At 41.4% G+C, this 144,179-nt stretch overlaps 2 protein-coding genes across 9 annotated transcripts; one reads left to right on the forward strand and one right to left on the reverse strand.

The window, feature by feature from the left end:
• Positions 1-4,928: 4,928 nt before the first annotated feature.
• On the forward strand, positions 4,929-117,591 carry TRAPPC8 (trafficking protein particle complex subunit 8). Of its 8 annotated transcripts, none has more exons than XM_045005505.1 (31): positions 4,929-5,246; positions 12,258-12,452; positions 15,188-15,271; positions 25,183-25,272; positions 27,935-28,109; positions 29,401-29,554; positions 30,773-30,860; positions 40,781-41,037; positions 44,234-44,349; positions 46,518-46,668; positions 48,323-48,423; positions 49,060-49,165; positions 52,816-52,947; positions 59,501-59,725; positions 65,970-66,078; positions 75,360-75,554; positions 75,776-75,906; positions 78,849-78,920; positions 79,399-79,525; positions 81,527-81,684; positions 82,316-82,758; positions 86,000-86,144; positions 89,059-89,155; positions 90,869-90,937; positions 91,076-91,116; positions 99,500-99,679; positions 101,896-101,997; positions 110,699-110,746; positions 112,257-112,402; positions 114,846-114,935; positions 116,468-117,591. In XM_045005505.1, exons 1-31 carry the CDS (start codon positions 5,090-5,092, stop codon positions 116,700-116,702), a joined length of 4,419 nt encoding a protein of 1,472 aa, XP_044861440.1. In that variant the 5' UTR covers positions 4,929-5,089; the 3' UTR covers positions 116,703-117,591. The 8 variants fall into 8 exon arrangements, with proteins under 8 accessions (XP_044861440.1, XP_044861438.1, XP_044861442.1 ...); XM_045005503.1 differs by having other exon boundaries at positions 4,930-5,246; positions 40,778-41,037; XM_045005507.1 differs by lacking the exon at positions 15,188-15,271 and having other exon boundaries at positions 4,930-5,246; positions 40,778-41,037.
• A 20,860-nt stretch (positions 117,592-138,451) lies between these two features.
• Positions 138,452-141,577, reverse strand: CATSPERD (cation channel sperm associated auxiliary subunit delta). The gene has a single exon (XM_045006537.1). It carries the CDS (start codon positions 141,369-141,371, stop codon positions 138,984-138,986), a length of 2,388 nt encoding a protein of 795 aa, XP_044862472.1. The 5' UTR covers positions 141,372-141,577; the 3' UTR covers positions 138,452-138,983.
• Positions 141,578-144,179: the final 2,602 nt, after the last annotated feature.

Consider the following 144,179-nt stretch of genomic DNA (forward strand, 5'->3'; position numbering starts at 1 on the left):
AGTCCTTCACCCAAAGGAGAAGGTGCAGAATTGAGTTGAGGCAGGAGGTGGAGTTGCAGTGAAACCTGGAGTGCGGGAAAAGGTTCAGAGAACATTGAAGGGGACTTGAATTTGTTGGGGAAGACAATTAGATACTCTGTACTGGTAATTCATAAAGTTGAGTTTTATTTGATTTTTCTATTAAGACACACCTCATAAAAAAATTAACATTCTCTTGGCTTTTTTCAAAATCTTATTTATGAATAATGAAGAATAAATACTGCAAAAATAAGATGTCTAAAAAAGGTAAAAAAATAAGCCTTGTGCAGAATGTGATGCATTGTTCTGTATTACAATAAAATTAAATTAATACTTCAATATAATATTAGATAATTATGTGGTGCTCAATATATACCACCTTGGACTGCTCACACAAAGCCTGTAGTAAGCCTAACCGGAGCTTCTGGCGTTCCATGGATCTGTGGCCATAGAATTTGTTACACAATTCACTCACTGTGGAATCTCCAGTATCTGGGATTTCATTTTGTTTTTAAATTATGTTTCTAGCTCTTATGGTTAAAAAGGCTTGGTCTATACTAAAAACTTGTATCAGCATAGCTTTGTAGGTTAGGGGTGTGACATAAATCACACCCCTCACTGATACAGCTATGACAACAAAACTCCCAGTGTAGATGCAGCTGTGCCAACAGAGGAGTGCTTCTGTTGACATGGCTAACATTGTTTGGGAAGGTGATGTTCTTGCATTGTCTGAAAAACTCCTTCTATAAGGTGTTTTTATCTGCATCTATGCTGGGGCTATGCTGGCAAGGGCTGTATAGTGTAGACACAGCCATAGAAAACATCTAGAATATGAATCAAATGTAAACCAATGCAGTGTCCTCTACCTGTGTGTTTAGAGAGCTTGAAACAATAGTTCTGAGAGGTGTGAGAGGTTATTCATTTCAATCAGGGTCCTGTGGATACCACGCTTCCATGGCTGTAGAATATGGTAGTTTCTCACGTTTTAATGGAATTCAGCATTTCTGCCATGGAATTCACTAATTTGCTACAGTCAGGTGTCAGACATTTTGTTTTCTATCTCCTTGCCCTGCCGGGTCCTGCTCACAGCTGCCTCTTGCTTGCAGCTATCCCCACAGTCACAGTGAGAGTAAATTGGCTAAAGTGTATGTTCCCTGCACTATTCCATGGAAGTAGACACAAGAAGTTTGCCACCCGGAGATCGAGAACTGGAGTCCAGCTTCCAGCCAGGTAGGGGAGAAGAAAGAAGTATAGGCTGTGTAGTGATAATGCACAAACCAGGTAGCCTGGAAAACAGCACAACTGTTGAGCTTTGGGGAACCAGGGAGATAAATGCTGTAGCTGGTTACAAGAACCGAGGCTCAAGAAGTGGAGTAATGCTGCCTGGTGAGCAGAAAAAAAATCCGATCCTCAAAAATAACCATGGTTGGAAAAACCAGCAAAGAGTCCTGTGGCACCTTATAGACTAACAGACGTATTGGAGCATGAGCTTTCGTGGGTGAATACCCACTTCGTCGGATGCATGGTTGGAAACAATCACCAAAAATACTGATGTCAATGAGTGTTTTCACCTATGAGCCACAGCTGTGTGTTTTTGAGGGACTGTGGGTGAGGGAAGATGGAAACAAAGGAACACTGCTGTGGAAAGTAAGGTTGCTGCTGTGAAATTTAGGCATGGTCTCAGGGGTGCCAGAACGGGGGGCAACAGGGGGCTATGGCCCCCCTCACTTTTTACTGGCTGTAAGGGCGAACAATGGGGGAAGGGAGAGTGGAGGAAGAGGAGCAAGCGGGGGATGAGGTCTTGGTGGGAGAGGCAGTGTGGGAACGGGGCCCTGGGGGGAGAGGTGGTTCAAAGACAGAAGCTTGGGGAGAAGGAGCGTCGTGAGGGCAGGCTCTCAGGGGAATGGGCAGTGCGGGGACAGGGCCTTGGAGGGAAGGGGCAGGGCAGTGGGGCCACGGTTCGGCTGCTGTTGGCCCTCTGACTTTTAGGGACCTTCTGCCACTCCTGCCTGGTCTGTACTTAAAACTTGGATTGAAATAGCTACAGAAGCCAAGGAAGTGAAAAATCCACACCCCTGATCATTATAGCTATGCCAACCAGTGTAGCTGTAGCTAGATTGGAATGCTTCCGTCAGCCTAACTACCATCACTCAGTAAAGTGGAGTTCCTACAGTGATGGAAAAACCCCTTCTGTTGCTGTAGTCTGCGTTTACACTACGGGGTTACACTGGCATAGCTTTGCCGCTGTAGTGTCCATAGTGTAGACATGGCCTTTGGAAGCTGAGATTCTCATGTAATCATATGACTCCAGTAGTGGGGTTTATGAAAAACATGAAATATCATATGACTTGCAATAAAATCATGAGAGTTGGCAACACTACCATGGGGTACCCCTCTCCCCACAAAGGAGAAAACCTCCTTCCCCTGTGAGTCTTTGTTTCTGAAGCTCTTAATAAAGACAGGTGAGTAACAGAAGTTTTGGTTCTCTGGCAATTCAGGTCAAACAGAAAACAATTTTTAATTATTTTTCCTCCACCCCCAGCAAATTGAAAAGTTTAAAAAAAAATGTTTCTGGTTGACTGAAAAGTTTTGTTTAGATGTTGACCATTTAAAAACATTTTTGATTTAAAAAAAATAAAATTAAAGGAAATTTTGAAACAAAGTTGTTTTGAACCAAAGTATCAAAATGTTTAGATTTTGAGGTTTTTCTAACTGAAACCAGTTGACGAAAGCAACACAAATTTTCAAAATGTTTTGATGTCACCAAATGTACATTATTTGCCAAAAAAGCATCAGCTGAATATTTTCACTTAGTTCTAGCGGTCAGCATTGTGGGTCACAGTGCTTAATTTTGCATTGTGCCCTCTGGAGACAATCATCTCTGCGTTCTGTTTGGTTCAGTGTGGTGTTCTCTGAAAGCCATATACTCTGGGATTTCCTGGTTTGCTCTCGGTGTGCTGTCCCCTGGGGGCTGGATACTGTGTGACGCTTGGCAAAGCATGAATCATGTTGGGGTTGTATGCGTCTCAGGAATTATGTTCCTTGGCACAGGAACTGTACACAACTGGCTGTTTGCCTGGGACCTGGGGTCAGTGCTAGTTTTACAGTGGCGCCAGTGGTGCCATGGAGCCAGGCTATGCTCAGAAGGGGCCTTGGCCTGCTCTGCTTGCACTGTGCCCTGAGACCCCAGGAGCCTGCTGGCTCTCCTCCCTCTGCCTCCCGCTCACCACTTGCTCCTCTCAGCCTGCCCGCTGGCCAGCTGAGGGCTCCTCTCCACCCTTTGGCCACACCCACCGGCTTCTCTCTGCCTCCTGGCTGGACCCCAGTACATCTCCGGCTCTGGACAGTCTCTGCTTCCTATCACCTGTGGGGCCCCACCTGTCTCCCTGGAGCTGAGCCACCTGGCATAGGTGCAGAAGCCTGGCCAGTCTCAGCCAGTTTGTGGAGGACGGCAGTGTGAGGGGCTTGGCTGGGTCCCTCAGGCAAGTGGGTCCTGAGGGAGGCTGGCCAGAGCAGTCCCTGTCCTGGCTGATCGTGCTACTCCTGAGGGGCAGGAGCAATTCCCCACCCTGGGACCAACCCTGGCCCCTGGCTGCACTGGTGATGCAGCCTGGCAGATAGTCACCTTGCAGAGGGCTGGTGTGTGCTGGGAGGCAGAGCGTTGGGGAATGGGTCTCCGGAGGGCCTGAGTGGGGGTGCTGGGCTGTGAGAGGGCGGGAAAGATCTCTGTGTGTTGGGGCACTAGGAAATGGGGGTTCTGTGTGGGATGCTTGGCAATTGCGGTGGGGCTGTGAGCAGAGGGGCGCTAGGCAGAGGTGGTGGTGTGCAAGATGCTGTGCATTTATGGTGGGTTCTGGGGTGGCTCTAGCCATAGGGAATCAGGGGTGTTCTGGTGTTGGGCAGCGGGATGGTGGTGCGGCATGGCCCACCCCTGAGGGAAAGGGGCATACTGGCAGCACAGGGCCGGGTGGGCCATTGTGTATCTGGCAACTGCTGATCTGGAAATAGTGCCCTCGCACTGGGCTGCACCTCACTACGGAGACCATCCTCCCCATGTCATGCTCCACTGCCCCCATGGGAGCCCACAAATAATTTTGGCACCAGGCCTACAAAAGGTTAAGCCAGCCCTGCATAGAGTCCCCTGGGTGGTTGAAGGCTGCAGGGCCAGCTTTAGTAAGTGCAGGGCCCAATCTGAATACCCGGCAGCAGTCCAGGTCTTCGGTGGCACTTTGGTGAGTCCTTCACTCGCTCTGGGTCTTCTGCGGCACTGAAGGACCCGCTGCTGAAATGCCACCGAAGACCCGGAGTGAGTGAAGGACCTGCCACCAAAGACCCTGACCACCACCGGCTGAGTAAAAAAATTAAAAAGGCGCCTAAGTTAGGTGCTCTTCGTATGGGCACAGGGCCCGATTCGGGGGAATTGGCCTAAAGCTGGCCCTGGAGGGCTGTGCCTTTGGCTGAACGTGATGTTCCCCAGCAGTTTGGTGTCTGCACATTTGGCGGGGCAGGTGCCCCCTGGCACGTTAGAAGCTGTGCATTTGGGTGGGCACGGTGCCCGCCCCGGCCGGTTGGGGGCTGGACACGGTGCATCTGGGGCCGAGCGCTGTGTAAGGCGGTAACGCGCCCTCAGGGGTCGATGGGGGACGGGGCGCTCCCTGCCGGGGTGACAGAGGAGGGCGCGCACGAGCACTCAGCCGCGCTCGCGCTGGCAGCCCGAGAACGAACGCGCGCAGCGTCTAACTGTGACGCGTGGCCCCACAGCGGCGAGAAGTCTGGCTTTGGGCGCGGGGCCGCCACCGTTCCACTTCCGACCCCGGCGTTCGCTCAGCTGACGGCCCCGCCCCTACCTTCCACCCATCACGTGAGCGGCCGCGGAGGCTGCCGGGATCGGGCTGTAGTCTCGGTTCGGGCTCAATATGGCGGCTCCGGGCGAGCGCTGAGGAGCCGGCGGGGTAGATTTGGTGGCGCTGGGGGTGCGTGCGGCCCTGTCCCGGCCGGAGCGCGTTAGCCGGTTCGCGGCTGAGGGAGGCGGCGGCGGCGGGAGAGCGGCTGCGGGGCCTGCGGCGGGGAGATGGCCCAGTGCGTGCAGTCGGTGCAGGAGTTCATCCAGGACTCGTTCGTGCCCTTGGTGGCCGCGCTGTGCAGCGAGGAGGCGGAGAGACTCACCCGCAAGAACAACCTGGGCTTCTCCGAGCTGGTGAAGCCCTTCTGCCGCCTCACCTCGGAAGGTCTGTGCCGGCAGCGGGTGGGACGAGGCTTGTTTACATGGCAGTCGCCGGGGCGGGGCAGAGGAGCTGTCACTTGCACCCGCCATAGGGCTGGGGGTGGGGAGGGAGGGTATTGGGGCGTCCTGCTGCCGCGGGCCGGGCCCGTCAAGCCGCCGGGGCCAGGAGATGCGAGCCCCTCTCAGCCCTGGGCCCGAGCGGTTGTCGGGGAACAGATGCAGGTGGGGGCAGGTGTCCCCGAGCCCCGCTACTGTGTCACGCCGGGGGAAGGGGCGATTCCCAGTCGGTGGTGGGAGGAGGAGAGCTCCTGGATGTGGGCTTGCTCTGGGGCGTAGCAGTACCCACAGATTAGAAGTGATTCTCTTTTCGGGGGGGTATTAACCCGTGAAGTTCTTCGTTTTAAATACCAGTGTAGTGAAATCTCGCTTGGTCAGGTTTTTCCCCAGAACGTTTGACATCCCACTTACTGCAGTACATGCCTGCAAACTTCTGGCAAGGCCCGTTTTAAAAGAACAGTGATTTTAAATTGAATGTCTTTTTAAAGTTCAGCTCATGAGGAGAATTACAGGTAGTTCTGCAGCATTTAATATTGATTTGTTGTCTAATCAGCATCAACTGAACTGAGTTTTATATCAGTTTCTTATGGTGGGAAAAATTACAGAAGTTCAAGCAAGTCCAGTTCCTCAAAATACTTCTTGAATTGTATCTGAGTTACTTTATAAAGTGTTTCAGAGGATTCTACCAACTTGAAATCTAAACAATTTAAAATGTTAAAAGTAGTTCCATGTGTTACATCTGCACTGAATTCACCTGCCAATCTTTGTTTGCAACCATATTTTTCAGCTTTCAAAAATATTTTTTCCCTCTTTTTGTTGCAATATGGAAAAACTCTCAAACTACAGAGGAATCTGGTTGACTGGAAGATGACAGACAAAATGTGCATAGTAAATACAATGCACAAAATAGATTTTTTTTAATTGTCCTTTAGTTGTAGCCATTTTAGGTGTTGTAATAGTAGTAGGTTAAAAAGTGAGCCCTTTTTTAAGGAGAGTAGCAGCAAAAGTAGGCCGCTTCCAACCCACTGCTATCATTTGAATTTCTCACAGTTGCCAATAGGCAAAATTGAAAGTCAAACTCGTATGAGATAAACTTACATTTAATCTTTCTGGACTGGAACAGACCTTACGAGATCATCTAGTCTAGCTCCCCCATGCTGAGGCAGACCCAAGTAAACCTAGACCATTCCTGGCAGGGGTTTATCTAACCTGTTTTTAAAATCTCTAAGATGGGAATTCCAGAACCGCCCTTGGAACCCTATTCCAGTATTTAATTGTCCACATGGTTAGGTTAGATAGAGGGAAGAACTTTCTAACTCTCCCTTGCTGCAGATTAGGCTGATATTCTTGTCCTATCTTCAGTGGACATGGAGAACAATATAATAGCCCTTAACATAGGCTACATCTATACTTGGAGCTGGGGGCTGTGATTCTTAGCTCGGGTAGACGTGCTTGTGCTAGTTCTTGAGCTGTCATACTAAAAATAGTAGTTTAGCCGAAGTGGCAATGGCGAGCAGCAAGGAGGGCTAGCTTCCCCAAAATTGTATGCAAAGGTCCAGATGGATTTGTACTCAAGGTGACTAGCCTGTGTCATTGCCTGCCACTGCCCATTCTACACTACTGTTTTTAGCATGCTAGCTTGATGAGAGCTAGCGTGAGTATATCTAGTCGAGCTGAGAATCCTACCCCCAGCTCCAAATGTAGATGGAGCCATAATTGAAGATTATCAGGTTTTCCCTATCTTTTTTTCTCCAGACTAAACATGCCCAGCTTTTTAACCTTTCCTTATAGGTCAGGTTTCCTAAACCTTTTATCATTTTTCATTGCTGTCTTTTGGACTCTTTCCAGTTTGTCTGCATCTTTCTTAAAGTGTTATGCACAAAACCAGACACAGGACTGCGTGGGACAGTTACCTCTTGTGTTTTAAATATGACAGGAAAGTTGCAGGAAAAGTTGTAGTGGACAACTAGGGAAAAATTTTGCTATAGGGGAATTTTCTTCCCAATGTCTGTCTGGTTACATTTGTCAGAGGCAGAAATATTTGATTTCTTAACTTTTCCATCCTGTTAATAGATCCCAGGATATTAGCCTTTTTGACGATAGCATCACATGGTTGGCTTATAGTCTATTTGTAATGCCCTATAGCCCCTAGCTCTTTTCCAGCAGTACTATTTTTGCCTTGCCAACTATTCTCCATTTTGTATCTATTTGATTTTTTTCTTCTTAAGTGTAGTACTTTGTACATTTTTGAATTTCATCTTGTTGATTTTTAGACCAGTTCTCCAATTTCAGTTATTTTGAATTCTAATCCTGTCCTCCTTAAGTGCTTGCAACTCCTCCCAACTTGGTATCATCTGCAGATTTTATAAACATACTTTCCATTCCGTTATCTGAGTCATTGATGAAATTGTTGAATAATAGTAGACCCAGGACAGACTGCTTCAAGACTAGATACATCCTCCCAGTTTGACAACGAAACATTGATAGCTACTGTTTTGCATACAGTCTTTCAACCAGTTATACATCCACTTTACAATAATTTAATCTAGATCACATTTCCCTAGTTTGCTTATGAGAATGTCACATAGGCCTGTGTCAAAAGGCTTACTAAAATGAAGATGTATCACATCTACTGCTTCCCTCATCCAGTAGGCCAGTCAAAGAAGGAAGCAGTGCTGGTTTGACATGATTTGGTTCTCTCTTGTACCAGTTGAAAATGTTCCATATTTTTCTAAATGACAGCTATTAACTTATTCTGTAGTCAGTGATGTAAAGATGCTGTGTTTGTGACTTCAGTCACTACCTGCTACTTTTGTTGGTGTCCATATAAACAGCTCTGTTTACTCCATGGCAGGGTGGAACTAAATCCCAAAGCAATGTTAATTTATTTTTATCCGAGTGAAATATCTTCAATCCTCCGTCCAAACACATACAACCATGGTTGAAGACTTATTTGATGACTTTTGAGGATAAATTTTTTCCACTGTTTTCTCCAGGCACCTTGGCTCCATTGTCCAGACTGCCTGGTTCCAAACATCCTGTGTGTGTCAGGGAAGTGAACAGCTTGTAGCCACTTCCAGTGGCTTGGCTGTCTGGGCTTTGGCTGCTGTATCTTAATTCAGCAGACTGCACTCTTTGGCTGCAAGTTGACTCCTGCTTTAGTTGCCTGGAAAATACAGGGAATACACACTATAGTTAACTCCCTGTTGTGGGGTAAGCTGGAGAGCAAGAGGCAGCTATAAATCAGGGAGCAGAAAATGTAATATCAGGTACTTAGCTGTGGCCAAATGAAAAGTTCTGTCTATGCTATGGCATCGCTATGCCACCTGTATCTATGCTACCCTCTTGGTCCTAGGTTAGGTGGCTGTCCTGAGCCATTGCCTCAGTGTTCACACTGCTAGTTTGAGCCCCAGCACCAGCCTGTCTGCTCGTGCTGAGAGGCTTGTTCCCAGCTGCAGTGTAGACACACCTTTATTGGCAGTTAAACTGATGCTGCCAATTTGTAGCTCGATTCTTTTTAAGATTAATTTATTTACTGAAAAAGTGTATTCCTACTTTACAAGGGCTTGTCTAGATGGGGAAATAGACCACAATAGCTATTCCTCAGTAGCTACCTGTGTGAACATTCTTATTCTGAATTAGTTTAAAACCGCACAAAGGCACTCTTAGTGAGGAATATGAGTGTCAACTTGGGGAGTTAATGTGGAGTAGCTGTTGTGCTTTGGATTCACACTATAGCTTATTTTGCAATAGCTTTCCCCTGTGGACAAGCCCTTATATAATAAAAAGATATGAATTGCCATACTGAACCAGATTAGTTGTTCTTCTAGTGCCATATTCTGTTTCTGACATCAGCCAGTACTAGATGCTTTAGAGAAAGTTGCAGGAAACCTTGTAGTGGACAACTAGGGAATAATTTTGCTATAGGGGAAGTTTCTTCCTAGTGTCCATCAGATTAGCACTTGTCAGAGGCAGGAAGAATTAATCCCTTAACTTTTTGTATCTGGTGTAATTTATACTCTTGTTTATATAAATGTCTATTCCTCTTTTTGAATCTTGCAAAGCTATTGGTTTCAGTGATGATTTGTGGAACTCATGAGCACAAGTTAAGTATTCATTGTCTTTAAAAAAAAAAAAAAAAAAAAAAAGGTTTTCTTTAATCACGTTTAAATTTGTCACCTTTTGAATTTCATCAAATAACCCATTTTATTATGGAAAAGAGTAAGTAACTGTAGGAGTCCTCAGATTATTTTTGGTATCTGATTCAATATTTTGTATACTTCTTTCATGTTGCCTCATAATTGTTTCCTAACTGAACAGTTGCAGTTTCTTCAGTCTTCATTTGGAAGCCTTTTCATACTTCTGATTGTTGCTGGTACATGTTGCTGAACCCCTGATTTCTGCTGTATCTTTTTTTGAGCAAGAGTAACCAGAGCTGAATATAGTATTTCAGGAATTAATATGAAAGTTATTAGCTATATCATGCCATGTGTCATCTCAGTTTATGGGTTGTTGACCACTGCTAAATTCTGAGCAGAAGTTTTAATTGATCTTTTATTTTTATTTTATTTAATTGACCTCTGATTATTGCCTGATAATCAAAGTCACCTAGAACAGTAACATCTTAGATAGTAAATTCTTCGGAGCAGATAGCTATCATCATGTTATCTGTTTGTACTGTGCCTAGCACAATGGGACTCTGATCCATGGCTGGGGCCTCTAGATATTACCGTACTACAAATAATACCTAAAGCATGGCTCTGCTTATAAGATAAAATTAGTACCATAAAACATATAAGACTTATTCTGCATAAGCTGCCAAATTAGAGAGGGAAATCTAAAAGGGAATCTTAAATCTCTCTGTTTCATTATTTTGAGTTTCTGGTATTTTGGCACGAGCTCTCTTTCTTTGTATATGTATAAAGCTGTTTCACAGTGAGGGCCAATCACTGTTTGAGATTCTTGAGGTACTACTGCAATACAAATAACTTTTATACAAAGAAATTTAGTTTTGGTTAAATAATGGATCTTGGTTTTAAATAAAAAAACTAATGGGAAACTGATGAATATGCCATGGTTTGTCTCAGCATTTACAAGAAATCTATTCCTGTCAAGAATCATTTGAAAAAAATCCAGACTTTATCAAACTACATGATTAAAAAATGATTGGTATTATTTTTGACACTGGCAGTTTGTTATCTTAGTATTTTTGATACATCGTTGAGTGGAACTTCTTGGCAGTTTGCTATGCTTGTCTCTTTTTAAAATCCAGCTAAGACAGCCAAGTTTCTGGGCTTTGGTTAAATGACATCTAATTAGGTCATAGACATTCAAAATTAACATTACTTTTTTCATAGTTAATCTTCATTGAAGGTAAGCTAATTAATTGTCTATCCTATTGTCAAGGTATTGCAGCATGTCTGGTACATAACAGGAGACAGTAATTAGAGGCTGTGAGAGTTTGTAGGCATAACAGAAGTGTGATAGTCTTATCTCTGAATTATTTTGTTCCGGTTTGTGAAAATAATTTTGTGAAACAACTCTCTGGATAGTCACCTTTGATGGCTTGCTATTAAAGCTTCCACTGAAATAATTCTGAGAGCTCCATAACAAGTCTCTGGGAGCCTTTTTGGTTAGCTTTTATTGAGGATTCTTTTGTAACTTGTTGGCTTCCGTGTAGCTATTGTGCTCGCTCATTACAATTGACGTGCACATACCCAATGTTTTCTTTGAGTTGTGGGAGTAAAATGAATTGAGGTAGCTGAATCCAGCTTGTCTGTTGCTCCGCTCATCATTACAATACCTAACCCCTACCCCTAGGTGGCCTGCTCCTCAGTGGAATTTTTAGCCTCAAGCTTGGTGCCTAGCTTTTCCATATAATGCCCGGGGAGAACCAAGTGCCTGATTAAGGGATTTTCAGAAGATGGACAGTTGAATGGGGAGCTTCTTGAGCTAGCCAGGAGTAATGCTGAGGAGCGGCTGGCTTGGTGCACCTGGCTGATGGGCCTGAGATAGGTGACTCCTTCCACTTGGGATCCTCAACTGTGAACCCTCTCCTAGAGTTAGGTACTAAAGCCAGGTCAACTGATCCAGTATTCCATGTCCTTGCAGCTGAAACCATATGTCTGTCTTCTACTTATGCTTGATTCCACTCTTGTGTTTGCCCTACATTTTTCTGTGCCCTCCTGTGTTTTTTGTGCAGGTACTCTGCTGCTTTTCCATCTATCAATGGCCTGCATCTGGGCTTCCTGAAGTGGGGGCTGGGTGGCAACAGTGTTAGGCATATTTAGAGCACATTTTTGAGATTGGGTCCTCTAGTGAGGTGGTGGTTTCTCTGTTTAGTTTGAGAATCCAACTTTGGGGCCACCAGAGCTTTGGCTTGTTAAGTGTGGGGTGGTATAAGTGCTAGTATCAGACTGGTGGGGGCTTAAGCATCTATGGATTTAGATAGTAGCTGAACAGTGGCTTTGAAAATGTCAGTGGTGCCTAAATGGTGGACGGAGCCAACTAAAGAGTCAGACATGGGTCTAAGTCCATTTAAGGACTGGGGTCCTAGCCTATATATTTTCATTTAATACTTTGGTATTAAAGACTATCTTATTCCAGCATGAAACTAGGGTGGCATTGAGAAAATTATCAGAGGGGTAGCCGTGTTAGTCTGGATCTGTAAAAGCAGCAAAGAATCCTGTGGCACCTTATAGACTAACAGACGTTTTGCAGCATGAGCTTTTGTGGGTAATACCCACTTTGTCGGATGCAAGTCACGAAAGCTCATGCTGCAAAACATCTGTTAGTCTATAAGGTGCCACAGGATTCTTTATTGAGAAAATTGTAATTTAACCCAAGAACAATCTTTTTAGTTATGTAAGTTCTCTTTAAATGTTGATACATCCAGAACTAAAATACAGGCGCTGCAATAGAATACTCAGTTTAACACAATTGTTTTCTTTTCTTTTAGTTCACATGAGAGATCCTAACAACCAGCTTCACGTAATTAAAAACTTGAAAATTGCTGTCAACAACATTATTACCCACTCACCTCAGCCAGGAGGCATTCGGAAGCTTCTACATGATGTTGTATCTGTCAGTCAACCAGCAGAAGGATTAGTAACTAATGTGATTACTGCAGGAGATTATGATCTCAACATAAGTGGTATGTAACAAGATTTATTCTGTATATTTTTTTTATATTTTTTCCACTATCTTAAATTGGAGTTTTTTTACATTTTCAAAACATTTGCAGCTTATTTTTACTTAATATAGTTTCCTTGAAGATTGAGTACTACTGCTAAATTTTTAATATTGTGATGCTCATTTAAAGTACTTCAGTAGTACACATTACAATTTTTACTCAATATCTTGTTTCATCATATGTAACTTGATTCCAAATGTTAATGTAATGCTAAAAACACTTGTTGATCAGATTTATTATTAAATCTGGATTGTTAATTGTGACAAGGAAAAGTTTGATCTATGTAAAAAAATCCTCCAATTATTTTGGGCAAATACTCTTCCAACAGATTTTATTGCCACCTTTCAAGTTTATAAAGCTGCCATTCAGATTTACATTCTGAAATCAAATATTTAAGGCATTATGCACTGTTGTATTATAGAAAATTATTTTCTAACCGAGTGTAAATGTAAGCATATCGTGTACTTGATATGGGGCATCTAAATCTGTGAAAACAAGCCCATAACACTGCCACCATAGTACTGTCATATTTTGAAGCTGTACCTAACTTTTTTTTCTTTCTTTCTATACTCATCCTCACTAGATTGGCAATACTGGAAGTTGCCAACACCATGCTCTTAAAATCATGATTTTAAGAGCAAACTTTGGGAAGTGGTGGGAAGATTTGCTTGCCTTCTTGTTTTTGAGCCTTTAAGATCGACACATTTAAATTCTTCCATGCAGCTTTGATGGTCAGAAACAGTTTTAAATGAAAGTTAAACTTTTTATATCATTGCCCGAAACTTCAGGAACTGAAGCATTAAGGAAAATACCAGATATCATGAGATATGATTGACAATTCTGAACTCCTCCAAGTTAAGGCCATAATCCAGGAAAGCATTTGCTTAACTGCAAGCATGTTAGTATGAATATCCTGTTGAACTACTTGTGTGCTTAAAAAGTTCAGCATACACTGAAGTCCTTTGCTGGATTTAAGACCTAGTGAGCCATTAATAGTTTCTGATATCTGCTTGTAACTCTGTGAGGATTAGTAGCTTTTATTGTAGTGTGTTTTGTTAGAATATCTGAAAATCAGCATTAATATTGTAGGGCATCTTTCGGTTTTAAAGAACTAAACCCTGTAACATGACATGAAATTTTGGTGATTAATTTATTAAATTTCAGTGTTCAGGGATAGTTTCTTGCAGAAACAATTAGTTTGTAAAGCCACTTTCACAGTTTCCATGTCTCTAGCTGCCTATGAAAGATGTTGCTTAAGTCTTCCTTACATAGTGAAAATCTTCAGAAATATGGAGATTTAGATGCATATGGAATTCCTATCTTGCATGTACCATAGTCCATTATTCATGAGGAAGTCTCCCATAATCTTCTTCCAAACATTGCATTTTTTCAGGTTGAGTATATTTGAATGCAACATTGGAATATCTGTTTTTCCTGTAATGCTGTAAATGCTGGGTCCAGTTACCTACAATTTTGAATACCTGTTTCATAACTAAGAAAAACGCGCGTGCACACACACTTAGGGAGAAACAAACTGTGTCTGTTCTTTCTGTTAAAACTTAATTTCTTGTTTCTAATCATCCTTGTCAGGAAGCCTCCTGACAATATATAGGGAGAGCCATATATTCTGGATGCATGAATCTGCCTCCCCTAGAATACTATCTTTAAACTGAATTTTCTTAGTTTTCTGTGCTTTTGTACTCTTCTGTTTTAGGGCATTCTGGGGAACTAGCAGTATGCCGCCAGGATATATCTGCTCTTGCTGGCCAATGTAAATTTGCTGCATTATGTTAGGACATGACAGACTCCCTGGTCTCTATGCTGAAAGCTGTTATGAAAAGTATTCAGAGTGGTGTTCCACCACCTTCTCCTTCAACAAGTAATATGAATGTTGTTTTTTTTTAATATTGTTGTGAGTTTAATTGCAAACCTGTGAGAGCCTGTGAAGCTGCTTCTCATGGCTATAGTAACTATTTTTGGTGTGATAACCGTAAAGTGCTTTAGCCTTTTTTCTTAATTAAGTCACTGTTCTTATTTGTAGTAGATGAAACTGTTCTTTATCAGTTTACCACAAGGTATCAGTCTGAAATTTCAGTTACGTGATGTTTTTAAAATCCTTTTTATTAATAGCAAAGAACAAGGAAACGACCATCAGCTGCAAGGTACAGCTTAAAAATTAAGAAACTTTATCCTGGAGAACTGTGATGCATTATACAATTTAGCTGACTTGTAACTAGTTCTGTTCATTACTCTTACTTAATCCCTTTTCTGTTACAGCTGTCGTCTTCGTAATCTGAGAAATTTGGCTAAGGTTATTGTGTCTGTCTGTCTGTCTGTCTGTCTGTCTGTCTCTCTCTCTCTCTCTCTCTCTCTCTCTCTCTCTCTCTGGAAAAACTGACAAATAGAAATGTTTAATCCTTTTAATGAATGGTTCTGATTCTTCATATGCAAACCTCAGTGTCCATTGAAATCAATGGGAGTTTGAGGTTCACAAGAAACAAAGATTTCTGATAGCATATGGTGAAATGTCTAACTTGTAGCATGAAATACTTAGTTTTCAGGAGACAAATTGTTTCAGGTCCTGGTGGCAGATGTGGTACTGTACTTTAGTCTTTCACATTACCAAAACCTAAGAGCAGATAGTATATTTGCACCTGACAATGGTTAGCTTAATAATACCATGTTTTCTCTATCAGATCGCTCAGTTAAAGCTAGTGTTCCTTGGTACAATAATTGGAAAGACACACTGATGGAACTGAACACATCCACGTTTTATTCAGGTATTTTTTTTTGTGATTGGTGCGGGTTTGCCAAATTGCCCTTTATCTATTCCTTTTCCGTGTGCCTCGTCCACCTTTCCTTACCATCCTGCTGTAGCTGTTTGGCACTTTCTTTGGCATAGATGTGTGTAGTCCTCATTTTTTTCCAAAAATAAAAATTGTTGGTGATGGTTGTATGACTTTTCTTCTATTATCATCAACATTTCTACTCTTGCTTCTAATTAACGAATTATTTGTGGTCATTCCTTAGGGTCAAACTAAGTGCAGAGTGGACAGATTTCTGATACACAAAAGTTGTTTCTCCCCCACCCCCCCTTGTTTGACCACATGGAATTGTACATTGTCAGACTGTTCTAGTATTTCAAATGAAAATACTTCCCTCTTTTATTCTTCTCAATTATTCTATGTGAATAGTAGTATTGCTCATTTTATAACCTTAATACTAATATTGATATACAGTAAAAGTTCCTTTATCCTATTGAAGTTTTCTGTGTGGATTTGATTCATTCCCAAGAGGAGAAAACTTTATAAGAGCTCTTCTGTCTTAGTTAATAATTGTTGTTGCAAAGAAATGAGGTGGGTTTTACTTAGTTTGCTAATTTATAACATGACATGCTGTTATAACTAAGGCTAAGGTTTTTGTCATGGATATTTTTAGTAAAAGTCATGGACAGGTCATTAGCAATAAAGAAAAAGTCATGGAAGCCTGTGACTTGTCCATGACTTTTACTAAAAATATCCCTGACAAAATGGGGAGCTCAGCTGCAGGGTCTCCCCACAGCCTGCAGAGTTTGGGCAGCTGCGGGGCACCCTTCCAAGCTCTGGGGTCCCCCACCGCCTTTGGGGGCTTGGAGCTCCGGGGTACCTACTTCCATCCACGCTGGCCGGGAGCTTTGTAAGTGGCTTGGAACTCCGGGGGCCTAGCTGCCCTTGGTGGCTCAGAGCTTTGGTGGCTCCCTGGTCTCCCACGGCAGCCAGGAGCTCTAGGGGGCCCCCACCATCCACAGTGGCCAGGAGCTGCGGGGGAGCCCCACTGCCCAAGGTGGCCAGGAGCTATGGCCACACGGCTTGTGGTGGCCGGAGCTTCAGGGGGCAGGATCACCATCCCGGGACGTTGCAGCTCCTGGCCGACATGGCTAAATTCATGAAGGTCACTGAAAGTCACGGATTCCATGTAAAAATCATAGCCGTCATTATAATTTATAAAAATAACTAGATCTGTGATCTTAAATATTTAGCTTCAAGATTGTACACAATGAAGTTACACCTGCAATTAAAAAAATCAGGTTTGCTATTGAAGTTTCCTTTTCAGAGGGTGCTAAATGCCTTCTCCTGAATGTGCCAGAACATCAGGTATATGTACTTTTTGATATATGCACTTTCCTTTTACTCTATGAGCAAACTGTATGTAAGACTTAGATAAATTAAACTCTTATTTCTTTGGCTTCTAATAGAAAGTAAATGACTTATTTCCATATGGAAAATGTTTGCTGTTGAGCAGTATTTGCTACCTTAATTAAATTTTCAGGTGTGCTTGTTACTGGTACTCTAAACCTCATGCACTCTAGTGAGGATTGGACAGGGCTGGTGCTGCATTTTTAAATGCAACACTGGGTAGTATTGCGTACATCTAGACAGATGCAATGTCTGTTTTTTTCCTAAAACCATGGTGTTATAAACAGATAGTTAAGGGTTAATGCCTCTTTTACCTGCAAAGGGTTAAGAAGTCCACCTAGCCTAGCTGACACCTGACCGGAGGAACCAATGGGGGAACAAGATGTTTCAAAAGGAAGGAGGGAAGTTTTCTTTGTTTAAAGTCAGTTTCAGTTTCAACCGAGTGGAAAAGATCGAAGAACCAGCCTTTTATCAGAGTAGTACGTTTTAGAAAGGAATAAATAGGTGGGTTTTTTTTTTTTTTGGTAACTTGTCTTTGTGCAGTTAGGGGAGTAATCAAATTTGGGTATTCTTGTGTGTACTAAGGTTTTGCCCAGGGGAACATCCTGTGTTTTAAATCTGTGAGATCAGCTTATATTCTGTCTCCCAGAGGTGTTTTTTTTTTTAACCTTTCTTTTCTTTAATTAAAAGCCTTCTTTTTAAGAACCTGATGGATTTTTTTCTCCTATTTTTTAGATCCAAGGGAATTGGATCTGGACTCACCAGAGATTGGTGAGGGGGAAGGAGTAATTCTTCCTTGTTTTAAGATCCAAGGGATTTGGATCAGTGTTCACCAGGGACTTGACTCTCAAGGCTACCCAGGGAGGGGAAGGTTTTGGTGGGGGAAGACAGAGTTTTCCAGATAACTCAGAAATCTGGATGGTGGCAGCAAGACCAGATCTAAGCAGGTAGTTAAGCTTGGAGGTATTCGTGCAGGTTCCCACATCTGTACCCTAACGTTCAGAGTGGGGGTGAGACCTATGACACATGGCTAGAGTTCTACATAAAATCAGTTAAAAAATCAATAACTTCCTTGCAGTATTTGGTTTTAAAGAGAGATTTGTAGTATTTACTACTCCAGTTATCATGGCTTTGTAAATGCTTTTCGATGCTCAGCGCTCTGTGTATTAGTGCATACAGTATATTGTGATTAAACAGCTGGAATATCCTTGCTTTGTCCACTGTTTCCTGGGGCAGTGGGCGAGAACTCAGTAATGGATGGCAATGTCCCAGTCTGAGATGCTGTCAAGTATCTTCCCTTTCCATTATGCTTGTGACACCAGTACCTGCTACACTGTACTTGAGAACTGAAGGCTCTTGAAACTCAAAGTACAATTTGAAATGAAATGTGATACACAGACTCTTGTCCTTTGTCTATTTATACCTGAGTTGGTTTGTATACTACAAAGCTATTTTGGAATTGTGGAATATATCTCTGTATATATATGATGCATATAGAAGTATGGAAAGGAAACGAGTCATGCAAGAACCAGCATTTCCTCATCCTTTCTTTTAATAACAAACTATGTTTAACCTGAGGTGAAGATCTAAAATACACAATATTATCTGGCTTCATATACCAGTTTTTCCCCCAACCATAAACTGTGTCTAGATTTTAATAAGAAATCTGTATATTATAGATGGCTGCTTAAATTACATGTACATGGTTTTCTACATTGTGGTACAATCTGAAGGTTCCCAATTTAAATATGTACAACAAGTTGGTATAAGGCATATTGTTAGACTTCAGGCTAAACATAGTAGCTTGAAATTAGTATGTTAACAATTTTTTTGTAATTAAAAATAAAGCTACCTTAATTGGTTGAGGTGGCATAAAGGCAGGGGCGGCTCTACGAATTTGGCTGCCCCAAGCAGGGCGGCATGCCGCAGGGGGCGCGCTGCCGGTCCCGCAGCTCCGGGGGACCTGTTGCAGACGCGCCTGCAGAGGGTGCGCTGGGAGGGCGGCAGGCGGCTCCGGCAGACCTTCCGCAGTCATGCCTGCGGCAGGTCCACCTGAGCCGCGGGACCAGCGAACCCTCCGCAGTCATGCCCACGGGAGGTCCACTGGTCCGCGGCTCTGGTGGACCTCCCGCAGGCATGACTGCGGAAGGTCCGCCGGAGCCGCCTGCCGCCCTGCCGGCAAAATGCCGCCCCAAGCGCGCGCTTGGCGCGCTGGGGTCTGCAGCCGGCCCTGCATAAAGGTACGTGAATATAATGTTCATTTGAAAGGTTGATAATAAACAACTTGTAAAGCATTTTATATACAGTTTATCACTTTTGTTCCAGGCCCCAAGGAGGAGGGTGGGTGGGTTGAAGAGAGAAGGAGGTAGAGTATGGCTGTATTGTCAATAACATTACACAGGTTACTTTTTGGGAGCTGAAGAATGATGGAAGGACTGTTCTGCACTGCACTGCCATTTGAAAGTAAAGGAGGGGAATTCTAGGTAGACTGAACATATTGTACTTAATTGTATATAACTCAAATTACCATAGAAATATATGTATCTTCCTTTATACCCAGTGATGAAAAAACCACATAGTTCAGCTGTTTTTTGTATTAAATTGTGAGACATTGCTGCAGCCTCATTAAAACTTTCTAATTCTTTTGGTTATTTACCCAGTAAGTAATCATCTATTTATCAGGACTGGTGATTAGTCAACGTGACAACCTTTTGATTCTCCGACTGATTCATATGAGAACCTTGGATGTAGCTACATATGAAATCTGTATTTATCTCTGTGCTCCTGCCACCTCTAGCAAAACTGAGAAACTAGTATCAAGTGCATAAGTCAGAATAGAGTTGTATTCATCTTGGCAATTAAGTTAAGATTCCTTTATTGACTCAACTTAGGCAAATGCCTTGCAAAATTATCACTCTTCCATGAAGTTGATAAAACTTGAACCAGTTACAGCACCATACGTCTTTACAGAGCTTGGTCCCAATCCTGCAGTTGACAGCATATAGCAATCTACCTAAGTTGTGCCCCCTGTAGTCAATAGGGCTCTGCACAACAGTTCATCTATGCACTGTCAATTATAGGATCAGGGCATTAGTCTTACTATGTCAGTGGCCTTGGGTCTTCCAGGAATTTCATTAATTTTTGGTAGATGTGCCAAAAACATATTGCTGGAAGGATATGAATACAATTGTAATTTTTTTTAAAAGGCCACCTAGGCTGGCTAGAAGAATGTAATTCTAGAGTAAGGTTTTATTGTTTGTTAGCATACTGAATACACTAGTGATCTTCCTGGTCTCCCGTTCACCAATGGTGGCAAACACTAATAACAAAATGTAAGCACAGAGGCATGGGCTTATTTGCTAGGGACCTGGGCAACACTCAATCTGCTTTTTAAAAATTCACATTTAGATTATCAATATCTGATATACTACATATGTATTTGTGTTAAGAATATAGGAATTACCATACTGGGTCAGACCAGTGGTAGATATAGCCCAATATCCTGTTTTCCGACTATGGCCAGTACAGATGTTTTGGGGGGGAGTGAACAGAACAGAGCAATTTCGAGTAATCCATCCCATTATCCAGTCCTGACTTCTGGCAGTCAGAGGTTTAGGGACACCCAGAGCATGGGGTTGTGTCTCTGACCATCTTGGGTAACAGTCATTGATGGACCTATCCTCCATGAATTTATCTAATTGTTTTTTGAACTCAGTTATATTCTTGGCCTTCACATCATCCCCTGGCATAAAGTTCCACAGGTGGACTGTATGTTGTGGAAAGAAGTACTTCTTTGTTTTTAACCCTGCTGCCTTTTAGTTTAGTTGGATGACCCCTAGTTCTTGTGTAATGTGAAAGGATCGATAACACTTCCTTATTTACTTTCTCTGTACCATCCATGATTTTATAGACCTTGATCATATGTCCCCTTAATTTTCTCTTTTGTAAAAATGAACAGTCCCAATCTTTAATCTATCATGGAAGATGTTCCATACCCCTAATCATTTTTGTTGCTCTTCTCTACGTCTCTTACAATTCTAATATATCTTTTTTGGGATGGGGTGAGTTGAACTGCATGCAGTATTCAAGGTGTGGGCGAGTCATGGATTTATGTAGCAACATATTATTTTCTGTTTTAGTGATCCCATTCCTAATGGTTTCTAACATTGTTAGCTTTTTTGACTGCTGATGCGCATTGAGTTGGATGTTTTCAAAGAACTGTCCCTGATGACTCCAAGATCTTTCTTGAGTGGTAACAGCTAATTTAGACCCCATCATTTTGTGTGGATAGTTGGGATTATTTTTTCCAAGTGCATTACTTTGCACGCATCAATGTTGAATTTTATCTGCCATTGTGCTATCTTTGCTGTCAGCTTTGGACTTAACTATCTTGAATAATTTGGTATTTTCTGCAAATTTTGTCACCTCACTGTTTGCCCCTTTTTCCAGATTATTTATGAATATGGTGAACAGTACTGGTCCTAGTACAGATTGTTGGGGGATTCTGCTATATACTTTTCTCCACTGTCAAAACTGACAATTTATTCCTACCCTTTTGTTTCCTATCTTTTAAGCAGTTACTGATCCATAAGATGATCTTTCCACTTATTCCGTGGCTGCTTAAGACTTTTTGGTAAGGGACCTTGTCAAAGGCTTTCTGAAAGTCTAAGTACACTATATTCACCGGGTCACCCTTGTGCACTGCTTGTTGATACCCTCAAAGAAATAGATTGGTGAGACATAATTTCTGTTTACAAAAAGCTTGATATCCCTCAAATATCATGTTTAACTATGCATTCCTGTTGTTTCAACCAGTTTGCCTGGTACTGAAATTAGGCTTACTAGCCTGTAATTGCCAGGATTGCCTTGGGAGCCTTTTTGATGTTAAATTAGCTATTCTCCAGTTATCTTATACAGAGGCTGATTTTAAGAGATTGGTTACATACCACAGTTAGTAGTTCTTCAATTTCATATTTGAGTTCCTTCAGAACTCTTAGGTAAATACCATCTGGTCCTGGTGACCTATTACTGTTTAGTTTTATTAATTTGTTCCAGCACCTCCTCTATTGATACCTCAATCTGGGACAGTTCCTTAGATTTATCAGCTAACAAGAATGGCATGGGTGTGGGGATCTCTCCAACATCCTCGACAGTGAAGACCGAAGCTAAATGAATTCTTTGCATCTCTGCAAGGGTCTTGTCTTCCTTGAGAGCTCCTTTTAACATCTTGATTTTTTTCCAGTGGCTCCAGTTGACTGCTTGGCAGTTTTCCTGCTTCTGATGTAGTGGGTTTTTTTTTAAGTTGCTGTTAGTTTTTGTCTTTAGCTAGGTGCTCTTCAAATTCTTTCTTGGCCTGCTTAATTATAGTTTTACATTTGACTTGGCAGATTTTATGCTGCTTTCTGTTTTCATCACTAGGATCTGACTTCCAATTTCTAAAGGAGGCCTCTAACTGCCTCTTTTGCTTTGCTGGTCAACCATGGTGGCACTTTTTTGCTTCTTACTGTTTTTTATTTGGAGTATACGGTTAGTTTAAGCCTCTGTTATGCTGTTTTCAGATAGTCTCCATGCAGTTTGCAGGCATTTCTTCCTTGTGAGTGTTCCTTTTAATTTCCATTAAACTAGCTTCCTCATTTTTGGGTGGTTCCTTTTTTGAAGATAAAATGCACTGTGGTGGATTTCTTTGGTATTTCCCGCCCTGACAAGAAGTATTAAATTTAATTACCTTATGATGACTATACTAAGTGGTTCAGCTGTATTCACTTGTTGGACCAGATCCTGTGCCTCACCTAGAACTTACAAGAATTGCCTCTTCTTTTCTGGGTTCCAGGACTAGTTGCTCCAAGAAGCAGTCACTAATGGTGTCTAGAAAGTTTATCTCTACATTCCTTCCTGAGGTGATAGATACCCAGTCAATATGAGGATAGGGTGAAATCTTCCATTATAATAGCTTTTTCTGTCTTTATAGCCTTTGTAATCTTGCTAAACTTTTCAGTCACCGTCCTGGTCAGGAGGTTGGTAGTATATTCTTACTGCTCTACTTTGGTTGTTTAAGCATGGAATTTCTATTGAGTTTAAGTCTCAAGATTTTTATTTTAATTGACTCTGATTTCCTTGGCGCATTTTGCCTCTCTCCCACCAGCAAGACGTTGTCATTCCTCTATATTTTGTCCCTTGATATTACCGCACCCTATTGATTTTCCTCATTCCACCAAGTTTCCACAATGTTGCTTCTATTTAATGCCAAGCACTCTAGTTTACCCATCTTAGTATTTAGGCTTCTGGCATTAGTATATAACCCTTTGTACCTTTTGTCAATATTGAGTTGCCTGCTGTCATGTGTTGTATTTAAATAAGACTTTTTAACATTTGACTGTTCCTCACTAGCTCCTACCTGCATGCTACCACCTTCTTTTCTATCCTGTTTCCTGCATAACATAGTGAAAAGAACTTCAGCTATATTGATATCACTGGAAAAGCTAATGGATCATGGACATCTCAGCATACACTTATTGGAAGTGGGGAGAAAGAAGCTTGCAGAATAACTTATTCACTGTGAGGAAATAAGATTCTCTGTGCACCTCTATGGCAAATATAATGTTATCTATGAAATACTAGTAATATTTACAAAGAAAACATAACAGCCATACCGGATCAGGCCAATGGTTCATCTAGCCTAGGCTCCTGTCTCTGACAGTGCCCAGTACCAAAGCTTCAGGTGGAGGGTGCAGAATAGGGCAACTGGAATGATTCACCCTCTCTTCCCCTTCTGGCAGTCAGAGGTTTAGGATTGTCCCAAGCATGGGATTGCACCTCTGGCCATCTTGGCCAATAGCCATTGATGGACCTATGCTCTGTGAACTTTTATAGGTCTTTTTTAACCCAGTTATATTTCAAGTGATCACAACATCCCATGGCAATGAGAAAAAATATTTATCCTGTTTTGAATCACTGTTCACTAAAATAAGTATGATTTGTTTCCTATGGGCGTTTTCATATTTTACTTCAAGTCACTTTAGAGAAAGTGTTCTCAATTAAAGTACCGGTAATTTGTTTGAGATTTAATAACTGTTGAAAAATTGATCTGGTATTCTGGTATTGAAAATGACTCTTTAGTTCCTTTTAACTTTTCATTTATGGAATTTAGGAAATTCCTTTTTACTACTTGTAGGTATTTGTTAGATTATTATCCTTGTTTAAATTCTATCTCCATGGAAATAAACATGGTTGTTCTTTTTGTACATAAGGCATGGGTTCTCAATCTGGGATTTGTGAACAAGTCCAGGGAAGTGGCAACCATCCTTTCATCTATGCCTAGATATGAGTGGGGAAAGTCCCTACATTTATGTGTGATTATATGAGGTGGAAAAGTTTGAGAAACACTGAAGTAAAGGATTCACTTTGTCATTGTCTTTGTATAAAGTCCTACCTAATATGTGAAATTGGGAGTATTCCAAAACTTTATAAATTACTGGAACCATACACTTGAAGCTGTAGCTGGAAATGAGATTTTTCTCTGTTCTAGCCAACTTAACTAAAATGTAACAATTTTTCTATTTTCATGATCTTTCACTGTCAATGTATTTCCTTACTCCTGGGTCAGCTTTGTTTTTTTCTGACTTATAAATTGCAATTTTTGTTTCTTTGCTCTGGTTTCCCTTTTAGAATTTATTGTACTGCATAATAATGTCAGAAATAGGTTACCACTATACTGCTCCACATTTTCAGCCGTGTAGAAATATTTACTCCCCACTCCTGGGAGACAAGCAAGTATTATTCTTGCAGTAAAATGGGGAAACTGAACCAAAGAGATTAATTGACATGTTCAACAGCTCACAGTCAATGGTAGAGCTAGATTTAGAATTCAAGAATTCTTGGCGTCTGGGTCCAGGCTCTGTGAACTAGGCTGTCTTTTTGTAGAAGTTTTGAGGGATACCTAAATTGCAGTCACAATATTTGGAAAGACTTTAGACAAGGATTCAGTAATCCTAGTTCCCCTATATATATATATATATATATATATATTCCAAAATCAGTTTGGTTTCCAATTCTATGGAAGATGGCTATATAGCAGGTGTACTACATTCTAATTTAGGCACATCTCTTGTGCTAAGGGAATCAGTCTTGACTATAAGTGATGCTAAAGAGGGGTTATTGTAGTCTTGGCTGAGTCCACATGACCCGAAAATGTGGAAGATGTTAATGTTTAAAAATACTTCAAAAAAGTGGTGAGGATGCAGATTAAACCCACTTTCTCTCAACGCCCAGGACCCCTGTTCTAAGGTTGACAACCTAACTGGAAAAAGTCTCTGCAATCTTAATTTTTGCTTCTTCAATAAATTAAATGAGATCTAGAGTTAAATATGGTTTACAAACAAATCAGAAGAGGACAGTTGCATATTCATATCTAGCCCTCTATTAATTGTTAGAATTTGCCAAATTGTTATTTCATTCTTCCTGTATATTTTCCAGTTTCATTAAGACTTTTATAAACTTTGTTTGTTTGTATCTTTCAGCTACTACTCCGTGGTTTGAGGCTTACAGAGAGAGCTTTCTTCAGTCCATGCCTGCATCAGATCATGAATTCCTAAACCACTATGTAGCATGTATCCTTTGAGTCTTAAATATGGACTCTGGCTCTCTAAAATTAAATGAGTCAGAATTTTATAGCTGACTCTTCATTGCGAAACATAGTATATAAAGAATTTGGGGGTTTTGAGTGTAACTTTAAAGCTATTGATATTGCCACTATGCTTTTACTTCTGTATAAATTCCTCTTCCTCAGTCCCTCTAGCACATACAATTACACACACTTGCTAAAGGAAGAAAATGTCTGCATTACGTAGGAGAGTTATAAATTTATTACTGTAAATAAGTGCTCTTGGTCTATATAACCAGATAATCAAATCTGTTACTAACGGTACAAAAGATGAGTCTTGTTCCACTCTCAAGTCGAAATAGCTAGGTCAGATGCACTCTGCTCTTCTCACCCCACAGCTGAGGAAGGCGAGAGTTCTGAGATTTCTGTTGGGGAGTTATCCCTGAGCCCTGCTTCACAATTCTGTTGTCATATAAAATTCTGGTGATAGGTATCTGAAGCCACAGTCCCTCACGCTGGTAAGGACAAGGGGTGTTTTTTTGGATTATTTTGTTTTTTTCCAGTTCCAGAGCTCCCTGCTGCTACAACAGTGGGTTTTGACTCTGCTACTCTATCTTGATCCAGTTTCTAGTTTTGAGTCTCTCTCCTCAGTGAAAACTAGTACACTGTTGTGTTTTATAAACAGCAGCAGTGATATTGATCTGATTGCGTCCATATCACTGTTGCTTACAGGGTTCTGAACAGCAGCAGTAAAAACTAGCAGTGCTGGCCATTTTCATTATGTAGCTGGAAGACAGTACTGCATAAGGTAACTTAACACTTGGAAGGTTAACTGAACTATAACAACTAACAACTTTCTTGTCTAGCTTATTGTGAAGTTGATGACTTTTGTCCAAGTTTTGTACTCTTCCTGGATGACACCTTTTTTCATGTCCTCCAAATACTAATGTACAAATAAAACTAACCTAATTAGTATAGCACTAAACTTTCCTCTTGACATACTGTTACAAATATCTCCTTTCTTTCCCCTACCTATATGCTTTTAAGTAAGATTGCCAATATATCTTCATAGAACTGAGATGCTACAAAAGTTTAGGGTATTACCCCACTATCCAGTTTGATTTTATGTTGAGCTGTTAAACAGATTTCATACTTCATGGGATAAACTCCAAAATCTTTTCCATCTTTACTTTTGGTTTGAATGGGAGTTAACAGGATGCACACTGAGGATTCTATGATGATTTCTAATATCACTTAAAAAAAGTCTGTAGGTGGTTTTAAAAAGTCTGCACCAGTTCTAGCAAAGAGGTTTTAATTACTGTAGAAATTATTCTTTAGTATGTGTCTATGACAAAAGGCAAGAAGTTCAAAGCTGTAGTAGTGTTGCATGATTCTTTAAAAATGCCACAAACAAAATCTTGTTTTTTCTCAAACAGCCTTACATAGAAGGCAGTGGTATTGATAATATTGCTATCTTTAACTTGGACTTTATGATTATTGTATAGGCTTTGTTTAAACTTGAAAGTTCTGATATTCTGTTTGAATTTGCCAGTGAAATGCTGGATTAATAATATTGGAAACTGAGCAAATATTTTCAAAATTAAGAGTAGAAAGTTAGGCTCCTAAAACACAGTACTTCTGAAAATCAGATATGTTTAGGCAACTAAATTTAGGGAACTTTTTAAAAAATAGTTCAGGATTCCTGGGCATGTTTACTAAGACTAGCATTGGGACACTCTCTTGGGCAATCTTTTTTTTAAAACTAACCAAACTTCTCTCTTCCTTTCTCATTCCTACCTCTAAGACAAAGTATGTATTTCTTTGGAATATCGTTCAGTTATTACTGTGTCATGCATATGGACAAACACATGTTCACCTTAATCACTTACTGTTGGCTTTATTTGTGAACTGGTTCTTTCCCCAAATACCAGTGATTAGGTCATTTTCTTTATGTAGTTATATTAATAAGTGGCACCTGCGTGCCATTACAAAAAAGTCATGAGTTCAACAAGTTTAAATTAAGCTCCTACCAATTCCCCCCTGTCCCTTCCCCCCCATTTATAATGATAGAATCTTAGAACTGGAAGGGACCTTGAGAAGTCATCTAGTCCAGTTCCCTGCATTCATGGCAGGAATAAGTATTATCTAGTACAGGGGTAGGCAACCTATGGCACAGATGCCGAAGGTGGCACGCGAGCTGATTTTCAGTGGCACTCACGCTGCCCGGGTCCTGGCCACTTGTCTGGGGGGCTCTGCATTTTAATTTAATTTTAAATGAAGCTTCTTAAACATTCTGAAACGTTATTGACTTTACATACAACAATAGTTTAGTTGTATATTATAGACTTACAGAAAGAGACCTTCTAAAAAGGTTAAAATATATTACTGGCACACAAAACCTTAGAGTGAATAAATGAAGACACGGCACACCACTTCTGAAAGGTTGCCGACCCCGATCTAGTATTATAATGTACCATTGATTCAGCTGACTTTTTTTAAAAGTTAAAAATATCCACTTGTTTAAATTGCTTGGCCAAAAATTACCACTTTTTTGCAGCAATCAAAAATGGATAATTATATAGCCATTAATATAGATGTAACCTTAAACGTATATGATACCATGAATTGATGGTATTTGTGATAAGATAATATCCTTAATGTGAATTCAGGTATGCTTGTAGTTTCTTCTGGTGAGCCTGAACCTGTGGAGCAATTTCTGAAGCTGTCACAAGAGCAGCATAGAATTCAGCACAGCAGTGAATATGCATATCCAAAATGGTTTATACCAAACACGCTCAAATATTATGTATTGCTACATGATGTAAGTGCAGGAGAGGAACAAAGGTGGGTTTTTGTCTTTTACCTTATGATTTTACTGAACATTCTGAAAAGCTTGTTTTGCTGAAATGCTGACTCTGGAAATTAACGTGTGTCAATGTGTGCGCACACACAAAAAAAAATCAGTTGCCTCTTTTAATATAATTGACCATTATGGAAACTGGTCCAGGCAGATTTACTTATTAAATGTGTTTTCTCAAACTTCTTTTTGTATGTGCATGTGAAATACACAAAGAACTAATTCCAGTTTTATGAAGTAGGCAATATCTAGTGTCTTTAATTTCTTTCTAAAGTGAATTATCTTAATCATCTGCATCTTGTATTGCAACCCGTTTTAATTGATGCTAACATGTATATTGAGGGGGATGTAATTTGTTTTTTCCAAACAATTTTTTTTTATCTCTGTAGATTGTTAGATTAGACTGTAAATATCTTGGGCATATTGGGCATCACAGACTTGAATACCACGTATCCTATTATATATTATTTCTAGCATGTTTAAGAAAGGAAAAATGTCTAGTTAGTTAGAACGGTGTCTCAAATTTAGAGTGATTAAAGGTGTTGACTACAATGGTGCTAGGAAATAAGGAGACTTACCATTGTTAGGGTGGTATGAGCCCATCTCTGTCCTCTTATTTTTCAGCTATGCATCCCTAAATGCTTTAACATAAACAAATTGTTTCATGTGGTAATCCAGTGGGTTACTATAATACATTTGGTAGTTTTCTCCTAATTTTTTCTACAGGTTAATAGAAATGTCATCATTAGGATACTGTTAGGATTAAGATATCAGTTTATCCCTTCCTTCATACTTTTTTCTCCTCTGCTTGTTTTAGTCTTACCGTCATATCTCTTTCGTTTCTGATCTCTTCTCTAGCTTCTAACTTTTCTTGTTGCCTTCCTTTCCCCACCCCCTTCTTAGTAGAGAATAAGCAGATACTGCCAAATAGTAGCAGTTACATCTACTCAGTTTCCCTTTGCACACCTTCCAGGGGTAAAGTGTTTCTGCACTGGAGTTCTGCTATGTTGGCTTCCACTCTGTCTCTGCTGCAAACAGCTATACAAAGTGTGCCTGGAAAAATAGCAGACACAGCTGTTGGGAAGAATTTTGTAGATGCTGATGTGAGATTTGCAAGCAATTTGTGGCAGAAATAGAGTAGAAAACTTGCAAACTACACTTCTGTTCTACAACTTTTGTCTGACAGGAAATCTGTGAAGACTGTTTTTTAGAAAGTGCTTCAAGAAAGCTACTTCCAGTTTGAGACAAACTGACTATATTTGAGTTGTTCCGTTTCAGAGCTGACTCAGTATATGAAGAAATGAAACAGAGATATGGAACTCAGGGTTGCTATTTACTTAAAATAAATTCTCGAGGATCTAACAGGGGAGCAGATGAACAAATACCAGATCCTTGGAGTCAGTATCTCCAGAAAAACAGTATCCAAAACCAGGTATGTGTTCAAAAATGTTTGAAACCCACACTGTAATGACTATTGTAATCATGTTGGCTAACTTTGTTTCTGCAATTTTGTCATGGCTCTGTTTTAACAGTGCTATTCCTGTGGAATTGTGCCATGATGGATCATTCACCAAGGTATTCCCAAACACAGTAGCATAAGATTGATTTCCTCCCTCCCCCACACTATTTTTGTTTCTGAGGGCACTAGGTCAAGCAAAAGTCCTCTAAATGAAGATTATGTACCACTTAAATATATAAAATCAATTATTGGAATGGTGGAATCCTTGAGCACCTAGAGAAATAACTTCTGTGCTTTGTGAATTTCTCCAGTTATTCTTGCCCTCCAGCTCCAGGTAGTTAACAGCGTAAGCGCTTTACACATGCTTGCTTTCTCGAAGCTTCCTCAGGCTAACTTTCTTCCCCTCAGTTGAAGATTTGAAAGTGTTTTAGGAAATGAGTGAACAAAAAGAGGCCAAGAGGAAACAAGTAAGTGCTTCTTTAGTGGTGAGGTATTGCAACCAGTCTGATAGGGTCTATCTGCCTTTGTCAGGACTTTTAATAGCGGTGCATGTCAGTCTCTGAAGTATTTAGCATCCTCTTCATCACAAGTCTGTTGAGAAGCAGATCTCTACAGCCAAAGAACCTCTGATGCAGAGGGATCCCTGCACTGAAAACAGCTCTTCTCCTTTGGGGATGACACACCTCTTTCCTTGCTCTATTTTCACTGATAAAAAGTCTTTGACTAAAGTGTATTGCGGAGTCTCTCCCCCATTCCTGCTAACTATATGGTGGCACCTGAAATTTAATGGAATTGTTGTCAAAGCCACTCTGCCACTGAAGGCTGAAATTGTTTCTCCTCCTCTGCTCTATTTGATATAACATCTCTAAAATATCTGATGATTTTCTAATGAGCTAACTTGGAGTGGTCCAGCTGTCATGAATTTGGACCTTTTCTGAACCTCTCATCTGCCCCTGATTCTCTGACTTTTGTTTCACACTTCCAGGCAATTTCTTAAAGCTTTAAGAGTTAGCTGTTGAAAAGCTAACTTGTAAGAGGAGCATCCATTTAAAATACGGTTTGACACTGCTTCCTAAAATGTAATATCTGAATAATCAAACTTCTGTGGGAAGACTTGACAGGAATTGCTAATGATTTGCAAACAGCTTTTTAAAAACTGGCTGTGCTAATGCTCTTTGTTTTTCCTGGTAGGAATCTTATGATGATGGTCCATATACTGTAATTTCAAATAAGAATGCTGACCACTTAATATCAGATGGCTTAGATAATGACATCCAAGGTATTTTTTGTAACTTTAACATTACATTTTGAACAAAAATTAATGTAGGCATGTACATGTAAAGTAAAATATAAATGTCATTTGTCTTGTCTCAGTATAAAACAAACAAAATGTTAAGTTGCACAAGGAATGGGATGGTAAAGAATATGAAGAATGTATTATGCCTTTATATTCATTGGTGGTGTGGCCTCATCTGGACTACTGCATGCCTTACTGGTCACCCCATCTCAAAAAGAACATTGCAGGTCTAGAGGGATGTCAGAAGTGTGGTGAATGACATTGGAAAAAACTCACATCAGAAGAGTGAAAAGTTTGGGATTGTTTACCTTAGAAAGGAGACAAGTAAGAAGGGACATGAAATCGTATACAATAATGCATAGTCTGGAAAAGATAAGTTGAGAACTTCTGCTCTCCTTGTCACAACAAGGGGGCATTCAGTGAAATTAAAAGATGAGAAATTTAAAGCCGATAAAGTACTTTTTTCATACAATATGAAATTAAACTGGAACACACTGTTTCAGGAAGTTGTGAAGCTCAAGAACAAGATTCAAATAAGGATTAGTGATTTACATGGAAATCAAGAATGTTCAGAATTATCGATAACAATTTGTGGAAGGGATAGTAAACCTCATGCATCAGGATTTTAGACATTTTCTAAGTACTAGAAATCAGGATGGGACCTAATGTGATGTGAGAGGCAGTTTACTTTGCATAGTCATAAAGTTTAAGACCAGAAGCGTCACCAGATCATCTTGTCACATGTCCTGTTTATCACAGGACACCAGTGCCACCCAGCATCGCCCACTGTGAACCCAACAACTAAAATTAGACTGAACCAAAGTCCATCAGTACCCAGGGCCCCCTCAATGGCAGGGAAATGATTGAGATATACCCAGATCAGTGCTTCTCTACCCATGGGCTGCTTGCAGGCCAGTTAGCACACAGCTGTGGCCCAGCTGTTTGCTAAAAAAATTCAAAGATTCCCAGACTGATTGCTTCACTTATGAGTCCCTGCAGGGGCCGGGCCGGGGCGGCTGAGGAAGATGGCGCCAAGGAGTCCTGCTTGAGCACTCCCTGCCAGCAGGAAAGGCGAATCAGCCCCCTGTGGCAGGGGAGGAGCTCAGGTGGCAATCAGCCAGCAGCCTACTGCTTCCTCCCTCCATGCTCTGCAGGAATGTACTAAGAGTGCTGCTGTCAAGGGGAGTGCTGCCTCCTTGCTTCTGGGCATCTGCGCCTGGAGAAATATGGGGGAGGGAGACACGACAGGGACGGGGGACATATGCCTCCCCACTAGCCACAGATATGTCTCACCTCTTGAGGGGATGAGCATGCTCTGGGCTGCAGTGCATCCTGGGCTGCTGCAGCAGATAGCCCCCGCCTGCCTGTCCCCTGCTGGCCATGTCTGGACCCAGAGCTCACAGCCAGAGCAGGAGACTGCCCTGTAAGTCATTACTTTAAAATGTGTACCATTATTTGTAAGCAACAGCTGGTGCCGAGTCAAAATGTCTGGTGGCTTCCCAGCTGGAGTCCCCCATGGCTTGGTGGGTGGAATCATCCCTGCCCCAACTGTCTGGGAGCAGGTGTGGAGAGACCTGTTCCCAACCGGGGAGCCACAGCAGGCAGGGTGGGGAGGAGCCCTCTTCCCCCCTCCTATGCAATCTCTGCTACAGGGCTCTAATGCCTTCTGAAACAGCGACCCTCTCTGACCTGGACAGCGCTCCAGTGTTGAGCCCACCATGGGGCTGAGTGTATGCTCCTTGTGCACTGAGCTGGGCTTAGAGCAACCTCCTCTAACCCAGCTGCACCACCCCCCCCAATAGTTACTACTGCTAGCCAGGGGTCAGTGCCCGCTCACCCACATACAGGGACAGCAGCAAAGCAGCCTCCAGCCAGGGCTCTGCCCCCACCTCAGAGGCGCTCAGGGCACAGAGCTGCTGTGTGCCACATGCCATGCAAGCTGCCCCTGCACTACAGCACAGCAGTCCTGAGGATGACACACTGTTGACACTGCAGCTGTTTTGTGGGTCCAGTTCAGGCTAGGCTTAAAGTGAGCAGAGTCGCAAGGGGTCACAGTCCTGGCAAAAAAATAATTTAAAAATGGAGTGGGGTCAGTGCACTTTAAGCACTGCCCTACCAAGTACATGAACATTTATTTCAGTTTATTATCATAGACAGCCCATCTGCCCACCCTCGTGCTTTTTCCAGGCCACTTTAAGCACTATGCTCAGGGATTCACAATTACCTCGCAGTCATCAACAGCCCAGAACAAGCCCAACTATTGTACAGTAACTGGTTGATTCATCCCCCCACCTCCTCTCCCAAGTATTATATATCATGGGCACTGGTATTGTGTATTAATGTGACTGTGGCCCACATAGCACCATAGGTGTTGGAGCTAAAGGTGGCAGCGCCCCCTGGATTGAAGTGATTTCCATCATATATGGGGTTTACAGTTTGGTTCAATGGCTCTTAGCACCCCCACTATACAAATTGTTCCAGCACCCCTCTAACACATAGAGAGCCGCATATGCAGCCCACAGTGGTAAATGGGTTGAGAACCACTGATCCAGATAATCCTGGCAAATGCCCCGCATCCACAAGCTGCAGAGAGAGCCAAAACTCTCCAAGGTCGCTGCTAATCTGAGCTTGGGTAAAATTCCTTCCTGACCCCACGTACATCAGTCAGCTAAACCCAGACTATGTGAACAAGAACCAGAGAGAGAGAGAATGCTCAATGCCACCTCAGAGCCCAGGCTCTCCCTGTCCAGTGTCCCATCTCCACCATAGCCATCCCTGATCCTTTCTGACCCTCAGGTGGCTGGCTGAAAGCCTGAAGCATGAGCTTGGGGAACACAAAACCTAAACTGGAAGTGAGTCCCAGGACTGCTGAGCCCTGCTCCTTGTCATACAATCACATTCATAATCACAGATCTGCCTATTATGGGTTTCTTGCATCTTCTTTTGAAACATCTGATGTCATTCACTGTTGAAGACAGGATGTTGGAGTAGATTAAACCCTCAGAGTTGATCCAGTAGAGCAATTCCTATCTCAGCTTCTAAATGTTACGTTAATTTTCTGTAGTTCAGAATATTTTTTGAGTATTTTTGCTATTAGTGCATGCCCTTGAGGTATGTGTTGTGCTACAGTCTGGAACCTTCTGGCAGACGCTGATCATTGAGGGGCTATCTAGACTCCTCCAATCATGGAGCATTCCTAGTGAGGTTATATAAAGAGGCATGTCCTCCACGAACCCTCTTTCATCCATTAACCTTGTAACACACTGGAATTTCTCTAGTATGTCATCTTGTTGGCAGTTTCCTTTTTTTAGAGCAGGCTTCTTGTAAATAGCTGGATTAGAGTAGGAGCTAATAACAAAACTAAACAGCCTTGTTCTATTGGAAGGGGCTGGAAGTAGACTTTTTTTGTGTAACTTCGATTGTAGGAGCTGCTCTAATATTGTGATTAACTCTGGGAAAAAATAATCTGGATGCCCACCTAAGAACAGTTTCCCAGTCTTAGACCTCTTGTGTCTGGTGCTTGGGTGAAGGACACTTATCTATATGATGCTCCAACTTCCTTAAATTCTTCAACCAGGTCCAGAAGAGTTGGGGAACTGTGTTCCAATCCATACTTATGGACAAAGCCCTTAAAGCTTCTAATGCAGATTCAGGGTCATAACAAGCTTCAGGGCCTTGCTGAAATACTAATTTCTGGATGTCTCTGAATCTGGTGCCAAGGAGGAGTGGATGGTTTAGTTGTTATCACAGCTTTTTTTTTTTTTTCTTGATGTTGAGAGACTGAGAAGAGAGCAGAATACACAATCATTTCCTGGAGTCCCATGCTTCCAAGAAATCCTAAAATTTCAGTGCCAGAGTTTGATCTTTGCCGGATAAAGGGCAAGGCCTGTCAATCCCTGTTGAAGTTTTATCTACCACAAGGGAAGGATAGAGACACCAGTGATTTCCAAGATGTTAGTCTACTGTGGTGGATTAATTCTCAGTATTTGCAGAAGGGTTACTTGTGGATTGCTACCCCTTCTTCTGTAGTTTAGGTGATGGACTGGAGCACTCATCTAAACCAGCTAACCACTCATAAATGTTAGCTCTTTAGAGGCTTGGTACTGTTCTTAAATCTCCCAAGAGTGGAGCTTTTTTACTGACCATACATAGAGAAATGATGGTTACACAGCTGAAATTGGAGGGATTTTGAGTAGACTTTCAATAACTCCCCCCCCCCCCCCAAAAAAAAAACCCCACAAAAACAAAACACAACTCCCCGTCCTCCAACAAACCACCTCAACCCACATGCTTCACCAGGCTCCACGCTGGAAAAGAAGTGCTACTCTAGATTCTGAGATATGATGATCTTACATAGTTTTATCTGAAATGATCAATTGCTTGAGGCAGCTAGTGAACAGGAGCAGCAAACAGGGAAGTTTTGCAAGGGAGTTCTCAAAGTCAAATAAGTGTAACCACGTGACACTGGGGGTGAGTTTGTTTGTGTGCCTGCAGTGTACTCGCTTGATGTTTCTAGTGTGGTCTGTTCTGGGGACTGTGTGCTGGGCCAAGCGTCCTGCTAGGCTAGGTTGAGAGTTGAATAACGAGGCTTTAGCCTGCTCTTTTCAATGCAAGCAACTCATGGTCCCCAGAGGTAGTCTGGTCTCAAGAACCCAGAATGCTGAACTGGAGGAGCTAAGGTAGATGGAGAGGTACATATGTGAAACTTTCAGGGACGCGGTAAAGTGGTCCCACCTCTTTGTTCTGTTGAGGAAGATGGAAGTCTTGAGGAAGGAGCCCTAAAGGTGGAGGGAAATGATCTCATAGTTGGGACCCTCCTTCCAGATGATGTCATGGTATCTGCTTGCACTGAGGATACCCCTCTAGGGGAGGAGACCTCAGTTATTAGGAAGAGACAGGTAAGAGTATTGAGGGATTCATTATTAGAAATATGGATAGTTGTGTTTGTGATAACTGGGAGAACCGCATGGTGAATTGCCTGCTGGGTGTGGAGGTTGTTTCTTGAGAAATCTAGGTAGACTATGGAGAGTGCTAGGGAGGAGATGGTGGTTGTGGCACATGTAGGTACCAGTGACATAGGAAGAGGTAGGGGAGAGATCCTGGAGGCCAAATTTAGGTTAAGTAAGAAATTGTTGTCCAGGACCTCCATGGTGGTGGTCTCTGAAATGCTTCCAATTCCATTCGTAGAGTCCGTTAGACAGGGAGAACTGTAGAGTCTCAATGTGTGGATGAGACCAATGGTGTTGGTTGGAAGGATTTAGGTTTATTAGAACTGGTGAACCTTTTGGGAAAGGGGGAACATGTACAGGAGGGATGGACTCCATCTAAACCAAAATGGAACTAGATGGCTGGCAGGTAAAATTAAAAAGGTTGTATTGGAGTTTTTAACAAGAGTTTCCCCTAACCTAATGGGGAAAGCTGACATGTGGAAAAGCACAGAGTTTGGACAGAGACATTCCTTAGGGAGAATTTATTAAAGGGGGTACTCTGTATCCTAGTAAAGAAGAGAGGATAGAAGTTGACAAAACAAGAGTCTCATTCAATTAGATCACATGAAGCCAGACAACTAAATATTGACAGATTTTTATAAGTGCTTGTATACCAATGTGAGAAGTCTAAATACTAAGCTGGGTGAACTCAAGTGCCTGGTATTAAATGAAGGTATCAATATAATAAGCGTCACAGAAACTTGGTGGAATGATGATAATCAATGGAACATAATACTAGGATACAAAATCTATAGGCATGACAGAGTAGGTCATGCTGGTGGGGGATTGGCACTAGGTGAAAGAAAGCAGTCAAATATAGTAAAAATCTGAAATGACTTTAAACTGTATTATAGAGTCTCTGTGGATAGATATTCCATACTTGAATAATAAAAAATATAGCAGTAGGAATATACTGCCTACCCCCTTACCAGGATGGTGATGGTAATTGTGAAATGCTCAGGTAGAGAAGAGGCTACAAAAACAGACACACCAATAATAATAGGGGATATCAACTATCTCCGTATTGACCAGGAACATGTCATCTCAGGACAGGATGCAAGATAAAATTTCTAGACACCATAAATGACTGCTTCTTGGATAAATTAATCCTGGAACTCACAAGGGAAGAGGCAATTCTTGAGCTAGTCCTAAGTGGCACACAAGATCTTGTCCTCGAGGTGATTTAGCTGAACCGCTTAGTAATAGCAATCATAATGTAATTAAATTTAACATCCTTATAGGGGGAAAAGTGCCAAAGAAACCCATCACAGTATAATTTAACTTCAAAAAGTGGAACTAGAAAAAATGAGGAAGCTAGTTAAACAAAATTAAAAGTAACAGTCACAAGGTTGAAATGCCTGCAAATTGCCTGGGGACTATTTAAAAACACCATAACACAGGCTCAGACTAAAGGTATACCCCAAATTAACAAAAACAAACAAAAGGACCAAAAAAATGCCACTATGGCCAAACAGAGTACAAGAGGTGCTTGGAGACCAAAAAAAAAAAGGCATCTTTTAAAAATTGGAGTCAAATCCTAGTGAAGAAAATAGAAAGCATAAATTCTGCCAGGTCAAGTGTAAAAGTTTTTAATTAAGCTGACTAAAAAATAATTTGAAGAGCAACTACCAAACACCACACACTCTAACGTCAAAAAAATTAAGTACATCAGAAGCAGGAAGCCTGCCAAACAATCACTGGAGCCACTGAATGTTCAAGGTGCTAAAGGAACACTTAAAGAAAACAAGATTATTGGAGAGAAGCTAAAATAATTCTTTGCATAAGTCTTCACTGCAGAGGACATGAAGGAGATTCACATACCCTCAATTTTGTCATCTAAACAGAATGGCTTGGAATTGTCCCACACTGAGATGTCAGTAAAGGAGGTTTTGGAACAAATTGATACATTAAAACAGTCATAAGTCACCAGGACCACATGGCATTTACCCGAGTTCTGAAGGAACTCAAATATGAAATTGCAGAACTACTAACTGTGGTATGTAACTTATCACTTAAATCAGCTTCTGTACCAGATGACTGGAGGATGGCTAATGTAACGGCGATTTAAAAAATGTCTCTAGAGCCTGTCCTGACAATTATAGGCCGATAAACCTAATTTCTGTACCAGGCAAATTGGTTCAAACTATAGTAAAGAACAGAATTATCAGACTCACAGAGGAATACATGTATGAAAACATGTACAGCACAGTCCAATACAATGGCTCAGTCTCTGAGGCTTTCCAAATTCATAGCGGAGTTAAGGAACTCTGTCCCAACTCTGTTTGAGATCTTCTCCCTGCTACTGAAACAAGCTTTTGGTTCCTCAACTGAGGAGATCTACGTGCACCCAAGATCAGATGGAAAATTGTTCGGTCTTTCAAGTCTCAGATCTAAAACAAAGACTCAAGAGGCCCTTATCCAACACCTTCTCTTTGCCAGTGACGCAGCAGTGACAACCCACACAGGAGCTCATCTTCAAAGCTTAATGGACAGTTTTTCCAAAGCTTGCCAAGACTTTAGGCTTACTATAAGCCTAAAAAAGACTAACATAATGTGCCAAGGAGTTGAGGAAGCACCCTCTATCAAGATCAACAACTATGGACTTGAATGCGTTCACATACCTGGGATCCACTATCAGAGTCAGCCTTTCACTTGAAATGGAACTCAACATCCGCTTTAGAAAAGTCACCACAACAATGTCTAGACTGAACAAGAGGGTATGGCAAAACAACAAATTGACAGAACACACAAAGATCTGTCTATCATGCATGTGTTATCAGCATACTTTTGTATGGGAGCGAGACATGGACCTTATATTCTCATCAGGAAAAGAGGCTCAACAGCTTTCATATGTGTTGCCTTTGTCAAATCTTTGGAATCTCCTGGAGGGACAGAGTCACCAACACCGAGGTGCTCAAACAGGCCAGCATACCCAGCATGCAAACACTCCTCAAACAGAGATGCCTCCACTGGCTTGGGCATGTGTGCTGCATGAGTGATGGGCGCATCCCAAAGGATTTCCTCTCTGGCAAATTGGCATCTGGAAAAAGACCCAAAGGATGTCCAAAATTGTGTTTCAAGGCTGTCTGCAAGTGAGACCTCAAAGAAATGGACATGGATGTGGACAAATGGGAAGATTACACAAGACTGCAGCCTTTGGAAACAAGAGTTTAACAAAGATCGCCGGAGTTATGAGAGGAAACAGTCTAGCTAAGCAGTGGAGAAAAGAGCTCGCAGAAGGCAGAGCTCAAAGGCTTGAAACATTGCCTTTAAATGTGCCAGATGTAGCAGAAATTGTGGGTCTCTTCAGCTGAATAAATTCTTTAGCTCTCAGGGGCACATACCCATGGTCTCTCGAGACTAAAGGATGCCTACTGCTAGATGAATACGATGTGTTTACTCTTCCCCAACCTAACTTTTACCAGGAAAACATGCCTCACCAAACTACTAAAATTCTCTGAGGGAGTCAAAAAGCATGTGGACAAGAATGATCTAGTCAGTATAATGTACCCGGATACTTTGAAAGTCTTTGAGAAGGTCCCTCACCAAAGGCTTTTGGAAGTAAGCAGTCATGGGATAAGGGACTGAAAAGTGAGGTGGAAACATTTGCAGATGATAGAAAATTACTCAAGATAGTTAATTCCAAAGCTGATAGCAAAGCATTACAAAGGGATCGTCATGAGACTGGGTGACACAGTGGCAGGTGAAATTCAATGATAAGTGCAAAGTGATGCAGATTGGAAACATAATCCCAAGTATTCGCACAAAATGAGGTCTAAATTAGCTGTTACCATTCAAGAAAGAGATCTTGGTGTCATTGGGGATAGTTCTCTGAAAACATCTGTTCAGTGTGCAGTGGCGGTCAAAAAAGTTAATGATGTTAGGAACCATTAAGAAAGAGATAAATAAGACAGAAAATATCATAATGCCACTATATAGATCCATGGCTCACCTACACCTTGAATAATATGTGCAGTTCAGTCTCCCCATCTCCAAAAAAGACATTAGAATTGAAAAAGGTACAGAGAAGGGCAACAAAATGATTAGGGGTATGGAGTGGCTTCAGTGTGAGGAGAGATTAAAGATAGGGACTTCTCAGCATAGAAGAGAGATGACTAAAGGACCATGTGATATAGGCAACCAAAGGGGCATATGATAGAGGCCTATAAAATCATGAATAGTATGGAGAAAGTAAATGAGGAAGTTTACTCTTATTTACCACTTCACATTGCACAAGAACTAGGGATTATCCGATGAAATTAATAGGCAGCAGTTTTAAAATAACCCAACATAATGCACAGTCAGCCTGTGGGACTTATTTCTAGGAGATGTTGTGAAGGCCAAGAGTATATAACTGAGTTTAAAAAAATTAAATAAGTTCACGGAGGTTAGGTCCATCAATGACTATTAGCCAAGATGGTCAGGCATGCAACCCAAGGATGTCCCTAAACTTCTGACTTCTGAAAACTGGGACTAGATTACAGGAGATGGATCATTCGATAATTGATCTGTTCTGTTCATTCCTTCTGAAGCATCTGACACTGACCACTGTCAGAAGACAGGATACTGGGCTAGATGGTCTGACCCAGTGTGGACATTATGTTCTTAAATCACTTTGCTCCTCCTCTCCCATCATGGCGATAGCTTTCAAGAGGGTTCTAGGTCTTGGTGCAATGTGCTCTATTGATAATCTGGTCAATCCACAGTTTTATTTACAAGTTCGCACAACTAATTACGTGAATAACTAATCATACACATGCATTTAACAAAGCTTTGGATAGGGGAAGTTAGAGTAAGCATATGTGTAACGGGCTATAACATAAGCTTGTAAAGATTACTTAAAATATAAATTTTTGTTTTCAGGAAATAACTGAATGCACAACTAGTGAAATAGAACCTTTTATTTTTCAGTAGATGGTTTATCAAATAACTTTAAGGCTCACCCTCTTCAACTGGATCATCTAAGTGATACTAGTAGCAGTTTTGATGGCACTGATTACATAAAGACTACTTCATCACTGCATGAATCAAAGAAGACAAGTTCTGGGACTCCTCATGGTGCATGTTTAACGCTCACAGATCACGATCGAATTAGACAATTCATACAGGAGTTCACGTTTAGGGGGCTTTTGCCACATATAGAGAAAACAATTCGACAGCTTAATGATCAGGTAAGTTGCTCAGTAAAACAATTTTTGCCTACTTAATAAATGTGGTGCTCTGAATCTTTGTAGCATGGATCTGAATATCCAAAAGACTCTTTATCTAAAATAGGGTTATGTCCCTCCATATCTATTAATAATTTAAATTTTTTTTCAATTATTCAGTCTTGTGTCCCCCATCAAATTTGATTTATTAGTGGTTGATGTGTATAACTAAAACATGAGTATGAAAACACATTGCTTTTACAGTAATGTCAGCGTTTGGTACCTGCATGTTTGAAAGAATAATAAAAGTAGGCTTTTAACTATTTAACAGACTATTGGAAGTTATAGGTTAAAAGTGTTTTTAACCTAAAGAGTTAATCTGATTTTTGGACTGTGCCGTGCATCACATAGACACTATTTCCCCTTATCCAGCTTGAAGTGAAACGAAGTCCTGTAAATTTTAACCGTGACTCAACTTGTGGCATGATGTAAAATCATGCCAAAACAGCTATTTGTACACCAGCAACTGTGGTGATAGCATAGCTGTAATATAATTTAGTTACTTTAGCAAAGCCAGTAACTTCTCTACTATCAAGGGCATATGCCTCAGCCGTGAGGTACTTTAAGACACTGAGGTATTTTTTTCCTCAGCCTTGAGATACTTTGACGACTTCTCAATGCAAACGAATGCTCAATAGCGATGATGACCAAAAACCATTTACTTTCATCTGTGACTGGCCAGAATATTGTGCTTTGATATGGTCAGAGGTTTCCAGGCTTCCTTTCAACTCTTACCTAATAGTGATTCCACCTCTCTCAGAAATAGAGGACATGTACAACTGACAAAGTGCAGCAGCTTTCTTGCTTATTAAGATAAATTATAACAACCACATTTTTCAAGTGTTTGCTCTCTTTTCCTGATATTCAAATGTCTCCATGGGATTGGATCTAGCTACTTGAGAAGTTGCTTCTCCCTCAGCATCCATTACTTCCTATGATAGCACACGGGAAGTGTTGAACAACAGGAGGAAGCTCACATGCAGGAGGCAGAACTTCCACAGGAGCTGAGCCTAGAAAGTTACTCTCAGAAATCAGTGACTAGATCTCACTGCCTTAAGAACCAAATGCACACCTCCTCTTTAGAATTTTCTCTCAAAGGAGCAAAGATATTATGGTGATGAAGACCATATGAATACCAAATAGATTAAGGTCTGTGCGCACAGTAATCAAGTTACTTATGTTGCTTCCTGGGAAGGAAGAAAGGGTTGCATTTTTGTTTTTCAGATACTTGGGAGTCCCTTACATCCTGTGATAAGGACCACAAGTACTTGAAGATTCCTCCCACATAACCTAGGATATTGTTACATGAGCACAAACTACTTCACACGTAGCTAAAAGCATCTGTGCCATAATGCATTTGCACAAGGAGTTGGAGTGTACAATCTTACCTTTGTAACTCCTGGTGTCTCAATGCTAAACCATGCCATTGTATTGTTCTTTAAGTTTAATTTCTTTAGAAATATTGCTCATCTCCAGACCCTTCTTTTGCACTCCGTAACCCTTTAAGTCCTGTGATTAAGCTCAAGAGTTAGTTCATGATGCACAGAATTACCTCGCTGCACATTATGTGGTGGGGACCTATGGCAGGTTTAGCGGAGAAGGTGTGTTGCCCCCGTTAAGGGCAACTAGAGAGCCAACGTGTTACCTGCAACATGGAGGCAGCCCTATTCCAGGTCAGCGTGGGGGCGCTGACCAATCCCCGGGGGAGCTATTTGTGCCCATGTCTGGGCAATGAAAGCCATCTTTCACTGGGACAGGCTGAGCAGCACCCCCCATTCCCAACCGTTACAGTAGCTGAAATATAGGGTTTTCATCATGATCTTCAGAGGGCGTTAAGGTAGTCGCTCCTTTCTCGGGGAATGGGGAAGGAATCTTTCTCCTCATCACCAGATTGGCCAAGGTAAAGTGGGATTTTTTTTGCGTTCCCCACAGTGGGTTGGGGCTTGAAGGGGGCAAAGAGCAAAAGGAGGTGTAGGTGGTTGTGATGTCTCGCAACTTCTTATGTAAGCATGGGGCAGGTGTCCAGTGCAGGTATTCCATAGAGAATGGATATGATAATCAGATAAAATGGATTGGAAAAAGATTTAAAGAAGGTATTCTTTAAACCTGTGGAAATGGTGGTGGTGGAGAGTTCGGGGTTCCTCTGACTAGTACAGCTGAGAGTTAGCCCCTCCATCATTCGAGGGGATGTGGGGGCAAGATCTCAGCAGTGGGTTTGTTGTGGACCAGGAGGGGTGAGGAGGAGGGCTGCCAGCCCAGTGTATATGTAAATGATTATGGAATTACCTGCATTGTACAATTTTTATCTCTAGACATTTAGGAATAAAGTTGCAGCCTAATTAAACCACATCCAATGTCTCCAGTCCTCCTTCCAGCATTGCCAGACAAAGGCATACATTTAAAAAAGTGTATTTTATTTGTAAGGCAAAATAGACATAAACTTTTTAAGGCTGTTGAAAGGAACTGTGATGCTCTTCACTTTGCATAAAAGAAACAAGCAAACTAAACCTTTCCCCCAATTTAGAAAAGGTTGAAACTTTTGTGGAAAACTTCCTGCTGGTGCAGCTCCACATGTGGGAGTACTAGTCTGGAAAAGGCAGCTGCAACCACCAGCATTTAACCCTGTTCAAAGCAGGGCTGACCAATAAACACGGCGTGTATAGAATCACTGGTTGCTGTGAGAACCTTGTACGCTGTACAATGATGGGAAACTTTTACCTGAGAGCCTAGTATAGTCAAGACCTAACCTGAAATCTAGCGTAACCCAGATATGAACATATCCTCTCAACCTATGTTTGGGACTAAACATGATGATAAAAGAACTATATATTGTAATCAAGCATAGATGACAAATAGTTGAACTGATCAAATTCTTTGAAGTTTTCTAAATCTGAGTACATTTATGAAATAAACTATACTGCTGAAAGCTCTTTTATATTGGTATAATTACATCCATGCAAGGGGTGTACTACTTTAACTATATCAGTTTTTGTACCACCTTGCACGTTTAAACTATGTACACAAGCCTAAACAAATCTTCAGCATTCTGGATGTTTCTGGGTTGTACTGACAATTTTTACTGTTTCTATTAAAGGAATTCAGACTTTATGTTGCAGTTAATTCAGTAACATCATTGTTTTGTTGTAATTTTCTCTTCCAGTTAATATCCAGGAAAGGTTTGAGTCGATCACTATTTTCTGCAACAAAAAAATGGTTTAGTGGCAGTAAAGTTCCAGAGAAAAGCATAAATGAGCTGAAAAATACATCTGGCTTATTGTAAGTAAAGCTATTAATCTTCCATTTGTAAGTTTTACTGAAAATACTAAACATTTTGATTTGGGGAAGCTCCCTAAGTATAAGTTATGTCTTCAGAATGGTCTTAGTTTAAAGCTGACTTGACTAAAATGTTGATAACATGAATGTACTGTAGATAGCTTTCATTAGCAAAATTTAGCAAAATTGCTGATATTTACTAAAAATTTATGAACTTGGGCAAATCAAAGCATAGCAGAATTTAATTTGGTCTTAAACTTTTTTCCTAACCTGAGTTAAAACAGAGGGTGAGAGAAGTTTTGTTTTTTGAACAAATCAGGTTTACTAATGCAGCCTTTACACTTCCCTTATTTCAAATGTTTTTATAGAAAAATTTCCATGGACAAGGAGGGAGGAACACATCTTAAGAGAAATTAGATTAGCCATGGCCTTGTCAAAAAGTTGCACTGGTTTAACTTAAATCAGTTTTTAAATTGTTTTAGTTAAAATGGTGTAAACCCATTTGTGGACATAGTTATTTTAGTGTAAGTGTCCTATGCCATTTTATCTTAAACCTGTTCCTAATCAACATGGAAGCTAAACCAAAATAAGCCTGGCTTGGACTGAAATGAATGTCCACACAGCCTTTTTTTGGACTTAAGAGATATAAGGTAAACCAGAGCAACTTTTTTTGAGCACTATAACATGAAACTAATGCATGAGGGCAGATAATCCTTGCAAGCAGAAATTTAGGGACAAGCATTGCCCTGTAAACACCTGTCCTTAGCCACAGAGTTTGAAGTTGTTACTGGATGCCAACTAGCCAAGGTATAAAAAGAGAGAACCCAGTGCCAGGCTGGGTTCGCTACTTTCTCCCAGATTTTCTCATCTTAATTGTCCCTCCCCAAAAGATATTGGTCTCTCTAACACACTCACGCTGGGGCTTGCAAGTTTTACCAGAGGACCAAACATATTAGCCATAGACAGTGAGTTAAGAGAGGTGTAAAGCCTTGCTGTCCAGTAATGTCTGTGGCCTGAAACTGGGAAAGGAGCTGTGAGTATACCGGAATTCTTACCACCATGCTGTGTGTGGATGCTGCTCAGGGCTGCTCTTTCATATGCCTCTATTCGTAGTAGATTGGCACTGGTTTAAAAACTGGCATGGCCAAATGCATTTTTTTTTCTAACTGGCTATTGGTTTAGCTTGGGCCTGTAAACTTACTGATGCAGGCTAAACTAGTATAAGCCAGGGTTTAAACTGTGAGAGTGAGAATGGTGTTAGGCACAGCGCAGAAGAGAGACTGGACTCTCTGATGATGTCACCTCTTTGAGCTTTGGTCAGCAGCTGGAGTGGTAAATGTATTTAGTTTTCATGGTACCCCCATAGTTAGGGCAGATGTAGGGGATGAAAGGCTATGGAGTCAGTGGTGTGCAACCTTACTACTTTAGCTGGACAGTGGGGAGTTAAAGGGAGCTGCCATTCCCTTTATTGTTGCTGGGCCAGAATAAAGCCATTTTGTATTACAGCACTAATGTATCTTGGTGACTAATTGCAGTTGCAGCTACTTAACATTTTGCATTGTTTGGGCCAACTTCATAATATAAAAGAAACTTCCTTGGCCTGGCTGTTGACCTAAGTTGTGTCTGCTCTACAAGTGCTACAGTAGCACTTCTGCAGCATATACACTTGCTACTGAAATGGAAAAGGTTTTTCTGTTGCTGTAGTAAATCTATCCCCTTGAGAGGTGGTAGTTAGTCTAACAAAATTCTTCCATCAACCTAGGTGCTTCTACAAGTGGGAATTAGGTTGACCTAACTTTTGAACAGAGTGCAACATTTTTCACTGCCCAGAGTGGCATAGCTAGGTCAATCTAAGTTTCAGGTGTAGACCAGGCCCTTTCAGCTGGTGAATGATGGGTTTGAAGGAAGTCTCATACAGTCCACAGCCAGAAGGATGGTGGCTTCACTGTTTGAGTAGGTGTACTAAAATGAGCAAACATGGAACTAATATAAACATTCAGCCAACTCGTTCCTCCTAGGCTGCGGTTGAGTGGCAGGGAATGACTCTTCCTTTAATGTTTCAGTTTTTCTTTTTATGCTGGCATCTATCTTGTTTGTTTGTGTCTTGAAAATTGGCACATAAAATGTAAATGCATTTTTGTTACAAATTGTTTGCTTTTGTGTATTTATAGGTATCCCCCAGAAGCACCAGAGCTTCAAATCAGGAAAATGGCAGACTTGTGTTTCTTGGTCCAACACTATGAACTGGCATATAGCTGCTATCATACAGCAAAGAAAGACTTTTTGAATGATCAAGCAATGCTTTATGCAGCTGGAGCACTGGTAGGTATATTACAGCAATCTAACCATTCTGTGCATTGCTTATAGTAATCTGTTAATGTTAAACACTTCTTCTAGATAACAATATACAGCAAAAAGAAACTGCAATTAAAAAAAAAAAATCTTATTGGCTCCAAATATGAAAACATAGCCAAGTTTTTTGTGGATGCCAATAGCTAACAAAATCACATCACACTCCTTAATATTTGTCATAGTTCTGTGTAGAGAATAGTTACTGTTGCTACTTAAATGTATAGGAAAAAACTTGAAACACTTTTGAGGGAGAACCTCCTTTTGGTATAGGTTAAATTTAAATAGTTCTCTTATCGTAATGTGCAGAGTAGTTCTTTTAATTATTTTGAAACAGATAAAGAAGTTCAAATATTGTATTTTTTACTTTGATTGTAAGATTTCAAATTGACAGAATACTTAGTTATCTGGAGCTTTTAGTAAATATATTATTACTATCAATGTGTTAGTATATCAAATATACTGGCATTTCCTATTAAGACTATTAAGGGTTTACTTTATTAATGCCTATATAAATCCCTTAGGCAATTTCTGTTACTGCCTTTTAGCTTCATGCATAAATTCATGCTCCTACAGTAGGAGAATACAGACCTAAATATTTAGTAACTAATGCGGTTACTAAAAATAAATAAATAGTTTTTCTTTGTGCTCACACTTGTTTTTTTTTAAAGCTGTTGCCTCATTTTCATCACTAATTTCCAGCAAGCATAAGTGTTTAATAGGTTTGGGGGAGGGATAACTCGGTGGTTTGAGCATTGGCCTGCTAAACTCAGGGTTGTGAGTTCAATCCTTGAGGGGGCCACTTAGGGATCTGGGGCAAAAATCAGTACTTGGTCCTGCTAGTGAAGGCAGGAGGCTGGACTCGATGACCTTTCAAGGTCCCTTCCAGTTCTAGGAGATTGGTATATCTCCAATTATTATTATTATACTCGTAGCATGCGTACATACATATAATAAGTTGTACTTGAAAAGTTCATTTAGATAACCTCAAACATTTCAGTAATATAAAATAGCTTAAATTTACATGGCACCTTTCTTTCAACTGCAAGGGTTCCAAACTGTTAAAAGTGTATATTTATAAACATGGAAATGAACACATTTTGGGAGGGGTGCAAGGTGGGAGCTAAAACAACTGGAATTTTAGAGGATGTGGTTGTGTAAGAAGAACCTAAAATCTCCAATTTTGTGTTTACAAAAAACCAAAGACCACAAATGGAGAGCCACTGTATTGTGGGAAAGACTGCATCTCCAGTAGGATAGTGACACTTAGACCTATGCTACAGCAGTGACTCAGTGCTGACTTGGAGGGAAGTATACTGTCTACGGAATCATCAGCCCCATTTCTTGCAGTATCTAAATCTTGGGAGGTTTCCCAGAGTAGTAAGAAGGATTGTGCCTGTTCAGTTTATAACTCTTTAGAGATCACAGCCCGAAGTGGTATGGCGGGTGGCAAATAAACCAGCAAATGAAGTTCACTGCCACCTTACTGTAAAGTAGGGTGTTATTGTTTAAACATCCAGTCTTCTAAAACCTGTGAGTCAGTTCAGGTAAAAATTCTTTATGCCTGATGTTCGAAAATATCATTTTGGCAGCATTAAATTACATTATTATTTTTTTTATCTTGCAGGAAATGGCAGCAGTATCAGCTTTTCTTCAGCCTGGGGCGCCTAGACCGTACCCTGCTCATTATATGGATACAGCAATTCAAACATATAGGGATATCTGCAAGTAGGTGGTGGCTTACCTTCCATTTCATCCAGTGAATGATGCTATTCAGTACTATGGCCTAAGTTTGCTTTCACTACACAGTAGTGCAAATTTAACATCACTTGCCCATCCTGTGTTCTAGTAGGTATATAACAGCTACACCAAGGAAGTAAAACTGTGATTGTTAATCTATTTACCAGTATGATTATGGGGTGGAGGAACACTTTGTTCTTGGCAAAATACAAGTTATTGGCAGAGATGTAATTAAAACTTGTGCCTCTGGTTCTTAGACTAGTATTCAGTCCATTAGACCACTTTGTTGCTTTGCAAAAGTTTATTTTAAGAATTTTACAGGGATGTTTTCCTAAAGAAAAAGTACTGTAACAGCTTTGATTTAAAAGCATGTGGAGTTCTCATTCAGGAATATATATTTTTATCAATATTATCTAGATTAAAACATTTTTTATCACGGAATTATTTTATCAGATTAAAATAGTATAAGAAACAGATACATGCATTCATACATATAACAAAATATATGCTAGTCAGGTACTACACAGCTAGATTTAAAGGTGTGTCAGGCAGATTTAAAGGTTTTCTACAATTTACTCCAAAATTTTTGTGTTAATGCACGTAATTAATTTCTTGTCCTCTTAGGAACATGGTGCTGGCTGAGAGATGTGTGCTGCTTAGTGCTGAAATTTTAAAAAGCCAGAGCAAATATTCAGACGCTGCTGCTCTTCTGATACGATTAACCAGTGAGGTAGAGAAAACTTAATCTTTCTGTTTTCCCTACAGTAAATGGCTTTAAATAATAGTGCTAATTTTTAAAACCAAATAGATGTCTTGTACATGGGTTCCTTTCAAAGGTGGAGATTTCCAGGGGCAGAAGCTAGCTGGAATAAAGTTTGAGTGTTGGGATATAGCTCAACTTGCCCCTGTAAACCAAGGAAAGTCATTTTTATATGCTTTTTTGCAACTTGTTACATAAATGTACCTAGTTTACCCTGTGTTCAATCTTCCTCTTTCACTTGAAGTGATGTACATTATTTTTATTAAAAAAAAAAAAAGCCATACATTTGTTAGTCCCTATCTTCATAATCTATTCCTTATGCTTGACCTCTCTGTTAGTACTTGAGAGGGATTAGACTTTAAAAAGCAGCACTATAAAAAGTTAGCATGTTATTCGCAAGCCATCTGTCTTCATGTTGTATGTGGGTGACACGGTGTTCAGCAGAGGCTATAAAACTAAAGAAATAAAGGTTCTGTTTCAATTGGGGTATCTTCAATAATTACTGGTTAGGGTCATTTTAGCTAATCACTTTCACTTTTCACTGTCACTTTCAGTTCTGATAAGTCTTTCTCTTAGCTGTAGAAGCTTGATAAACTGTAAGATGGGAAGTAGTCTACCTCACTGTGTGCACGTGGCACAGCTCAAGATAAAGAAGTACAAAGGTGGTGTACAGTTCACCCTTGTGCTTGCCTGCTGATTCTTGGTTGTAAGTTAGAGAAACCTGTTGGCTGCCAATGACCCCAAAAGTGTTGTGGCATCCTTGCCATGCTCACTAACATAGCTTTGACAGCAAGGTGGAGGTTTGACATAGAAGACACTATGACTATGCTGCTATATTGTCTCTTCCCCACAACCTCTGAACTAGGGTGACTAGATGTCCCGGTATTATTGGGACTGTCCTGATATTAGGAGCTTTGCGTTATAGGCAAATATCTCCCCTCCTCCCCCTGGAAAAAGGTGTCCTGATTTTTTCATACTTGCTATCTGGATACCTGGGTTGATTTACCTGTGGCTGGCTATGCTGTCCTCATGGCCAGGTTGCACTGGCAGTGTGGCATGAAATGGCCATACCACACACTGGCATTTTGATTGTACGTACTTTTCAGTTCAGACTTTGGCTAAGTTTTTCTAAATTTGTCCATAGTGCTTATTTAACAACAAATTGTGTTGGTAATTCTGTATTTCCTTAATAGCTAATAGAACATCTATTCATTCATACCTCTTGATTTTTTTACTATCCTAACTTAAATAATGGGGAAGATGTAATGACAAATAGACATTGAAATTTGCATAAGGAAATTGAGTGCTGCTGACTGTGCTGAAGGTTTTATTGTCTTTCTTTCATATCATGAATGATAGTCTTGGATGTTTTTAGTTGCACAAGATCTCTGTGGTGCATGTAGTTACTCTAGTTATGACAAAGCCTAGTGACAGCCCAGAAAAATATTTTTAAAAAGTAGACTTGTGTATCTAATGTAATGTCCATGTGTATTTTAAAATAATGAGGTAGAGAACTACTCCATTTAGTAATAGCCTCATTGATTTTAATATATCTGGTGGTCAGAATCGTTTTGTAATTCCAGAATCACTAATCTTTCTGGGATTGGTTGGTTTTGCCACACAAATTACCTGTTTGACTCCATTTCATGCATCCAGTTAGGTGAAATTCAGTTAATGTAATTGTGTGCTCTTGGGTATATGATTTATGACTGTACTCACAATATGCAGTGGGTGCTGTTTATCAGAGATCTGCTTTTCTTGCTAGCTTTAAAAACAATGACAACTCAGGTGTCAAAATGAAGTGGATTAAACAGATGGGTTGGGAAACTTACTGCCAACTTTTTCAGATAAATTCAGTGCCATAATTGCACCTTATATTTCTATACTTGTTGTTATGTTAAAATAAAATGTATTAAAGCTGACGTTCTTGTTTTTAATTTTTCTGGGGGAAAAAATGGCAGCAGCTCACTTGGATGGGAATGGTAAGTGTTAGAAATTTCTGCCTGAGTAGCTGAAGGCTTTGGGAGTGTTGAAATAAACATGTTTTGTCAATCCTTTGTATATCAATCTGTTTCAGTATTTTCTAGGTCACTGATAAAGTAACAGGCTGTATATAAGGTAGAATTACCCATGCTAGTGGATTTGTGTAGTTTTGAAGAGGGTCTCTAAAGCATAGCTGTACTCACCCTGAAATAACTTTTGTAAACATGAGGCTCAGATGAAGAGAACAATTTTAGTATTTCTTAATAAAACAGTTTTTCATGTGTATAATTTAAATCTATTTAACAGTTGTAACATCTATAACAAATATAGGGATAAAAATAACTCCGTTATATCTATATAAGGAATGCTTCTCAACTTCCTTATTTATTATAGGTAGCATTCTTTGGCTGTTGATCCAGTTCCATTTTGATTCCTTCTGTAAGTATTTGTGATGGGGCCACATCCACTGTTGTATACAGTTATTCCTTGGCTCTGGAAGCAAGGACAGTACTAATAAAAAGAGATCTGCTTGCTGTTTTGGATTACAGTAAATTTTTATTTTACTTCGAGTGGGATTCAGGAATTAGGTCTGCCAGTGGTTCTCTTGAAGAATACAGGGAGTCCTCGAACTTACGACACAATTTGTTCCTCAGAATTGCGTTGTAAGTCAATATGTTGTAAGTCGAAACTGCTTTTCCCATAGGAATCGATGGTATGAAGGGGGAATTGGTTCCTGAACCAAGGCTTGATACGCTATTTTCACCATAATAGTCCAGATTTTTGTACTAAATGAATTATAGATGACTAATGTTGCAACATCAGTGTATTTACTGTACACAGTATTTTGTAAACAGCATTCAAATAAACATGTAAACTCTCACACATGCTGAGCCTCAGCCTATTACTGTTCAAGCTTTCTGATTGGCTGAGGCTCAGCCTATGACTGTTCAAGCTTTCTGATTGGCTGAGCCCGGGGCTGGGAACCAATCAAAAACAAGTAGCAACCAAACCCAGCAACAAGCTAACCTGTTGCCTCGAAGCCAATCAGAAGCAACCCCTTTCAGCTCCATATCATTATAATGCAACCAGGAAGTGATTTCAAGTGAACTTTACGCAAATCAAGCGTGTGGTGAAACGGGGAGTCAATTGAAAAGTGTCGTAATTGGCGTCCGACGTAAGTGCCGTCCGACGCAAGTCCGAGGACACTCTGTATTTGATTGTCATAAGATTCAGAAAACCAATAGGTTCAAATATTCATGGCTCCATCTTGTACACTCCTGTTCTGCAAGTAAAATACAGAAAACAATGATCAGGTATACTATTTTTTTTCATAATAGGCTTTCTTCAAAACTGTGTGCGCGCCCGCATAGGTGTGTAGGACAGGGAACCTGATCACATTGTAAATGCTTGCAGGAGGGATCAAAGTGCAGCTGGATCAACAGACTGGAACATGTTGCCTATGATAAGTCTTCCACTGAGCAGTAATGTGATTTTTATTTTTGTACTGTTTAAAAGTCTTCTTCAGCTGAGCCTTATCTCTTAAGAGTTTGTATTAGTGAGTATAGCTACACTTTGTTATTACTGGTTTCATTTGTATATTTCAAATTTGAGATTAATGATTTTTTCCCCTTAAATAGGATTCTGATCTTCGCAGTGCACTTCTGTTGGAGCAGGCTGCACATTGCTTTATAAACATGAAAAGTCCTATGGTTAGAAAGTTTGCCTTTCATATGATATTGGCTGGCCATAGGTATAGCAAAGCAGGACAGGTAAGTGTATTTCATATTCTTAAAAAATATGGACTGTAGGTTGTATTTAATCTGAACTGTGTTTAAAAACAGCAAATTCCATGTCATGCTTTTGGGTAAAAATAACTTGTGACTTTGTAGTCCACTGTGGATATTATTCTGTATCAGAAAAATCATATAATATTGATTACATTGCCCTTCTTGACTACCAAATAAATTCATCCTGCCTTGAACAAAGTGGTCACTTACATCTATGTCTAAAGTGATTGTTGATCATTACCCTGGATGAAATTTAAATAGTAATCCTCATTTCTATAGCACTTCTGATCTTCAGATGCTTCTTAAACAATGAATTAAGACTATTCCTGTTTCACAGATGGAGAAACTGAGTCACAGAGGTTAAAGATTTACTGTATGATAGCAGTTAGTAAAAGAGCTAAGAATGGAAACCGTTACCTTGACTATGGCCTGTGTTTTAACCACTTGATAATACTTCCTCTTTTAAATCTGTTGAACTAATTGGCAATTAGTTAAATTCACAGATGCAGTTTTATACCATTTGCACTTTAACATGTATTTTTTCAATTCCAGCTTCTTGTGATTGTATTTACCTTAAGTTTAGGTTAATATAATAAATTTGACTTCTTAAAGTTGAAACATTATTGTGGAAACCCCAATCCTGCAACTGGCTCTGTGCAGATGGGTACAGTGGAGCCTCATTGAAGTCTAATAGGGGCAGTCTCTGGCTCTGCCTGCATGCAGCCAGTTGTAGGATTAGGGCTTTAAAGGGAAACTGAAATTGTTTTTAAAAAAAATGTAAAAATTTATATATAATTTCTTATCACAAGTCTTAAAACTGTATTTAAAACCAAAGTTTGAAGATGAACTCCTTCATATTATCTGCCAAGATAGAGTTTGGGGTTCTGCTCCTCCATGTAGTAGCTGATTGTTGAACACTTAGAACCTAGAATGTTAGCTCTTGGTTTTGTTATTGTAGTGAACTGTTGAAAGGAAGATGGAGCCCTGAATTCAGCACTTGTTAGAATTTTTTTTAAAAAGCTGCTCCATTCTGATTGTTGAAAATAATGAAAAATGATCAAAATACTTGATAGTGGTAGGGTCATCTTAAATGAGGAGGGAAAAAATTGTCTCAATACAATATTAAGAGCAGCAGCTGTTTCTGCACTTGGTATATGTATGTATAAATAGTCACAAAATGAAACTGTGTTTCTTCTTCTCTGCATATCTTTAACTGGTTTTTGGTCCTGCTTCAGCTGAAGATATGAAGGAAAGTAGTCTTGACTACCCTCCACCTGTTGTAATATGAAACTGTATGTTTGAAATATCTTTCAATGTGGGTTTGAGCAACTTTCAGAATCTTTCTTTCTTTCATAGCAAGGTTCTCTTCCTATTGTAGGTTTTCTCCTCTGTGTTGATTAGCGGTAGGACCAGACTGTTACCACAATAGTGGGGTTTTTTTTATTTTAAAATCTCAGTAGTTTTACCACCTGGAATGCTCTTTATGGGACTGCCTATATCAGGGCTTCTCAAAGCCGGTCTGCCGCTTTTTCAGGGAAAGCCCCTGGCGGTCTGGGCCAGTTTCTTTATCTGCCGCGTCCGCAGGTTTGGCCGATTGCGGCTCCCACTGGCCGCGGTTCGCCACTCCAGGCCAATGGGGGCTGCGGGAAGCGGCGGCCAGCATATCCCTCGGCCCGTGCTGCTTCCCGCAGCCCCCATTGGCCTGGAGCGGCGAACTGCAGCAAGTGGGAGCCGCGATCGGCCAAACCTGTGGGCACGGCAGGTAAACAAACTGTCCCAGACTGCCAGGAGCTTTCCCTGAACAAGTGGCAGCCCGATTTTGAGAAGCATTGGCCTATATGACCATTTTTGGATGACCTTAATGAAACCCACAGCTTTTCTATTTCTCTAATCAGTGTGACTCCAGCTTGCTTGGGTTTTGCATTTTCTAGGATCTGACTCTCCAATTGAGGTTTGCTGCTCCACACCTAATGGCAGATAGGCCCTCCAGCTGCACAGTATACCAACTACTACAGTACTAAACAGACAACAGCATGGCTTGTTAGGATTCCTCCATACACCAGTACAATTTCCCCTCCCTAAATATATTAAAAGATCAGTCCCATTATTTCAGTCCAAACTATCGTAGTTAAAATGTCAGGTAAATGGGGTTATTAGTGTCATTTTTGCATGACTTTATGCAATCATACTTGTTATGTGCAATATATCTATAGTTCTTAGTTTTTAGTGCACCAGCTCGAAGTTTACTTTAAATCAACATTTTAAAGATGCCAACTTGAAAAATCACATTTGTTTGAGGATAGCTATAACTGAAAGCCAATGGAAAAATACTCCCCCCCCAATACTTTATTCACTTTATGTACTTAACACTGTGTATAACCAGTATGCATTTTGGTTGCTGTTCAGTTGCTCTTTCAGCAATTTAGGTAGGAGGTAGTCTTGAGCCCCCTCTTGTACTCTCTCTAGCAGGGGAAAAAAACCTTTATAAACTTCAATAGGTGAGTAGAAAAACCCCTTCTTAAAAATAATCAGTTCCAGGGCAAACTATTTAAAGATGTGCTATCAAACTTGATTTATTTTAAACTGATTAGTATTACAAGGTTAAGTTGACCTTGTCTCTTGAACAGATTTTGGAATAAGCTTAAAATATTGGTTGATTCGCTCTGTACAATAGCATCATCCTCTTTTGGGACTTCTGTTATGGAAAGGTAGGGTTCAGTTTGTGACTAGGACTTCATAGGAGCCCCTCCAGCAGAGGTTGTTATCTAAAGAGCTGCTAATTCTCTAAATTGGTAGAGCTGCTGGAAGGCCATTGGTGGTCTTTCTGTGGGGATTGTGTTCACCTTTTTATTGCTAGGGATCAGTTCCCACAGTTCTACTGGAAGAAGGTGGTAAAATTTGGGAGTCAATCTAGCTCAGCACATAGTTTAGTTTTTTCCAAAGGGTGTATAGTGGCTGTATTTTTCTGTTGGTCTGTAGATGGAGCTGCAGGTCTAAATTTGTGCTCTGACATGTATTGGTATTTCAAGATTTTTACATTTTATATATTCAAGTATGTATGCTTAACCTAACTTTATTTGCAGTGTAATGGAAACCAGCCCAGCCTGAAACCATTTATTTTTGGCTGATTGCTGTATGTGCTATCAGAGCAAATGAGACTGCATCATTTGGACTTCCATGTCATTTACAATAGCCAGCAAAATGTACTTATTTGTAATCAACTTTACAAGAAGTTGTGTCAGATGCTTGGACTGCAAATAAAAGCCCAAATTAATCAGAACTCCATATCTGTTTTGCAAATTGAATAAAACTGTCATTTCTCTAAGATCAGAATTTATACAAAATAGTGAAGGAAACTAAACCAATAAAATTTGGAGTGACTGTTTCATTAGTGTTGTAGTGGCTCCAGTGACATTGACATTGAATTTTGCGGTAGCCTTATTTCTGCTCTCACTGGTATAAATCTGAAGTCACTCCACTGAACTGAAAGCAAGTGTGGGATAAGAGTCGGCCCCTAGTGTTAATGGCAGTGTCATGTTTTGTAGTGACCTCCCCAGGAACTCTGAGCCTAATGGAAGTATCACAGCTTTCATGTCTGTAAAGTAAAACATTAAAAAAGTTTTTAATTTTTAAATCCCATTTGTGGTACTGGCCTGTTAGGTGTAAAGCAGGGTGTTACAATCTGTTGATGCAGCCAAGAAATGGCCACAAATTGATAATCACTACTTTAAAGACGTGTTCATGATTTAAGATCATTAGAGACATTGATCAGTTGTTTTTAGTTATCTACTCTGAATCTTAATTGGCAGTTGAATCAGTCCTAAAGAATAGGTCCATAGTATGTGGGATTTCCTGACTTTGATGTGGGATTATGCCAAAGCTGGAAGTCTGCTGTATGGTGACAGAAATTAATGGCTTACAATACTAATAATTTTTCCAGTTTTTTCATTGTCCCTTTTTAGTTAACATAAGATATCCGAGAATTATGCCCTGGGGAGAATTTCAGAAAGGTTGGTTAGCTTATTGGAGTGCTGAATTCCACCAATAGCCTTGTTATTTAAGGGTGTTACAATTTAGTTTACCGCAGTTTATATTTTAGCTTTGTAGTTCATCTTTAAGGCTCATATTCTCTCTTTCACATCCCCGTGTATCTAGGCATGTATTTTAGGGCACTTGGAAAATTTTCTTGCATACAGAAGCTTGAGAGACCTGGGTTGAATTCCTGCTTTGGCATAGACTTCCTTTGTGACTGTGGGCAAGTTACTGGGAACTGGTCTACACCGGGGGAGGATCGATCTAAATTAAGCAACTTCAGCTACGTGAATAACATAACAGAAGTCGATATACTTATATTGACTTACCGTGGTGTCTTCACTGCAGTGAGTCGACTGCTGCTGCTCCCCCATCGACTCTGCCTGCGCCTCTCACTGAGCTGGAATACGGGAGTCAACAGGAGAGGGCTCAGGGTCGATTTATCGCGTCTAGACTAGACACAATAAATTGATCCCCGCTGGATTGATCCCTGCCCGCCAAGCCGGTGGGTAGTGTAGACGTACCCTAGAAAATAGTATTACTGGTGTAGCTAAGTCTGTTAGAGATATGAAAAAAATTACACAGCTGGCAAAAGCTGTAGTATAGATGCCATTATACCAGCAAAAAAGTCCCTTGGTCATTCTATCTTATTTGGTTTGGTATATAAGCTGCGTCTCCACTAGGGGGGTTGCCAATATAGCTTTACCAGGTGTATATCTATACTGTTTAAGTGCAGACAAGGCCTTAGGCCCTCCGAGCCTCATTTCCCACCTGTAAAATGGAGATAAAACGTCACAGGGTATTGAGAGGATAAATACATTAGTTGTGAGGCACTTAGGGTCATAAAAGAGAAGAGAGACATTTGACCTTTAGGCATATGTATAACTCCTGGAGTATATGTTTCAGTATTTTAGCACTTCCGAGTGCATGCATGCTTCAAGATAGTAGCCATTACTGAATATTTTAAAATTTATTGCATTAGAGTTTAGATTTAATAGTGAGTACTGCTGTGCTAATTTAGATGGAAAAGGCCAGAGGCGTTACTATAAACCAGTCATTGTTAAGTGAGTTACTATAAACCAGAACATTGTTAAGTGAATTCCAGGGTTTGGTACACAGAGACTTCAGTCTGCTTTAATACCGTGGCAAAAACATAATTAAAAATCTTTTAAACATTTTATTAAAGATCTAGTAAGGAAGGAGAATCAGTTCAAGCATTTGAAATGTAAAGTATTAAATAAGGCTTTCATTTTAACAGCACCCCTTGTTCTCTTTCCTTTTCGCTGGACAGGGTTTTTAAAGGAAAACACCCCCTTGTTTGACAGTCTCTTAGACGCTACTAAAGGTGGCAATAACTGTCCTTTGGAGGAGCGGGGGGAGAAGTTAATTGAGATGAGCTGCTGTGTTGAAGTCCTTTAATCCCAGGAGGTTTTGGGGATTTAGCTGAGGCTGGTGAAGTCATCTGGCTCTCTGGTCTGGTCTGGTCTAGTCAGGACACTTCTCAGGATCAGGGGCGGCTCTAGGATTTCCGCTGCCCCAAGCACGGCGGCACGCCGCAGGGGGCGCTCTGGCGGTCGCCGGTCCCGCGGCTCCCGCAGACGTGCCTGCGGAGGGTCCGGTGGTCCCGCGGCTCCGGTGGACCTCCCGCAGGCATGCCTGCGGATGCTCCACCGGAGCCGCGGGACCAGCGAATCGTCTGCAGGCATGCCTGCGGGAGGTCCACCAGAGCTGCCTGCCGCCCTCCCGTGGGACGCCGCCCCAAGCGCGCGCTTGGCGCGCTGGGGTCTGGAGCCGGCCCTGCTCAGGATCAGAATGATGGAAGTCTGGGGTCCCAGGAATTAGTGGGGATGGCAGCCATCATAGCGATGTTGCTGCAGTAGCCTCCATCTGTTCTCCTCTGATCTTTTTGTTCTTTCGAGAATTCTTCTCTCCCTCCCCGCCCCCCCCATCATCTTTTTTGGGGGGAGCGATGGGTGGAATACCCCATCCCCTCATTTTTTTCTGACAATTAGGCTTGATATCCAACACACCAATTTTAGTTTTTTTACTTTTGGCTCTACGTCATCTGTCTAACAAACATAATTTCAGCAGTCCTTGGATTATACCAATATGGCCTTTTTGGTTTAGACTAATCCAGTTTCTCTGTCTGGTTTTCTTGCATCTTTTCCCATTCACATTTGTTGTTATACATTATTGTGACATGTTATGAATTTACACTCACTCTTTACAGTTTGTAGGCTCAGTTGTCACAACAGTACTGTTGTTATAGCAACAATCTTTCCATTCACCTCTGGGTTAATGCTGACTGGATAGTGTGTTGTACCCCCTTGCTTGCATTGCTCTCCCACCTTCAATAACAATTTAAAAAAAATGTTGAACTAAAATCTTCATTGATGTAAATGATTTCTCTATTTGACTCTGCTAACGTTAAAATTGAATTGGTTCAATCACACAGTAATAATATTTGAGGAACAGTTTCAGTTTCAATTTCATTTTCTTGCAGAAGAAACATGCCCTGCGTTGCTATTGTCAAGCCATGCAAGTTTACAAAGGGAAAGGTTGGTCTCTTGCAGAGGATCATATTAACTTCACAATTGGTCGTCAGTCTTTTACACTTCGTCAGCTTGATAATGCTGTGTCTGCCTTCCGGCATATTTTGATCAATGACAGCAAACAACCTGCTGCTCAACAAGGGACCTTCCTCAGAGAATACCTTTATGTTTACAAGGTAAGATGTAAATTTTTTTTATTCTTAAAGATTAGCTTAAAATTCTGTTAACTAATAATCATTTTACATAAAAACAGAATTAATTGACTTAGCACTTAGAATAGCTTTTCAATTCTAATGTAGTTCTTTTCACTGCACCGATCTTATGCCTATTATAGCAGGGGTTCTAAACTTTTTTTTGTTCTGAGGTTCTCCCCACCCCCACATGCAACAAAAACTCCACGGCCCACCTGTGCCACAACTACTGCTTTTCTGCATACTTAAAAGCCAGGGCCGGCGTTGGGGGATAGCAAGCAGGCAGTTGCCTGGGGCCCCATGCCACAGAGGCCCCCACAAAGCTACATTGCTCAGGCTTCGACTGTGTCAGCCAGGTCAACATGAGAAATGGAAATATTGGCTTCTGCAGCTAACTCAGTCGTCCTCCCCTTCATTTTCCTTTTTGTTTGTAATCTGGAAAAGAAAAACAAGCTTTCCTGCTTTTCCAGCACCCAAACGATTTCTCAATTTGAAATGAATTAGTCCAAAGAAAGAAAATATTCTTTCTACACCAGCAGAAGAAGCTACTGCTGTTAAAAGTGAGATTATCACTTCAACAGTCTCTGATCCAAGTACTTAAATTACTTCCACCAGTTCACTGGTGTGACTTTCTTTAAAACATCATTAGCAAACACATATTTTTTGAATGCTTCACCCTTAGCTCTGAAGTTCATTATAGTTGGCATTATGGAGGTATGGTTGCTGAATGTCCATATCATCGCCAACTCCTCTTATTCAGCAGTTAAGGTTTGACCCTGGTATCGAGTATTGAGAATATTTGCAAGAAAATGAGCTGGAGATAGTGTTTGCCCTGTTTGTTTTTTAATGCTTGTAATTTAACTCTGCCATTGCATATTTCTCTTTTTAAGATCTCACTCAGTTCCTTCCAAATTTCAACAGCATCAGCAATAAAACAGCTATTTCCCTTTATTTTGTTCAAAGCTACAGAAATAGGCTTCCAGGTACTCCGCATGTGTTCAACATTTCTCTTAAGCCCAATGTTGAGAACATTGCCATCTATTTTTTTCACTATTTTGTTCACACACCGTCATCAGATTAGTTCTTGATATAGTGCTCAAAACAGTCAGCTACTGAGTTCCATCGCACATCTTGTGGGAGAGTTAGCTTGGTTCCTCCCACTTTTTTCAGAGCAGCTGCTGCAAAGTGGTTGTTATGGAAGTATTTTGCAATTTCAACAACATTAGCCTTTATTTCTGGAACACTGAAGTCTTTGGCTAGGAGGTGCATCAAATGCGCACTGCAACCGTATTTTATTCGCTTGGGACTCTTCTAAATTTCTTCTTATCTTGGATACATCTGCAGCATTGTCTGTGACCAAGCTGCGTACTAGACATTTGAATTTTTTTTCCACAGTTTGTTATAGGTTTTACTGCTACTTCTTGTAAGTATTCTGTGGTGTGTGCATTTCCTGATGTATCAGTTGTTTCTTTAAGGAAAATATTCCCTTCTTCTGTTGTTACACAAGCACATACAACCAGATCATTGTGGAGAAGACTCAAGGTAACAATTTTACCCTCTAGACCTTTTGCACACTGCTCAATTTCTTTCATACACTTTATCCAGCAATTTGCCTGCGACATCTGCTCTGTTGGATGGACTGTATCCTGGTCTTAATGACTGAACCATGTTAATAAAGTGTGGGTTCTCAGAAAAGAAAGTTTGTTGCATAAACAAACTGGGCAATTTTTCCATCAATTACCTCTTTTTGTAATCTGCTAGTTCTTATCACAAACTTATCTATGGTTGTTTCTGGATGATAGAAATTTTTTTTCTTTTTGCTGCAGGTGATATACTGTGGCTATGTGACATGCATGATGTGACTGAAACACTATCATTGACTGATAACTCTGAAACTATAGAAAATGATGGTGATCTTGAAGTCTTCAGAATCCTGTATGTTGAGGATGGATTCTCCTAAACAAAAGTCAATGCAGTTATTTAATTATTATTACCATACTGCTCATTTAGTATTACTCATTGCATTCACTGACAGTCAGTGCTACTTTAAAGGTGAAAGCTAGATCTTCCTTTTACAATATTTCAATTATTTATTTATTTATTTTATAACAACTGCATTTAAAATGATAGTACCATAGAGGAACAACTATATTTTTGCCTCAAACATGAGAATTCAAGAATAGTCCAGAAGGAAGACAAGCAGTCCTTAAGAAAGAAGTATGAAATAAGAGTTTACCAACCTGAAGATCCAGCATGTTCAGACACGTTCCTTTCATCATCTTCAACGCAGCTTCCTCCCGAGAAGGAACATTTCTCATGAAGTTGTTTTATTCGGGCAACCAGGCCTTGCGTTTCTTTGTTACACTGTTTGCCTTTTGCACACATCCATGTCTTACCCACAGATAAAGGAACTTCATTAAAATATTCCCAAACTGGGTCTCTTTATGGCCTGCTGCCATTATAGGTTTTCCCTTCTAGTGAGAGAATGGTATGGAAGATCTCAAATCAATGAAGGCTACACTCAGAAAGACCTCAAGACTTCTGGAATATGCTGCTCAAACAGTTTCACTTTTGTTTCTGTTGCCTGTCCCTCCCGTCTCACATTTGTCTCCCGACTTCTTCTCCTTGTCCAGATCTATTCCGCCCCCAACGATCTTCTGTTCATTGAACTTTTTGAAACTTTGCACTTTTAGAGAGATGTAAGGGACCAATTCTGTGTACACAAATTTACAGAGGGACAATAGGGTTGAGGTCTGTTATTTCTCATCTCGATATTTATTTTGATTTATTTAAAAACATTTTTGCTGTTAAGAAGCCTGTTATCTCTGGAGACACAAATCCTCAGTTTGAGAACTGCAAAAGTAAGCATCTCTGATGGTTGCTTCTAGACTGAGCACTGAATCCCATTAACCTAAGTAATCTTTACAGAAGCCCCTGGAACCCCATAAGATTGGGTCCCTAATCCATGAACTATTGGAAGTCATTTACAAAACTTTTCTTAAACATTACATGAATTTATTGTCTCATAGTGTAGATTTAGAATTTATAATCCCCATTCCATGATGAGATATCTTTGAGCTATAAAGTATCTTAATTAAAACTATCTTTAGGTTTTTTCCTCAAAAAGCATTTTATCAAAAAAATCTGAAATTTTTATTTTGTTTTTTAAAATCATTTATTTTTATCCACCCTGGTAACCATTAAAGTTAATTCGCAATCTTACTTAACTCTTATTCCATCAAATTTTAAAAAAGTACCTGACAAGTTATAAAAGTATTACTAATGTGTACCCTTGGGTATTTCAAACATCTGTCAGAGAGGGTAGTGAATAGAATTCATGGTAGTGAATGGGTTTTTATCTGCAAATCTACTTAGCATTGTTCATTTCTAATTCAGTGGCAATATGCTTAAACGAATGCCCCAACCGTAGAAAATCACCATGGATTAAATTAATGTATGTGGAAACAAACCCTCCTTCCCCAGTGCTGCCCCACCGAAACAGTGGTATTGAACCTTGGTAATATGTTATAGCGGGCCCCTAAGGTAGTATAATTAAGGTAAAAGAAAAATGTCTTTTTACTAGAAGTAGAATAAGATCTCCCCCTCACTTTGTAATCAATTGCCCTGTTGAATGAATGAGGTTTGAATGGGAAGGCGTGGAAGGCAGGCACCTCCAGACAACTGCAACCCTTGGAGAGGGGATGGGAGCCAGACCAGATCAGTAGAAAAGGTCATCCACTGATTTGCCACTCGCCTCCTCAGCCCCCCCCCTCACCTGCCACTTGCCTACCTCACCCCCCAGCAGGCTGCACAGTGAGTCCACGCGGGCTGCATGGGGCCCCCGGGCCGCATGTTGTGCAGGCCTGCTTTAGGGGAATTTCCAGCCAGCAATGGGTTAAAGTAATTCTAAGATGATGTATTGAATCTACTTGATGATAGGGTGTACCTGACTTTGAAACATAGTACACCATATACTCCTGGGGGAATTCTGTGCTATTGCGCATGTGCAGAATTCATGTCTGGCCACAGAATTTTTTTCCCACTCAAAATACATTCTGCCCCAAGAAGTGCTGCAGTTCTGCCTTTTTCCCACCAGAGGACACTGTGGCGCCAGAAGAGCCTGCAGCCAGCTGCATTCATGCTGCTGGCTGTTCTGGCACAACAGCAGCCTTTGGTGGGCAAAAGGCAGAACTGCAGCACTTCTTGGGCAGAATGTATTTTCTTTGGGGAAAAATAATATTGCGCACAGTTGCCCAGAATTCCCCCAGGAGCAGAAGTTCATCACAGCACCCTGCTTGCGAAGACAGGGTAGAATGGACAGAGTGGGACACACCGGCCTGCTAGTGGCGGGGGGTGGGGTGGGTACAAACTCCAGTTCAGAACGGCTAGTGAGGGGGATATGTTGGGGTGTGGACTCAGGAGCTAGAGTGGGTGACAGCATTAAGCCAGGAGCTGAATGGGAGTAGTGCTGCAGGGCCACATGGGGGCAGGGATACATGGGGGGTTGGGGCAGATATGCCTGACTGAATGGGAGAGGCTTGGGGTCAGCCAGGGTCTGCATGGGGGAGGCTCCCCAAATCCCTAACAATCCCTCGTACCCTCCCCCCCAAACCCTCCACCCTGTTCTATACTTCTCCTACACACACCCAACAACCACAAAATTCACTCAAGGCTCCTTCGTTACCCCTGACTCCCCCAAGCCTTTGCATTGCTTCTGACAAGTGCAGGAAATACGTTTCTGTATTATAATTTAAATGAATTACTCAAAGTTCTGTATTAATATGCCTCGTAAGAAATAAACAAATTCTCCAAAAAAATTACCAGAATCTTTTTTTGTGTGTCTATATTGTTACAGACATACTTGCTGAAAGGTATTTTGAAATCAATTACCAAAATATTTGAAACTGGCATGATTATATTGGGTTATTTTAACAAATAAAATATGCAGAATTTTCAAATGTTGTGCACAGAATTTTAAATTTTTTGGTGCAGAATTCCCCCAGGAGTAACCATAGAACGAATGCACAGTGCACACAGTACCACTTTCTACACACAAATTAAATGTCAACTTGAAATGCTTATTTAAAAAAAAACATATCAAATAGTTAGCAAATTGTATATGTAGACATTAGTATTAGAAATGAACACTTTATACCATAAATATTTTTAAAATAGTATCTTCTTTACCCAGAATCCTGAATTAATGAATTCTTTGTAACTATTGACCTAAAATCCTCCAAAAAAGCACAGAGGAGAGAAGCTGATGTCCACATGTTTTGCTTATAATTGCTTTTGAATTTCCAGCTATATTATTGCAGTAAGCTTACAAATATTAAGATAATATCTGAAAGCTTTGCAGATTCAAAATCATTAATATACCTGGAGACTTAATTAGGAATGGTTCCACCTTAACCTGGATTTTAGAAATATATCATACATACATACATACATGGTTCTGTTTTTCCAAAACATCTCTGCACTATAGCAACCTATTTTGAAGGAGCCTTCTTAGAGGGCTGTTAGATATTTACTCTTGTCCCTACTACCTGTGTAGAGAAGATTAAATTCAGTGACCTGGATCTTGGTGTCTTTGCGTATGATTAGGATTTAGTAGTTTGTATGCGACAACAAACTTTTCTTTGTTTAGTAGGAAAGATTAATTTGAGAGAGTCTCTTAATTTAAAATATAAAAAAGGAGGGAAAGTACAATAGATTCTTTATTTTAATTAGCAATAATTGGGTATGTGAGCTTACATCTCACAAATAGAGTATAGTATAAAGATGGGTATCATTAAAGTTACTCAGTAATATAGAACCAATGTACTTTGTTACTAAATATTGAAACAAAGGACAGAACTTTACAACTTAATGTGTTTGTTAGAAGCCTGTTGACAAAGTTAAGATTAAAGTGGTGAATTAAAATGCTGATTCTTTTATTTACAAATCTTTTCATACATTCCCCACTCTTAAAATAGGGAGCTATGTCCACTCCTTTCATTTCACTGTTTAATTTCTGAGTTTTGAAAACTATTTTGGCAGTTTAAAGTTTGTGCAAAGAAATGGATAAAGCATAGCATAGATGCAGTAGATCTAATTTTTTTTGTTTTTTGTCAATGTGTAGCAACTGAACTTGTAAGTTGGTCTCCAGTTTTTGAACACGGATTGTAAAAAGCATATTTATGTAGGGACAATGCATTTAAGAGAAAAAAATCCCCTCTTCTCATTCCAGAATGTAACTCAGCTGTCACCCGATGGCCCTTTACCACAGCTTCCTTTACCATATATTAACAATTCTGCAACACGAGTATTCTTTGGACATGATCGACGACCAGCAGAAGGTTAGTGAATTTTCAGTGATAGTTTGATACAGCTGTTTTATGATGGACCAAGAGAGAGATGAATAAGGTAACCTACAAGAAACTTCAGTGTTTCTTCAGCCTAATCAGCCCTTTTCTTTTCCATTCTTTGTCATCTCAGCTTTATACATCTCATAAGTTAGTTTCGTAGGTCAAACGTATTTCTCTTGTTGCTGATTACTAAATTATATTAAATTTTCCTCAAAATCAAGGGAGAATCTTGGGTTTGAAATGCTTTCACCCCCTAAGTTAAGACCTTATCCTTGAGGTACAATCAGTACCCATTTCTAGGGCCTTACCAAATTTATAGTCCATTTTGATCAATTTCATGGTTAGGCGGTTTTAAAATTGGTTAATTTCACATTTTCAGGTGTTCATATCTGAAATTTCATGGGGTGCCCAACCCAAAAGGTACCCAGAAGTGGGTCTGATCTTCCCCCAGCTGCCATGCAAGGGAAGGACAAGTCCTGTCTCACCTCAGCCCAACAGGGACTCTCAGCTAGGAGCTCCCTGGCTGGGCCGCTTCCAGTAGCTGGGGGATATCAGACCCACCTCCCCAAGTCTCCTCCAGCTGCAGGAATCTCCAGTGCTGGGCAGGGAGCTACCTGCAGCAGGGAGAGGCACTCGGAGGTGGGTGTGATCTCTCTCACAACCCCAGCGCTGTGCAAGGGAAGGACAAGTCCTATCCCTTCCCAGCCCAGCAGGGACTTGCGGCTAGGAGCCCCCCCTTAGCTGGGGCATTGCCAGCAGCCAATGGGAGATCAGATTTCATGGGGAAAGGCTTATTTTATGGTTTGAGACACATTTTTCACAGCTGTGGAATTGGAAGGGCCCTACCAATTACTCTCTATTTTGATTGTTTCTAGTAGCTTGGGAGTAGCTACTGGGTATTCCAATGTGAGTCCATACAAACATCATGAAATGGGTCCTTAAATAATTACACCTTATGGAAACTTGAAAATGAACATGATATATGTTTTTTAAAAGGATATTTACAAATAAAATAAGTTTTGTTACTAATACTTAATCATCTGCTCCTTATTCTCCAGTATGCCACAACTATTTCCAAACCAAATAGTTATGTCAGAAGCAGAAGGTTCTGATGTCATCAGAAGCAGAATTGGCAGCTGGGGAATTTGTATTTGTATTTGAGATTTGTATTTCTTTGAGGGCCTTTGTACATTCTGACTCCTGTCTTCAGCTATTCAGTATTATGTATTAATGTAAGGGAGTAACTAGAGTTATTTCTAAAATGTGTCAAGGAATTCATAAAGGGTAGGTGCACATTTTTTTTAATGGAATGCAAATAAATCAGTATACATTAATAGGATGCCTGAAGCATATTTCTCCAGTTCTGTATCCATAATCCTTAAGATATTGGTCCTCTTAGCTCTGATCGCTCAGTCTGTGGGTTCCCTCCTGGGTCCCTTTAAAGTTCTATCTTAGGATCCCCCTTTGCCATCTTATATTCATAGAACACTTAGATCCTTAACCTTATTGATAAATGTGGGCACAGCAGACAGTTACAGGTGATTGTAAGAAATTCCAGAAGGGGTAACCTGCTAAATTAGTTTGTTGGTGTACTCTCGGTCTCCCTAGCTGATGACTTCAAGCTTCTGATTGGCTGGAGTGATGGACCTAGAGTTCATGGGAACTAAAACTTCCCACTGTTTCTTAGACCTCCAGTCAAATCAACCCAGTTAAGTGGCTCTTTTCAGTGACACCAACAAAAGAGATCTCTGGCTGACCCCTTGTATCGTCCTTTTTAATTTCCAAAAGGGCAGGCTGATCTTGCAATGTCCCTCTGAGGCAGTCTGAACACTTCTACATCTGTCTAGTGCTAGGCTTTGTTAGTCTCAGCCAGTAAAATGCTGATCCTCCATGATCTGTAATCTTCTGTTCACTGACAGTATGGAACAGTTGACCAATGTGGGGAGGCTCTTGAGTGTGCGAGAGAACTTTCAAAGGAGCTGGACTTGGACTGTACAGGGCTGTCATTCAGTAGGCAAGAACAGCTATGGATCTTGAAGTTTCAGAAATAATTTGACTTTGCTTTTCTTCAATAAGTTCTGCGCACACAATCATACATACAAAAGAAGTCCTGGGCTGGATTTTTTTTTATACATATTGCATATAAAACTTGGCTCTTATGGGAAGGATTTTCAAAAGTGTCTAAATGACAGTGCAAGTCCCACTGAAATAGTAGCCTTTAACTAGTTGAGCACGTCTACATGCCTTGTCTATACTAGACTTTTAAAACACATTAGTCACGTGTTAACTAAGGCCTTGTCTACACTACAAGACTATTTCGAATCAACTTAGTTCGAATTTGTGGATTCGACCTTATGAAGTCGAATTTGTGTATCCATACTAAATACACTAATTCGAATTTCTGAGTCCACATTCACGGGGCCAGCGTCGACTTTGGAAGCGGTGCACTGTGGGAAGCTATCCCACAGTTCCCGCAGTCCCCGCTGCCCATTGGAATGCTGGGTAGAGCCCCCAATGCCTGCTGGGGGGAGAAATGTGTCGAGGGTGGTTTTGGGTAAGTGTCGTCATTGAACCGTCAATCACAACCTCCCTCCCTCCCTCCTTGAAAGCGCCAGCGGGCAATCTGTTCGTGCACTTTTCTGGTCAGTGACAGCGCGGACGCCACAGCACTGCAAGCATGGAGCCCGCTGCGATCATCGCCGTTTTCTCCTCCACGCACTTTATCGTCCACCTCTTCCACAGTCAGCTGATGAGAAATTGGGCTACTTTTCAATGGTGCTGCAAGCACTGGGGGACCATAGGGGACGTTTTGAAAACATCAACGTCGGGTGGCCGGGCAAGGTTCATGATGCGTGTGTTTTCAGGAACTGTGGGCTGCTCAGACGTCTGCAGGAAGGTAGTTTCTTCCCGGACCACGAAATAACTGTTGTGGATGTGCAGATGCCTAAAGTCATCCTCGGGGACCCAGCCTGCCCGCTAATGCACTTGCTCATGAAGCCCTATACAGGCGCCTGGGACAGCGACAAGGAACTCTTCAAATACCAGCGAGCAGCGTGACCTGTGACTGTTCAGTTTCTTTACAGAGAAGCTGAACCTGCCCCTGTTTCTTTACCCACTGACTGTTGACTCTCCTCTTCGGTTACATACCCCGTTCACCCTGTTTCCCCCACTTCCAACACACGTGTAAACATAAAATACATGTCCCATTGTTACTGAAGAAAGGTTTCTTTATTCATGACTTTGCGTTAAAGGGTTGAAACTGGGACGCAGACTGTGCTGGGTAGGGTGTGCGGTGATGTAAAGACCGCCTCTAAACTCAACGAATGACAGGCTCCTGCTCCTAGAGCGGTCCGCAGTGCCGGAATGCTTCTTTCAACGGAGCCTGCCATCCCTCTTTTTCGAATTCTGTGTGCAGGGGGATATGTGACCTTGTGGCGGAGGAGTACGGATACAGATTCCTTTGCTGCGTGACTCAGCGGTCCAGGACGAGGACCGCTGTATAAGATCTGTAACCGCCCTCCCCCGCTACAAAGTCACATCCCCCCCGCCCACACAGAACCTGGAAACCACCTCCCATACCGACCATGGTGCCTACTGACTGCACTGTGTGTGTGACCCGCTGCTGATCCTGCCCCCGTGTCTGTACCCTGGGAAAGGTGACTGTCCTATGCAATTAACAACCCCCTTCCCCACGCCCCCCATTCAAACACAGTCTTCTTTGAAAAAACATGACGGAAACAGTAATTAACAGCAAAGTATTTTTATTACTTAAGTAGACACTTACGGGATGGAACTGGGATTGGGACTTGTGTGAGTCCGGAAGGGAACGACTTCTGCAAATGTAGGGTATGAGAGCTTTTTGGTACTTGAGCACTCTGCTGGGGTGCAATGACAGTTTACACGGCCTCTGGCGCCCCTCCTTCTGGTTATTTTGGGTGAGGGGGGTATGGGACTTTGTGGCGGGGGAGGGCGGTTGCAGATACACTGCAGGGGGGCTCTGTCCTCCTGCGGTCCTGCAGAACATCCACAAGGCGCCTGAGCGTGTCCGTTTGCTCCCTCACTAGTGCAAACATTGTTTGAGTCGCCTGCTTGTCTTCCTCACGCCACCTCTCCTCCCGTTCGCTGTGTGAGCGCTGGTACAGAGAGACGGTCTCCCTCCACTGGCTCTGCTGGTCCGCCTCGGCTAGGTAGCAGCCCATACTTTCATCGAACATCTTGTCCCTTGTCTTTTTCTTTCTCCGCCTAATCTTTGCCAGCCTCTGCGAGGGGGATGCTGTGGCAGGTCTGGAGACAGTGGAACTGTGAGATGGGAAACAGGGAGTGAATTCCTTTCAAAGATACATTTTTGCGAACAATTAACTGAGTCTAGGCTGTCTCTGTGAATTCTGGGTTGAGACCCCTGTGCCTGCTGGGGCACGAATAATTTTCGCGGTGGATTTTGGGTAAATGTCGCCAGTCATTCCTTCCTCCGGGAAAGCAACGGCAGACAATCATTTCAAGCCCGTTTTCCCAGAATTGCCCTGGCATACGCCATAGCGTGGCAACCATGGACACTGTTTTGCCTTTTGTGTATGTCATCGTATGTGTACTAGATGCCGCTGACAGAGGCGGTCCAGCAGCGCTACACAGCAGCATGCTTTTGCTTTTGCATGACAGCAGAGATGGTTACCAGCCATATTGTACCATCTACCATACCATAAATTGGTAATAAGATGGTAATAAGATGGGCATGGTTACCTGTCCTTTTGCACTGCACCATTTGGTGCTGTCATAAGTGCCCCTGGCCGAGCAGCCAGGGGCGCAAAAGCCAAAATTGGGAATGACTCCCTGAGTCAATCCCTCCTTTTTGGTATCTAAAAATAGAATCAGTCCTGCCTAGAATATGGGCAAGTGTACTAGAGAACAACTGTATCAGAGAGCACAGCTGCTCTGTGTCAGATCCTGCATAGATTATGAGCTGTATGCTATTCACAGGGGGTGCTCCTGCAACAACCCCACCTGTTCATTCCATTCTTCCCCAGCCTTCCTGGGCTACCATAGCATTGTCCCCCAACCTGTGTGATGAAGTAATAAAGAATGCAGGAATAAGACACAGTGACTTGTTAGTGAGAAATGAGTGGAAGGCAGCCTCCAGTTGCTATGATAGTCCACATAGGACATTAAGGAGTGTGGAGGAGAGGAGCCCAGCATCCTGCTGCTAGTCCAGGGGCAATTGAATCTTTTCTTTACACATGAAGGGTGGGGGCTGATGAAGCTCAGCCCCCTGTTGCTATGATGACGATGGTTACCAGCCATATTGTACCATCTACCAGGAAAAATTAGGTTCACCTGACACTGGGGAACCTGACAGATAGTAGTCGGCATGGTTACCAGTCCTTTTGCACTGCCCCATGTGCCAATAGGCTGATGTTGAGGACGGATACCCATCTTTTTGTACCATCAGCCATCCATAGCGTGGGGGGAGCAAGGATGTTGGTGTTGAGTGCTGCACCATCGCGTCTATCTGCAGCATTCAGTAAAGATACGGTGACATGTAAAAGAGTCAAGAGAGGATTGTTTTCCCTTTCACTTCTGGGGGTTGGTGGGGGGGTGCGTAAATTGCCGAGCTATGCCCTGACCCACCGCGGACACTGTTTTTGTCCCTAGAAGCATTTGGAGCTCAGCCAAGAATGCAAATGATTTTCGGAGACAGCAGGAACTGTGGGATACCTTGCGTCCTCAGTCACCCCTCCCTCCATGAGCGTCCATTTGATTCTTTGGCTTTCCATTATGCTCGTCTCGCAGCAGCGTGCTGAGTCTCTGCTATGCCGTCTGTCCGGAGATTTTTTAAAAATACTTTGGACCAGGCGTAAGATTACAGTAATTCCCCTAATTAGATGCATGAGTCTCCTAGCGAGATCACCGTGAGGACGGGCACTGAAGGAGATAGAGAGCGCATGCTGCGTGAAATCTATCACGAACCACGGACCGATGCAGCCGTGGTCGGGGAGGCAGTGCTCCCTGAATACCGCATGAAAGCCTCGCGCGGAAAAGGGTGCTATCACGGAGCACCCAATAAGGCAGCTCTCCCCAGGAACCTCCTGCTGATGCTTATCGATTAACGGCAGTAGAGCTTCGTGGAGATCTCCCAGGAGGATTTCTGATCTATCACCATATATAGAGAGACCTCCTTCTCACACACTTCAGATTCCTGTTATATTAAGAATAAAAGTTAACATGGTTAAAGCACTTACCAACTGCTCCTTCCCCTGATTCAGGATCCGGGTTCATGGCTGGGGAGGGTTGGTAGGGGATCTCCGTGACGGTGATGAATAGATCCTGGCTGTCGGGGAAACCAGCGTTGTAAGCGCTCTCGCCTGCCTCGTCCTCCACAAACACTTCCTCATCTTCCCCGTCCGTGAACATCGTCGAGGAACTGTCCGTCGACACTGTCCCATCATCAGAGTCCACGGTCACTGGTGGGGCAGTGGTGGCAGGCTCCGTAGCGTCCGTTTGCCGCTTTGATTTTTTGGTAGCCTTGTCTGGGGTCCTTGGTTTTCACGCGGCGATGCGTTGCATGACGGCTGTATCCTCTGTCTGGATCATGGCTTTGGAGACCTTCTCGTAGGTCTTTGCATTCCGTTTGTTGGAGCGCAGCTCCGAAAGCACAGACTCCTCGCCCCACACACCGATCAGATCCAAGAGTTCCCGGTCAGTCTAAGCCGGGTCCCTCTTTCTATTCAGAGATTACATGAACTCCTCTGCTGGAGAGCTCTGCATCGCTGCTGGTGCTGCTGAGCTCGCCCCGATGTCCAACCATGAAATGAAATTCAAACTGTCCAGAAAGGAAAAGGAATTCAAATTTTCCCGGATCGTTTCCTGTGTGGCTGCTCAGAGCATCGAAGCTCGGACTGCTGTCCAGAGCGTCAACAGAGTGGTGCAGTGTGGGATAGCTCCCGGAGCTACTAAGTTCGATTTGCATCCACACCTAGCCTAATTCGAGCTAGCCATGTCGAATTTAGCGTTACTCCACCTGTCGGGGTGGAGTACCAAATTCGAACTAAAGAGCCCTCTAGTTCGAATTAAATGGCTTCCTGGTGTGGACGGTTGAGCGGTTAGTTCGAATTAACGCTGCTAAATTCGAATTAAAGTCCTAGTGTAGACCAGGCCTAACAGTGCTAACATCACACTTTAAATCATAATCTAGACACGGTCAACAGGCCTGTGCAGTTTATATATTTGGCACTTAAAGGTGCCATTACTGAAACCTTTTTGCCAACCACCACACTGTTACACCAAAAACTGAAGAAAGTTTGAAAGATAAACAAATGCATAATGTCCAAATACTCTTCACTCTTTAGTATACATAACTTTCAAAAGTTAGTAAGTTATGTACATATACTAAAGGAGAACATTATTTCCCGTCACTTGAGGGAATTTTAAAGTTTAAATGTTAGGAAACCTCCATTTAATTAGTTCTAGAGGATTTTCTTTCAGAATTGACTTATTGGCATAAAATTTACAGAAGAAAAGAGAGATTTGCCTAGTCTTCTACACAGTGGTATAAATTATTTTACTTGATTCTTTTTTGTAAATAAGTGAAACATGCTTTATGTAGTGATTTTATCTGAACAAAATGTGATGTATTTATAGTAGAGTAGTAATGACTAAATTTTACTGTGTATTTATGATCCTTGGAGGAACTATGTTAAGTAGGCTAGGAAAAGAGCACACAGGGACATATTGAAAAAGATGAGTGTGATCTTTCTTAAATGGCTTGGATCCATATAAAAGTCTTAATGAAAACAACTTTAACTGAGGAAATGTGTAAAAGAAACTGTCTTGATGCTCTTATATATGCTATGTGGTAGTGTGCAGGTGAAATAGTAGTAATGTTAAAGAATAAATTAGCCTGAAAAATAAGAGAATGTAAGGAGATCCAAAAAAAGGTCTATTTTGCAGTAATGTAGAGGAGTGTTAACTTGAGCATGATTTTTATGAATAATTGAATGATCTGTACTAAGTTCTGAGCAAAGATAGAAATATTTATATTTGACAGTTAATAGCAATGATAAAATTATTTTAGTTAACAATGTAATCACGTTTTGGATTAGGTGTTATGTAGCATTCTGAACTTTTAAAAATATTAAAATGGTTATAAAATTTTGTATAACTGAAGAGTATCTTCTTTGTAACAGGATTTATTACAAGCCCATTTTTAGATGCATATAATGAGTAAGAGTATGTGCTGGTCTAGATTGGCATCGGGTGTTTTATTCTGAGAGCCAGTTGGCTTTAGTAAATTTCCAAGAGGTATGGGTTGGAAGGTACAACACTTGCCAAGGATGACCCTCAGATCTGCTATTGGAGTATGTCCCAAATGTTCTGAAAGTGTTTTCTCCACCCTCTGCTGTTCGTGGTTGAAGGCCTACACATTAATGTATAAATTTTCCGTGTCCTCCCACCCCCTTTAGGTCGTCACCAAACCAACGCAATACTTCCTTGTGTTTCTTACATGTTTTATTGCCCAATGGAATTCTTATATCGGTATTAACTGTCATTGGCATTTGAGTTAGCTCCAGTTAAAATGATTTGGGTAGTCAGAATCTCAGAGCTATTGATTCAGGCCCAAGCAACCGTTGCTGCATTGGTTATATGCTTCAACTTGTGAAGATTTTCTTCACAACCATAACAGATTTCACTTTTTAAAAGTAAAAGCAAAGACTTTGAACAGTTGAGAGGTCTGCCTGCACAGTACACTTTGGAAAACACTGATCATAATCTTCAACTGATTCTGTTTATCTGTGTGCCAAATAGCCATAATACTTACCTGCCTCCTCAGGTAAAATGTCTGACGTGTTTTGAGATTCTCAGATAAAATGCTGAGTGCAAATTAATATATCTTTTTCTGTATTTTAGTGTAGACTTTTAGTCTGTTTTTAGTTTATAAACTGAAATTTTGGTGTTGTAAATTAGTTTAATTTTTATTCCACTTGCACACTTAAGTGTGTATATTTAAAGATTGTGTGAAACTCTTGAAGATTATCTGCACCTACATTTTAAAATCAAATGGCTTGAGAAAATGTGAATATATTTTGTGAGTGTATTGTACTTCTCAAGTGCACGTGAGTAAAGTATCTCACATGACCCACTTGGGAAGTGTTATCAAATGAATCATATAAAAATTGATTAGGAACCTTGGGCCCCTGGCAAGCTGCCAATACAGCCCTTTATGTTGTAACTGTTGTGCACCACTCTCTTATGCCACTTAATTTTGATTTATTCTCTATTAGGTGAAAAGCAGGCAGCCACACATATAAGTCTTGATCAGGAATATGATTGTGAATCCTCTCACCAATGGAAGGAGCTTGAAGAACAGGTTGTGGCTGTAGTTAATAAAGGAATAATACCAGCAAACTTTCAACCGACGCAGTATTGTTTGAACAGCTTTTCAGATAACTCCAAGTTTCCACTTGCTGTAGTAGAAGGTAAATTTATAGCGTATGGATTCTTTAAAAATCAGAAGTCTTTAAATGTAATCTGCAGGAAGTTTTCCATTTCTGTCGTGGAACTAACCAAGCTACTTTTTGTGATATGGCTTGTTTGAGGTGAATATTGAGTTTCAGATCATATTAGGAATATATACCCTGTAATCACTTGTTGAAATACGTAGTCCTATGTGAAGTACATAATAGCTTTTTCTTAATAGAACCAGTAACAGTGGAAGTAGCCTTTAGAAACCCATTGAAGGTTCCACTTTTGTTGACTGATTTATCATTGCTTTGGAAATTCCAACCTAAAGATTTCAGTGCAAAGCATAATGGAGCAACAAAAGAGTTGGTGAGTAATTAAGAACATTTAACTGTTGCCGAACTATTTTTTACAATTTAAACAATTTTATTCTTAAATGTACTCTTCTATGGCAGAATATTGAGATGTTGCTTTTATTAAAAAGGCAACATTTGTCAGCAAATACCATGAGTTCCTACAGTTATTTTCTGCTGCAATTTTTTTTGGGGTGGGATCTATTAAAAGCTGGCAAATGCTTTTTAACGTTTTATACTATTTAATGGTAAATAGTGTAAAAGTTTGAAGCACAGATATTATGTAAAGTATTTCTAATATCTGATTTTAACAAGATTATTTTAATTACATACCCTTTAAAGTCGCTTGAGTCGTCTGATAGTTGAAGCTTGGCATAACAGCAGCAGGGTGAAACTTTTTATGCATTCTTAACCTTTGCATCAATACCTATTTTTGCTTACTACACCTCTACCCCGATATAACGCGACCTGATATAACGTGGTAAAGCAGCACTCCGGTGTCCGAAATAGATTGCGGTCCGTTAAAGCTTGGTATTGAGTGAGGAAAAACAGACAGGACCAGAATAACAGTGAAAAGCCAAGTGGCTGCGTTTATTTGGGGGATAATTACAACTTGGGCCGGGGAAGTAGGCAACTTTGGCTGGGATGGTATCAAAATTACAAACACACCCCAAAACACAATAATAATACACTTTATACTGCTCACCACACCACACCAAATAGGCAGACACGCCAATCTTACAAGATAGGAATCGGGTTCGTCAGGGCGGTACCCGGTGCAACACAGAACAGAGACCCATGGGCCACTGCCTCAGCCACCCTTGCTTTCACACTAAGGGTAACCCAGAGTGTGGTGCGGCTGCAGCTGGGCAGATTCCACTCACTTAGACCGCGGGGACGGGAACCCCTTGGTCTGCTAATCTCCAGGTGGAGACAGCTCCCAGATTCATTCACTCCGGACAAAGACAGAGCAGTGATTCACACACACATAAAACAGTTTGCAATTAACAATTCACTAACAACTAGAACAATTATACAAGCTAGCTAAGCAATTCTGAGCTCATTAATACAATCCTGATATCCTGAGTAGATACTTGGTACTGAGTTAGGGAGGGGAAAAACAAGAGGCTAGATAAGCTAACTGTCAGACATCAAAAAACATACCGCACTCCAGGCGCAGCTGACCAGCAGAACAGACACCAGAAGCATGATGAGCTGACAGGGATCGGGTCCAAACGACAACGAATCCAAACGATACGACACGAGCGCGCTTTACCGGGAGGAGACCCTGGCCGAAAGGTTGATCAGGTCCTTCAGCTAACACGCGGATACTCCACACAAATTTTGGGGGGAAACCTAGTTTTATTGAGGTCTCACTCCCTCGTGTCAGTATCTGATTGGCTCCCTGGTCCCTCCTCCCTCCAGGCTCCGAGCAGTTGCCACCCCTACGTCAGCAGGATTTGCACACGGCACACTGGAGTTGACAAGTAAACAAGCTTGACCCTTAGATGACTGGGTCCAAAAAGAGCGGGAAAGTGAGTTGCTGGGCAGGATTAACCTGACCTCCAGACGACCGGCCCAAAAACAGGTTGCCGGGCAGAATCAGGCCTTCACACACAGAACTAGCCTGACCTTTAGATGGCCCAGCAGGAGAGAGAAAAAACAAAAACAGGAGAACATACACAGCCAGTGTTGCTGGGCAGGATTGAGTCTCTGCCCTCTCCTATATACAAGAACCTAGTCCAAGATGGAGGCAGTCCTGTCCTTTTAACAGGACAAGATGGCCGTGGACCGACAATTGGCCATTCAAAGCCATAACTTCGTATCGGATTGCGACATCCGGGAGGGTGGGGGGTGGCTGTGCGCTCTGGCAGATCAAAGTAAGTTCGATATAACGCAGTTTCACCTATAATGCGGTAAGATTTTTTGGCTCCTGAGGACAGCGTTATATCGGGGTAGAGGTGTAATTAGGTAGGATCACTTAATCTGCATATTGATTATAAACATAGCAGATATTGATTATAAAGTAATACAACTCTGTGGCCAGTTGATTCCATGTTACATTTGAGTTCGCTTAGATTTTCAGTTCTCATTGGCTTTCTTTTAACATAAATTGTTTCATGTAGTCTTTTATGTAACATGGGTATTTTCTGATACCTTTCATTATTATTTTAGTAGCTTCATAATCAACCCCTTGATATTTAAAATAACCTGTACTTATAATGGCACTTTGGATAATGTCTCTTGTTGGCAGAATTTCCTCTTATAATGACCCTTGTTATTGAAAGAGGTCTGTAATAAAGTTTGTTGTTCTGAAATGTTTAATACATTTCTGTCATATCAAGTTGATTTCCTGTGAAAAGGTGTTGTTTAGACCACTTTCTTAATCTTTCAACTAATTACTGTTTTTTACATAATACTGTAGTCCCTCAGTATTAATGACTGATTATTTCTAGCCAACCATAGAAAGAGGCAACTTCATACTTGTGGTTTGGCTAACTTTCTCCTTCAGAAAACTCCCTTTTATTTGCTGTGCCTGGGGTGCAAGCCTATATAACCTTCTGTAATTCTCAATGAAATCCATATTCAGAGCTGATCATCTCACAACATGTGATGAATCTCACATGCACTGTCATGATGTAAACAACAGAATTGGTCTCTGGAATGCTGTTCATTAATGAAGTGGCTCACTAGGCCTGGAAGGTTGATCAGTGCTTAAAAATTACCTATCTACCTTAAAAGTGGTAATAAAAGGAGTCTGCTGGCGCTGGTCGCATTTCTACAGGTCCCTGTTTACGGTTTCAAATTGTGCATTCTTTTGCTTCTTTGAAGTGCCCTAAAACAACACACTGTTGCCAGAACTAGTATTTGTAGCAATTTAGCTCAGAGGAACATTGTGAGTAAGGAAATAAAAACAGTTCTTCAACCAATTGCCTTTTTCCCTCCCTTCCTTCCTAGGCATGTGGAAATGACATGATAGGAGCTGAAGTAATAGCTGAGTTCTTAATTAATAGCGAAGAGACAAAAATGGTAAGTAGGTAAATGTTTATATTTACACTTTGAATGTACATTATCCAATATTGTATGTTTAGGTACAATTTATTTCTTAGAAATGAAAGACAAGTTTAGATATTCTATCAGACAGAAGGTAGTTCCATTTGGAATAATTTCCTTTTACTGCAGTACTTGGTACATCAGTATTATCCTTTGTTTTTAAGATCTCTAACAGGCTAATTCCAGATTATAAATTTTTCTTTCTGAAGAGATTTTTTTTTCCTATGTGCTTGATGATTTCTCTACTGATGTGCAAATGAACTATTCTGCAAAAATGTAAAATCAAAAATCTTGTAGATATTGAGTTAGTTACAATTAACACTTTTCTGATTTAAAAGTGCATTATTATATAATGTTGCTATGAATTTTTGTAAAAATGGGACATTGAATGTAAAAAATAAGTGGATTTTTTTTCTTAGTAGCAACAACAACAAAATTTAACATATCTCCACAGGCAAGACTAAAGCTCTTTCCCCATCAAACAGGGGAGCTACATATTCTGGGAGTCGTTTACAATCTTGGCACTATTCAGGGTACTATGATGATAGATGGGATTGATCCTTCTATTGGATTGCAAGCAGGTAAGGATATGGCATTCCCCTGAGAAATGGCAGAAAATCTTAGCTTGTACCACAGAATAGAACTGAAGTCTGCCAGGTAAACAGTGGCAGCTGGTGGTGGTGGTGGAGGGGGCATGTCTAAAGAAAGAGGGAGAGACTGATAAAGTAAGTGGACACAAGTGGCAAACTGAAGCAGCACATAGAAAGAGGATGGACGGGAAGTAGAGGTTTACTGTTGCGTAAACTACTTTCCCTTCAGCATTTGTAGACTAGGTTTAAGAAAAAAACCAGGAAAATTTAAAAATCTAATCTAATTCAAAACAAATTCAGATTTACTATGTTTTGCCTTCTTTAGCCTGTGCAACTTTCTTCTTCTCTAGAGTCCTCTCCATTTACTTCTCTTCTAGCTGTCTTCTCCTATCTCAATGCCACTTGAGCTTTCATCTTTTCCGCCTGTTTATAATCACCAGCTTTTTTCCCCAGTATTCCTTTGAAAATGTGAACTTCTCAGGCATAGTTTGTTGTCAAGCTATAATTTAATCAGATTTGATATGACATTAAAAATTACTTCAGCCAAGGACTTCTTAAAGGTTTCAGTTGTCACCCCTTTTTCCTTTCTTAAAACATGCTATTCCTTTAGATACATACTTTGTATAGAGTAAGCTGGTTAGTGTCTCTTACTTTTTAGTCTTTCAAAACGGCCACATTTAGTGAGCTCTATCTATCATGTTTTACACTCCTTTTTTTACTTTGGCCAATGTGGGTGGAAGGTGGGGCATTCTGAACTTGCTTTCATAAAATTTTTAACTTCATTTCAAAATAGGTCTATAACTTTCCTTCTTCCTTCTAAACCATCTTCCAGGAAAGATTTTGTTCTCTAACTTTATACAGAAGATCAGTTAAGATTAGGAGTGAAATTTTTTTTTGCTATTTATGCCTGTGTGATTGGTCTCAACCCAGTTCCTAGTTAAGAACTGTCAGAAGACCCATCTAATTGGGTTTTCTGACATTTCTGCAAGGATAAGAATTGATTAGGTTAAAAATTGAACTGTCTTGTTTTGGTCCTTCCAAAACAGTTGAGGTATGGCTTCTATACAGGTGCAGATGGCACTGCTAGTGCAATTCCTGTTTCATGCATACTAGTCTCCAAGGGTGCCATTTAATTTGTAATAATTAGGGCCTTACTAAATTCACAGTCCATTTTGGTGAATTTTACAGTCACAGGATTTTAAAGTCATAAATCTCATGATTTCAGATATTTAAATCTGAAATTCCACTGTGTTGTAACTGTAGGAGTTCTAACCCAAAAGGGGGATGTGGAGGCATCACAAGATTTATTATAGGGGGGTTGTGGTATTGCCACCCTTACTTCTACCCTGCAGCTGCCGGCAGTGCTGCCTTCAGAGGTGGGAGCCCAGCTATGAAGGCAGCACCACCGCCAGCAGCAGCGCAGGAGTACGGGTGACATGGTATGATATTGCTTCCCTTATTTCTGTACTGCTGCCTTCAGAGCCGGGCCCTTAGCCAGCAGCCACCACTCTCCCGATGCCCATTGCCAACCTTACTTCTGCACAGCTCCTGGCGGTGCTGCCTTTCAGAACTGGGTGCCTGGCCAGCAGCCGCTGCTTTCCAGCCACCAAGCTCTGAAGGCAGCACCGAAGTAAGGGTGGCAATACTGTGACCCCCTCCTACAATAACCTTGCAACCTCTCATGACCCCCTTTTGGATCAGGACTCCCAGTTTGAGAAATGCTGATTTCCCCTGTGAAATCTGTGTAGTATAGGGTAAAAATACACAGAAGACCAGATTTCATGGTCCATGACGTGTTTTTCATGGCTGTGAATTTGGTAGGGCACTATTAATAATCATTATGTTCACACTTAAAATGAAAAATAGTAAATGGTTTTCAAGTATATCTTCTTTTTTAGAAAGCCATGAAATTGAAAGGATTCGAGGCTAAAAAAAAACAGACTATTTTGCTTATGTAACTTCATGGTTTCAAACTGCTGGTTGTTATTTCAGGAAAGTTTGTCTATAATGGGATGTCTGTACGAGGACGACAGGACTTAGAAATTCAGGGCCCTCGACTTAATAATACAAAAGAAGAAAAAACATCCATTAAATATGGACCAGATCGACGTTTGGATCCTATTATAACTGAGGAAATGCCCTTGTTGGAGGTATTTTATATTCTCCCCTGCTAATAACTTGAGCCACATAGCTGAACATTTGACTGTACCTTTATAAAACAGTAATATTTTTTACTTTTGGTTTAACTTTATTTATAGCATTGCGATCTTTTGACCTAACATCCAAAATGGCAATCTTATAAAGGGGCAGAATGTAGTGGTTTATGTAAGTCATTCTTTTACAGCTGTACCAGTTTTTCCAACTACCAAGTTTGTATCTAATTCAGGTGAAACCTCAGAGAGTTACAGGTATCATCACAAATTTCTGCCCCAGTTGAAGTTTATACACTTCTGCCAGAATTTGAGTTAAGACAACTTTATTAGTAAAAGCTGCAAGAAAAAAAATATATCTGGCAAATTAGCATTTTGGTTTTCCTATCTCCATTAGCAAAACCTAATTTCCCAAAGTAGGGCCTTATTTCCTGAGTATAAAGGGGGTCAGGGAAAGCAAAAATGAAACAAAAATCCCTTAATTTACTAGGGTTCAGTGTGATTCCCTTTACTGTTAAATTTAACATTGACAAATTTAGTTTATAAATACTGTGGTGGCTTTTTCAAGTTATTTTCAGAAATCTGTCACTATTAAATTGTTAACCTTATAAATTTTTCCCCCCCAATGCAGGTATTCTTTATAAATTTTCCTACAGGGCTGCTCTGTGGAGAAATCAGAAAAGCATATGTAGAATTTGTGAATGTGAGCAAGTGTCCTCTTACTGCATTGAAGGTTGTATCAAAACATCCAGAATTTTTTACTTTTGGTGGAAATACTGCTGTTCTAACACCACTGAGTCCATCAGCTTCGGAAAACTGTAGTGCTTATAAGACTGTTGTGACAGATTCTACCTCTGTATGCACAGCACTGATGTCATCAGCTTCTTCTGTAAACTTTGGGCTTGGCACAGGAAGTCAGCCAGAGGTGATACATGTCCCACTTCCTGACTCTGTCCTCCTTCCTGGGGCTTCAATCCAGCTGCCAATGTGGTTACATGGACCAGATGAAGAAGGGGTTCATGAAATAAACTTTTTGTTTTACTATGAAAGTATTAAAAAACACTCAAAAATGTGGTAAGATTTTTTTAACTAGCTTTTTCAAACTAAATTAGGTTTTACCTAGTAAACTACTTGACACTAAATGTATTTAGGTATGTTAAATATTTCTGGATTCAAGTGCCCTAAAAATGAAAGTGGTGTCTATTTGGTGTCTAATGTTGCTTTAGTAGTAAAGCAAAGCATAAACATCAGTGGCTCTATATATTACACTGAACTCACTGCTTTCTAGATTAACTTTCTGGTTAAATTGTCAAACTGATTGAAAAATTGCTCTGTCCAAAACACATGCAAAGTACTACACTCATGAATGAAAGAAATGTCCCTGAATTCTTAGCAAAGGACAATGTACGTGAAGTCAGGCCTTCACCATGGAAGCATATTTAGTTCTTGTTCGTGGGTTGTCTTACTTTCCTAGGGGAAGAGAGAATGGAGTGGTTGCTATTGGATACTGTAAAAGGGAAGCTCTGTCCACATCAGAGCCTCAAGGAAGTTTGCTTTCAGCTCAGAACTTGGCCAGCAGTTCCAACTTATTAATTTCTTCAAACAATAATCAAAAACAAATAGCCTTTTCACAAAAACAAAATCACAGTAGTCTCTTTTCACTTTCTTACTCAATATATTTGTTTTGCCACTCATCTGAAGAGAAGGTGGTCTTACCATTTGTGATGTTTTTCTTTACCTCTTTTTTTTTCTTGTTACCATTTACAAAATACCAGCTAATCAGGTTGACATAGGCAAGAAGAGATTTTCACACTAGAAGAACGACAGGAGACCATGGATGTGGGTTAATTAGGCTGCACCTTTATTTCCTTTTAATAGCTGGGAGTATCTGGAAACAAATTGTACAGTGCAGGGAGGAGGGGGTCATCTCCCTGCTGTTCAAGATGTAGGGGCGCCAAACCCGCTTCCACAGCTCCTATAAGGAGTACTTTCCTTTAAATCCTTTTCCAATCCGTATTACCTGATAACCATATCCCTTCCATATAGAGTTCCTGCATTGGATATCTGTCAGAAGGAGCCACCAACAAAATTATTGGCTGCCTCCCCCACTCCATTACCCCTCCAGATTCCCAAATAGCCACAGATTCCTCCTTCCTTTTTTCCCTTTGTAATAGAGATGAACCACATTTCAATCCAGTGTCCACTCCCAAGCTTCCAAAGAGTGTACAAGCTGCATCAGCTGGTCCCATTACATGCCCTTCCTTATTGTGCCTTGTTCCTATGGTTCTACAGAGAGACTTGTACTGATTCTCAGGTTCAGTCCCTATCCTGGCTAATACAGTTTAGGAGTAGCAGCAGATAGGGGCTGAGTCTTTTGTAAACAGTGTGGTTCTTTAGAATCTATCAGTTCATCAAGCGTCAGTTGTCCAGACCATGGAGGAGTGAGCCTTCAGGAGACACTAGTGAACCAATACATTCACCTAACATTTTAATTTCTATCTGCTCATAGATCAGAGTGGAGAATTCAGTGTTTTCAATCCCTCTCTTCCTTCTCTGCCTTTCATTTTTTCCCCTTCATAACATATGTCCTGGCTGGTTCTTACAGTTTCAAATCAGTGCAGGGATGTTGTTTGTATTCTTGGCTTGCTGCACCTTCTCAACCTCTAGCTTTACCTAGATTAAGTCACTGCGACTTGGGAGATCTGAGTTCTGTTCCCAGTTGTACCAATACTTCCTATGTGACCTTGGACAACTTACGTAGTCTTTTTCACAGTTCCCCATCTGTAAAGTGAGAATACTTCACTACCTCAAATGATGTTGAGGATGAGTTAATGAGGCTGAGCTACTTGTATATTATAGTGATGTTGTCCATAAAAAGCACCTAGCTACAGTTCAGTTTACCTGTCAAATCTAACAGGAGAAGAGCTCTGTGGAGCTCAAAAGCTTATCTCCCTCACCAACAGAAGTTGGTCTAATAAAAGATATTACCTCTCCCACCTCATCTCTCTCAAGTCTAATAGAAGTGAGTTCTGTAAACTGGACTGAAGAACTTTGTTGTTTAGCTCCCTATAAATTACCCATCCTACAGGCTTAAGTGGGTTGTGTCCACAGAGCATATAATGTAACTGGATACATACCATCAAATATTGCTTGACTTTGCTATGAGCATATTATACTTGTGCTCTGTGAATTTGACAGGCCTCCTGTCATCTTCCAAGTGCAGAGTGTCTCAGTAAAAGGTCTACAGAACTCACTTTCTGGTGTATTGCAGAATACAGGCAGACCTGCTGACCTTCAGAAAATTGGTCAAGTTGTATCTTTTTGTCAAGTACTTGCTAGCTAGAAAAATATAAAGCTTACAATAGTTGACTTGCTCTTGCACTGCTAACAGGATTAGAAATAAGCCTTTTTTTGCTGAAGTAAGCAGTTTAAGATTCTAGATGCGCACAGGTATCAGATGTTTTTGAATGTGTGGTGCCATTTGTAGTCTTTTTGGACTAAAACCACACTTTAAAGTGCTCACATACTCAGCATATGTGTGTGACTGTAGTTAATTAAAAGTTGTACTTTTCAAAATACAGACTGATATATGGGAACTTTGGGCACTAAAGCAATTAACATATTTTGTTTATCAGCACTGAAGTACTCACTAGATCAGGGGTCGGCAACCTTTCAGAAGTGGTGTCCTGAGTCTTCATTTATTTACTCTAATTTAAGGTTTTGCGTGCCAGCAATACATTTTAACATTTTTAGAAGGTCTCTTTCTATAAGTCTATAATACATAACTAAACTATTGTTGTATGTAAAGTAAATAAGGTTTTTAAAATGTTTAAGAAGCTTCATTTAAAATTAAAATGCAGAGCCTCCCAGACTGGTGACCAGGACCTGGGCAGTGTGAATGCCACTGAAAATCAGCTTGTGTGCCGCCTTTGGCATGCATGCCATAGGTTGCCTACCCCTGCACTAGATTACCACTTAAAATTTTGGATCAGCAGCTATAAACTCCTCCCCCACCCCCCCAATCTGGCTAGATCTGAACCTGTGTCAGTGTTGTAGTTCTTGTATTTACATTGTCCAGAATCTTGAGCCTAATCATTAGTACAGGTTTTCAAACACCTACAAAGATGTGTCAACTTCCTACATCTTTTATCTTGGTGTGGGAGATGCTATATAGCAAAAGATGTCTTCTCAGCAGGAGCTGGAAACAAATTTATGGCCTGATTACATCTGTCTTTAAATGTAAAAGCATAATTGTTAATGAGAATTTATCTGATAAACCAGTATTGCAATTTAGAACCTGATGCTTTCTTTCTAGTCATAGAGTATTAAGACACACTGCAGTTATTTGTACCAGCCGATCTTTGAATGTTCGAGCTACTGTCTGTAGAAGTAATGCCCTTGAGGATGAAGGCAAAGGGGACAATATGCTGGTGTTTGTGGATGTGGAAAATATCAATACTGTAAGTTTATTTAGAAAAGGGGATTTTATTTTGTCTTTATACTCTTTTACCAAGGTTTACTCTCATGGCTGCATGTCTGGATATGTTTCTGTAAGCATATGCTTGGTCTGCTGATAGACAAGTTTCTCTTTAACATGCTAATTAAGACAAACTATTTTGCAAAACAGATTTATTATAAACATGAAGTTCTAAGTGAAACTTGCTCAATAAAATGCATTGAAACAATTTAGGACTCTTCAACTACAAGTGGAATTTCACTAAATCAAAGTTCAGTGTAGACAAGTTCCACTGTAATTCCTCCCTCCCCCCAAATATGCTTTAGGAACTGTGATAGGTGTCCGTTTTTATTTGACTTGAAAGGGTGTACATTGTAAGTTGCATTTGAAGCATTCTTGATGCCCATCAGTTGCAAGCATGGATAACTAGCTCTGAATCGCATATCTAAACCTTTCATTCTATCACACAAGTTTTGTTGCTAGCTGCAAATGAAAAAATGATTCAGTTCAACATTATGAACTTGGAATCTGAGTCTTTGACTCTTGCTTACACCTACTAGCCAAACTCTCAACCTGGTAGGTCCCCCTAATTGAAGTAATGGGTGCTGCTGGTACAGTAGCTTGGCATGATCTGTAGCGCTGGTTCGCAATCTTTCCACACTACACCCAAAACCCCAAATGTACTTTCTTGTTACAAGCCAAGGTTTAGAGATTGGGTCATAAGAAATGGCAGATGGGTTTTTTTGTGTGAGGCTCTGTCATAGTAGGTCTGTTATATGGGCACTTGTAAGTGTGCTTCTCACTGACCACATAGCATTTAACTCTTGTTCACTGGAACACTGTTTCTGATGCTGTGCTGGTATTAGTTATAAAGAGGGAGGGGGGCAGCAGGTGGAAGGAGTCTGGGATAACTGCTAGTTTGCTCTGTACCCTTACTGGGTCCTAGGGCTTGCAGTATTTTGCTGCTTTATTCCCCCTCAACCAGCTGAGTACAACCCAGGGTATGAACCAATTGCGGGTTGCATTCTATTCATTGTGAAATCCTGATCTTAGGAGTCAATAAGTGCCTTTTTTGCTTTGTTTTAAAAGATGTACTACCACCAAGATATAAACTATTGTAAACTAATATACAGTATAGTGTTTAAATTCTAACAGTGGGGCGGGGAAGAGGCTTATTACTTTGAGGCCAACTGTGTAATCTGGCAGAGTTCTTCTGGTAATGTGATGTCACCAGTGTAGCCTATGATAGGCTGCCACAGCAGAGCGGGCTGGAAGACAAGCGAAGAAAAATGTTCAGTAGTTCTCCAACCTGGCTGTGGGAGGGAATTCCACATATAATGCTAAATTTAGTGAGCTTTTCACTATTATCTTTGGCTCATTAAACCTATTAATATTGTAACTTGAATATTTCTTAATTTGTAGTTATATTTGGGTAGCACTAGAAATTGATACTGTTAGGTAACTTTAAAAAACAGATTAAACATTTATTACAACATTCCTTTGAAGGAGAGAGAGATTTTTATACTGATAAAGTGAGGCAGAAAGGTTAAATGACTTGTCTAAAGGTTTTTAAGGAGTTTGTCGGGTACAACTAGAAACCAGACTCCTCGCTGCCATTTCTGAGTTCAGACCACTAGACTATTCCATTTCACTAGAAATTATTGGCATAGCCTATAGTGGAATTATGCATATTTAAGAGTTTCCATGCTCCAGCAAGGTGAAGCTACAGTGTCTGCACTAAACAGCAGAATAATATAACTGAATCCCTACCAATGAATTTTTAAACAGTTGGGTGCTAGTTGAATCACTGAACTGAGCCAATATTTCAGTGGTTCTCAAACTTTTGTACTGGTGACCCCTTTCACATAGCAAGCCTCTGAGTGCGAACCTCCCCCCCTTATAAATTAAAAACACTTTTTAATATATTTAACACCATTATAAATGCTGGAGGCAAAGTGGGGCTTGGGGTGGAGGCTGATAGGTTGCAACGCCCCATGTAATAACCTCGTGACTCCCTGAGGGGTCCCGACCCCCAGTTTGAGTACCCCTGCAATATTTGATATGCACAGGCACATTGTGTTGCTGAGGGCATGTGTAAGGCAGGAATTCTGACGTCAGTAGGCTTCCAGAACTTCAAATAAAACATTTTTAATTAGTGTTTTATATGTAACTGAATTGTGCAGAATGTTTTTATCATTCTTGGAAATGTTTAGAAAAACAGGCGTTATTAGGCAACATTAAATCTTAAAGTTAATTTAAAACATAGGTTTTGTCCTTCTGGCCCACCTGATTTGGAATATTTACCTAAGTAATTTTAGACAGTGGTATGGATAGAGTCAAAGTGTCCTAGTGGATAGAAAACTGGACTGAGAATCAGAAGGCCTTGGTTCTATTCAAACTCTGCTGCTGTCCTGCTGTGTGAAACTTCACCTCTCCATGCCTCTGTTTCTCTTCCATCCTTTCTCTTGACTGGTTATTTAATTTAAAGGCTCTTCAGGACAGGGACTTTCTTGTTGTCTTTGTACAATGCCTAGCACAAAGGGACTCCAATCTGTTGTGGCCTCTGGATATACACCTCTACCCCGATATAACGCGACCCAGTATAATATGAATTCTGATATAACGTGGTAAAGCACTGTTCCGGGGTGGGGGTGGGGAGCTGTGCGCTCCGGCGGATCAAAGCAAGTTTGATATAATATGATTTCACCTATAATGCAGTAAGATTTTTTTGGCTCCCGAGTACAGTGTTATATCTGGGTAGAGGTGTACCTGTATTACAAATAATATGGATTGGGGCTTTTCCAAAGATGCCAAATCTCCTAGATTTTGAAATAGGGCTCTTCATTTATAGAATAAAAATTTGCTCCTTTTGTCAGTTGGTTTAGATTGGCACAATTAACTTTCTCATTTTTATTTAGAGTGAAGCTGGTGTTAAAGAATTTCATATAGTACAAGTATCAAGTAACAGCAAACACTGGAAGTTACAGAAAGCTGTAAATCGCTCTGAAGACAAAGGTTTGTATTTGTATCAGGTATAAGTTAGTCACTGTTCTGTTTGGCAAAGAACAGTTAATCTTATGCAAGAAAGCATCAAATTATACTGTTTAAATCTACTTATATTTTCTTTTGTCTTTTTTTAAAATAAATTTCTTGTAATTCTGTTTTTTTACCATTTCAGAAACTAATTTGTCATTATCATTAAGAGACATTTCTGCTCTACCAATAAACTAAAAATCCATCTGTATAATGAGAGTTCAACCTAACTGTTTGGATTGGTTGACTAGTTGAGTTCACTTCTCAGTTTCTGCCGATTTCCATCTGCCTTGCTTCCTCTGTTATGTTACATCTGTTTATTTTTATAGCGGTAGAATGATACTTAATTTATTTGCAAAAAGAACAGGAGTACTTGTGGCACCTTAGAGACTAACAAATTTATTTGAGCATAAGCTTTCATGGGCTAAAATTCACTTCATCGGATGCATGAAGCGGAAAATACAGTAGGAAGATGTGTACGTGTGTACACACACACACACACGCGCGCGCGCGAAACAATGGGTGTTACCATGCACACTATAACGAGAGGGATCAGTTTAAGGTGACCTATTACCAGCAGGAGAGAGAGTGGTAATCAAAATGGCCCATTTCCAGCAGTTGACAAGAAGATGTGAGGAACCGTAGGAGGGGAAAATAAACATGGAGAAATAGTTTTACTTTGTCTAATGAGCCACCCACTCCCAGTCTTTATTCAAGCCTAATTTATTGGTGTCCAATTTGCAAATTAATTCCAATACAGCAGTCTCTCGTTGGAGTCTGTTTTTAACGTGTTTTTGTTGTGATATTGTGACTTTTAGATCTGTAATCGAATGACCAGGGAGATTGAAGTGTTCTCCAACTGGTTTTTTAATGTTATAATTCTTGACGTCTGACTTGTGTCCATTTATTCTTTTATGTAGAGACTGTCCGGTTTGGCCAATGTACATGGCAGAGGGGCATTGCTGGCACATAATGACATATATCACATTGGTAGATGTGCAGGTGAACGAGCCTCTGAAAGTGTGGCTGATGTGATTAGATCCTATGGTGGTTTTCCCCTGAATAGATATGTGGACAGTATTTTCCACTGCATGCATCTGTTGAAGTGGGTTTTAGCCCAGGAAAGCTTATGCTCAAATAAATTTTAGTCTCTACAAGTACTTCTGTTCTTTTTGCAGATACAGACTAACACGGCTGCTACTCTGAAACTTATTTGGTTATCCGGTTATCTATTTCCAAACACCTGGGCTTCCTGTTGCACTAGAATTGATGGCCAGACCAGTCAGACACTACTATGCTGTAATTGTTTCCTTTCCCATACCTGCTCCTTCTTTCTCTATTTCAACACGTTCTACTCCAAGTTAGAAATAATTGGAGGTGCAAATGGGAGTCTTTCATTCACTGACTCATATTATCTGTATACCAGATAATTATAGCAAGATGGATTCCTTGTATATGTTAGCAAATAAGATTTAGAATCCAAGTTAAGTAAATTCTATTATAGTCAGTTTTTGAGACAAGTAACTTGTACAATATTGGTTCATGAGCAGTTTCTAAATACTTAGTCTCCTATATGCGTCAGGCTTACAGATTGAAAAGACTGGTTTTGGGAGGTCCTCAGGTGCTACGGTAGAGGAGACCATATAAGTATCTAGGCCAATGGGAAATAGTTTTTTTTCAACATCTTTCTTTCAGATTATAAACTTGCCAGTAGAGAGAGAGGAAAGCTATGCTTTAAAGCAGTAAGATGCAAAAACTCTGGAGGTAGGTTCACTTAACTTTATTGGACATTGGGTTTGGGTGGGATTTTCAAAAGTGTTTGTAACTTCCGTGAAACTTAAGTGCTCATGTTGTGACTTTGCATGCAGATGAAGTGACACTTCCTCTCTTTCTGTCCTTTAGAAAATTACACATTTGCAGACGTTGTCTTTGGAAATGAGCAGGTATGTAAATTGATACAAACTTAATACTTTGTCAGTATTATTTCAATGTTAAATACCTGTCTTGTGCATATGACCCAATCAAAGCCTTTATTGCCCAAGAAATACCTCCGTATGTGGCATACAATTATCTTTTGCACTTCATGTTTGTGCTAGTATTTTAAAAACACAAATTCTTGTACCCTGAAGGTCTTTCTCCTTGCTTCCTCAGTGTACATAGATGTAATAAACAATATGGACATAGACAATATGGGAGCATGATCCAGTGGATAGGGTCATGGATAATCTGGAGACCTAGATTCTATTTCTGGCCCTGGCACTGAGCAATTCACTCCACCTCTTTCCCTTCCTACCCTTTGTTTCTTTCTGTTTAGATCATAAGCAATTCAGTACCTAGGATAGGGAGACCCTAATCTGTTGTGGCCTCTAGATGTTACTGTAATAGAAATAATAAAAAAACTATTAAATTTGTTGATGGTTTTTAACATTTGTTCTGCTCTCACATGTTATTGTAAAAAGTATGTGGGGGTGAAGGGAGGAGGGGTTCCACGAGTGTCTCAGTGAATTCCAGAGATGCTTGTTGTGTTGCAAGTAGATCTCTTCCCTAATTGCCAGTCCTACAAACCCCACCTATCACCAAAAAGTCAATCTGTGTTTTTTGTCTTGTGCATAATCACTAATAATAAAGACTTCACAGTCAGACATACCTGTGCAACTTTTTGTTTTCAATGGGGTTGTGTAGGTATATTTGGAAGAATCCATATTCTTTCATAGCCATTGAATGCTTATAGCAGAGTGGGGGGGGGGGGGAGAGGAACTGTGACTAAAGTAGCCCTCTGACTCTGAATGCAAATGGAGAGTTGGTCTGTTGAGTTAAAGGTGCTAGTTTTATGCATTTACAAGATGGTATTGTCTGGATGATTGGGGCTTGCTATGTTAGGTAAAATACAGAGAAGGTAATGTCTGTCTTCAAAATCACCTTTCAGCATAGATTTATGCTTCAAATGTGACCACTATACCTAAATCTTTAAACAGTTGTGCCTTCTTACATTTTTTTTACTAGCTTGTATACCTGACACTTCCCCAAGTTGAGATTTCACGGATATTGCTTGTAGATGCAAAAATACCCTGTGTGATTGTGTGTGTGTGTAACATTGGTTTAATCATGCTTTAAATGCACAGTATATCTGACCCATTCTGTGTCTGATTTTACTGAGCTAAGAGTGTATCTGATGCCTTCAGTCAAATTAACCATAGACAAGCCTAATTTGCTCCTATTGAAGTTGGTGGAGGTCTTGATGATGACTCAGTAGAAACAAGATTGAACACTGATACAAAGCTTTAGAGTACCTTTGTGTCAAAACCAGTAACAGTTCATACTGAGACTTCATAGAGCAGTTAATATTTGCATGTGTATATAAAAAAAGATTTGTTTGACTTTGTAGTTGAAAGACAACACATTCTATAGAACAACTGTAAATGTGACTTTAAACTTCAAGATGAGAGCACTGGTAGACATAGAGTTGTTCTTTTGTACTTTCATATGATCACCAGTGGGGATACTCATAAAGCACCTTTGCTTTTTTTCTTTACTTACACATTATAATGCCAGTTAGTAATTTTCTCTGCCTAGCAGATAACACCCAGCTTGATCTGTATCACCTGATCCTGAAGTAGCACTTTCTCTTGGTGTTTGCTAATTTAGTTGATCATCTTTGATTACATCTGAACACAGACAAAACAAGATGCTCATTCTTATCTTGAAATAAGGGTTAGACAGTTTCTCTGCATTTTAATATTTTCAACTGAACTGTTAAAGAGAAAATTGAGATTTCTCTGTGAAAACATGCTGATATATTTTAAAGTTTTTTATTCTCTTAGGAATGTGGGTAGGCTTGGCTTTCGTCTACAGCAAACTGTTCCAGTTCAGTGGCATTTTTGTAGGTTTAAATTACTTAATCATAAGACTTAGACTGAGAGAGTCTTAATAGTTTTTCACAATCAAAGAATGTAGGGCTTGCAGTGCATATTCTGGAACAGAATTTTGTGCCATTTACTTGTCATTCACAGCAGGTAAAACACAAGCATCTACTTGTATTTACAATCTTATATCAGTTATTCTGCTATAATAAGTAAAAATTAAGTTAACATTTAGTCAGTGCTCAATGTATAGATGAGCATTCGTGGAAGACAATCGCATGCACTTAAATTGTTGCTTTTTAGAAATTTTGGCAAACTAATGCTACTATCCCAGGTATGCTAGAAAGCAAAATGAGTTCAAAACTGCACAAGATACAGATTCTGCATTGCCACTAAGTTTTGTGCAGATCCACGTGACGTTATGTGAACTAACTTACATATTCACCATAGGATCATAAACTTCGTCTTATTGTCAATACCCTCTGCCACAAACCATGCTAAGGATGGGATCTGGAGGTGCGTAAAGCTGGGTGATTTGGTGAAGGCTGTAGGTGGGTGCTGGGTAGGAGCTTTTCTGGGGGAGAACTTATAACTGTACCACCTAGGAATTCTAGCCATGGAGCAGGACCCCATTGTGCTAGGTGGTTCACCGGCAGTCCCTGCCCCTGAAAGTTTACAATCCAAGTACACCTCTACCCTGATATAACGTGACCCGAAATAACACGAATTCGGATATAACGCGGTAAAGCAGCGCTCTGGGGGGGATGGGGCTGCGCACTCCAGTGGATCAAAGCAAGTTCGATATAATGCGGTTTCACCTATAATGCGGTAAGATTTTTTGGCTCCCGAGAACAGCGTTATGTCGGGGTAGAGGTGTATATAATAAGAGACAACAGAAGGTTATAGACAAATAGATGGAGTACAAGGAAACAATGAGACAGTATTGTCAGTGATAGTGGTCCGAGTACACTAGCAGTCTAACCATTGTCAAGGTTTTGTTAGTGTATCATGGCAAGGGGAAGGTTTTTTCAAAGAGGGATTTGAAGGAGGATAATGAGGTGGTTTTGCACATGTTTATGGGAAGTACCTTGCAAGCATGAGGGGGAGCATGGGAGAAACATGAAGGTTCTTATTTGAAAATTTAGCAAATGGATGATTGGCATCATGGTCCGACTAGTTGACCTTGATAGTGAATGAGATATGATGCATGGAGTGGGGATAAGTTGTGTAGAGCTTTAAAAGTGAAGACAAGCAGCTGTTGGATGCGATAGAGAAAAGGGGAGCCAGTGGAGGGGTGACATGAACAAAGCAACATGCAAGGAGAATTATCTTTGCAGAAGCATTGAATAGATATCTTTGGGACAAGATTGCACTTGTCCAGGCCAGAGAACAGAGTGTTGCTGTGATTGAGATGTGAAATGAGACCCTGGATAGGGATTTTTAGCTGGATGGATGGAGAGGAAAGGCATATCTTAAGTCTTATTTCTCAAGTCTTATCTAGAAGCATAGAATATCAGGGTTGGAAGGGACCTCAGGAGGTCATCTAGTCCAACCCCCTGCTCAAAGCAGGACCAATCCTCAATCCCCTCCCGCCATCCCTAAATGGCCCCCTCAAGGATTGAGCTCATAACTCTGCGTTTAGGAGGCCAATGCTCAAACCACTGAGCTATCCCTCCCCTGCAGAAAGAATTAGCAAGAGTTAGACATAATGTGGAAGTCATGTCCTAGAGAGAGATCAGAGCCTAAGGTGAGGCAAGATTATGTACCTGAGTGACAAGCAGAAGTATTGGGCTAAGGGAGAGGGCAACAGCTGATGGTTGTTAAGGCTGGGGAGTTACTGGGGGAGTTTTGTGACTCTGCCCCGAGAGACACCTTGGGGGAGAAGACAGGGACAGCTGGGAGTGGGGGGAAGTTTAAGGGGGAAATTGTGAAAGAGGGATTTGATGGGGAGTAGTTGGGGAAAGGGGTATCTGGGAGGTAGCTGTGGAGGGGCTCTTTTGGAGGATTTCAGAGGCTGGTGGATGTAAGTGTCTGATAAGCTATCTCAGTGCTGGCTGGGGAGAGGGGAGCCTGGGACCAGTTTGGGATCCCAATAATTTTCTGTCACTGCTTTGTTATACCCTTCCAGGCTACTCTCCCCTGGACTCTCTGTGAAGGAGGGGAGGGGAAGGAGGCCACAAGGCAGAGGCTGCTTACTCAACTGGCACTATAGTGGCTTCTTTTGGCCATGAGCCACAATTGCAACTCACTTGCAATATAGCTCACTGCACAGATGTGACAGGGTTGTGTTTAAATATGTGTGTCACAGATCCATGGCACTTTGTAGCCCTGATGTTGGTGGTATGAGTGGTACTGTTCGAACTTATTTGTAAGGAATTTATGAAAATACAGTAATGTTGGGATATTTTCGCAATCAGAAAAACAGCTAAAAGAAATTTTGTAAGTGTTTGTGGAAGGCAGTAGATCTTAATCAGAATGAATTGATCCAAGTCATTACTTTTAAAAAGGGCATCACTTCCAACATTTTTGTATTCTACATTGTTTTTCTGAGCCTCAAATTCCTAATGGTTGGGCTTGCTCCACGCTGCTCAGCTTAGCAGATCCAATCAGTGGCTGAAGATTTTAACTGTTTGTTCTTGCTGATCATGCCAATTTTCTGTGGATTAGAGCTCTCTTCTGTGTTTGAGACACAGCATGCCACGTGTTCAGGTTCCTTTGTATTTACCTGAATGGCTGAAGTCTCATGAGACAGGGCCAAAAATGCCCCAAATGCAAAGCCTTGCTAATTTCCCCCCATTTTAGCACTGATCTGCTCAGTATGCAGGTATTTAGAGTTCTCTGAAAGGTGGCTTTTCTGTCAAATTCTCCTGTGCCTGCCTTGCTATCATGCACCAAATGACACGCTATAAAATTCAGGAGACTGACCATTCTCACCAGGCCGGAACTATGCCTTATCCCAGCATGAGCTTGGGTGGCTGAGTGGCAATAGAATTGCAGGTACATCTGATCACCACAATGGAGTAGGGGGATGAGGAGGTATGAGCAGCAGTAAGATAGTCTCTGATATTTACTCAATTGTTAGTGTATCTTGTCCATTGTTGGTGCGGGTTTAAATGGTAGCCTTTAATCCAGGCTTTCAGGTATATGAATACAGGTATTAGTTAAGTGTAAAAATCCTGGGCAGTTTCATAAAGTAAGGCCTGCAAAAATGGCAGGGCAGTATTTCTTCTGTCTGTGTTGTTTCAAATTTAGTATAGTCCCTGAGTCTCATCGGTCTCCTTTACAGGAAAACATTCTAGAAAGACCATTCTCCCATAGACCATTACTTCCCCAAGCCCAGGGTTGATCATTCCTCTCCCATGGTGTGAGTAATCTGCCAATACACAACAGTTAACAGCTTTGCACAAGGTAATATAGTTTGGTCATTTTGACAGACCTCTGAAGGGTGGGGATGAAGGAGTAGGAAGACGTACCAAATATTGCCACCACCTCCTTGTCCAGTCTTCTCCCAAGGACAGACTCCTTAGCTGCTACTTCATTCTGTGAGATTTGGTTGAAAAAGTTCTGGAGTAAGTGATGGATCCTAGTTATATATATATACACCGCTACCTCGATATAACACGAATTTGGATATAACGCGGTAAAGCAGTGCTCGGGGGGGGGGGCTGCACACTCCGGTGGATCAAAGCAAGTTCAATATAATACGGTTTCACCTATAACGCGGTAAGATTTTTTTGGCTCCCAAGGACAGCGTTGTATCGAGGTAGAGGTCTAGATATCTATCTATCTATACATAACTAGGATCGATCTGTCTGTCTAACAACTTAAGATTTGCTTCATAAAGACCTAGACCAGGGTATTGTCCATCATCTCCATCAAAGTTCAAGCCTCAATTTGGGTATCGTTAAGGGCAATGAAAGTGGCTTTCTTGGTTAAATTGATCGGGCCTGCAGAATGAAATTCGAGGTGTTATTACCCCATATATAGACTTTGCAGCCTTAATAAATGAGTCTGGCCTAAAAAAAAAAAAAAAAATCAGGAGGCCCAATTTTTGGGGTTTTTTTGCTTCTGGTTTCTAAGTTTTCAATGTGCACTCGGGACACAATTTTAAACTCTTCTCTAACCATGAGGGCTAAATGTTTTTTTTAATGAAAGTTGAGATTTCATATAGTCAGAACTGCAGGATTGGGAAACCTTAAGGAAAACATCAAATGCAACATTTTAACCATATTGATGCCTTCAAGAGTCATCAGCAGGGCTGGAACCTTTAGCCCTACAGCACAGGCCTGTCTCTCTTGAGCAATGAAGTAACAAATAGCAGTAGTTAGTAGTTTGTCTTCCTCTGTATCAGTGTTTCTCAACTTTTTTTTTGACCAGCTTGCTGCCTTCCTTAACTATGTCACGGAGGTGCATGGACTGGTCATTGAGAAACACAGTTCTATATGGACCAGCCACTAGAGAGGGATGAGACCTAGATTTTACCAGTGGGTTTCACAGCGATTTGCATAAGTGTCTCTGGTCTCAGTTCTGGTGTCTGGCCCCCAGGAAACAATTGCAGTGTCCTGCTCAGCTCCTGCTGCCCAGACACTGAGCCTGCTCATTCATTCTGTGGGGATTATGTATGCACAGTCTAGTCACCACATAAAAGATCTGTGGGGATGGAGCATGTTCATTGCTGATCGAATCTTTGGAGAAATTAGCTGCCAAACTCTAACAAACCTCTAATGAGCATGAGTGAACTGTGATATTCAGGCTTGTAATTTGGCCAGATTTTCCTGGGGATAGCAAACAGCACATCCTTGTCAAAAATCATGTTTTGCTCCAAATCATAGGAGTGCTAGAGCTTCCCATAAGAATGGCTGAAATAATGTAATAAGGGTAAAATATGGGTATGCACGAAAACAAAAGGGGTGTTCTTAATTCTGGTTAGCTAACTAGAGTTGGTTAACTTGAGGTAAAAGCCTAGTGAAGACAGGGCAGTTGTAATGTTTACATGAGTTAGCAGGTAGTTAAAGCCTGTTGGGGTATCCCAAACCATAATCAGTTCAATAGGGCAGGCTATCATTTGGAATAGTGGCCACAGCCCCTCATTTCCCCCTTGGTCATGGGATAGAACTGGACCATCTGCACTGATACAGTCTCGCATGATATTCTTATCAATAAACTAGACAAATATAACTTAGATGGGGCTACTATAAGGTGGATGCATAACTGGCTGGATAACTGTACTCAGAGAGTAGTTATTAATGGTTCCCAGTCCTGCTGGAAAGGTACAACAAGTGGGGTTCCGCAGGGGTCTATTTTGGGACCAGCTCTGTTCAATATCTTCATCAACGACTTAGATATTGGCATAGAAAGTACGCTTATTAAGTTTGCAGATGATACCAAAGTGGGAGGGATTGCAACTGCTTTGGAGGATAGGGTCATAATTCAAAATGATCTGGACAAATTGGAGAAATGGTCTGAGGTAAACAGGATGAAGTTTAACAAAGACAAATGCAAAGTGCTCCACTTAGGAAGGAACACTCAGTTTCACACATACAGAATAGGAAGAGACTGTCTAGGAAGGAGTACAGCAGAAAGGGATCTAGGGGTTATAGTGGACCACAAGCTAAATATGAGTCAACAATGTGATGCTGTTGCAAAAAAAGCAAATATGACTCTGGGATGCATTAACAGGTGTGTTGTGAGCAAGACACGAGAAATCATTCTTCCGCTCTACTCTGCGCTGGTTAGGCCTCAGCTGGAGTATTGTGTCCAGTTCTGGGCACCGCATTTCAAGAAAGATGTGGAGAAATTGGAGAGGGTCCAGAGAAGAGTAACAAGAATAATTAAAGGTCTTGAGAACATGACCTATGAAGCAAGGCTGAAAGAATTGGGTTTGTTTAGTTTGGAAAAGAGAAGACGGAGAGGGGACATGATAGCAGTTTTCAGGTATCTAAAAGGGTGTCATCAGGAGGAGGGAGAAAACCTGTTCACCTTAGCCTCTAAGGATAGAACAAGAAGCAATGGGCTTAAACTGCAGCAAGGGAGGTTTAGGTTGGACATTAGGAAAAAGTTCCTAACTGTCAGAGTGGTTAAACATTGGAATAAACTGCCTAGGGAGGTTATGGAATCTCCATCTCTGGAGATATTTAAGAGTAGGTTAGATAAATGTCTATCCGGGATGGTCTAGACAGTATTTGGTCCTGCCATGAGGGCAGGGGACTGGACTCGATGACCTCTCGAGGTCCCTTCCAGTCCTGGAATCTATGGATTCCTCTCTTCTACGCTGGCTTATTTAGAGCTGGTATGGAGTTAACTTCTGTGGCACAGAAGGTGTGCAAAAGCCCACATGCATGACTATTTTGCTTACCAAGGAGTTAGTACCGAGAAGCTCCACAATGGAGGAAATTCCACCTTCATAGAATAAACTTGAATCCGTTTATTACATGTACTGAAAGCAAAATATGTTGTTTTCTTACAGATAATCAGTTCAGCTAGTCCATGTGCAGACTTTTTTTTCCGAAGCTTATCCTCTGAATTAAAAAGAACACACACACAATCAAATATGTTTCAAGGAGCTGCAAAACAGTTATTTGATGAGGCCGTCAGATTGATACAAAAATGTAGTGAGGTGGATTTGAATATTGTTGTTCTCTGGAAGGTATGTATGGTCTGTTTTCAGTTATCCATATAATAGCTTGATTATGAAACATGATTAGTAGAAAATAAGAGCCAATGAAATTGTTTATATCTAACATAGTGTTCTTGAGATGTACACATAATTTTCCAGAGAAATGTTAGGTTTTGTTTTCATTAAAGTTTTAATTTGTCAGAAAACAGGAAATTAAGTTAATTGAAACCACAGTTGGGACAGTATTGAAAGTTATTACTGTAACAGTGAGTAATCAGGAACCATTTTTTGAAATATGTCTAGGATTAAATGTGATTTGGCTTAATACTTGAGAGATCCTGTGCCCTCCATATGTGCCTATGTTTCCTCATGGTGAATGAGGCTTTCTTTTTGCAAAGATAGTAAATCAAGTTCTGACCCCTTTGAACTTTACAGAGCCAGAGTCTTTAACTCTCTGGACACACAGGTAGACTCTCCCATACTTTGCTCACATTCTTAAAGGGTTTATTTGAAGTAATGCTCCCGCTCACTTTTTAAAGGGGTGGCTCCAATTACCAAATATAAACATTAAAAATGTATCAACATAACAAATTACACTAAATCTAAATACTGTGTTTGGCAATATAAAATTCCAGCATTTGTTCAGGAGTTTGCATGCTAACTTTTATATGTTGTTTTCACCTCCACGAAGAACCAGACTTTTTCCACTTCAGTTATTGGAGGAATTGTGGAGGGTGAAAGCCTGCTGTTTTCCTAGCCCATACATGCAAGACATGTTAGACAGCAGTAGAACACTGCTCAATTCCTGCTTTAGGGTTTCTCTTCCTAGCTCTGGGGGCAGATTGTGGTTACAAACAGTATAGCTAAATGTAACAATGCCCCCATTAGGGATTGTCTTCAGGGACTGAACCTGACGCCTCTGGATGTAAAAACAACCACCTCTACCATTTAAGCTACAAAAACATGACCTGTTACTACAGAAGCAATAGCAGAGCCATAAAATCCTTTATATGGTCTAGCCATTTACAGATGACATAGAGCCTACTTACTGTTCGTGTGTAACACAGCACCTTTTCTAGGAGTGTTGTTTTTGAAAGACAAAATAGATGAGACTTGACTTCATTATATTAGACCCCTGAGGTTTAGACCCAGCTCTGTCTCAAGTGAGCACCTGCAAACTGTTACCCCTCTGTACAGTGGGGGAATAGTGTGTCCCTCCCAAGGTAGTAATAAGAGACCTTGATTCATAATGAGTTGTGAAGAGTTCCTATAGAGGGAGTTGTCTACACTAAAAAAGTGTTGCCTCTTGTAACTACTGACATGCAGCGGCATTCCAAAGAATAATTGCAAAAACAGTAAGATTTAAAATTCCTTTATTTGAAATGAAATAAGTGACTGACTTCCCCTGAAGTTCACGATGTGTTCATCTAAGATCTGACTTCAGTGGGAGTCTTGCACTCCGAGGCTGCAGAATAGGACCTTGGTAAACACAGTGGAAAATACAGGTTCCTCCCACCCATGATAGCAGTTTAGAAGCTGCCAGGAGACTTGCATAAAATCTCCCTTAAAATATGTAATATAACAAATTTGTATGGCTTTGCTGAGTGTGAACAAAGCATCAAGCATTAGACAGCTTTGTGAACTTAAACTGTGCTGAACAGTCCTCTGACTCATGCAACAGGGTTGTACTGAATTCTACAATTAAACCAGGAATTTATGCTGCAATGTTAACTAAGCACTAACTCTCTTGGTAATCTTTAGTAGTGTTGAAATAATTCTAAAAATATACCACAATGCCAGAATGGAGCAAAACTGATTTAAATAAGAGTATCTACAATGTATCCTAAGATTTTACATAATTCATCTGAGATTTTGTTTAAAGTGAATTTTATTTTTAATTATGTTGTGAAATTCACTGCATACCTAACTCTTCAGTTCCTTGAATTAGAAAAATTAAAGCAACACAGAGGACTGTTCTAGATGGAATTTATGAATTAGCTCCTTAGCTTTCTACTGCAAAATAATTGCACTTTATTGGAAGATGACGTGATTCCTTTATTCATAATTTTGTAAATCTGTTGGTAATGATTATGATGTACTTTGAAATATTTCTAAATAAAAGGTGGTATAAATGTAAGATCATTATCACTTCTAAAGTTTGTATTATAAAAGAAGTGTTATTTGATAACCTTTTGAGGTTTGCAGCAAATTAAGAAATATTAAATGTCTATTATCTTTGCATTTAGGCATATGTTGTGGAAGACAACAAGCAGCTTATTTTAGAAGGCCAGCATCATGTTATTCTTCATACAGTAGGGAAGGAGGCTTTTTCCTTTCCTCAAAAGCAGGTAATCCTAATACTTTTTTGTATTAAAAACCTCTTGCTTTACAAAAGCCTTTCCAAAGTGTTCAGTATGTTTCCAAAATGTGTGTATCTAAATAAATTAATGAGATTACCTTGTAAAGGCTTCTGTAGTATTTATTTTGTAAAGTTCTTGTAAGTATACATCTTGTAAGTTAAATCTGCTAATTTTAGACTAATTTCGGCAACATACTTTCAAGTCTGTTAAATGGAAGTACATGGAAGAGTGTCGTTGAATGTGCAAGCTTTTTAGTATGTAGAAGCCTAATTAAACATAATATAGGATATTCAGACAAATCTATTAAGAGCTAAAGTTCAGTGTTTTAACACTTACAGGCTTTACTTAATTTTTTAGTGGCATTAATTGCTGGACCTCAAAATGATTAACAAGTTCATGTTAAAGGAAAAAAGGCAGTAAGCTCATGACCCATGTAGATGAGATGTAACTGCATAATTGTCTTAAACAAATTACTTCCTGAGTTTTGTTGCAGGATTAAAATTCAACTGGATGAATTACATTCAGAGCTCTTATTACAATATTAAGTTAGTACAATTCTTATGCTAACATGCTGACTTCTCTATTGCCTCTTAATAAAGTATTAAGTATTATACAGTATTGTATTAAGAGGCAATAGAGAAGTCAGCATGTTAGTATAAGAAAGGTACCTGGTAATATAGTAGTATTGAAACTTGGGTGAGTTCCCTCTGGCACAAAAAACCCCCAATCAACTCGGGATAAAATAAAATAAGTTGATTCCAAAATAAGGATCTTGAGTTTTGCTGCACTAAGGGATTAAATGAAAATGCTTGAATCTTTTGTATTCTGATGTATTTTGTGCACTAGTGTAGCTTTCCCTGTGAAACTTAGCAGAGTTATGAGAATTAATAGAATTATCAGAGGAAATAGCTTGAGAACCTGGCAAATTGAATTGAGAGATAAATCAATAAAATCTTTCACCGTTGTAATTAAATTTTAAAATATCTGTTCTCACTGATATCACAAAAACAGCTATAGATGAAAATGAATAATTTGGGTCTGCAACAAACGTGTGTGTGTGTGTGTGTGCGCGCGCGCAGCATTGGTAGTCATAAGAATTAGTAGTGTACAAAACTGTATTAACTCAAAGTGTAATACTGAACACATGAATAGTCCAGTGTATTTGTGAATGTGAAGAATTTAAAACAATGTGCAAGGTAAAGGTAGGTGAGTCTCAGTAACTAAAAGTTAAGTAACACTATCCTGCCAATCACAAAACTAAGTGATTGGGCAACAAAATGGCAAATGAAATTTAATGTGGATAAATGTAAAGTAATGCACATTGGAAAAAATAACCCCAACTATACATACAACATGATGGGGGCTAACTTAGCTACAACGAGTCAGGAAAAAGATCTTGGCGTCATCGTGAATAGTTCTCTGAAGATGTCCACGCAGTGTGCAGAGGCGGTCAAAAAAGCAAATAGGATGTTAGGAATCATTAAAAAGGGGATAGAGAATAAGACTGAGAATATATTATTGCCCTTATATAAATCCATGGTACGCCCACATCTCGAATACTGTGTACAGATGTGGTCTCCTCACCTCAAAAAAGATATTCTAGCACTAGAAAAGGTTCAGAAAAGGGCAACTAAAATGATTAGGGGTTTAGAGAGGGTCCCATACGAGGAAAGATTAAAGAGGCTAGGACTCTTCAGCTTGGAAAAGAGAAGACTAAGGGGGGACATGATAGAGGTATATAAAATCATGAGTGATGTTGAGAAAGTGGATAAGGAAAAGTTATTTACTTATTCCCATAATACAAGAACTAGGGGTCACCAAATGAAATTAATAGGCAGCAGGTTTAAAACAAATAAAAGGAAGTTCTTCACACAGCGCACAGTCAACTTGTGGAACTCCTTGCCTGAGGAGGTTGTGAAGGCTAGGACTATAACAATGTTTAAAAGGGGACTGGATAAATTCATGGTGGCTAAGTCCATAAATGGCTATTAGCTAGGATGGGTAAGAATGGTGTCCCTAGCCTCTGTTCGTCAGAGGATGGAGATGGATGGCAGGAGAGAGATCACTTGATCATTGCCTGTTAGATTCACTCCCTCTGGGGCACCTGGCATTGGCCACTGTCGGTAGACAGATACTGGGCTAGATGGACCTTTGGTCTGACCCGGTACGGCCTCTCTTATGTTCTTATGTTCTTTGTTTACGTGTTAGCTATCTGTTTTCTAATTGCATCTGAAGGCAGATATGGTTATCTATCTAGATATGTACATAGCCCCTGTCAGTGTAGCAGCTGAAGATGTAATGAATTTGTCCTCACAACCCTTCTATGGGATGTATTAACTCCATTTTATAGATTGGAAAATGAGACCTAGAGTAAGTGGCTTGCCTTGTGTCTCATAGCAAGTTTGAGACAGATTTGGAAGTTGAACCCTGGTCTCCCTGGGTTCCAGTCCAGTACCTCACCTGTAAGAGCATCTTTCCTCTATGGTATCCAAATTCCATTTATGCTTAAGAGAAGCAGGCTTCCAAGTTCTTAACCATTTCATATCAAAAAGCTTGTATTTTTGTCATTAGTGTCTTGTAACCGGTCAGCACTTTAAAAAATGCTATTATGTAGATATTTCACTATTTTATCTAAAATTGTACACATTATAACATCTTTCGTTCTTGTGTAATCCTTATGCATAGATTTTGTGACTACTGAAACAAACCCCTGCCATGCTGAAAAGTAGCTTTGTTTTGAGAAATGCCTGAACCATTTTTTACTGAATCTTACCCCCCCCAAAAAAATTCAGCCCTGAGCAGACATCTGGCATGGAAAACTCTCAAATTTAAGCTACTTTGACTTAAATTCACACCTGAAACCAATGGCTTACAAGTGTTGGGCAACCTTGACTATAGGCCTCACTGTCTGTAACTGAATAGAAGAGATTACAAGGTAGAACCATGCTGCTCAGGGAGAAATTATTCAGCCATAGTTCTAGGGGGTCTCAGAGGAATTGAGCTACAGTAAAGCAGTCATGGTGCCATTTTATTCATGGTTTGTGTTGAGGGTTTCTCAATTACCAATGATGCTAAACTGAGAACATATAATTGCCTTTTCAGCAGTTGCCAGCAGGAGATTATCATCCACAACTGACTGAACCATAGTAATTTTCAAGAAGACTGTAAAACCAAGATGTGACAACATGGAGTCCATAATAATTCCAGCAGAACTCTAAAAAAAACTTAGTGTTATCCTGGACCTGATCAAATTCCAGTATGAATAATTGCATATTACCTGACTGATTAAATTGCACTTGCAACATCAAATGGATACATTTCCTTCCCTAAACTTTTGGCCATAAAATTAGGACTTCTAAATCACTCTTCGCTATCCTAGCTAGCACAAGAGTAATAAAATTATATGCTTCAGGGCATAGCCTTTTCCCTGTGGAAATCAAAGATTTTTCCCCTCATATGTACAGTATTTTACCACTGTCTATGTATGCATTACGAGGAGACAGGATTTTTGCTTTCATATTATACATTAGGTTTTGGTTACTGTTGGATGCAGAATATTGTACTAGATCAGATATCTTATTTGGCACATCTTAGTCTTAATATTTTGTTCTAATAAGTTATAAATAGAAATTACAACTGACAGTGCTGCTACATCCATGTGCTGTGCTCTGACGCATCTAATGTTGCTAAGCAACATTGCTTTTTAAAAACTTGATTCACGTGCAGTAGTGTAGCAGTCTCTTTAATGAACAGACAGTTTTGAATCTGTTTATCCCCTTGGCTTTCCCCACTCCTCCAAGTCTACACGTGAGAAACTGCTCTTGAGATAAAATTAGAATCAAAGAATGCCAAATGTAGCTTATTCCTTTGAGCAGCCCAAAAAAGAGAGGCGGGGGTGGGAAGAAAAAAAACTAGGCCAGATGTGATTGAGTTCTTAAAGAACTAAGTGATACAATACAGTTTCTAGCAATAATACAAAGCAGAAATTAGAAATAGGAACTTATGAATATAAACTGAGGATTGGGTTTTTATTTATAAAACAGAATCCATTCAAGCAAACTACTAATACAGCCAAACATGTGAATAGAGATGTTATAGTAAAAGCTGTCTGGCCTACAAAATTACAAGCTTCGGCAATAAACCTAGAATGTGTACACACACTTTTTATATATATATATATATATATATATGTGTATATATATGTGTGTGTGTGTGTGTTCATGCTCTACTGTTGCCTTAGACATCCTAATACTGAACCAGCTATGCCCACTAATACGTAAAATTTTTAGACACAGGCCCATCTATGAAGATACTTATTATAGGATAGGAATTACTGCAATTCAGTGAAAAATAGGTATTTGTAGGAACCTTCCTTTCCACTGCCTCTAACACTGCCATAGTGGAGCTCTTTTTAGCACTTGGAGTCTTACCTGTTGTCTTCATCTGCAGTGACCAATTAGCTTTAGCTAGCCAAAGCTCAAAATGTGGCTACTCCCAATTTATAATTGCCGGGGCTCACTTTAGTTTTCAACAGCTTCATCCTCCTCCCCCTTTGTTTCCCAACCTACAGTAACCTGAAATCCTTTAATTTTTAATTTTCCACATTCAAGTTCAGCCACTTCTCCATATTATAATATTCCTTACTGTTTGTCTAAGCATTTTTCTCTTGATCACATGGGTAGAAATTCAAGCTAAAGGAATCTCAAGACAAGAAAATAATAGATTGGAAGGGGATTGGGCTGCATAATGTTGCAATTTTAATTAAAAGTAGGGTTCTCAATTGTAGTCAATTCAAGCAATTAATTACAAAATTAACTTGATAAAAAATTAATCAGTTTTAATCACACAGTTAATATAATACCAATTTAAAATATTTATAATAAATTTAATGTTTTTCTACATTTTCAAATATATTGATTTCAGTTACAACACAGAATACAAAATGTACAGTGCTCACTTTATATTTTTATTACAAATATTGCACTATAAAAAAGATAAAAGAAATATTTTTCAGTTCACCTCATGTAAATACTGTAATGCAGTCTTTTTTTGTGAAAGTGCAACTTACAAATGTATTTTTCTCCTTGGAACTGCATGAGACTTGTGTAAAATTATATTGAGAATTCTTTTTGCTAAATACATCAGTTAATTTTAAAAACAAGTATTTTTAACATTATCCGGAAAAGGTGTAAATAGCACATAGACATCGCCAAGTGACTGGGAGGCATTGTCATTGAAATCTATAGACTTGAAGGTGCCCAACACCTCTTGAGATCATGTTCATTGTACAAAAACTTCAAACTGGTTTAAATAGTTGAAGGTTAATGTGTTTTTAAGAAAGCTTCTACCTACTTTTTGGCACCCATCTTGTTGAAAAGCAGCACCTTTTGACACTTATTTGGGAGACCTTTACAAGTGTACCAAGTCTGCTTTAATACTGACTTAACAGTTTAAACTTGGTTTGAACACACTAATTCTTAGACTTGGTATAAGCCAATATTAATGCAGGATGGAGATTCTAGTATGGTTGCAAAAAAACATTCTAAAACCATGCTGAAGAAAGCAGCATAAGGTACATGGTCATTAGTAGTACAGGTGAGGGTAAACTCATTTGAAATACAAGCAACAGAGATTAGGTATTAGCAAAGAGCTTTACATTTTTCTCAGTAAAATTAAAAATGTGTTTTTCAGTTAATCTGAAGTTGAATGGTAACCATGTTTCCAATGTTAACTATATGAATCCTTTTTCAGGCTAACATTCATGGATGGGATTTCCCAATTTTTGTGATTCATTTGCCTAACAAAGGGGTTTCTTAGCTTCATCGTTCTGATACAGCAGTTATTCTCACAATTAATAGGAGGAATAGTAGTTTTATATTTGAATGTTCCCATTCCCATTGGTTTTTAGGAGGGTAATTGTGGGAGGTAATATAATTGGTTCCTTTAGTGCTGGCTTGTAATATTGAACAACTCATTTTCAAAAACTAATTTAGAACAAGTCAGATGATCCTGATTGTCCACATCTTTTTTGACTCCCACCATTCATATCATTTATGGTAAAAACCCATTCTGCCTGCCTCTTCAGAAGATGCTTACGCACTAGTCTGGAGTGGACAGTTACGATTTAAAGTTCAAAACATTTGTGAGTTTAAGTCAGTAGCCAGAATTTATTTCATCTGGGTATGAATCTGTTTTTATCGAATTTACATGAATGGGATTACATGAGAAAGTTAGTGCTATTAGCAGTAGAGTGTATATTTTAGCCATAGTATTTTGTTTTGAAGATTGTTTTTGAGTTTATAGAAAGCTTCTTGTTGTTTTAACAGAATTATTGATATTAGTTCCAAGTATCAGAGGGGTAGCTGTGTTAGTCTGTATCCACAAAAACAATGAGGAGTCCAGTGGCATCTTAAAGACTAACCGATTTATTTGGCCATAAGCTTTCATGAGTAAAAAAACCCACTTCAGATGTATGGAGTGAAAATTACAGATACAGGGATAAATATACTGGCACATGAAGAGAAGGGAGTTAACTTACAAGTGGAGAACCAGTGTTGACAAGGCCAATTCAGTCAGGGTGGATGTGGTCCACCCCCAATAATGTTGGCATACTGTGGGGTTATGCGGGTACCCATAGCATTTTTATGGCTGACTTAGAATAGTGCTCTACATTGATGACATCTTCATCATATGGACCCATGGGAAGGAGGCCCTTGAAGAATTCCACCTGGATTTCAACAATTTCCACCCCACCATCAGTCTCAGCCTGAACAAGTCCGCACTTCCTGGACACTACAGTGCAACATTTGGAGGTGTGGCAGGACCCAGGCCAGTCCACTTCCTGGACACTACAGTGTAAATAAGTGATGGTCACATAATCACCACCCTATACCGGAAACCTACTGACTGCTATACTTACCTACGTGCCTCCAGTTTCCATCCAGGACACGTCACATGATCCACTGTCTACAGCCAAGCCCTAAGATACAACCACATTTGGTCCAATCCCTCAGACAAACACCTACAAGATCTTTATCAAGCATTCTTAAAACTACAGTACCCACCTGGGGAAGTGAGGGAACAGATTGACAGAGCAAGACGGGTACCCAGAAGTCACCTACCATAGGACAGGCCCAACAAGGAAAATAACACAACACCACTGGCCATCACGTACAGCCCCCAGTTAAAACAGCTCCAGCACATCATCAGCTATCTACAACCTATCCTGGAAAATGATCCCTAACTCTCACAGACCTTGGAAGACAGGCCAGTCTTCGCTTACAGACAGCCCCCCAACCAGAAACACATACTCACCAGCAGCTACACACCAGACAACAGAAACACTAATCCAGGAACCAATCCCTGTAACAAACCGTGTTGCCTACTCTAGCAACACCATCAGAGGACCCAACCACACCATCAGGAGCTCATTCACCTGCACATCTTCTAATGTGATATATACCATTATGTGCCAGCAATGCCTCTCTGCCTTGTACAGTGGCTAAACGGGACAGTCTCTACATAAATGGATACAAATCAGACATCAGGAATGGTAACATACAAAAGCCAGTAGGAGAACACTTCAATCTCCCTGGACATTCTATAACAGATTTAAAAGTAGCCTCCCTTCAACAAAAAGACTTCAAAGAGAAACCATAGAGCTACAATTCATTTGCAAACTTAACACCATTAATTTGAGTTTGAATAGGGACTGGGAGTGGCTGGCTCACTACAAAAGCAATTTTCCCTCTTGGTATTAACACCTCCTCATCAATTCTTGGGAGTGGACCACATCCACCCTGACTGAATTGACCTTGTCAACACTGGTTCTCCACTTATAAGGTAACTTCCTTCTCTTTATGTGCCAGTATGTTTATGCCTGTATCTGTAATTTTCACTCCATGCATCTGAAGAAGTGTGGGGAGGGGGTTAACCCCACGAAAGTTTATTCCCAAATAAACCTGTTAGTCTTTAATGTGCCACCAGACTCCTCGTTATTGATATTATTGGAATTCTATTTAAATTTGTTTCTGAGAACAGAGATCACTTTTTCTTACAAGTTGACAATTGTATGGTTTATGCAGTGTTGTTGTAGCCTTGTTTGTCCCAAGATATTAGAAAGCCAAGGTGGGTGAAGTAATATCTTTTAATTGGGCTAACAGAAGTTGGTCTCGTAAAAGATATTACCTCACCCACCTTGTCTCTTTAATTGTATGGTTTCTTATCTAGATTTTCCTAAACTCTCCAGGTTGCTTAAAAAGGAAACTCAGTGAGATGTTAGTGGAGAGCAGCTCTCTGAGTGCTTGTGCTTTGAAAGCCTTTCCTCCCAAATATAAAAATTGTGGGTGGAATCCAGGCCCTATTGAAGTCAATGGGAGTTTTGCCATGACTTCAGCATAGCCAGTATTTCATCCTCTGGTTACAAAGAGAGTTGTCAACATGATGTCTTATTTAGGAACCAAAAGACTAATCTTAAATCTGGGGTGTTAAATTGTCCAATTTCAATCTGTTGCCAGTCCTTCAGTACCAAGGTAATGTTGCTTTGAACTAAGGGTTTCAAACATGTTATATTAATCAAATAATGAAATGTAATGATGCCAGACTTAATTTTTCTACATGTTTTTCTGTAACTTATCCTATTGATTTTTGTCTATCTGTTCAGATAAATTTTGATATTTGTTTTTTGTAGGGTTTTAAAAAAATACTCGGGAATTCTGATTGGGAGGACTTGGAACAGGTAACTGACTTTAGGGGGAAAAGCAATTTTTAGGATGTTGATATATGCTATCCAAGATAATATTGAATATTCTCCAATTAGATAAATTTTCTAACCTTCCCTCCCCACTCTCCATGGAGTCGTATAGTCTCTAAATGTAGCCAGTGTTACACATGGTGTCACCTTTCAGCAAGATGGATTCCATTACAGCAGGACCCGAAATGCCAACTGAATTAAAAAGATAGTTTACAACTATATTCCATTGTTAATAAGAATATTTTTCTTGCTTCTTGAGCATTTAGGTTGCTGGTCTGAATGCAGCAAATTACCTTTGGGTTAAAGGGCATAATTTTTTTTTTCAAGCATATGCTGTTATCTGATGACCTATGTCTAGTACAACCAGACCTGGGGATACTACTATAATGCAAATAATTATTTAAATTTCGTGGGTGAAATTCTAACACCATTGAAGTCAGTGGCAAAGCTCCCATTGACTTTAGTGGTGGCTGGGATTTTCCCTGCTATCTTTTATTGACTCAAGTCACAATCTCAATGTGTTTCTCATAGTGTTTTGTCTTCAGTATTTTAAGAAATTGTTGTAATATAAGTTGTTGACACAAGCGTAGCAATAAGCTAAGAATACTGTAACTATTTCTAAGTGTAGTGCAGAAATGGGATTAATCAATCAACTCCTTGTACTTAGCAGCTGCTGACATGTTCATTACTGTGAGTGCATTTTATGGCACTAATTATTGACTCTGCATCAACGGTTCATAAGTGAATGAGGAAAGCTAACCCCTCATCAGTAACTTTTTGATTGGAGTAGATAACAGACTGGATGGTGTTGGACAAGTACCATATCATCTAGCTTCTGGACCAGATGCAGCCAGCGTGATGCACTGAAGTTACACCTTTCCACATCATCTAATCTCCTCTGTCCTGGAGGTTGTACTCCACCACCTGCCTTCCCTTGGGCTTTCCACTATTTGGGAGGAGGAAGGTAGCTTTAATTTCTGGAGGAGCTTCCTAGGTTCCAGCTTTAGAGATGTACTGTATTAGTACATGTTCCCTTTCCACCCAGTGCCACCCACTTTGGGGCTTTCCTGGCTACCTGTAGTTCCTTGGTGGCAACCTCCCCATGATAGACTTTTCATTGTAGCTGCTTAGGTTTTTGGGAAAACCCAAGATGAAATTGGTGCAGTCTAAACATTGTTCCATTTTTATTTTACCAGTAATACGTTGGTTTTAAAAAGCAGTTTTGGGAGAAGGAAATTTAATAGTCTGCCTGTGATATAGCACCCTCATCATAAGAATTGCACCACTTCCTCACCTAAAACAGTAAGACACAGTAATTGCCTCCTGTAAACATTGTGACACAATAGTGTAATCTGTTGGAAGCTACAGTTCTTAGGAGAAAATGGTACCTTCAAGTTAACGTCTGTCTGGTTAATCCCTTGTTGTACAGTGTGTGGTGTTAGTGTATTTATAAAAGTATTTTAAATGAAGTTGTCTGAATATTTTTGTGTTCCAGGAATCACCAGAAATGGTTCTCTTAAAGTTTTTTCGACCAGAAAACACTTCACTACCCACAAGACCAACACCAGAACAGCTTTCTAACCTTATCAAGACTAGTCTTCATTATCCAGAGTCCTTTAATCACTCATTTCATCAAAAAAGGTTTGATGAATGTTAGCTTTTAAAATGTATCAAGATTCCTTTAGGAAACTATTTATTTTTTTCCATTTCTTTAATAAAAATCCTCTTTAGATTGTGCTCTGTGGAAGGATGAAATAAAGGGATAAAATAAAATTGCCATGAACAAGGGAAAATTCAACACAAACACAGGCTATAAACAAAAAAAAATGATTTTTTTGGTAAATGTATTGATAAAATTGCAACACAATAGCATTTTCTAGCAGTTGAAGATTGGACACATGAAATGAAAATGAAGTACAATAGATCAGAGTAGTCAATTACTTTTTATCAAGATCCAAATTTCTTGGTCAAGGTCCAGACTCCAGAGAAAATAATAATAAAAATACAATAATGATAATAAAATTAAAAGGTTTTGGGGTCCATTCAAACGCATCCGAATTTGGCCCACGGTCTGCCTGTCGACTACTCCTGCTATAGATAATTTTGCTTTAAAAATGAATAGGAATGTTAAGTTAGATAACTCATTAAGTAACTAATGAAAGTAATGATGAAGAAATCTATAGTATCTTTCACAGCCTGAGAAAATCACTGCATAAACAGTCTTTAAGAAGTGGGTTGAAAGTGAACACTATGCTGCAAAATGACAATATTTGAATGAACAGATAAAAGAGCTTCTTGCTCTAGTTATTAACATTTAGTTACAATGTCCGTAGCATATCTTAAATTTTCTAAATGTTAACATGGGTTGGGTATAAAGTATGGCAGGAAAAGGATGTTTAACATGGCTGAAATTGGAGACTTAATGTAGTACCAATGAACTAAAGCACTCGTTCAAAAGATTTTTCATTTTGATAGTTGTGATCCTGTAGCTTCTACTTTGTGGTTATGCATGTCTCATTGAATTGACAGTCTTGTCAATTTTTTGGTAAGCATTACACTACAAAAACAAACGGAACTAAGTCTAGGTTTCAAATTTAGATTGCTTTGAAATTTTTTACAAAACTTGATATTAATGATTTAATTGTTAGCAAAAAAAATTGTTTTGTTTTTAGAATTTATACATTTCTTGTTGTGCTTTGACAACTTAACTACTACATTCTTATACTAGTACAATAGATATTGAAGTGAAACTAAGTAGCATAAGTGGAATGACGTGCAAAAATGGCTGTTTTAATTATGAGAGCCTCAGCTTATTCAAATAGGGGTCTAATTCTGGTCATATTCCAATTTAGGTTATGTGCTTACTACCTAAATTCCCCCTGCAGAGATCAGCTCTTGAAGGCACTCTTTATTTCCTGTCTTAAAGTGTTTACTGCTAAGCAATCCCAGTGATGCATTTCAGTGGTGAAGTGATACCGCTAGTTCATGGTCCCCAAACTATGGGGCGCAACCCTCTAGGGGATTGCGGAGGAACGTTTGGAGATGTGGCAGAGGACCCAGGCCAGTTCTCATAGGGGAGATGGGGAGGGAGCCACCACCCAGTCCCACTCCTTCCCCAGCTCTACTCCAGCCTGCCCCCAGTGGTGATCTCAGCCCTGCCCCAGTCCCCTACTGTGGCGTGGCTGCGGCTCTACACGCAGCCCAGCTGCAGCTCTGCTCCTGACCCCGTCCCCAGCCACAGCTCCATTCCTGACCCAGCCTCGACCCCCTTAGCCTTCCTGGGGGCCGGGAGGAGCGGACAGGAGTAAGGGGGGCACGACCCTGAAAAGTTTTGTGTATAAAGGTGCTGTGGGATCCTTCTGGAAGTAGTGTTCTGTATAAAAGCATTAGTGTTAATTAGTGTATTCAGGTAGAATTCTTCAGGATATTAAATACAAAACAATGCCTACATTTTAAAAAACGACATGCAATAAGTTGGACTCGAATGTCCATACTTCTCCAGCTTGAGTTGAGCACTGTACACCTGCCCTGGCTAAAATACCTGTATTTCTTCAGACCACTAAAGCAAATAGTTTAAATAGCCCCTTTAGTCAACGGTATGCAGAAGGAGATAGAAGTATATGGAGAGAAAGTGTAAAGATATTGCAGCAACTCAAAATTTAGACCAGCATGTTGGGTCAAATGTTCTTTCACATTCTAAATTTATTAATGCACCTTGCTGTACATGATTTTTATAGAAAGCTTGCAAAAATCAAGCTACGCTATGAACTATTGCTTTACCAGGTCTCATTTAGACAAACTGAGGAGATAGTTTCAACACTGACTTATAATTTTTTCTCTGAGGTCACAATCATAAATATACTTCAATGAATTTCCTTTTTCAGAAGTAAAAAATGATTATCTAACAGCATGTAAGAGCTGATATTAGACTGTAATGTCATACAAAATATCGCTACATATTTTGATGTTTATATGATAAAGAACGTATGAATTTTTTTAAATAGATTTGTTCCATTTTGTAATTCTCAAGACTGACTAGTAATATGTATAAATCTTGCATCGTAAAACAATTTTTCTCTTGCAGCCTTTGTTTAGTACCTGTCACTCTTCTACTTTCCAATTGTTCTGAGGCTGATGTTGATGTAATAATTGACTTGCGGCATAAAACAACAAGGTAATAAACTTTTAAATGTTAAATTACAACCAATTTGATATTTAAGAGCTCTCAGGAGCAGTAAATATCACAATCTGATTTTATTTTCATCACTTTATCAAGTGTGTATTAAATGTATCAAATATTTAGGATAGGACTTTCATCCTCACTGTGTTCCCATTGATGTCAGTGGGAGTTTTTCATCATCTCAATGGGAGCATAATTAAGTCAATGTGAGTATTTTTCAAAAACCCATATTCATTTGGAAGTAAAACAGAAATTGATTGTATTGCTAAGAGGGCTGGGGGTAATGACTGGATTATAAAGAAAGGTGAGACAATATTTTATTTTTTGCTGTTTAAATCTCCTTGTTTTGGGGAAATGTTTCCTACAATGAAGGTATCCGCAAAATGAGAGGAATATCAACAACAGATGCTGTTTTCATTAAAAAAAATTAATTTTGTTTGACACAATTTCTCAACGGTAAAAAGAGTTCTTTTAAAATACTAAAATATAGTTACTTTCATCTAAAATTCTTTTAAAATGTTGTACAGTAAGAGTGCATTGTTTTTAAACTGTGTAGATAATTGCTACGTTTGTTAGAATTACTGTGTAGAAATCCATATACTAGGATAAGCAATACAAAAGTCGACAAATTACTTCTCATCCTAACAAAAAGTATAACTTCTTTAACAGCACTTATCACAAGTTCTTAGCTTTTATCCACTGCTGCACGTGACTATAGTTTTTACTTGGAAATATAGCAGTTCATTGGTGTTCGAAATTATCAGTAACACTGGGGAAAAACATTTAAAAACAAATAATGAGATTTTTAAAATAAAAGTTGCATAAAAAGAGGCAAACATTAGACACCTTTGATGCACTACCTATAGTAGAGCTGGTTGAATTCTATGTAATAATTTATTCTCTTGGAATATCTTATTCCACAATATGTGTAAGTGGTTGAATACTAACAAATATTCAAAGTGCCTGATTGTCATCAAACTTGACTTAGTGTAATTAAATAGCTGAATAGTATTCTCAGTAACAGTCCCAAGTAGGCATTCTTAGACGTTTCTCAGAGATGGATTTTGAAAGGCAATAATTGGGACAGATTTAGCAAAACTCAATATAATCAGAATGCATTTGCCCAGTGCCAAGGGGTTGCCCGGTGTATTTAACCAGATGGATATGAAACTCAGCATGCCTGGCTTTTAATACAAATGGACAGATAGAAGATAGTAAGGACAGTAGTCCACCAGGAAATCCCAATTAAACAATTTTGTAAAGGACTAATATATAAATGAGTTAATAGAATTAATGTAGAGCTGAGCACTAGTCAGCTCATCTGGTCACTTTTTTCAAAAACATCAGACAGCCAAAACACTAGAGGTACAGTGCATTTGCATGCCAGTTAATACAGGAAACACATTACACAGTGAAGTAAAATTTTTCGTAGGACTGTCATTTTGAATGTGTGCATGTTTGGTAGGCACTTAAGCATAAGAGGATCAGAAGTAGATATCTGATTTTTTTTTTCTCCTCTCTTTCAGTCCAGAAGCACTAGAAATCCATGGTTCTTTCACATGGCTTGGGCAAACACAGTACAAACTTCAGCTTAAAAGCCAAGAGGTCTACAATTTGCAGTTGAAAGCTTGCTTTGTTCGTACAGGAGTCTATAATCTTGGAACTCACAGAGTATTTGCCAAGTTAGCTGACCAAGTTACTTTGTTTGAAACAAGTCAGCAGAACTCCATGCCAGCACTGATCATCATCAATAACATTTGACCACTTACTAAAAGATCATACTAAAAACCAAAAGAATCTGATTTTTCTTATTCTGCGGATTGACATTTATTCCAGTTTTGGAATGTTACCCCAACATATAACTTGTTACAAACTATTGTGTAGGAGACAATAGCAAAATATTCAGACTACTTGCCATTTTGTTTCTTAATGCAAAGCACGTTGGACAGAAAATGCATATATCCTTTTTAATGTCTCTTGCATCTCTGGTAATTTATACTCATAACACTGAACTAAAATACTCCTTATAAAACTGTTCGAATTAACTTGTGTATCCCAGGCCCTGTCCAAATAATAATAATAATAATAATAAAGCAGCTTGACTGCTGTTACAACTTCCAGCATGATGTTTTAAATATATTTTGTGGCTATATTAAAAGACAGTTCAGAAGACAGCCCTTGTTGTCTTTTTTCCTGACTTAAGCCATTATTCGTCAGAAATGCCAGCCTTACTGTGAAGTTTGATAGGTTGTTAAATACAATTTATGCTGGGGGGGAGGGAGGTCTGTTTGGGGTTTTTTTCCCACTTTTCAGTTTTTAAAATTAGTTTGGGGCTTTGTTATTGTGTCCTCATGTTCTGATAGCCAGTGATCCTTATGGCTTACACACAACTTCACCGAAGATGTTCTGAAAATAATTTTGAAACCAGTTTGAGTGTTTTCTCATTCATCTCAGTACAGAATGCACTATTCCACAACCATGAGATTGTCATTTAAATTGTCATTCACTTTATTATGTAACTACTATAACAATTGAGTTGATCTGTTTTAAAAAAAAAATCTACTCAAGTTAATTAAGCTTTTCAAGAAATGTATTATATTTATAACAAATGTACTGTAAATAGAATAAAACATACACCATATTCACTGTATAGACTTCCGTTGCATACTTTTTTTCTCGCATCTTATCTACAGCAGTAGCCTGTCAACAAAGATTGCCCTAATTAGAAGCTGTATGCTAGTGTAAATAACAGTGGTGCAATGCATCCACACTAGACAGAGTTCTAGTCAAAAGTTGCAGTTTGTCAGAAGGCAACCCTGCTTGGAGTGTCCTCTTGCAGCAGACCACGGTACAAACATGCACCTACCTTTGTTTCCTCTTCTGTTTTACCATGAAAAGATCAGTCTCTATTTTCAATACAAAGTTTAATCTCTGGCCATAATTTATTTCCCTAAAATCCTTGTAGTAAAACCATTATCAGCAAACTTACAGTAAATGTGAAGGTGTATAGAAATCTTCTGCCCCTCTGTCCAGGGACGACATTCAGAGACACCCACCTTGGAGTTCACCAGCACTCGGTTCCCAGTTGTTTCTGCTTTTGTTCCAGGGTCCCACTCTCCAGGCCTTTCCCCTTGAGAGTGACCAGTTTCATCACTCACCTATTCAGACACAGTCCAACAGCTCACATCCCTTTTCAGCCTCGTGGTATTGACTCTCTGGCTCAGGTAGATCTGCAGGGTAGGTCATGTGCTGGCTTGTAGCCTTTAGCCTTTCTTATCTTCCCTCCACAGGTTCTCTGGCTAAGGACCATCAGCAAACTAGCCCATTCACCGGCCTCTAGCCCAATCCCTCACTTTTCCCAGGGAGGGCTTGCAGAGCTTTCTGCACTTTGCAGATTGTCTCTCAGAAGTGGCTCTCACCAGCCTGTTTTCTTTGCTCCTCCAGTCTGTGGTTTCAGTCAGCCCTGACTAAGGGTACGTCTACACTACGGGATTATTCCGAATTTACATAAACCGGTTTTGTAAAACAGATTGTATAAAGTCGATTGCACGCGGCCACACAACGCACAGTAATTCGGCGGTGTGCGTCCATGGTCCGAGGCTAGCGTCGATTTCCGGAGCATTGCACTGTGGGTAGGTATCCCGAAGCTATCCCATAGTTCCTGCAGTCTCCCCCGCCCCTTGGAATTCTAGGTTGAGATCCCAGTGCCTGATGGGGCAAAAATCATTGTTGCGGGTGGTTCTGGGTACAGCCTCACCCCTCACTCCGTGAAAGCAGCAGACAACCGTTTCGCGCCTTTTTTTCCTGGGTGAACTGTGCAGATGCCATAGCACGGCAAGCATGGACCCTGCTCAGCTCAATACCACAATCATGGACGTTTTAAACACCTCACACATTCTTGTGCAGTCTATGGTGAACCAGGACCTGCAAAGCCAGGCGAGGAGGAGGCGGCTACGGCAGTGCGGCGATGAGAGTGATGAGGACATGGACACAGAATTCTCTCAAACCGCGGGCCCCTGCGCTTTGGAGATCCTGATGGTAATGGGGCAGGTTCTAGCCATTGAACGCCGATTTTGGGCCCGGGAAACAAGCACAGACTGGTGGGACCGCATTATGTTGTAGGTGTGAGACGATTCGCAGTGGCTGCGAAACTTTCGCATGCGTAAGAGCACTTTCATGGAACTTTGTGACTTGCTTTCCCCTGCCCTGAAATGCCATAATACCAAGATGAGAGCAGCCCTCACAGTGGAGAAGCGAGTGGCAATAGCCCTCTGGAAGCTTGCAACGCCAGACAGCTACCGGTCAGTCGGGAATCAATTTGGAGTTGGAAAATCTACTGTGGGGGCTGCTGTGATGCAAGTAGCCAAAGCAATCATTAAGCTGCTGCTACGAAAGGTTGTGACTCTGGGGAAACGTGCAGGCCATAGTGGATGGCTTTACTGCAATGGGATTCCCTAACTGTGGTGGGACGATAGATGGAACCCATATCCCTATCTTGGCACCGGAGCACCAGGGCACCCAGTACGTAAACCGCAAGGGGTACTTTTCCATGGTGCTGCAAGCACTGGTGGATCACAAGGGACGTTTCACCAACATCCACGTGGGATGGCCAGGGAGGGTTCATGACGCTTGCGTCTTCAGAAGCACTACTCTGTTTAAACGGTTGCAGCAAGGGAATTACTTCCCAGAACAGAAAATAACAGTTGGGGATGTTTTAATGCCTGTAGTTATCCTGGGGGACCCAGCCTACCCCTTGATGCCATGGCTCATGAAGCCATACACAGGCAGCCTGGACAGTGGTCAGGAGCTGTTCAACTACAGGCTGAGCAAGTGCAGAATGGTGGTAGAATGTGCCTTTGGCCATTTAAAGGCGCGCTGGCGCACATTACTGACTCGCTCAGACCTCAGCCAAACCAATGTCCCCTTTGTTATTGCTGCTTGCTGTGTTCTCCACAATCTCTGTGAGAGTAAGGGGGAGACCTTTATGGCGGGGTGGGAGGCTGAGGCAAATCACCTGGCCGCTGATTACGCACAGCCAGACACCAGGGAGATTAGAAGAGCACACCAGGAAGCGGTGCGCATCAGAGAAGCTTTGAAAACGAGCTTCATCAATGGCCAGGGTACAGTGTGGCTGCTGTGTTTGTTGATGAACCCCCACCCCCCTTGATTGACTCATTCCCTGTAAGCAACCCACCCTCCCCCTTCGATTACAGCTTGCTTATGGAAATAGTCACTATAGTTTAAAAATCATGTATTCTTTATTAATTCATTATAAAAAGAGGGAGAGAACTGAGAAGGTAGCCCGGGTGTGGTTTGGGAGGAGGATAGGAGGGATGGAAAAGCCCACTAAAAAAATTTCACAGTAATGACAGCCTTCTGGTTGGGCTGTCCACGGGGTTGGAGTGGGCGGGTGCACGGAGCCTCCCCCCACGCGTTCTTACATGTCTGGGTGAGGAGGATGTGGAACATGGTGAGGGGTGAGGGTGGTTATACAAGGGCTGCAGTGGCACTCTGTGATCCTGCTGCCGTTACTGAAGCTCCACCAGATGCCGGAGCATGTCAGTTTGATCACGCAGCAGCCCCAGAGTTGCATCCCGCCACCGCTGATCTTCCTGCCGCCACCTCTGATCTTCCTGCCGATCTTCCTGCCGCCACCTCTCATCTCGGGTGTCCCTCCTGTCCTCACGTTCACTGGCATCTTTCCTGTAATTTGATACCACCTCCTTCCACTCATTCAGATGAGCTCTTTCCTTGCAGGTTACTTCCATTATATCCGAGAACATTTAATCTCGCGTCTTCTTTTTTCCTCCGCCTTACCTGAGCTAGCCTTTGGCATGGAGTAGGGAGGCTTGAAAAATTTGCAGCTGCATGAGGGAGGGGAAAAAAGGGAGAGAAGTATTTTAAAAGATACATTTTAGAGAACAATGGTTATACTCTTTCACAGTGAACAGCACTATTCACCGTACATAGCACATGTGATTTCACTACAAGGTCGCATTTTTCATCTTAATATTGAGTGCCTGCGGCTCTGGTGTTACAGATCTCACAGACACAGGTCCGGACATCAGAATTCAGCTTGCATGCGGCCATGGTAAGCCACTGTCTTTCGGCTTCAGCAGTGCTTTACCCCTCCCACCACCGCATGGCTGGTACCATGAAAGCTCACTGCTAATCACCCCTCTTTCCCCCCCCCACCGCCGTGTGGCTGTTAGCTGGGAAGATCCCTGCTAACCAAACGCGAAAAAGCTCATCGGTATTTCACTCCTCCCCTCCCCCCACTTGGCTACGTGCAGGAAAGGAATTTTTTTTAAGCTGCAATCCACGAACCCAGTAGGAAAATGGCCATCTCTGTCCCCTTAATTAAATTCCTGATTTTCAACCAGGTTCCCCTGAACGATATCACTCTGCTGAGGATAACACAGCGAGAGAAAGAACGGATGTTTCTTGAATGCCAGCAATCACCGGGACCATGCTTTGCCATGCAATGATACCCGATTACTTGCTACATGCATGGCGTGGTAAAGTGTCCTACCATGGTGGGCGGAACAAGGCTGCCTTGCCCAGAAACCTTCTGCAAAGGCTTTTGGAGTATCTCCAGGAGCGCTTCATGGAGATGTCCCTGGAGGATTTCCGCTCAATCCCCAGACATGTTAACAAACTTTTCTAAGTAACTTTACTGGCTGTGAATGCATCCCAAGTCCTCAGGGCAAATCAATCATTAAAAAACGCTTGCTTAAAAAACAATGTTTGATATTTACAAAGGTACACTCACCAGAGGTCCCTTCCATGGCTTCATTGTCTGGGATAGTTGCTTGGGAGGGCTGGGAGGGTAATTCCGTCTGGGTCAGAAAAAGCTCCTGGCTGTTGGGGCTAACGGAGTGCTGTGTGCTCTCTGCAAGCTGCTCGTCCTCTTCTTCATCGTCATCTTCCCCGTCCGCAGAATCCTCAGCCATGGCTGAGATTACAACCCCCACCTCGGAATACACGGACAGGGGTGGGGTAGTTGTGGCGCAGCCCCCTAAAATTGCATGCAGTTCAGCGTAGAAGCGGCATGTTTTTGGCCCTGCACCGGACCTTCCGTTTGCTTCTTTGGTTTTCTGGTAGGCTTGTCTGAGCTCCTTAACTTTCACTCTGCACTGCACTGAGTCCCTGCTATGGCCTTTTTCCATCATAGCCTTGGAAATTCTTTCAAATACTTTTTCATTTCATCTTTTGGAACGCAGTTCTGTTAGCACTGAATCCTTTCCCCATATAGCGATCAGATCCAGTACCTCCCGTGTAGTCCACGCTGGAGCCCTTTTTCGATTCTCAGGAGACTGCATTGTTACCTGTGCAGATGAGCTGTGCGTGGTCACCTGTGCTGATGAGCTTTCCACGCTGGGAAAGCAGGAAATGAATTTCAAAAGTTCGCGGGGCTTTTCCTGTGTACCTGGCCAGTGCATCCGAGTTCATAATGCTGTCCAGAGTGGTCACAGTGGTGCACTGTGGGATACCGCCCGGAGGCCAATACCGTCGATTTGCGGCCACACTAACCCTATTCCGATATGGTAATACCGATATTAGCGCTACTCCTCTCGTTGGGGAGGAGTACAGAAACCGGTTTAAAGAGCCCTTTATATCGATATAAAGGGCCTCGTAGTGTGGACGGGTGCGGTGTTAAATCGGTTTAACACTGCTAAAATCGGTTTAAAAGCCTAGTGTAGACCAGGCCTAAGCAGGTCTCCTCAGATTTTCCCTGATCTTTTAAAGCCCCAGGTGCTCCCTTGCCTCCCCAGTTGGCTAAACTGGAAGCACATGTTCTTAGATTCTAAGGCCAGAAGGGACCATTGTGATCATCTGGTCTCATCTGTATGACACAAGCCATAGACCTTCCGCAAAATAATTCCTTGGGTATATCTTTTAGAAAAACAGCGCATCTTGATTAAAAAACTTCCAGTGGTGGAGAATCCACCATGGCCCTGGGTACATTGTTTCAATGTTTAATTACTCTCACCATTAAAACTTTAGGCCTTATTTTCAATCTGAATTTGGCTAGTTTCAACTTTTGGTAGAGGAGAACTGGACATGCTGGACACCAAAGGTCCATCAAGCTTGGTATCGTGTCCTCTGACAGTGGCCAATGGCAGGTGCCCCAAAGGGAATGTACAGAGAGGTTATCATCAAGTGATCCATGCCCTGTCACCCAATCCCAGCTTCTGGCAAACAGAGGCTAGGGACAACATTATGCCCATCCTGGCCAATAGGGACCAGCCACTCTGTGACATCAGTGCACTGCTCTGAGTCCCCTGGTTCTTGGCACAACTCTATGAATCCAATGGGATGGCAAAGCTCAAGTAGCTGCCATGTGCTAGGGATTTCTGCCCTTACTTGGAATGAATCGAAAAGTTATTACAGGATTCAAACTGGGGGCTGGGGAGAATCACCATTGTTCTGGTACCTTAATGAATTGCCAGAGGATGCAATGCGAGTGCAAGTAGCTGCTGACTAAGGCGGTTCTTAAATGTTGGCAGTGCTCATTAGGCACAGATTAGGAAACTATATCTCAGTATAAGCAGTGGGTATTGTTGCAGAGATGGTAACTTTTAGGTTCCGCAGCCATGCCAGTTGCAGAATAACATCTTTGCCTCTTTTTTGGGCTACCACATTTCTCTTTCTTTGGACTATATGTAAATATCACTACTTTGAAGAATCTTCCATGGTATTTCCCACCCCACTATGGAAAGATAAATCTAATATGTTCCACATGCATCCAAGAAGAAACCAGAAGAGGAAGATGATAGCAATGTCCAGGAAGAAATGAAAGGGATGCAAATACTGAAGTTGGGGAGTACAATGAGTAAATAGCTGGCAACTGCAGAAACTGGCAGCTTATACTAGGGAGGGCTACTGACCATTACTGGTGGGGCTAGCACAGGTATAATATCCCATCTTAAATCATGTTGACTGGAAATTGCTGAAAATTAGAAGTACCTTACAAGTTTCAAGCCAGCTGATCAGTTTCTGTCCATGGTCTCTGCCTGAGTTTACCTAGTGTCCATGACGTGTTTCTAATCCAGCAGGTTAAGGCCCCCAGAGGGTCAGAAAAGGCAACTGGGATGAGATGGGAAGACCACAAGGTGTTAAAAAATTGCTTACAATGTAAAGCAAAGACTCACTCCTTGCATGCCCATACCCTTCAAGGTCAAGTATTCTCTAAGTCTTGAAACACACAGGTTACATAGGCTTAGCATTGATATTTTATTTTTGTTCTCTTTTATAGTCAAGTGTAAGGGGCTTGTGAAACTTGACTTTGAATATGGAGTCATCAACCTGGAAATGTTGAGGAAACACTGATCTACAACATTTCATAATGCAAGTGGCTACAGGTTCTTATACAGGAGATACTTTATATATATAATTTATTATTATGTATAATCCAGAGAGCATCTGTATGGTCTCAAGTTGCAGTGGGGCAGGTCTAGGTTAGATATTAGAAAAAACTATTTCACTAGGAGGGTGGTGAAGCACTGGAATGGGTTACCTAGGGAGGTGGTGGAATCTCCTTCCTTAGAGGTTTTTAAGGCCCTGCTTGACCCTAGGGATTAAGGCCCTAGGGATGATTTAGTTGGGGATTGGTCCTGTTTTGAGCAGGGGGTTGGACTAGATGACCTCCTGAGGTCCCTTCCAACCCTGAGATTCTATGTATATAAAACACACTGGCATTTTAAAACAATTTAAGTGCTTATTCATTTTTAGTGCGGTAGTATCCACACGCTCGAAGCAGGGTTAGAACCTTGGTGTCCTCGATGCTGTTGAAACATGAACAAAGCTTGTCTGCCTCTGAGGTGCTTAGAGTACAAAAAGTACAATTTACACAAAAACCATTCCAATAGATTCTGAAACGTATTCTGAAGCTGGGGGGAGAAGCCAGGAAAGAGCATCCTGCTTTCTTAATCATCTATTAAACAAATGAGTAGAGCGGACAATTTTTTTTTTAAATTGTATATTTGTTTTGAAGATTTTGAAATAGTGGAAAAGAATATTGACAAACAATTGAACGGACAAATGAAATCATGAGTCATGCCACCTACACTGTAAGGTATGTGTCTACCCTGCAGTTAGACACCCCTGTCTGGCCTGTGCCAACTGATTCCGGCTTGCAGGGCTCACGCTGTGGGGCTGTTTAATTGCAGTGTAGACCCCTGGGCTTGGGCTGAAGCCTGTGCTCTAGGACCCTGCAGGTTGGGAGGGTCGCAGAGCATGGTCGCCAGCCTGAGCCCTAATGTCTACAACACAATTAAACATCCCCGTTGCCTGAGCCCCTTAACCCAAATCAGCTGGCATGGGCCAGCCATGGGTTTTTAATTGCAGTGTAGAAATACCCACAGAGTTTGAGAAGCGAGGTGCCTGAAGATCTGTGTGCAGGGATGTGACAGAATATATACCCTATGTTCACACCCTACATACCATTGTAATAATTTTGTACAAGGCATGTCTTGTAAGGCATCATTTGAAAAGTCATAATTAGCTGGTCAGTGTTGTCCTGATAAAATATGTGGCAGCATTGTATGTAAAATTATAACATTCCCCTGCACGGAGTTATTAACACATGTTCCGAACCCCACAGCCCTGCCCAAACAGAAGTTGGCAAACAGTTCTGTCCTAAATAAAGGAATGTGCGTGCTGCTTAATTTGCATTTAATCAGTAAACAGTCATCAAGCAGGAAGGGAAACAAAGATAGCTCTAACAGGTGGAAAAAAAGCCAGCAGGGAACATCCTTCCACGTAGACCTTGTCGCCTAGTGCCCGGCTGGACATGTCATTCAAGAGGGGGACTGACACTATAAAAAGGAAGAACAAACAACCCAAGGGTCAGCGCTCTCTTCCCCTGCCCATCACATTCATGGCACTTGAAGGACAAAGGAAGCATTCGTTGAGCTCTGGGGAAGGAGTGCTGACCTATAAGGTTTGGTCAGTAAGACTGCTGAAAGCATGTGGTGAGAAACCTTGCTTGAATCTGATAGTTTAAGTATTAGTGAACGTCTTATCTTTTTTTTTCTTGTAACCATTTTTTACTCTTCTGCCTCATTACTTGTACTTACTTCAAATTGCTCTGTAGTTAATAAACTGTTTTATCTAATCCAGCATGTTTAAATTGAAGTGTCTGAATAACTATTTGAGATAATAAAATGGCATATTATTCCCTTCAAGGATTAAATATTTGTACTATTTAGGTGAGGGCTGGATAGTACAGGACATGCATTTCTGGGGGAAATCTGAGACTGGGGTGTGTGTTGGGGTCACCCAGCAGTATAACCAAGACTAGTGAGAGCCAGAGTGTAACCCAAGTGTGGCTGGCAGGCTGCAATTACACACAGACACTCAGGGTCTGGCTTGCATGCTCAAAAGCTGTTTGTGAGCGGCCCAGGAGGAGCTGCTTCAGCAAGGCATTGTAAGGCACCCAAGGTTGCAGGGCAGGAGTGACACAGCCCCTCACTGGTATGGATTGCAGCCCAGTATGTCACAATGGATTAATTCTGCATATTCAACAAAACTAAGGTTTTTTGGGGGTGGGTGGGAAGGTGGAGTTGTGGAAAGGTTAAATTACAGTAAGAGTATCTTAAATTAGAAAAAGTCATCTGGTCTCTCAAAAAATACATTGGGCTTTTTTCCTTGGAGATTATATTAAAAGCAATTTTTAACTTGAGACCATGTTTTGGATGTCAGCCTGCAGTCAATTTTTACAGCCAAGTTGTAAATGTTCTTGGAATAGGTATGATGAAAATAAATAACAAAAATTCCAAGAGGACTTGAAAGTTATATATTAAAGTATTGCTTAATACCTATTTAGTTGTCCTAGTTTTTACTTAATTAGGAAGTCAATATTTGTCACAATCCTGAGTTAAAACTTCATCTGCATCAGATGCACCTATGTGACTGTGCAGGTGAAATCCTTATCAATTATTAAGTGAGTAAGTCTAGAAATTCTTGCACGCATGCTGTCTAATAATTATATATATGAGTAGCTCTCACCAGATGGAGGAAGGTAACAATTAAGCAGACACTTAAGGCTAGGTTTTGTTTCAGTTTTTGCGGGTGGTTGGGACCACAGAAATTCCTAAGTAAATATTTCTGAATAATAGGAATCTAGCCAAAGGCCCATATTGATAGACTGCATGGCTTTCGAAGTAGGATTGACATTCACTGGTCTGTAATGCTGAAATGAGAGTAAACAAAATTCCTTGGCCAGTTTCCTCAGAATAGACTAAAACTTGATCAAAGTGAAAATGTACTGAATTTTGAAGTCGGTGGTTTAGTCTAAAATGCACTGTGAAATGGCAAATTCAGAGCTTTCGTGAATTTTGCTGTAAGGTAGCTTTTAAATGGCTCAATTTGCTTATGAAGTGTAAAGGAAATAGCTTTTTCTTTCTAAGCCTTAGACATTCTAGTATGAGGGACAAAAGGATTATCTAATTGTAAAGACAAAAAAATCATATTCTGAGATGCGGAAAAATAATTTTGGAGTGTTAAACCACTGCTGATAGTAATCCACTATCCCTGTGATTCTGTATGCTAGGAATCATTCACTTGGAGGGGATTTTCCCCAAATGTGATCTCTTTTCGAAAAACCTACTGTTGCATCTAAAATAGGATTGTGGGAACAACTCCCTTAAGTAATTTACAGAGGCAACATAAGGGTTTGGTAACAGAATAAGCAAATTCTGTTTACTCTTTAGAGAGAACCTGTTAGTTCCCTTGTTACAACTGTTTTACGACTAAAAGTTTTTCTTGCCCTATTTATTTTCCCTTGCTTTTAAAATTCTCCAATGATTTTAATTAAAGTTGCCTTAGACTTTCAAATTTGGTACACTTGCTTCACTTAGGTCTTCACTTAGTTAAGTTACGTTTTCTAAGTCCTGAGAACTCCTAATATGGATGCTCTCTCTTTCTTGTGTATATATTTTCCAAGAGACAGAGAAACAAAAAACTCCCAAAAGTATTATGATAACCTGCAGTTAAGGTTGAAGGGTAAAAAACCATAAGAATGTTGTAATTATTCCAATAGAAGCATTAGAAACCCAGACATATTTTAAATTTAAAAAATTAATTTTAATAAGGCATGGAAAAACACAAGGCATCTAAACAACCTTAACCAGGGGCGGCTCTAGCCATTTTGCCGCCCCAAGCAAGGCGGCATGCCGCGGGGGGCGCTCTGCCGGTCACCGGTCCCGCAGCTCTGGTGGACCTCCCGCAGATGTGCCTGCGGAGGGTCCGCTGGTCCCGCGGCTCCTGCGGTCCACCAGAGCCACCTGCCGCGCGACCGGCAGAGCGCCCCACGCGGCATGCCGCCCCAAGCACGCGCTTGGCATGCTTGGGTCTGGAGCCGCCCCTGACCTTAACTATGGCCTGTAGTTATACAGCAAGTGGGGAAAAGCACCTTTTTTAAAAAAAAAATTAATTTAATTTTTTTGTGTATTTTCAGCTATATCCAGTTTGGGTCTTTAAACACTAAAATACCAACATTATTGTATGGTGTCACTATCAGGCAGAGTAAAGATTATTTGGGTGCCTTAAATGTGTATTACCCTACCTTAACACATCTGAATTTCATTTAAGATTAACTCTAATGCTGAATTTGTAATTTTTTTGATTTTCTATTCTTGAGAAACAAACTCCCCCCCACCAAAGAAACAGCAACAACCAACCCAAAAAGAAAAAAAAATACCCCACACCAAGCAAACAAAAATAACCCAGCAACCTGGGAAATTGCATGCAAGACACTAGTGAGAATGTTAAGTTTGCACAGTTAAGCTCTCAAAAGTCCAGAAATGCCCAAGTTGAAGTTGAATGCCTAAGCTTAACTTTGCTCTCTGTATGTGCATTACAATACAGTCCTCAATGAATTTCTCAAATACAACATAGCATATGTTTTGTTCTTTTGTGACAGTGCTTATATTATTTTTTAACTTAATGTCATCTTACGTAAGGTACAAAGTTGTTGCTATTATAAACCTAACACTAGAACACAATGGATGTTCATGCTTTTGCTACAATTACTACAGCCTCATATCATAATAATGGTAATTGAATTGTGTACTGATGAAAAATTTCCTTGATCCACTCCCTTGGGGAGTGGATTTATAATAAAATTCTGTTTCACAGTAGGGAGTGGTGAAAATAGTTTGTCAAAAATAATTGTTTAGACTTCACTTTGGTTCAGTTTAGATTATTGGCTTCAGAGACATTTGAAACTAATTTTAGATCCTGGAGAAGATACTTATGGATACTTTATTTTTTATTTGTAGTTTGGCATTGCCTGTTACGTTTGTGTAGTATGGCCGCAATTTCACTTAGCCTTAACCTGCTCCTGTTAAAGTAGATGAGATTTAACAGATATTGGGGCATGCTCTACTTCGCTACCGCTGACCTCAAGGGTAAGAAAATGGGAGTGCTATGGAAGGTCAGCCAGTCTTGTGCTAAGAAGCATAGGACTCATGAGTGAGAATCCTCCATGGGTAGCATGATATGTTTAGCGAAAAGGTATAACCAAGCGTAACATTTGGTGCAATTGAACGAAAGATTATGGAATCTTCACTGAATATTTTAAGTCTTAAATACACAATAATATGAAACACATTCAACTGAATGTGGGTCAGAATGGCTGCGACGTTAAGGAAAGTTAGTATAACTGAAAATGGATGGAACTAAATGGCCTTCATTATACGGTTACCAATTCCTTTCTGTTTACGTGTAACTTTTACACTGGTCCCAGTAGTTCAGCCAGCTTGTCCAATAATTGCATACTCTCATACGTCCCTCAGAGGAGGTTTTTCTTCTTCCTGGCTTTGGAGTATCACATGCAGAGTGAATTGGGATAATATTTCACATATTATTTTGCCATTAGAATTTGTCTAGAAACTGTTGTGTGGTAACCAGGGGGGTTTATACAGCAAATAAGGATTTGGGGGCAAATCCATTGTGGAACTACGACAGTTTACTCCAGCTATTGGTCAGCTCCTTGATCCTTCTCTAAAGAGCTTATGACCTAAACTGATCACAAAACAGGACTCTCAGAGAAGATAATCACCCATTGGGAATAGAGGAGAGGTTATGGGTTAGGTGGTGCTCAATATGCAGCATGTTAATTCTCAGGGTACGTCTACACTACAAGACTATTTCGATTCATCTTAATTCGAATTTCTGGAATCGACCTAATGTAGTCGAAGTTGTGTATCCACAATAAATACAGTAATTCGACTGTGTGAGTCCACAGTAACGGGCGAAGCGTCGACTTTTGAAGCGGTGCACTGTGGGAAGCTATCCCACAGTTCCCGCACTACCCGCCGCCCATCGGAATGCTGGGATTTCCCACCAATGCATGATGGGGGGGGGGGGAAACTGTGTCGAGGGTGGTTTTGGGTAACTGTCATCATTCAACCGTCACTCCCGCCGGCGGGAAATCAGTTCGCGCACTTTTCCTGTTATAAGTGACAGCGCGGACGCCACAGCACTCCACTGCGACCATGGAGCCCGCTGCGATCATCACTGCACTTATGGCCGTTGTCAACTCCTCACACCTTATCGAACACCTCTTCCACAGTGAGATGTTGAGAACTCGGTCGAGAAGGCAACGGCAGCGTGGTGAGGACATGAAGTCTCAGAGTGGCACAGACCTCTCAGAAAGCACGGTTCGCCGCGCCGTGGAGATCATGGTGGCAATGGGTCATGTTCATGCTATGGGACGTCAATTCTGGAGCCGGGAAACAAGCACGGACTGGTGGGACCGCATAGTGCTGCAGGTCTGGGATGAACCACAGTGGCTGCGAAACTTCAGGATGCGTAAGGGCACTTTCCTTGAACTGTGTGACTTGCTGGCCCCTGCTCTGACGCGCAAGCACACCCGGATGCGAGCAGCCCTGACTGTGCAGAAGCGAGTGGCCATAGCCCTCTGGAAACTTGCAACGCCAGACAGCTACCGCTCAGTAGCGAACCACTTTGGTGTGGGCAAATCTACCGTGGGGCTTGCTGTGATGCAAGTAGCCAACGCAATCGTTGATCTCCTGCTCTCGAAGGTGGTGACCCTGGGAAACGTACAGGTTGTCATAGATGGCTTCGCTGCAATGGGATTCCCAAACTGCGGTGGGGCTATAGATGGGACTCACATTCCTATCCTGGGACCGGCCCACCAGGCCAGCCAGTATATAAACCGCAAGGGCTACTTTTCCATGGTGCTGCAAGCACTCGTGGACCATAGGGGACGGTTTACCAACATCAACGTCGGGTGGCCGGGCAAGGTTCATGACGCGCGTGTGTTCAAGAACTCTGGTCTGTTTAGACGCCTGCAGGAAGGTAGTTTCTTCCCAGACTACAAAATAAATGTTGGGGATGTGCAGATGCCTACAGTGATCCTCGGGGACCCAGCCTACCCGCTAATGCCCTGGCTCATGAAGCCCTATACAGGCGCCTTGGACACTGACAAGGAACTCTTCAACTACCGGCTGAGCAAGTGCAGAATGGTGGTGGAGTGTGCTTTCGGACATCTGAAGGGGAGATGGAGGAGCTTACTGACTCGCTCGGATCTCAGCGAAAACAATATCCCCATTGTCATTGCAGCTTGCTGTGTGCTCCACAATCTGTGTGAGAGCAAGGGGGAGACGTTTATGGCGGGATGGGAGCTTGAGGCACATCGTCTGGCTGCTGATTACGCTCAGCCAGACACCCGTGCGATTAGAAGAGCACAGCGGGAAGCCGTGTGCATCAGGGAGGCTTTGAAAGCCAGGTTCCTCAGCGAGCAGGGTAACCTGTGACTATTAACTTTGTGTATAGAGAAGCGGAACCTGCCCCTGTTTCTTTACCCAGTTTCTGTTGACTCTCCTCTACAGTTTCATATCCCGTTCACCCCGTTTGCCCCCTTCCAACACACGTGTACAAATAAAGTTAATAGAGCATTGTTCAGCAACAACCTTCTCTGGACTACTGACTTCGCGTGAAAGGGTTGACAGAGGGACGGTGACTGTGGTGGGTTGGGTGTGCAGTGATGTAGAGACCGCTTCTAGACTATAGGACTGATAGGCTCCTGCTCGTACAGCGGTCTCTGTGGTGAGTACTGGTACAGGTGCGTGTGCAGGAATGGGTGAGTGGTGCAGGCTTTGCGACGGAGTTTGGGTGCAGGCTCTGGGCTGGGGGTTGGGGGCGTAGGAAGGTGTGAGTGGTGTGTGATAATGGGGAGGAGGTGTAGGGGGTTGCAGGCTGGGGACTGATGGTTTGATGCATTGTAGAGGCTCAGGGCTACGATAGAAGGGCAGGGTGAGGGCAACCTGCCTTGCCACTTGTGGATGGCATGCTCAATGACCCTGGGGCAGCAGACAGCATTTCTGCGGGTAGCCTCTCTACTGTGAGACAGGGACGCGGCGCGGCGGGGGGTGTGTGAGACGACATGCCGGGGGAGGGGTGGCAGGTGGGGGCTGGTACCTGCTCCAGGCAGGGAATTGACGGGGCTGGGGGAGACCCGCGTGGGACAGGGCACGATCCAGGCATGGCCGATGGAGAGACCCACCTGCAAATATACCTGGCGCAGGGCACTTTCCGCCTATGAGCAGAACATGAAAATCACCCCACAGACTGACCAGGGTGACTAGAGGCTGCACTCTGTGAGTGACCAGCTGTTGATCTTGCCCCCATATCTGTACCACTATTAACGGTGAAAGTCCTATGCAATTCCCAAACCATTCTCCCCCCTTCACGGAAAGTATTCTGCAAAGAAACCTGACGGGAAAAGAAATTACCAAAAAATAAAAACTTTTTATAATGAACAGCACATTCAGGGAAGGACTTCTCAAAAGTAAGGTACTGAGAGCGTTTTATAAGTTTAGCACTCTGCTGTGGTGCATTAACATTTTTCACGGCCCCTGGTGCCCCTTCCTCTTGTCATTTTGGGTGATGGTGGGATTGGACTTTGCGGCGGGGGGCGGCGGTCGCAGATGCAGTGAAGGGGAGCTCCGTCCTCCTTCCTGCGGTGCTGCAGAACATCGACAAGGCGCCTGGATCAGGTAGGGATACAGTTGCACCTGTGTGACGGGAAAAAGTGAGTGAATTCCATAGAGAGATATTTTTGGTCAAAAAAGAAACAAAGTCTACTCAGTGTGTGTGAACAAGAGCAAGCACAGCACCTCTCTCATGAGCACTCACTCGGGGAAAGTTCGATTTCTCTGGGTTCGCTTTCATTGCCTGTGGTATTGCACTGCGGGGCAGGAAAGAAGAATCCATGGAGCGGCCAGGCATGGTAAGCCAATTTTTTTTTGCAGCTTTAAGTTGCATCTACAGCACTGTCCTCCTGCTGCAGGCAAACATGAAAGCAGAATCGGTGCCACTGTTGCAGCCCCTCGCAGCCGTTCCCTGTTAGAGATCCCTGTATTCTCCCACTCTGCAGCCTCCTACACGTGGCTGTACAGTGACGCTTCTTGTTATGCAAAGGAACAGTTAAGCACAACCATTACTAATGGTACACAAATTACTCTAATTACATGCAGGAGTCTGCGTGCGACATCACACTGAGGAGAGTGTCACGGAGAGAGAGAGCGCGCATGCTGGAGGAAAGCCAACACAACCCTGGGGCCTATGCTGCCATGCTCGTGAAGGCGCTGGTCCCCGAGTTCCAGCTGAGAGCGTTGCGTGGAAAAGTGTGCTTCCTCGGGGCACCCAATAAGCAAGCCCTGCCCAGGAACCTCATGCAGAGGCTTGGCAATTACCTCCTGGAGAGCTTCCTGGAGATGTCAGAGGAAGATGACAGTTCCATCCACCTGTACGTAGACCTTGTGTTCGCCTAGTTGTTTTCCCAGTTTATTTAAAAAATAAATGTTAACATGTTTGAAGCAGTTACTGATTGATCCTTCTCCTGATTCAGGGTCCGTGGTAACGGGTGGGGAGTGTTGGTAGGGGATCTCATTGACGGTGACGAAGAGATCCTGGGTGTCGGGGAAATCTGTGTTGTAAGCGCTGTCGACTGCCTCGTCCTCTTAAACTTTCCCGTACGCGAACATCTCCGAGGAACAGTCCGTCGACAGTATCCCATCCTCTCAGTCCACGGTCACTGGTGGGGCAGTGGTGGCAGACCCACCGAGAATGGCATGCAGTGCCTCGTAGAAGCGGCATGTCTGGGGCTGGGCTCCGGAGCGTCCGTTTGCCGCTCTGAGTTTCTGGTAGCCTTCTCTCAGCTCCTTGACTTTCACATGGCACTGCGTTGTATCCCGGCTGTATCCTCTGTCTCTCATGGCTTTGGAGACCTTCTCGAAGGTCTTTGCATTCCGTTTGCTGGAGCGCAGCTCCGAAAGCACAGACTCATCGCCCCACACAGCAATCAGATCCGAGACTTCCCGGTCAGTCCATGCTGGGGACCTCTTTGTAGTGTGAGATTGCCTGGACTCCTCTGGTGGAGAACTCTGCATCGTTTCCAGTGCTGCTGAGCTCGCCCCGATGAGCAACCAGGACATGGGATTCAAACTGTCCAGACAGGAAAAGGAATTCAAATTTTCCAGGGGCATTGACTGTGTGGCTGGTCAGAGCATCCAAGCTCGGACTGGCGTCCAGAGCGTCAGCAGAGTGTTGCACTCTGGGATAGCTCCCGGAGCTACTAAGATCGATTCGCATCCACACCTAGCCTAATTCGACATAGCCATGTCGAATTTAGCGCTACTCCCCTTGTCGAGGTGGAGTACCGAAGTCGAACTAAAGAGCCCTCTATGTCGAATTAAATGGCTTCCTGGTGTGGACGGGTGCACGCTTAATTCGATTTAACGCTGCTAAATTCGATTTAAAGTGCTAGTGTGGACCAGCCCTCAGTTTGCTTTCAAAGTATGTGGTAGGGGAAAGATTTTTGAGGAAGGAGTTGAAAGAGCAGGAGGTTGCCAGGTATACAGGATCAAAGTGAAGATTCTAGGTATGGGGCAGGTGAGGTACTTGTGGAGGGGAAAAGTAAGAAAAATGGCATGGAGGGAGGCAAAAGTGCAGAGTACATGGCCTGAAGAGAGGAGTGATAGGAAAAATGAGTTGTAGACAAGGGCAGAGTTGGGAGGAGCCTTGTAAGCAAGAATGAAGGGGTTAAAATTATTAAAAGGATATAAAACTAGTAAAGAGATGTGTCAAGATGGTGGTTGTAGTCAGAGTGGGTGAGGAAAATGAATAGACTGGAGGGGAGCAAGGTGATTATTGAGAAGGTGGTTTCTCTAGCCTAGGTGGAGATTATCAAGGGACAATTGTGGGATTTGATAGTAGAGTTGAAAAGTAATGGATGGGTTCTGAAAAATGTACACCAAAAAGATGTAGAATTAAACAACAGTCTGAATGTGAGAGGTAAAGGAAAGAGAGAGCCCAGTAGGGCAAGTCTGAAGAGCAGAATTATATTCATAATAAATTGTTTAAAAATCTGTTTGCCAAAGTATCAAACATCCATTTAGCTGTTATCCAGTAGCTGATGCATAATTGCCTCTAGAGTTCCAAGATAACTATTGATTGGTTATTGTTGACTTAGAAGAGATGAAATCTTGGACTTGTAAATAGGTTTGTGCTGGTTATTAAAATAAGCTTGGTTGTACATCATTTAAGGATAATCAGATAATATGTTTGATGAATCTTATGCAATCATTTGATTGTGCCAGTTTATTTAAAGGGATACCTCACAAAATATGTCAACATTTTTTCATCAATCCAGAGAGGTTGTATTTTGTGCTTTCATTACCATACAGTCGAACCCATTTATGTCGACCTCGGTTAACTTGCCAATCCTATTAAGTCGACGGTTTACAAGTGGAACCGCCAAACTCCCTCTTTGTCTTATGGGTTTCTCATCCGTTATGTCGATTAGCCGAACCCTAATATCTCGAGCCCGTCCCCGACCCACCGTGTCCCCAGCCGCCTGCTCCCCGGCTCTCCAGCGGCGCGGTTCCCCAGCCGCCCGCTTCCCGCGTCCCCAGCCGCCCGTCTCCCCGCGTCCCCGACCCACCGTGTCCCCAGCCGCCCGCTCCCCAGCTCCCCAGCCCCGCGGTTCCCTGCGTACCCGCCCGCCGGCTCCGCTTCGCTGCCCGCCCGGCTCCGCTTCCCCGCCCGCCCCCGCATACCCGGTCCCTGCCTGTCCCCGCCCGCCCGCCCGGCCCCGCATACCTGGTCCCTGCCCGTCCCCGCACCACATACCTGGTCCCGGCTTCGCCTGCCGCCCGCCCGCCGGCTCCGCTTCGCCGCCCGCCCGCCCCGCATACCCGGTCCCTGCCTGTCCCCGCCTGCCCGCCCGGCCCCGCATACCTGGTCCCTGCCCGTCCCCGCCCCACATCCCTGGTCCCGGCTTCGCCCGCCGGCTCCGCTTCGCCGCCCGCCCGCCCCCGCATACCCGGTCCCTGCCTGTCCCCGCCCGCCCGGTCCCGCATACCTGGTCCCTGCCCGTCCCCGCCCCACATACCTGGTCCCGGCTTCGCCTGCCGCCCGCCTGCCGGCTCCGCTTCCCCGCCCGTCCCCGCATACCCGGTCCCTGCCTGTCCCCGCCCGCCCGGCCCCGCATACCTGGTCCCTGCCCGTCCCCGCCCCACATACCTGGTCCCGGCTTCACCTGCCGCCCGCCCGGCTCCGCTTTGCCGGATCCAGCCACGTGCAGGCAGCGCGGTAAGGGGGCAGGGAGGGGGTGGGGGGTAGATAGGGGTTTATCTCGATCATTGGTTATCTCAACGGCTTTTGGCAAACCCCTAGGCCGTCGAGATAACAGGGTTCAACTGTATTTGCCTTCTGGGAGGGGAGGTCTTCTCCTTAATTCCTGCCCTTAGTGCATCCTATTGATTTAGTTTTGTGACACAATTTTGCTACTTTTTCCAGTTTCTGGAGTCCTTTTTTCTTGTTTTTTTCCTTGATTACCTTTCCAACAACAGGTGAAAAATCAGGCCAACAAAACACCTTCCTTCCTTCCTTCACTTGCCCACACATGAGTCTCTTCCAGGTTGAAGAGGGGTAGATTTTACAGAAGTGGTAATCATGAGGGAACTCACTTTTAACTATTCATCTTACATTCCAGAGTCACAGAACAAACTATTGCCGTTTTTTTTAAATGGACAAATTTTTATTTTTAAATCTAAAGAACATCCATATAATATGCAGGTTAAAAAAAGCAAAAGTTCTGTCCTTATAAGCATAATGAAATAAAGCACCTTATTTGAAGAAACTATATTGTTGCTTCACTTGCTCTAGGCCTAATAAATACAAGAAATCCACAAATGAGCCCTCAGTTAACAACAAATAAAAATGAACAATTTTACTACAAAGATGTAAAGACAATTGTTTAAAATACTTTTGCTATATTAAAATGTTAATTAACATTAAAATACTTTTTCTATAGTCAAGACGATATGAAATGTGCAGACAAAATCACAGTTTATTTCTTAAATGATGAATGTCATGGTTTTTGGTTTGTTTCTGTTGCATGCCACTGTCGTGTTAGCCCATACGTTGTACCCACCAGTAAAGTTTTTTTTAAAATCTATTAATACAGATTTGAAAGGTCCTTGCAAGTGTGTGTGTGGGGTGGGGGAGGGGATTGAGAGTCTCAATGGTGAAGAGTATGAATTGATTATGGCAGTGGACCACATAAAAGTTTCATGGTACATTCATTAAATAGGTAATACTTGGTTGTCCACATGACACAACAGGAAACCACTGGTCTGTCAACTAAAAAAACCTAATTTAATGAACTAACCCAGAGGCCACATTCTGCAACCTTTATTCATGTTAATTCGTATATACTCAGGCTAGTAATCCCATTGAAGCCAAGTGCTATTCAAACTCAATAATGTTTTCAGAATCCATGCAATTCTCTCATATTGGAGAATAATTGTATTTTACTGTTTTGATGGAGAGTTCTTTAGAACCCAATAGAAATGTCAGTATTCTGCCATCCAGCAAATGAAATGGAATGGGATATTAAACTAAAATTAATATTGCAAATGGTGGAAGAGGAGGAAAATCACAACAGGAATGCAAAATAGAGGAAACAGAGGAATCTCTTGGATTTCCATTGACATACTGTCCATGGAACAAGCACTAGCCATGTTCCAAGACAGGGCCGCCCAGAGGGGGGGGCAAGAGGGGCAATTTGCCCCAGGCACCGGGCCCCACAGGGGCCCCCACGAGAGTTTTTCGGGGGCCCTGGTGCGGGGTCCTTCACTCGCTCCGGGGGCCCAGAAAACTCTTGTGGGGCCGGGCCCAGGAGCTTCTTCCGCTCCTGGTCTTTGCCGGCGGGGGGTCCTTCCGCTCTGGGGCAGAAGGACCCCCCACTGGTGAATTACCGCCGAAGCGGGACCCGCCGCCGACGTGCAGCCCGGTCTCCGGCGGTAATTCGGCGGTGGGGAGCCCTTCCGTTCCGGGACCCGCCACCGAAGTGCTCCGAAGACCCGCGGCGCGGGCCCCCCCACCGAATTACCGCCGAAGACCGGGCTGCACTTCAGCAGCGGGTCCTGCTTCGGCGGTAATTCGGCGGCGGGGGGGCCCCCGCCGCGGGTCTTCGGGGCACTTCGGCAGTGGGTCCCGGAACGGAAGGGCCCCCCGCTGCCGAAGACCCCATGCCCCCGGAATCCTCTGGGCGGCCCTGTTCCAAGAACATCCTTACCCTTTTTTGAGAAAAGGGTCAGCTGGATTAGAAGATCCAGCTCTTGAATAGGTTAATATAATTGACTCCATTAACAAAAGGTGACACACTTAAAAGCAATATATTAGCAATAAAATAGATTACTGCATGAAAATGAGAAAAAGAATTGGGAAAGATAAATTAGTATGTTAAAACAGATCTAAAGGAACGTCCACCCTTTAAAGATCTAATCGCTTGGAGTAAAAACATCACTGCTCCAACATCTCTAAAGTTAGAAAACATATAACAGTTCCTTTTACCATTTCCTCTTTCATACATAGGAATTCTTTATTTTAATCAGCCTGCCTCAATGGGGATTATTTCATAAAAAACTAGCCTATTAGAATTCTTAACACTACCCACATCAATTTCCCTGGCCACCGTACTAGGTTTCTAAATGATTATGCTCAAAATACTTTAACTTTGGGGGATTTTTTCATAAGTGATAGTTTATGTAAGAGGTATCCCATCAAAATTGCAATCAGAATGAGAGTCAGAAAAGCTGTCAGTGTTGTCCAAGCATGTATGTAAGACTTTGGGAGGGCACCAGTGACATATACACTGACAGTTGCAGACAGTTCACAGTAACTATATAATTTGTCCACCACAATGGCTTCAAAGATATAAAAGCCATTATAGTGTGAAAAAATTATCTTGTTCTTTTTATTTTGAGCAAGAATTTGATACTTGGCTGAGGGTGATACTAATTTAGGTCCATCATGATTCTCACAGCTTTCATAGTTCATTCTGCTCCATGCAGTATGTGGATTTGGAGAATCTTGCTTTTGTATCAAAGCAGTCCAATTCTGAGGTTGAGAGATACAATTGGCTTCAGCAGCTGTCAAGAGATAATCATAATTATACATTCCATTGACTTCAAACACAACAAAGTCAGCAGAAACATACTCCACAAATGCATCATTTTCCCACAGTTCAAGGATTGGCAGCCAAGGAGTATCATAATACAGCAGAAGAGGACACCCCAGTTTATCATACTCGTATAGAACTTCAAGATCACTTTGACCTAACGCTGGTGTGGCAAGAAAATGTGGGTCATATAAATTGTGGCTGATCGTATAAGTGAAGTTATCTTGCAGCATGCCTTCGTTAAACAGGCCTTTGCTGCATGCTGTTGTGTTTTTAAAAACTTTAATGTGTTTAGTAGGTGGGCAACCTACGTTGATAAGTGCAGACAAAGGCTGCATATCAATGCAGCTGGGTCCTTTGTTGGGGATGTCCACAGTAAGGATAGACATCCCGCCAGAGGGGAAGGTGTCACTGAAATGAGGTTCTGCCATGCCAGAGAAGCACTGCTGTAGTAGCTGCATGTGCAAGCTGTACTTGGTGTTCCCATCATATAAGTACCCATCCTCTGTTATCCGTGCCTGGAACCCTAGCACGTGGGGGTTGCTCACAGTCACCACTGGAAAAGCCCCAGTGCCTGGCTTTGGCACAAACGTGGCACTAAAGTTCAGCTTCTGGTGCATGTCGATATAATGGATCTTATTGTGGAAATGGCCCTTGAGGATCTCAACTGGGCAGGCTTGCAGAGGTGGCCAAAACTCCATGATCAGCAACTGCATGTTCAAGGTGCATTTCTGGAAGTTATAGGCCCAGGAACTATTGGTAGGTACAGGGCTCAACACGGTTAGCATCCCTACTTTGTCAAACATCAGCGCGGCATTGCACAGGCCTTTCTGGCTGCTGTTGCGCTCTCCAAGCTGCACCATAGTTGTGGAGACCATGTCTAGGCTGCCATGGAAGAGCCGATGGTCCTGGGTCAGGGCTGCAATCTCAGTGTTGCTGATGGTCACGTGACAGAGGCCGCCGCCAGGGAAAGGAAGGGAGGTTCTGGAAAACACCTTTGTCTGCATAAGCACTGGCTCCACAACCAAGCCATTACTGGAGGAGATCAGCAGCGTGTCTTTGGTCCAGAAGATGGTGAAGCCCCACAGGTAAGGGTGTTGGATACCGTGGACATCAGGGCCCCCTGTGGACTTCAGGTTGAAACCCATGGAGTTGTGGCTGTACATGTGGCTCATGTTGCTCCCGGTGTATGAGAAATAGGCTCCTCCTCCTTTCCCCTCCCCACCACTGTGGGTGTGATTGATGAGCAATCCAGTCTGGGAAAGGGAAACAAAATTGTAGACACCAAGCAGCACCCCTTGCAGTTCTGGGCTCAGCTTCAGAGCAGTGAACGTGTGGCCTCCATCCTCTGACCGGAAGATGTGGCTTTTGGAGGCTGAATGCCCAGTCTCATAGGCAAAAATAGTCATACTGATGTCCTGGCAGTCTGGGTCCTGCCCTGGGTAGCAGCAGTGGGTGTTTGAGAGCTTGGCGACCAAGAAATTGATCCCCTGTACTGGGAGCCATTCCTCCTCCCCAGCTATGAAGAAGTAGAGATAGACCCGTCCATTTATCACCATTACTAACTGATCTTCCTTCACAAAGGCTGCAGCACTGACTGAGGCATTTGGGGTCTCTAGCTCAGAAGGGATGGTCAGTGGCAGGAGGCTGGTTTCAAATCCATCTGTGCTGAGGAAAACCTTCTGTCCCAGGTACAGGGCTGGACTGGGGCGTCCCCAAGGGTCACCGTCATTACATGGGTACTGTAGAAGGGAATGTTCAGTGCCGGTGAAACTCAGGACAGTGCCTGACACCTTGTCCCGGGCACTGAAGGACCGAACTGAGTACACTAGCCTCTCACTAATGCATGACCAGGAGGTAATTCTTCCCACTGCAAAACACAGCCACAACCAGAGTTCAGCTAGTGAGACTGGCCAGGAGTGAGGCATTTGTTGTGCTGTTATCAGAATATCCTCGCCTACCAACTTAAGCTGGAGGTTGATACCTCATGCTCCTTGTGGACAACAGCTCAAAATGGCTCCTGGCTCTGCTCCCTCCCTGCTGTAAAATAGAAGGAAGTTCCGAGAGGCAGTTGGTGGCTGGGCTGGGCTATGGGTTGTGTGTGGCTGTTGTTCTGAGTGTTTCCTATACAGTCTCTGTCATGTGTAAATGATGTCTGAGGCTCGCAGTTTTGTGCCTGATTCTACACAACCAACAATGGCCCCTTCTGCTAGATTTACCTCACATTTGCTCCACCCCATTGGGCAACAGCCCTAGTAGTCAGTTGTGCCTAATGCTAATTTTCTTAGGGTTTTGTACATGTCACTGATGCTCATGATCATAGAATCACAGCAACTATGGACAATACCCCCCACCAGTAGTTTCTCGAGTCTCATGCCTTCCCAAGGGGCAGCAGCCCATAATGACCCTAGTGAGCAATGACCCCCAGAGGCTAGTAGCACTGCATTCACCTCAACTGTGCTTCCCTAATCCCTTTGTCACCGTGTCTGGTCTGGGTCACAGCTGAAAATGCCAAATTCAGGACAGACTGTAGGAAACAGGGCAGACACCCCCAAACTGGTGGTGACCTCTAATGATAGAATAAACCAAGACAGTAACAAAAGTGACCTACTGCGTCACTAGTTAACAGGGAGCCAAAACAGTCACCTATAGGCATTCCAGCCCCTATCACCACCCAGATAACTGGACCTTTGTGACGTAAGGTTATTAAAACCAAAAGCATCACATGTAAGGTTTTTCCAGTTCCAGAGAACAAGCCACACACCCCAGGTCCATCTATAGTTCAGATCTTACCAAATACCATGCTGCAGCCTAAACTAAACATTGTTTAATAAAAAAGAAAAGAAGAGAGTTATTAATTGGTTCAAGGAATCCTACACATTACAATTGATTTCAGAGTCTGTAGGTCAGGATATTAGCAGTGATGGTAATTCTGCTAGCTTGCAATAAATCTCTCTGGATCGCACAAGAGAGAGAGAGTGGGGTTGGGGGTGTCATAAATCCTTTTATTCAAAGCTTCCCTTTGCTAGAAATCATAGTCCAGAGATGTGGAGCAGGAATGAAGTCTGAGAATGATGGCACAGTCTGCAATTGATACCCTTAGTCCAGGTGTCTGGAAAGTTACTGGTGCAAACATGGAGTCCTGGGTCACATGTGCCTTGCTGAGTCATGAGACATTCATTGCCTAGGTGCTGCCTGAAGAGACCTCAGGAGGGGTCCCCGGAAGAGCTGATTGTGCTTAATGGGCCATCAAGCAGATTGGCTAGCCAATCTGTTTTGTGCAGGGTTTAAATTCTGAGAGTTTATGTCCAGGAGCTCTCCCCTGCCACTTCCACATCTCTTCAGCACTCCTGGCTTCAGCTGTGGGGTGGGGGTGGGGGGCTTTAGCCCTTGGGGGAGGCACTGGGGCTCAGGGATTTAGCTTGGGGACAGGCGCCATGGCTTGCAGCTTTAGCCCTGCAGACGGGCGGGTGGGGGGGGGCAGGGAGGCTCAGGGCTTCAGCCCCATGGGGTGCACTGGGGCTCGGGCTTTCAGCCCTGCAGGAGGTGGAGGGGCTCCTGCAGGTTTTTTAAAATTTACCTGCACTCGGCTGCAGACAGCTCAGGCTGAATTTAAACTCTGGTCTTGGGGGTGTTACCCAGAAACACAACAGGTTTGAGAAACAAACTCAAAGTTTCATGACTTCATATACAATGATGATACATGCATATAAACAGGATAATCATGCTTTAGCAGACTATAGCTTTTCCAGTGATACCATAACATGACATACTTTGTACAAGATTTATCACAATTGTGCAACATTGATAATACATCAGTGGTGATACATCATTGTAAACATAGTCACCTCTCTTTTAGACAGTGTCACACCTTTTGAAGCTGATCCCAGTGTGAGACTTTGTCCCTCTGATGTGTGTGTGCCCTAGCAGTGCAGCTCACCAACTGCCATGTTAAGATCCCTCTTTGGACTGAGTGGCTCTTATTGTTAGATTTATTGGTGTATTTCCCCAGTCACTTTTGATTTTATTACTGGATTTTTGCCGATTTTATTACTGGAAATAAAGTGGCGTCATGATGCTCTCTTGGGCTCCTTGAGCCAGCTGTATTAATAGTTGGGGAGGGGAGGGTTACTGGTGAAATATAATTTTAACAGTAACATTGAAATATTTTTGAAAGAAAAACTGAAGATTTAGCACTTGCATCTGGATGTCTGAAATGGCTATAGGGTTAAGTATCATTGCTACAAAACTCCAATCGTAATGTCTGATGAATCAGCATGCATTTTCTAAGGAATTCACGTGGCTTGAAAAAGCCTCACAGGAGAGGAGGTTGAATAATGTTAGCCAACACAATCATGTAACTTAATATTTATCAAGATCTTCCAGACAATTGGAAGTAAGGGGTGGGGATGAGAAGACACTGTAGCCAGCAATCACAATTTTATCACGTGCCACTATATTTGGTGGGTGAGTTTTTTTTCTTTTTCTTTTTTAATAAGTCTCATGATTTTCTAAGCTCTGCCTTCTATTTGATGAAGTTTTGCCTTGATCTAAAATGGCCACCGAGGCCTGCTTTTAGCAACGGGATTGAAGCCAGAGGCCGCCCAGTCCCTTTCACTTCTTGTAGATGACAATGAAGCTATCTTCAGTAAAGACTGCTGCTAGCTCTCATGGTTTCATTACAAGTAACATGATTGGCTCCAGCAGGTACCAAATCTCACTATGATGTAAGAAGT

Source organism: Mauremys mutica, chromosome 2 (assembly GCF_020497125.1).
Source record: "Mauremys mutica isolate MM-2020 ecotype Southern chromosome 2, ASM2049712v1, whole genome shotgun sequence".
NCBI lineage: Eukaryota > Metazoa > Chordata > Testudines > Geoemydidae > Mauremys > Mauremys mutica.

What these genes read in the sequence shown, in the direction of transcription:
- CATSPERD (XM_045006537.1), bottom strand. Translation starts at nt 141,371, where the DNA reads ATGCCTCACTCCTGGCCAGTCTCACTAGCTGAACTCTGGTTGTGGCTG.
- TRAPPC8 (XM_045005503.1), top strand. Translation starts at nt 5,090, where the DNA reads ATGGCCCAGTGCGTGCAGTCGGTGCAGGAGTTCATCCAGGACTCGTTC. An exon ending in ATGGAGCAACAAAAGAGTTG is followed by an intron (nt 75,907 to 78,848) that starts GTGAGTAATTAA and finishes CTTCCTTCCTAG; the next exon opens with GCATGTGGAAATGACATGAT. An exon ending in ATATTGTTGTTCTCTGGAAG is followed by an intron (nt 99,680 to 101,895) that starts GTATGTATGGTC and finishes CTTTGCATTTAG; the next exon opens with GCATATGTTGTGGAAGACAA.